The sequence below is a fragment of the Lytechinus pictus genome, chromosome 10 (assembly GCF_037042905.1).
Source record: "Lytechinus pictus isolate F3 Inbred chromosome 10, Lp3.0, whole genome shotgun sequence".
NCBI lineage: Eukaryota > Metazoa > Echinodermata > Echinoidea > Temnopleuroida > Toxopneustidae > Lytechinus > Lytechinus pictus.
Window position 1 is genome coordinate 20,318,155 of NC_087254.1, and position 111,484 is coordinate 20,429,638.

General features: G+C 36.4%; 6 protein-coding genes and 1 long non-coding RNA gene across 11 annotated transcripts; 4 read left to right on the plus strand and 3 right to left on the minus strand.

Moving 5' to 3' along the window:
- The first annotated feature begins 4,444 nt into the window (after positions 1-4,444).
- Positions 4,445-18,878, plus strand: LOC129269241 (transmembrane protein 220-like). Its single transcript, XM_064105522.1, has 8 exons — positions 4,445-4,555; positions 10,476-10,649; positions 11,062-11,091; positions 13,059-13,119; positions 13,989-14,121; positions 14,970-15,044; positions 15,666-16,188; positions 16,231-18,878. Exons 2-7 carry the CDS (start codon positions 10,527-10,529, stop codon positions 15,787-15,789), a joined length of 546 nt encoding a protein of 181 aa, XP_063961592.1. The 5' UTR covers positions 4,445-4,555; positions 10,476-10,526; the 3' UTR covers positions 15,790-16,188; positions 16,231-18,878.
- Positions 18,879-23,458: 4,580 nt separating this feature from the next.
- LOC129269242 (SUMO-conjugating enzyme UBC9-B-like) lies at positions 23,459-50,791 on the plus strand. 2 transcript variants are annotated; one of them, XR_010294851.1, is made up of 9 exons: positions 23,465-23,800; positions 29,317-29,431; positions 30,090-30,153; positions 30,979-30,998; positions 34,153-34,225; positions 37,453-37,562; positions 40,762-40,841; positions 45,207-48,294; positions 48,498-50,791. XR_010294851.1 is itself a non-coding variant. In XM_064105523.1 (8 exons), exons 2-8 carry the CDS (start codon positions 29,366-29,368, stop codon positions 45,358-45,360), a joined length of 567 nt encoding a protein of 188 aa, XP_063961593.1. In that variant the 5' UTR covers positions 23,459-23,800; positions 29,317-29,365; the 3' UTR covers positions 45,361-50,791. The 2 variants fall into 2 exon arrangements, 1 of the variants encoding a protein (XP_063961593.1); XM_064105523.1 differs by having other exon boundaries at positions 23,459-23,800; positions 45,207-50,791.
- A 6,145-nt stretch (positions 50,792-56,936) lies between these two features.
- Positions 56,937-77,922, minus strand: LOC129269244 (uncharacterized). The gene is made up of 3 exons (XM_054906716.2): positions 77,590-77,922; positions 68,143-68,389; positions 56,937-58,083 (listed from the first exon to the last, which is right to left on the minus strand). Exons 2-3 carry the CDS (start codon positions 68,330-68,332, stop codon positions 57,311-57,313), a joined length of 963 nt encoding a protein of 320 aa, XP_054762691.2. The 5' UTR covers positions 68,333-68,389; positions 77,590-77,922; the 3' UTR covers positions 56,937-57,310.
- Positions 77,923-78,509: 587 nt separating this feature from the next.
- Positions 78,510-83,605, minus strand: LOC129269245 (uncharacterized). 4 transcript variants are annotated; one of them, XM_064105525.1, is made up of 5 exons: positions 83,565-83,605; positions 83,054-83,190; positions 81,297-81,568; positions 80,583-80,636; positions 78,510-80,060 (listed from the first exon to the last, which is right to left on the minus strand). In XM_064105525.1, the coding sequence occupies exons 3-5, from the start codon at positions 81,526-81,528 to the stop codon at positions 79,084-79,086; spliced, it is 1,263 nt and encodes a 420-aa protein (XP_063961595.1). In that variant the 5' UTR covers positions 81,529-81,568; positions 83,054-83,190; positions 83,565-83,605; the 3' UTR covers positions 78,510-79,083. The 4 variants fall into 4 exon arrangements, with proteins under 4 accessions (XP_063961595.1, XP_063961596.1, XP_063961597.1 ...); XM_064105526.1 differs by lacking the exon at positions 83,565-83,605 and adding an exon at positions 82,772-82,829 and having other exon boundaries at positions 83,054-83,357; XM_064105527.1 differs by lacking the exon at positions 83,565-83,605 and having other exon boundaries at positions 81,297-81,564; positions 83,054-83,357.
- Positions 83,606-86,158: 2,553 nt separating this feature from the next.
- LOC129276757 (uncharacterized) lies at positions 86,159-93,894 on the plus strand. The gene is made up of 2 exons (XM_054913164.2): positions 86,159-86,445; positions 87,561-93,894. The coding sequence occupies exon 2, from the start codon at positions 87,878-87,880 to the stop codon at positions 93,485-93,487; it is 5,610 nt and encodes a 1,869-aa protein (XP_054769139.2). The 5' UTR covers positions 86,159-86,445; positions 87,561-87,877; the 3' UTR covers positions 93,488-93,894.
- Positions 93,895-97,055: 3,161 nt separating this feature from the next.
- LOC129270318 (uncharacterized) lies at positions 97,056-101,328 on the plus strand. Its single transcript, XM_054907714.2, has 3 exons — positions 97,056-97,107; positions 98,935-99,196; positions 100,488-101,328. The coding sequence occupies exons 1-3, from the start codon at positions 97,072-97,074 to the stop codon at positions 101,012-101,014; spliced, it is 825 nt and encodes a 274-aa protein (XP_054763689.2). The 5' UTR covers positions 97,056-97,071; the 3' UTR covers positions 101,015-101,328.
- On the minus strand, positions 97,582-103,918 carry LOC135155857 (uncharacterized). Its single transcript, XR_010294980.1, has 2 exons — positions 103,804-103,918; positions 97,582-99,141 (listed from the first exon to the last, which is right to left on the minus strand). It is a non-coding gene; the product is annotated as an uncharacterized LOC135155857 (long non-coding RNA).
- Positions 103,919-111,484: the final 7,566 nt, after the last annotated feature.

Sequence of the window (111,484 nt, forward strand, 5' to 3'; positions counted from 1 at the left end):
TTGCAAATAAAACAGTAAAAATAATATAAACATTTTCCGAAAACCTCAAAAGAAATCTGAAATTTCCTGCTAAATGACTTTTTAATGTTGCTCTTTCTTTGAATCAACAAAAGAATAAGATAGTTAGCACACCCTTATCCAAAACAACTTATAAGACAAATAGATATGACAGTTATTTAAACATTTACTTGCCCTAATAAATATTCATTCATTATTTAAATAAGGCGTTTATTGAAAAATATAAGTACATTCAACATGATTTTATAAGTAATATTCATCTTTGCCTAATTGAGTTAGATTTACTCAATCGAAGCAAGCTAGCAATACATGAATTTTCTTAAATGTATATTGAACTCAAATAAATCAAGTAAATGTAAAGACAAGTTAAAACTACTGAAAAAACAAAAAATAATTTCAAATTATAGATAGTACTTATATACCTTAAGTGTTAAATACTGCTTCAGAAATTTCGTTTTACAGTGGACTTTCGTTTCAGTGGTTTTTATCAGTGAATAATAATATATACTATTTGTAGTTCACATCTATATTTGTTGTTGTAATAATAATAATATAATAATATACAAAATTTATAGAGCGCTTTATACAAAAGTTTCAAAGCGCTAAGAAATTTAGGGGGAAATACAAGATATCTCAGAAAAAGAACAACAAAGGAACTGAAAGTGAAAACAAAATTACGAAAAATTAATTATACGTACAAATAAAGAGATAATCGGTGAATAGACAACTTAAATATAACGGGTCGATAATCATGTATGTAAATCTAAATAATCCTAATAACTAAGCTTACAATCCGACTTAAAAATCTGAACACAATATGATAATGCCAATTAACTAAGGGGGATAATTTCATACAGAACAAAAGAAGCGAAAAATAGGCAAGTGAAATTTTAACATTTCATCCATTTTCATGATATCTTTTTTTATGATTTTTTTTATTTATGTCACTTTGCCTAGATAATGATTTAGAATGAATTCTGTATATATAATACTCATTTTATTTTATTTCATTTTATTTTATTTGCTAACCGTGATTTTCTGTTTTTCATCAGGTCATTGATGAAAAACACCTTCTTTACCTGAATGAATATATTCTAATAGAATGAAGTAAATAAAGATAGCAAGATGGAGATTTAAATGTTCAGGGCCTTGAAAGGAAAGGGTCGGGGTGGTACCAGCCCTCCCTTTGAATAATATATTGAGAGTTGAGACCCTAAAGTCCAAAGATGCACATGCAGCCAAGTTTGCTTGCTTGGTTTGAGGCAATACAATTCAAGCTTGAAAGGACAGCCCAAAATACACGACAGTACTCTCATTTATTTTGTTTCTCGTTTCTCCGAGATCCCCCCCCCCCCTCTCTCTATATAGGACCTCCCCGGATTAATTAACAGGTATTGGACTTATTTTGTACTAATATACTTCTTCTATTTACTATCCTCCCCTTTTTTGGACAGCTGCAATCCAACTCCACCGCTGTGGTCATGTGTGTTATCAGCTCTTATCAGCTGTCAGCCCACCCGAGAAATGAAGCTCTCCCAAAATCTGAAAGTGGGGTTTCGAATACTAATACCCCACTTTAGCTCCCATTGACATAATACGCAGGGCAATGGGGTTCCTGTAGTATAAGCTGGTGGGGTATTTTTTAAACTGAGGAAACAAATGTCTTCTTCATTTTACTGACCAATTTCAAAGATACTAACGTTACCATGGTTACTAGGGTCTTTGCCAATTTACCGAAGTGGGCCCGGGGTACGTACGTGTCGCACCCCAACCTAGACAGCTGGCAGCCGTCAGTTTCGAGGAGTTTAAAAAAAAAACATTTTTATTATTTTCTTTCATTTATTTCTCCTCGTATATTGGTGAGTGGAGCCAACGGAGTTCAGCGAAACAACCCCCCCCCCCAGCTGCAGCTATACAACATATAGGCGAATCCAGGGGGCCCGGGGGGCCCGCCCCCCCCCCCCTATTGGCGGAGCAAAAAAAAGAAAAAAAGGGGGAAAGAAAGAAGGGGGAAGAAAGAAGGAAAAATAAGAGGAGGGAGACGAGTGAATAAATTAAGGTCAGGGGGAGATTTGGAAAATGATTTAGAAATATATATTTCATGTCTTTTTAATAAATTTTCGCTTGCGCTTTACGCTCACATAGCCTGTAGGATTCGACACATATCTTGCTCAATATGCTGATATATAGCTTAAAATATCAAGTTTTTAAGTCAATATACAAAACATATTTCAGCTCGGACATCGAGCTTTTATTATTTTGTTTCATTTACAATTTGATTTTTTTTTAAGTGCTCTGTAAAATGTCCGTTTTATGTTGTGAATATCATTTGCAGCTTTTTGCGCTGTGCGCGTGCATTATTTGATTTGTTCAGTAGGCCTACATATTGTCTTTGTTTATTCCATATGATTCTTTTTATATTAATTCTATAAATTACCTAAAATCCCGCTTTTATGACAGTTTATCAAAATTTCGTCTCGCGATTTGCGCTCGCATTAATTTATAGTTAAAAATATATCAACTCATAAATCCTATTCATGATTACAAAAGTGCTTAAAATATCCAGTTTTCAGGCCTCAAATGTAAAAAAATTTCACTCACTTCTTAGGCTTATTACATTGATAAATAAGATAATAAAATTTTCATTAATTCCTAATAATTGTCCCTTTTTCAGAAAGGAATATCGACAAGTTTCATATCGCGCTTAGGAAGAGGAATAGATAGTCATCATTTTCATATGATGACAAAATGTCCTTAGGCCTAGAATCTCCAGGTCCTATTTTAGGTCAAAATAATAATAAAAATATCAGCTCGCGCTTCGCACTCGCATCATTTAGTAAGTGCTAGCCACATACACTTCACAATTTCCCTACACAGTGCTTTAGATAGTCCTTAAATTCACCCTTTTCATACCGGAATATCAAATATTTTCCGATCGCGCTTCGCGCTCGCATTATTGATTTTCATGACAAAAACGAAATGTATTCAGAATGCCTAGATTCTTTTTAACTCTAAAACACGCGCACACATGTTTATTGAGGTATGCAGCTTGATCTTTATTCAAAATGTGCTAAAATTATCCAGTTTGCGCTCGCATTATAGGAAGATGGCCAAGTTACCCTCTCCTTTTTCATGATTTACAAAACATGAATAGAGTGTTCCAATTTTAGGTCTGAAATCTCAAATTTTTCAGCTCGCGCTTCGCGCTCGCATCAATTGTTTATTTATACCTATACCGTTTATATCAAAAAGTGCTTAGAATGTCAATTTTTTCGCGCTCGCATTATAATAATAATAATATAGGATATTTATACTGCGCATCATATCCACCTTGTTAGGTGCTCAAGGCGCTCCTATATTACCCGGCTAAGCTAGGCGTTCATAGCGCACACAGCTGCTTTTTAAGGAATTACTTCCTACCGGTACCCATTTACCTCACCTGGGTTGAGTGCAGCACACTGTGGATCAGTTTCTTGCTGAAGGAAATTACGCCATGGCTGGGATTCGAACCCACGACCCTCTGTTTCAAAGTCCGAAGACTAATCCACTGGGCCACAACGCTCCACGTTATCTAAAAGATGAAATATGTATGAATGTATCGTCTTAATGGCTAACTGCAAATCATCCTTAACAGGTCCCTTTTCGATCAAGCCAGAAGCCATATTAAAAATTACCTAGGTACAAAATTACCTAGGTACATACGCATCTTGTTCAGGTTCACAAACAGAAGGGGAAAAAATGCATGAAATTCCAAAAATTTTCAGCTCGCGCTTCGCACTCGCACTATTCAAATAGGGCTTATGAGATTATTACGTTTTTAATGATGTTTCATAAGAATAAAGCTAAGAAATTACTGTTAGGACATCGGCGTTTTGCCCCGCCCCCCAAAAAAAAAAATTCACAACCAAGAAAATGGGGAGAAAAGGAAAGGGATAAGTGTAAAATACAAGCCTATAATATAAATGTTATGTCAAAATCTATCACAATTTTTTTATTTTTGTAATTAGAATGTCAAAATTTTTGCTTGCTTGCTTCGCTCGCTCTGAACTTCTTATTAATTTGATGCGATATGCCGTATCGAGCCCCCTCAAAAGTTTTGGCTCATTACGCCACTTAGATAACCCCTTCAAAGAAACAAACAAAAATCAACTTCTGGGTAAATATGGGTTAAAAAAAATTGGGCCTTCCCGCGAGATTGGCGTGAGCTGGATCCGCCCCTGTACAACTCTCGCTCGCTCGAAAATTTTCCAAAATAGTGCATTGATATGAAAATTTCAGCCTTTCCGAATTGTCTTGCCTCGGTCTTCGATTTTCTCCATAGCCATGATAGCAATACGCCCCTGGCCCCGCGCCCCGACATGTTTCAATTTTTGAACAAAATTTTACTAGTGGATGGCGTTCCATATAGAGTGCGTGAATGAAGCGTACCATAATTTATTTACCAAAAAAAAAAATTATCCGACGCCCATACTGAGTCATAAGAGTCGAATTTACAGGGTCCAGATCAGGATTGCAGGGTGTACGTCATCATTCACAGGTAGGGATGCCTCATTTCGATACAGGTAGCATAAGTTTTAGCAATATTTTATAAACTGATGATGATTATGATGATGTGATCATGCGGCGAATGTCATGAACTTGTGCCATTTCTTGTGGGCGGCTGACGCGACGCTGAGGCTGAGCAGTGCCAGTGCAGTGACGTGCAGTGGAGTGGCGTTGGCGAGACCAAGGCGAAACTTCAGAGTTCAGTCTGTATTTTGTAGACCAAAAGCTTCGATCTCTGTTATGTTGGTTGTTCCGCTGAACTCCGTTGGCTCCACTCACCAAATACAGAGACCGAAGTAAAACCCTCGACTCGTCTGTACTACAGGTACAGGGGCTCAATGCAATGCCAATGGCCACCGTTAATTTCTTGTTTTTCTCCTCGATACCGTGATTTTTTTCACCAACAGTCAGTGATACAGATCACATATGGTACCGTATCTCAGTAGTAGAGGCCAATATGGGAGACTCTCTCCCATGAGAGAAATTATCTCCAATATCAGAGACTTTTGTAAAGAATTTGGGTATCCAATTTCAGAGACTGTCTCCAGACAGTTTGGGAGACCAATTTCCTTAAAGTTTATATTTGCTGCTAAAGGATTACCTGTCCTTGTAGGTATGTGACAAAAAAAATGAAAATCATCAAATATGAATAAATTTGGTATCACTTGAAAGCTCTTAAAAAGACCTTTAAAATGATACCAAGAACTTTAATTTTCATCAAGAAATTATAAAGTTATTCCAGTTTAAGTCGCACATATTCATCCAAATTTGTGGTCATTGTCTTTATGTAATGTCAATGGAGTACAGAACCGATTTTTGTGACCATTTTGTGACCATTTTGAACCCAAGTCTTCAACAGGCTCTAACTTCTTTGTTTTTGAGCCCTATGAAGTAATTTAGGTATCAATGGAAAGGTGAGAGAAGGCTCAATTGACGTGCATCAATTCATCTTGTAATCTTTCTTATTCTGTTTAAAATAATTTCTTCTAATTAATTCTAATTAATTATGCAAACAGAAAATCACAATTACTCGCCTCTTTATTTTGCCAAATGAAGGTGATTATGATAGATAATTCATATAATTTAGTTGGCATCAAAACAGCATCATGTAGATAATTTCCTAATAAATGTGTCTAAAGTATTGTTTTTGTAATTTCTAATGTATTTATTTGTTTTTCTGATATAAATTACAAGCTCTTTTTCAACTTAGTATTGTAATTTTGTATGTACGGGGGTCCTTTTTTACATATAAAAAATTTCTTTTGTACTTTGTATGACCAAATAAAAATATGTGTGTTTTTTTCTGATGTATTTGATTGTTTCACCAATTCCTTATGTATTATATTGTTTCAACAATTTGTTATAATATGTAGCTTTTGATTTGAGAGACAATGGACATGTGATTACATTTTTTTAGAAGGAATGAGCAGCTGAGTGTAAAATATGTATGTAGAATTGTATGCAATTTATTTCAAGTATCAAGAAGGACGAAAATGAAGTTTTAATATATTCTATCAGTTGTCAATTTCTTAGATGTGTATACATACATTGTATTACAAAGGCCCTGTTTGAGCTCTCTTTTTAAAGAAAAATATATTCAAATTATTAGTCGAAGCCAAAAGAAAAGGAAAAGAGTGGTCTATTTCTTTCAAAACAAAACAAAAAGCAACCAGTAAAAATATATAACAACAACAAAACAGACATCAAAGCTCCAAACAAGCACTAAAAACAAGAGAAACAAAAGTGACACAAAAACTTGTACCAATCCCATCCCCATTTTCCAATTCAAAACACAACCCCCACCTGCACCCCTAAAAAAATAAAAGTGAATAAAAAAATAAATAGTACAATTAATAATAAAGAAAACATAAATACAGGAGTTATACCCATCTGGAAATGAAATATCCTTTCCTCTGAGTTTTCATGTATTTTCTCATAAGAGTGAAAAAATTACAACAAACAAAAATAAACAACATCTAGTTCGTGCATTTTAATAAAAAAATCACATTTAAGATATTCTCCTTTCAAAAGCAAATCCAGTCTCCAAATATTGAAATATGACCCCCCCAAAAAATGAAAAAATAAACAATACAATAATTTAAAAAAGAAACTTTAAAAAATATATAAAAAAAGAAACTAAAAAATAAACATAATTTTTGCATTTTAATTAAAAAGTCAACATTTATGATATTCCCCTTTCAAAAGCAAATCCAGTCCCAAAATAATGAAACATGATTGAAAAGTTTCAAAACATTTTTTTTTTCTACAAAAGAAAAAAAAAACACTATAGATTTTGCATTTTAATTTAATAAGTCAACATTAATATTCCACTTCCAAAAGAATCCAGTTTCCAAATGATAAAACATGATTGAACAATCAAAGTAAAACATGTTCATGTTGACTCTATAACCTTAGGAGGAAAGAATGTTTTTGTGACAAAATGTATATATTTAAATCAATATCAGAATAACAATCTACGGTATAATGACAGACATTTTCAGAAAAAGGCACAATATTATCAAGTGAACAATTTAGATCCAGTTCAATCCAGCATGAACGACTCACTATCGACCACTCCCGTCACCAAGCCCTCCGCATCGGGTACCGGTAGCTCGACTGCCGAAAGACCGTCGGGAGCCCACCGCATCGGGCAGCTCGACTGCCGAGAGACCGGCTGTGACAAGGGTAGCTCGCTTCGCTTATATCTGGACTGCTTCACGATAGAATCTTTTGATTTGACATTTTTTGTAGATTTGAATATATTCTAAAACAATTTAGATACATAATTGGATCGTAGTTCTACTTACCATAAAAAATTTTCGATCATTTGCGCATCCAAAAATCTGGACTGCTTCACGATAGAATCTTTTGATTTGACATTTTTTGTAGATTTGAATATATTCTAAAACAATTTAGATACATAATTGGATCGTAGTTCTACTTACCATAAAAAATTTTCTATCATTTGCGCATCCAAAAATTTGATGAACTTTCAAGCTCCGATATCCACACTTCACAGGCGAGTATCCACATTGAAACTTATATGTACAGAAAGAGCACATTTTCAACTGTCTGTATCAAGGCACGAGATTGCATCAACTATGTGCGCATGCGCATGAAACCCCATTTTCGATGAGCCGCCTAGACAGAGGCGATGCCACTTGCAGCAAAACCCGCGCGAAAACCGTGCAGCCAAAACCAGCGCTCGTGATGCGCCCGTATTCGCACATACCTAGTCCTTGGCAGCAAATAAAAATGTGATAGGCAGATTCCTCATGAAAAATTATCCCTTTGCTTTTCACGTCTACTTTTGTTTTGATAAGGATTTTTGTTGTCATCCACACACAAAACAAATGGGCTTCTGACCTCAGTGAGACAAAATTTTGGGTGGAAAAAAATTACGCTTTTGTTGGTGTTGTTACTTTTGTTCTTTTGCAAAGCAAGTCTCCAATATGGGAGATTGTCTTCCATATTGGAGGGAGTACATGTTTTCAAAATCATAGCAGGTAAATTGTGCATCATAGATACTTAATTAAACCATAAAGACTATAGCATTCAATTGCTGAGATAATGAAATTAGAGGCCTATGAATAGTTCATTTCATGACTAAAAAATCACATGTCATGCTTGTGGATGTTATTATGGGTACCCCTGGGATATGAAATTTTAATACGAAAGTAAACCCTAACAGGGTTTTTGTGGAATGATGATAATTATACGTTTTTATGATTCCAAACATCAAAATATAGTTTAACATAAAAAATTGTTTAAATCTTTAGATACTGAAAAATATGATTTGACAAATTCTATACATAAATTAGAGATAAAATTTATCCAAATGTTAATAGGGGTCTGAAAACAACAAATACGACTCCAGTTATGGATGGCCAGACGAGGTAGAATCTTTATTGATTCAGTTATTTTACTATTTCAAAATGAATGGTTTTGTGGCTTTTAATTATCAGTTTTTATAGTTTCTGTGCATCGTAATTCTAATATTGAATAATCTATCCTACTTGTTTTGCAATGTAAACTTCCAAGATTGATTATGTAAGATTATAATTTTCAAATTTCGTGGCACTTTTGCTTGTTACCCCACGTGATGCCACATTGCCACTACACCATTAGGAAAGAAGTTAAGACAGGTTCGAAGGTGTCATAAATATTTAGTCAGGTTGTTGTCCCCGATCTTGGCAAAGAGGGCTTTGTGAAGCGGTAGCGGACAAGTAGCTCACTATCTCCGAGTTGGTCAAGAAGTTAGACGGTTAGTTAGTTATGACGGTGTTGAGAAACGGGACCCGGTGTGACAGTGCAGTGAGTGCTAGTCTATGTCTTTTTGTGTGGAAACGACCCACAATGAACAACAACAACATAGTCTATGTCCACATGGTCTATGTACATGGGCATCGCTGCTGCAGATCAGGACCCCGTCTTACAAAGACTTACGATTGATCCAATCAACCACAACTATGGAGTCAGCAACGTCAATATCTAATAAATGCATGTTTGTTCAAAATATTTCCAAGAAGATATTCTATGCTTGTTTATTCATACATTCCCACAGACCAAAAGTTTTAAGCTTCAAGCCCTTCAGCATCATGAAGATGCTGACCATTTCTGCTTTGTCTGCGTCCTCTGACGTAGGGAGCTGCTACTTACTGGTAAAATCCAAGTTGATGTCTTGATGAACTGTCTTGGTACAGCTGTATGCTGCATAGCTGGTGTTCCTATTCAAAGCTCTTAACATGAAATGAGGATAAGTTTCTTTGGAAGAATTCCATGACTCTGAGACTCACATTCTCCAAAGAGAAACATTTTTGATTTTCAAGCCAAGTAGCCTACTGAAGATCATGTTAAAGAAAACTGCTTTTATTTTCTTTTACTTTTTCAAAGCATTGACTTGCATTGACTGACCGATTGGGAAAAAAGTTGCAAGTTGATCTTAATGATTTCTTTTACAATAACCTGAATAGTTATATTGGCAGTTTTGCTAAATATGAGAAAATGGGTTCTACAGCTACAAAATTATGAGAGTGTATATAAGAATATAATCAGGGGCCGCGGAACGGTTTTCAAAGTGGGGGGGGGGGGGGCTGAGCCAAAAGTGGGGGGACTGACCATGCAAAAACTCACAATCCTATGGTCATTTTTACGCTTTTGTACACGGTTTTGAAAAAAAGTGGGGGGGCTGAAGCCCCTCCAGTCCCCCCCCCCCCCCCCCCGCTTCCGCGGCCCCTGATAATGTTAAATCACTGGTTACCAGGGACAATGCAGATTTTATGTATTATTGCACTCGATTCAACACATTCACTGAGAAATGTACAAAAATAAATTTTTATACATGGATTACTGAACCTTTCTCATTGTACCCACTGAATGAAGTACAATCGTATGTATACAGAAAGTCTGAACAGGACTTGGTTCAAAGCCATCCTGATAACATTCTCTGATGGAATTCAGCCTTATAAGTTCAGGGTTTCTTTTTAAAATTCCTCTTAATTTTTACATATTTGTTGTTCCAAAGTGATATTGCTATGGATATATATGAACGAATTGTGTTGGACTGCAATATTTAGTAGTTCATGTAAATGAACAGAATGAACTGCAAACAATCCTTGACTAACTCTTATATTTTCTTAAAAACTGTCCTGTAAAAACACTTTTGGATTTTGACATAAAGAAACAAGGACTACTACAAGTTTCACTATCAAAGAAAAATTTTACAGGGAAAATTTTGTAAGTCCAAAGTGGAGTAGGGGTCTAAGTGTTAACTGCTTTTATAGGCTATCTTTGGTTTTGCCAGATTAACTTGATTTTAATATGGACTTAATTTCAATTGCTCTGAGAAGATATGTGGGGTTTGTTCATGTTTGGATGATATAAAGTTGATAACATCTTTTTCTTTGTACCAGCGGCCAGTACAGTACCACTTCCATATTGTGAAAGGTCATCTAGGGTCAAAGATGGCCTCCGACACTGGTCCAGGACACAAGCTTCAGTATGGAGCACATAGCAGTGCTACTAAATTGTGGGTGCTGATCAACGTCATTACCTGTGTCTTCTTCACACTAGCAGGTTTAGTCCAGGTAAGACCCAGACATTAATCGCATCAGGGCACCAGCGTATGAAAGTTCCTTTTATGGTAAATTCTCATATCTGCACCTACATTGTGCTTTGACAACACCACTAAAAGTTGTGCATCGGTATGGGCATGGCTGGTTCTAATCATTGATGTTGGCATATTTAGCTGAAAAAAATATTCCCAAAGTTTATTGAATTCTGAAATGGGGGCCGCCTTCATTAATTTTTCAAGCATATAACTTCTTTCATACCCTACATCATAGAAAGGATATAGTAGAAATTTCCATGTTTTTTGAAAATGTACAGTTAGAGTTTTTTTCAAGAAATATGTCTCAGCTTCATCTCCCCGTTGGCATACAGATTTTGGCAATTGAATTAATGCACATTTTTCCTCTTCCATCTCTGTCTTTGTTGCAGATTAATGACCAAGACCCATATTTATGGATGGTGAGTCAAATATATATCAGTTCATGTTCAAGTTGTGATATATTCAATTCAGTCTCAACTGTAAATTTATAACCACAGATAAAAGGGGAAAACAACGTTTTCTGTTTGGGGTATTTTTTCTTGACTGAGTTCAATTCAATTATTTTTTATATTGATCTAAATGGTAATTGATGTGAACTATATTGCAACATACTGGGGTGTATTGAATATTTTTGGGGCTACATAATGGCTGGTAAATTTATATCAATATCATACCAGTACGGGACACAAACCACAGTATTTACCTCTTCTAGAATGAGATAGGAAATGGCAGGGAAAAACTTACACTCGGAGCGTGGGACAATTTCTCCTCAAAATGCTCAAAAGAAGCCCTGGAAACAAAAAAAGAGTTCTGGAAATTCCCCAATTGTTGCAATGTTAAAGCTATCCAATGTTGCAGATTCAGGTAGTAAGTTGTGATTTAAAAAAAATTATTTTATTATTTTTGCCTGGGAAATGGTCACATTGTCTCTTATACAAAAATTTTTTTCTATAATGGTTACATTATGCTAAACAATTGATATAGTTTGTATTTAAATTGTCCTAGTATTGACTAGGTATCTTGTAAAAGTTAAATGCTTTCATTATCTGAATGAGTTTTAAAGGGGAAGTTCACCCTGAAGAAAAGTCTGTGGTAAAAATAGCAGAAAAATAATAAAAAATATTGGTGAAGGTTTGAGGAAAATCCACTGAAGATTAAGAAAATTATTAGTTTTGAATTTGTGACGTCATAAACGAGCAGCTGGCCCATATGTTATGTAATATAAAATGCATGAATTTTAATAGTTCCTTTTGACTCAGTTTTGTTTTCTTTTAAGGAATGGTTTGTAATGATTTGTCTATTGATATACTGAAGGTATATAAAAACCATTTTAAGTTTTCTGAGAAAATGACATTTCATTGATTTTTTTTATCATACGCTATGTAGGAAAGCTGCTCGCATATGACTAAAAAAGTCTAATGATTAACCCTAATTCTCCCGGGGGGGGGGGGCCATTATGGCCCCCCCCTCGACAATTTTCGCGATATATCTGCTGCGCAAATTTTTTTGACCTCGCCGCTCACTGACTTTTTACTTTCAAGTCTCGCGCAAATTTTGAGACCAAATTTGTGACGCCCGGGTACGTGGTTACAACATTACGCAACATTATGTAAGTGCATGTCAGACCCAAAATTGCTCATAAACGTGATTTCATGTACAAATCCAATGCAAATTGTGTATTTGGCCAAAATTCATAAATGTATCATTATTTCTACTTTTAATGATTAAACTTAATTAATTTTGCCTTGTTTATGATCAGAATTAAGTCTGGAACTATTTCCATCGAAAAAACAATAAAAAACAAAAAGTAAAAAAACAAAGAAATACATAAGAAATTCAAAAAACAATAAAATACATAAGAAATCGGTCTTTGTACCAGAATTTTTTTCATTCACAATTGTTAGGAATGCTATAAAGAATATTTTCACCAAAAAATAGCATTCTAGGAGCTTTATTTAGTGAATCAGAGCAAAAAGTATGATTTCATGAATAAATTAGCATAATTAATTCATATAAAATAAAAATATATGAATTCAGTGAAATATACCAATGCAACTGCGTAGATTACGTCATTCTCTACCATCATGCAAATTTTTGTTGTGATCGCGCAATCCACGGCTGAGATCTTAAGGGGGGCCATAATGGCCCCCCCCCCCCCCCCCCCCCCCCGGGAATGACAAGAATCAAAATACCCCGGGAGATTGAGGGTTAAACTTCAAATTACTTTTTTTATTCCTTTGATGAATTTTTCTCAAACCTTCAGCAATATTTTCTATTCTTTTTCCTGCTATTTTTACAATAAACTTTTTTTCAGGGTGAACTTCCTTTTTAAAATATGCAATCAGTGTAATGAAAAGTATTGAATGATCTTATTTTCCCTCAACAGCCTGTGTACCTCATACCAGCTGCACTGTGTTTCTCAATTGTTTGGAATGCTGATATTGTTGGTAAGAACTGGAATTACCATTTGGTTGAATTCTACTTTCTGCCCTTTCACACAGTAAAAAAAAAATCATAATTTGAATGATGATTTCAGTGAAAAATAAATAGGCTAATGACTTATTTTTAGCACATGTGAAGCCAAACTAGTACCCCGAACGCTATTAATCACGAATTCAAATTCTACTCTGGAAGTGAATTCCAGTTAAGTTTCACTCAAACTATGGTATAAATTTTCCGTGTGAAAGGTCCGATGATTCTAAAGACAAATTGCAATCATCATTACAATGATTAAGATTCACATGTGAAAAGTCTAATACCAGGTTTGGTCTCCTCCCATAAGGATAACCTTACTCAGTCTTCATGATTGATATAGGTCCATTCATTACAAACATGTTCATGAAGTAGTTCCTTGCTAGGCTCCTATTGGCTCCTTTTATAAAGGTGTGCATTAAGTGACGCACGACTGGAACATGTTTTTACATGCTAATTCAGCTACGTCGGGATCTATCATTTACCACAAAAAGGGTCACCAGTCAATATGTGATGTCATTTGTGACATACAGCTTTATGAAATACCGAACTGGAAGAGAAACATTTTATAAATACTAATCTCTCAATACCAAATAAGGCATTTTTTTTCCACAGTCAAATTTTTAGGGTCCACAGAAATTTTGCTGACTTAGAATAAATTTGACTTAAAAGAGGTATAATGCATAATCTGGCCTTAAAAAAAAATGCTTTCACTTTTGGTGAGTACTCGACTTATGGAAGGTCGACTTCTGTAAGTTAACCTGTATGCCTATTCCAATGCAGGCTATGAATGCATTGATTGTTCATTCATTTTCCCTTCTCTTTGATCATCTTTTCATTTCAGAGAAGGGTTGGTGGAGGATGATAGCTGTCGGACATCTCATTGCTTGTTTTATCTGTACGTGTGTTTTAGGAGCAATGGTTATTCATTATATGGAAGATAGAGTTATGAATCCTCTAAGATATGAAGAAGGAAGGTGAGTTTATTCTTATTATTAAACCGTTTCCTGCCTGAAGTGGGTGGTCCTTAAATCCTGTAGGGATGACATGATTTATTTGGCAACAGGTTTACTTTATATCCAGCTGGGTTGACAACGTCCATTGCCATACATTATAGATTCAAGCAATTGTATCAAATAGTTTTAAAGCTGAAAGAAGTGTTGACAACCCCCCCCCCCAAAAAAAAAAAGGTCTTCAACATTTTTTTTTTTTGGGGGGGGGATGTTGGGTACAAAATAAATTAAGGGGGGTTTGAACACCTGTAACCACCACCTGCGTACGTACTGACTACTACTACTACTACTACTTCTACTACTTCTACTACTACTTCTACTACTACTAATGATTTAATTAATTTTGATGGCAATCTTCAAACAGTTCTATCTTTCTTTTCTCTTGCGCCATTCTACAGATTAAAGATAATTGAAAGTATTTACAGCAAACGTTGATTTCATGAGAAAGTCTCTTAAACGAATATTTATTGTATCATAGATCTAGGTCTGATACAATTACTAACTGATCTTTAATAATAATAATGATTACTTCTTATTAAAGTGCGTTTTCAAAAGTTGACTTTGATGGATCATGAAGTATAAGGGAAAAACGATAACACAGAAGATCACCAACACAGACATTATTGATTTGTAAAGGGCCAGCCATTTGCTTGAATTCAAGCTTGTTTTGCTAATTTCTCGGAATTTTCATACAACTTCTCTTATTATTTAGTTTATACATGTATATGTAGAGATGTTTTCTCCAGAGCAACTCTCTATACAACTCTATTGTTAATAATTGATTCTATTTGTATTTTTGATTATCTTTGCAGGGAGCTTAGTGGTGTCTTGATAGTGGATGTCTGGTTAATAATCTGCTTATGTCGTTGTTGTGGAGTAGTTAAAAAGTAAGTGTGATATTTTTCCCTCGGATGGCAAAAAGGAGCTTGTGAGTGTGTGTGTGTATTTGAGTTTTGTCAGACGTGTATCAATCAGATATGATTATTTACGTCTGGGACCGACCTTTAACGTCACCATCCGAAAGACGTGACCAGGGCTCGAACCTCTGCATCAATTTGTAACTTCCCCACATAGCTTGGATTACAGGCGCACGCCACAACGCCCAGTTGTGATATTTTCTTTAAACAATTAAATAGTATGTCATTGTAATTGTTGATACAGTTCCTTCATGTCTTGGCTGACATATATCTCTTTTAGTAAGTGTAAATACATGAATTTAAAGATGATCACACCACGTTCAAGTTGGTTGATATGGTACTTGTTTTTCCCCAATAGAATGTGGTATTGTTTTTTTGATCAGATGTTTGAGTGTGATGAGCATTACCAACAAAATGCAATAATTTCTGAAAAAGAATTAGCCTACTTATGCTTAGTATTCATAAGTGTGCTATTGCTATATATTTATCAGAATGTAGATTTTTTTTTGTATTACAAGAAAGTTTTTAATGTACGTAAGTTTTAAGACTTATCTATTGACCGTTTTTCTTTTAATTTCTTTCTTATAACAGTGGTACATCAACAGGGCAGATCAGCGTGGTTATGTGGCTAACACTCATCATTAGTCTAATGCCGATTGTCTTCTGGGGGATGTGCTGCTTCTCACGGTTCAACCATTGCATGGACATGTGGTGACTAGTCCCCTCCTCTTGGTCAGGTTAGCCGCTAAGACCAAGAACTATTCCTCATCATTATCCCCTCATGAGGGCCATGATGCAACGATCGGACCTTCCACTGCAGTATTCTTGGACAATGTTCACCATGTATTTGTATATATTTGAAATAGTACTTGCAGCATCCATTATTTTGGGATTCAATCTTGAATAGTTCCGATCCCGCGTTGGATACATTGCACAGCAAGACGCATACATTCGTAATTCCGAAGCTTCGTTATTCCGAAGGTTCGGATATTCCGAAGGTTCGTATTTCCGAAGGTTCGTAATTCCGAAGGTTCGTTAGTCCGAAAACGAAATGAGGTTCGTAATTCCGAAGGTTCGTTAGTCCGAAAAAGAAATGAGGTTCGTAATTCCGAAGGTTCGTTAATCCGAAAAAGAAATGAGCTTCGTAATTCCGAAGGTTCGTTAGTCCGAAAACTAAATGATTAACTAACCATATTTCGTTTTCGGACTAACGAACTTCGGAACAACGAACCTTATTTCGTTTTCGGATTAACGAACCTTCGGAACATCGAACCTTATTTCGTTTTCGGATCAACGAACCTTCGGAACATCGAACCTTATTTCGTTTTCGGATTATCGAACCTTCGGAATAACGAATCTTCGGAATAACGCCACAAATGTTCGGATTAACGAACCCTTTTACGTTTTCGGATTAACGAACATCGAGGTATAGGCAATTTGCTTGTTTCGGAATTACGAACCTTCGGAATAAAGAACCTTCGGAATTACGAACCTTCGGAATTACGAAGTGTAACCACAGCAAGAAGGGTCAGTGCTACCAGGCCGTCTGGAGTTCTAGTCTCTAGAAGAAGTGGATAGACTATAAGATGTTACATGGTTAACTCCACTCCATACGACAGGTGGTATCATTCTCTTCATTATAACCCCCTCTTCTTCGCAAGCAGACACGCAAAGTCATGGTGACTCTCATTAAAATATGTTGAAAGAAACCTGTTTGCATTTTGATTGTGATTCTCTATAGAAAGTCTGAAATTGATTTTAGTAAAGCAAGTTATTTCAAAGTTTAATTTTGACTGACATATGATTGATTTTGGGGACATAGCATTGACTTGTAATTTCTTGCAACATCCCATACAGTTTTAACATTATGCTACTTATAGTTAGAAAATTGATTCCACCATGTTTTAATTCGCTACACCATTTGTGAAAACCCGAAAATTTTCACTAAGATGACAAGAATATTAAAAAGTTGTGGATATAAAAAAAATGAGATTGTCAAGTCTATGCAAAACAACAAAATTGTTAAACATGCCAAGCAAGTCTAAAAGATATTACCGGTATATACAGAAAAGTTTCTTAATTATTGTGAACTAAAATGAAGGCTTATTCAGAAGTTTGAAAATAAGAGCATATACCAGGAATCATGATGTATTAGATGAGTCAGTGCTGAACAGGTAAATTGTTAAAAAAAATTGAAATGTATTGAAAATTTGATAATGGTTTTATGATTATGTTGATACATCGCAGTAACACAATTTGCCCAAAATGTTGATTATGTAAAGTTAATCACTATTCATTGACCACAATTGATGCTCTATGTTGCTTTAAACCATGTTTAAACCAATTCGGGAATTTGTAAGTTGGTACCGAAATGCCCATGGACAAACAACGATGTAAAACTTTTATTTCCCTCTTCCTTGCTCCGTCTCACAGACTTGCAGCTCATAATGAACGTATGTTATGAATTTTCAGACGTGATGTATCGTGTTATCAGCAGTATTTAGCTGGCGTTAATCAAATATCGACCAGCACTGATTCTGACACAAAGTTCTTAAAGTGACTTGTCGGTAAGATAGTTGTCAAGTATATTTATGTACAGTGTATTGTTTTAGGATCACTTGTGACAATTTGCATGCACCTGGCCCAAATGCTGTTAAAGTTGATTGAATTAAAGTTTGAACCTTTATATAGGTAAATGTTAGGTGTAGATCAACACTGTCAAAGATACCCTTCCTGTGTGAATTTCGGCTTTTGTTTACCAGACTTGATAAACTGGTAATAAAGCAAAATAAAATATTATTTTTATTCAACAAGATGGCAAAGAATGACTTATAATGGTACTATAAGACCAAATGGCATTAAGATTAAGTTGAAAGTAAACCAAATTGTTTGATGCTATGATAGGCTTATCTTGGACATACTTTCACCAAATATTTAATTGCACACACCACTGAAATGCTAAATTTTGCCATCCACTTGCAGTATTCTGGAAAAAAAATCTACTAAGGATTTATTTAAATAAGTTAAATATTCCTATCTTTTTCTTTGCATTTCTTGAAAAATAAATCAATTGAGATTATTCCATGATTGAAGTAATCTTCACAGGGTAAATACATGGACAGCACGGTATTCTGAAAATATAAACTTTTACATTTAAAGTTAAAACCAGACTTAATTTGGTTCTGTGAGAATTACTTATCAAATACTAACCATGATAGCAGCTTGTTATAAAGCTAAACTGCGATATCTGTTCAACATGTAGGCAGATTGAAAGTGATTGTTAAAGCAGATACGATCCAGTAGCGCCATCTCGAGTCCTCAACTACTCATACCTGGCCAGTTTCCTGACCAATCATGCGAGTGTATATAGACCCACTTGAATGGTAACAAGCTAATTAACTACTCAATACATTTATACCGCAACAATTGTGTTACCAAGTAGCAAAACAATTACTTTTCCTCTCAAAACATTTTAGTTTCTCTATACAAATACAATTATAGGTCAATTTTTTCTCTGTAGTATTAGTAGATATCTGAAAACATATATTTTAAGACTATGTATTTTAGCACACAGTCAATGAGAGGCCATACACAGTTCACCCCCCTTCAAGAATGAGGAATGATTGATTTTATTACCAAAATAATGGCAACATGTAAGTCAAAACCAAGACGTAGAGTGTCGGATGATGAGAGAGTAGAGTACCCCCCCCCCCCCCCTGGGTGTCATCACAGTCAGAGATGATAGCAGTTGATTACATACATCCAGGTTATGGGGGGGGGGTAGAAAAAGTACTTCTAGTTAAATTCCATTAACTTAATGGAAGTCATGGGTGCTAGTATTACTTGGCACACCGTAATACTATATAGAGTACATATAGCCATGCACACCGTAATACTATATAGAGTACATATAGCCATGTTGTCAAAATATACAGATATGTTGGGAACCATTGCTTTGTGTTGATTATGTTTTCAGTATCTATTATCAATGAAGATGGAAATTAATATACTACCATCATCTTTAATTCCAGGTATGCATATATATGTAATGTATTTATTTAAGACTGTCTGGTCACAGATGCATGGCTCTAGCAAGAAAATCAAGTGGAGCAAAACCACAGCTCAACATTATGTCAACTGTCACTTATTAGGTGTGTCTGTCACTGTGTCAAGTCAATGATTGTCTGTAACTAATATTGAATCATTTATTCATTGCAGAGATGCCTGTCTTATGATCAGGATTTCATATTTGTTACTTCAGATATTGGTTTTTGGATTGAGACGATATCTATAGGTTATTTTCTTAAAAGCATGAACAAGTGGGACATAGAATTATCCTATTCCAAACAATTAGGGGTAATCCAAATACCTGCTTTATTATTGTTATTTTTTATATCTACAACTCTTTCATATACACAATACACATGTTTTCTATGAATGCTTGTGAAATAATGGTTCAGTACTATACTTGATTACTGAGCATAATTGGATGCACTGTACCTATAAAACTCATTCACTCTCATGAGTATGAATACAGTATGTGAATACTTGAGGAATTATATTTGCACATTAAGAGTATTACATGTACGTGTAAGTATTCTTAAAGGTCAAGTCCACCCCAGAAAAATGTTGACTGGAATAAAAAGAGAAAAATCAAACTAGCATAACGCTGAAAATTTCATCAAAATCGGATGTTAAATAAGAAAGTTATGTCATTTTAAATTTTCGCTTATTTTTCACAAAACAGTGATATGCACAACTCGGTGACATGTAAATGAGAGAGTCGATGATGTCCTTCACTCACTATTTCTTTTGTTTCTTATTGTTTGAATTATACAGTATTTTATTTTTTACAGATTTGACAATAAGGACCAACTTGACTGAAACATATAGTATTAAATAAAGTTAATTCCACATGTTCAGGGAGGAATTAATTGTTGTTTCACTTGACAATGAGGAGAAAATTCGAATATTTCATATTTCATATAATAAAATACAAAAGAAATAGTGAGTGGATGACGTCATCAGTCTCCTGATTTGCATACCGACCAGGATGTGCATATAACTGTTTTGTGAAATTAAGTGAAACTTTAAAATGTCATAACTTTCTTATTTTACGTCCGATTTTGATGAAATTTTCAATGTTATGCTTGTTGGATTTTTCTCTTTTTATTCTCATCAACTTTTTGTTGGGGTGGACTTGTCCTTTAAATTTATGTTCTGGAGAACAGCATGCCTTTGTGTGGGTATTATGTAATTCACTTGGTATTGTTTAAACCTTAAAGAAAAAGATCAAAAATATTAATTTAGGTAATCCAACGTTGTCAATAAATGTATTTTGACTTGTGTTCATAATGATTTTATGAAAAAACTAAAATGATGAATACTGTACATGACATAGTTTCAAAGCACTATCAGCCCCAAACTGGTTGCTACTTGACTACAAAAAATACTACTTGATTATTATTTTTTTAATGGGTTTTATGTGGTACCTGCACAGGTGTAATTATGTTTCATGTATGGTCATTGTGATAGGATGAATGTGATGCTGATATATGATAAGATGTTTTTTTAAACTAATGAAGATGAACACGAGGGCTGGTCCCTTTTTCGTTTGATTTATTATTTGCAAACGGTGGAGTCAAGCTTGTGGCTGTGAAGTTGGTTGTAAAATTTGTATTTATTATGAGAGAGTGGTTTATTATCAAAATATGGTTGATTACAGTGGCACCTGTGACCCGGAGGAGACAAAGCATTGGAGGGGCACAACATTGTTCACAAACAATACAGTGCCCCTCCAATCATTGTCTCCTCCGGGTCACGGTCCGCCACTGGTTGATTATATTCATAATTGCATTTATTATAAAATGCAATTAATTTTCTTTTATTCAAAAGGGTACAGAACAGTGAAAGTATCATTTAAAAAAGCTTGAATAAGTTTGGCTTTGATTTATTTTGAATTTATAATTTGAAAAGGTCGAAGAAATATGAACTTTGTGATTTCAACCATTGCTACTCTATTCTCATCCATCCAAAGCTCCCTTTTCTCTCTCTCCCCCTCTCTCACTCTGTCACACACCATTTTTACACCCCACCTGCTCACTCTTTCTTTTTCTCGTAGATTCAGAATTGATAAATATCTATTTTCACTTTGTTACATGAAGGTACACTGAAGGGTTTATTTATTTTATTTATTGTCATTTTTGTAGAATGAAAATTATAATGAGTTACTGATTATTCTGATTATACATGTATATTTACTTAGTAATATTACAGGCCAATGGGAAGTATTACATGTTTTCATGATTGATAATCACACAGTAATTGAAATATATCTATACAGTATGCGTATGAGCAGTACAATGAATGATCTATTACCAAAGTAATTTTTTTTTCAGGATTTGTTCAAATCCCACCTTGGCATGATCATTATTTGGCAAGATGTCATTTGACAATTTGCTTCTCTCCACCCAGGTGTTGAATGGTGACTTAGTAGGATAAGGAAAGTGTGTAGTGTTCTTAGTAATTTAAGTTCTCTCTTGTTTGAATCTTCCCCTAGGAAGTAGGCTCACAGCTTCAATATATGCATGGCTGTATGCAAAGGAGGAGGGGGGGGGGTGGGTAGTACCCCCCCCCCCCGGAAATTTTGAAAACTTACATTTTTTACTGATTATTTAAAAAAAAAAACTATGTACAAAATCCTTCAATTTCACTTCACAAAATGCAAACGTGCCCCAATAAAAGCTTGGTCGCTTCTCTTCCTCGTTTTCGATTTTTTTTTTCCTCAAAAAATTTTACACGTCCTAACCCCCCCCCCTCCAAAAAAAAAAATAGTATTGAAAATAATTTCTGTGTATAGCCATGAATATGTGAAAGCAATTAAGTCAGAGCTTGATGAACAGGGTAATGATACAGCACTTAGAATAATAATCCTTGGGAGCATTTCGTCAACATTTTTTGTCCGATTGATTTTGATTAGCTGAGAAGCAATGTTGCTATGATCAATGTTGGATAAAACAGGTTTGTTCAATTCATTGAGTATTATAAAATGTTGATTATTGTGATTATTATTTTCATGCATTAAAAAAATAATTATGATTACAATTGACAAATGATATATAAAGGAAGTTAATGGCAATTGATTGTACTGCCATAACATTATATCCATTTGTTGGAGATTTTTTAGAATAATGGGATGGTTTTCATCAGTGTCAAAAATATGTTCTATTAAAAGATTTTTATTGTCATTTCGATTTTGATGATTTTATTATTTTTGTGCCATTATTGTATCAGTGCAAGCAAGAGGACTCATTAAAAATAATGTAAATAGTACAGAATGTCTTACTCATTATTACTCTTTATCAGAGTCTTAAGTATGGTGCTCCGGGAAAACTTGTTGAGTAGTGTCAAACAGCTTCATGGACTTATCAAACCTCTCAGAAATGTATTTTGTTACTAGGGGGAAAAATGCAACTACAGCAGTCCAAATATGATAGTTTGTGCACATTATTAGTTAATATATTTTTGTTCAATTTATCAATTACTGCACAACCTTCCCTGCCACCCTTGAAGGTTGTGTAATATTTTCATATACAACACACAAAATCTCTAAGGAGAATTTCTACTTTTTATTCTCCTAACCCTCGTCTCCTCCTTCCTCTTCTTGTTCTTGTTCGTCTTCTTCTTCTCCTTCTTTTCTGCAGACCTCACTCCGATCAAGTGGCGCCTGAGGTAATTTTCCGTTTGTCCCCTGCCCCTTTCTTTTCTGCCCTCTTTTGTTTATTCCTCTGATCCTTTCTTATCTTTGCTCTCTACCTTGGCAAGATGTGGCATATTGTGTAAAATTTATGAAAGGCTGTGAGCGACGCGAGCGCAAGCAAAGAATTTGACATTTTTCTTAAAAAAAAAATCAAATTTGATAGATTTTGACATAACTTTCAGAAAATAATATATTTCACCCATCTCTCTTTTTCTTACCTTTTTCTTTTCTTAGTCGTAATTGTTTTTTTTTGTTTAGGGAGGGGGGGGGGGAGAGCCATCTGTACACCCCGGTGTACACCAGTGCTTTTTAATTTTCTCCATTATTTCCCCCTCTCCTTCTTTAGTTACTATTTTTTTCGATTTTTTTTTCTTTCCATTCTTCCTTTTATTAGATTAATTAGATATATTAATGTAAACAAACATTTTTTAAAACAAAATGTATGCGAACATTATATGCATGTAGTTATAACTTCGTATAAATACAATGTAGTAACATATTTCATTTCGTCCTCGCTTCTTCTCCTTCGCCTCCCTCTTCCCAAAATGTCAAAATACTAGTACATGCGAAATAGTGTTCCTGGATTAAAATGCGAAATCAGCTATTGCGCCCTCTTTCGTTAATCAATCTTGGTTTAGTCAAATCACGTGACCTTCGCTCATTTCACGACTTCACGTTCATTTTTTATTTTTCATTTTTGTACGACTATTGCATGTCTGCGCGGTCTAGGCCCTACTCGTATATTGCACGTCTATTTACTGTGCTTTTGCGCTTGCATGCTGCTGTGCGTATTTCGCGATCGTAAACTGAATTTGCGCTTGAGGCCAGGATCTCCGTTGCTTTTGTGAATGAATGAGATCTCATCTTTTTGCCGAGTCGTCGAGATACCCGGATTTCTTTTCATCTCGCCGAATAACAGTTTACATGCCCACGACTTTGTCGTGAATTGCAACCTTTTAACGTTAGGGTGAGTAAATCGTAGTCTATCAACACACATTTGAATGACATTCTGACAAAATGCACTGCACTGCCACTGGCACACACCACAGTGCAGTGCATGCAGAGCAGACTGCACAGCATGCAGCAGTGCCAGCCATAGTCATAGACCAAAACTAAAACAAGCTTCGGTCTCCAGGTCTCTGTTAATTTTGTTATGTTGGTTGTTCAGCTGAACTCCGTTGGCTTCACTCACCAAATACAGAGACCGAAGTTTTAGCGCGATCTGTACAGGGGACTCAATGGCAATATGTTTATGTACTTAAGTCAAGATCGGATAAAACGGGGAAGTGAATTTGCGCGACAGCCGAGGTAAGTCACTGACACTGTTTTTGTTCCTTTTAACTTGATTTTTCTCCGTTTTTTGGCAATTAATGCCAAGAGGGAATATTAATTTGCATTTTGGTCGCGTTAATTTTCAAAATTTTTATTCATTAAAGACAAAAATTGAAGAGCCCCGACGGGGGGATTTTGCATTGCAAGTCCCCTAATCAATGGTGGTGGCTGCACGCTAGCGAGCCGTCTGTGTATGAGGAGAAATTAAAAAAATAAAAAAGTTAAAAAAACTCCTCGAAACCGACGGCTGCCAGCTGTCTATGCCAGCCAGTGCAGTGGCACTGCATCTTTTTTCCTTTTCATTCAAGTTTCATTATCCACTCACACGTATTTAGCCAGGCGGCTTCTAACAAGTTAGAGAGTAAAAATCATTTACTAACGTAAGGTCACTCTCATACGAAGCCAGGGCTTCCGTCATATACTTTTGCGTGTACCACCAGAAAACCTGAAACTTTCGCCCCCGAGATTTCTACTTTCTTTCTAAAAGATCTAGCCCTAAATCATGTATGGTTGGAACTACCCCTTATCGACCACCTAATCTTCTCAGCATCGTATCTGCAAAAATATTCATCAATTTTACCCAGTTTTAGTCCCATTTGTGCAGAAAATTGAGAAGATCAGATTCCCATGTTTCGCTCGGCGACTCCGATTCAATCCGCGTATATATCGACGAACAATGAATACGACGATTTTACATTTGCTCATTTGCACCCGTCTTTTGAAACCGACCACCCGCGATACACTAAGTTTACGGCCGATTCTTGTAAATATTTTTACTCTTCCAAATCAGTTCTATGATGTCAACATGCTAAATGATCGTCTCACTACTTCCGCTGCGAGCTCCGCGCCGGCACATGATTCGACGATTGACGACGGATATTTGTTCTAAAGCCGTTTCCTATCGGATTTCTTGGTTTTTCAGCGGGAATTGGGTCTGGTCAATACAATTTTGATTAATTCTACTAAATTTTTACTTTTTGTTGCTTCTTTTTTTCTCGTAAAATCGATTCTTACCGTTTCTATGGACACTGCGCCTACTCTCCCGCGCGTATCGTTTGTAATACGCAATAATTTTATCGCGCGCAAGGTGGTCGGTTTCAAAAGAGGTGGTCGATATGTGGTAGTCTCACCATACATGGGATACAACTTCATTTCTACGCTATGGATTTTATTTTTAGACAAGAATTCATCAAAAAAAAATGAGAAAAATATCATGAATAGACGGAAGAGACTTGCCCGATGTTTACGCCGCCATCTTGTTTTCTATTTATTGTTCTTCACCCATGATACGGACGCTTGCGTCGCGTAACGTTGGGGAAGAACAATAGAAAACAAGATCATGAAGATGGCGGCGTAAACATCGGGCAAGTCTCTTCCGTCTATTCATGATATTTTTCTCATTTTTTTTGGATGAATTCTTGTCTAAAAATAAAATCCATAGCGTAGAAATGTCGGAAATGAAGTTGTATCCCATGTACATGATTTAGGGCTAGATCTTTTAGAAAGAAAGTAGAAATCTCGGGGGCGAAAGTTTCAGGGTTTTTGGTGGTACACGCAAAAGTATATGACGGAAGCCCTGGCTTCGTATGAGAGTGACCTAACGTTAGTAAATGATTTTTACTCTCTAGAAGCCGCCTGGCTACACGTATTGCGGGGTTTTTTTTTTTACTATACTAATACTAACCTTGCACAACCAACGCAATGGTTTTTTGAGTTGTCCTTTAGACTTTTTAGTGCTTTAGCCTTTACCTTTACCCGAGTCGAGATTCTGGAAGAATGCTGATGATCCCAGGCCCAGCACAGCAGTCGTGCTTCCACTGAAGTTCCAATTCAAGTCCTTCATCCTTCTTGTTAGTTAGGTATCTTCATAGGCTAGCAGTCTAGCTTGGAAATCTACACCGTCCTCGACATTAGTATGGTTTATTCATCATAGGGTGAGCAGTACCGCTGGTCAGCCCACACCTTGTCTAGCCTTATTTTAAAACTGTTCACCGTCTGAGCTGTGAGTGTGAGTGTGACAACCTCTTGGGGCAGCGAATTCCAGTCATTTATGACACGCTGGCTGAACAGTAGAGGCGCACGGCCAATATTGGAGACTGTCTCCAATGTGGGAGATTATCTTCCATATCAGAGACTTTTGTAAAGAATTTGGGTATCCAATTTCAGAGACAGTCTCCAGTTTTGGAGTCCAATTTCCTTTGTTTACATTTGCTGCCAAAGGATTACCTTGGCGGCAAATAAAAATGTGATAAGCAGATTCCTCATGAAAAATTACCCCTTTTCACCGTCTACTTTAAAAATTCACCGTCTTCTTTTATTTTGATAAGGAATTTTGTTGTCAATCACATACAAAACAAATGGGCTTCTGACCTCAGTGAGACAAAATTTTGGGTGGAAAAAATCATACTTTTGTTGGTGTTGTTTCTTTTGTCCTTTTGCAAAGCAAGTCTCCAATGTGGGAGATTGTCTCCCCTATTGGAGAGAGTCTCCCATATTGGCCGTGCGCCTCTACTGCTGAATACATCTTGTCTGATCTTAGTCGCTTCATAACGCGAATAATGTTAGCCAAAACTCATTCCGCTACTCACCAGGGCTTTTTCTGGTGATAAGATTCCATTTTCAATTTTACAAATATTTTTCTATATAAAAACCACATAAAGAGCAAAATCGCTTACCTCGGCCTGAAAAGTTGCTTCGCATGTCTCTTCCACGGAAATAAAAGGAAGGCCATTGGTGGCGATAATTTAATTCACAACCTTCATTCAGCTTGTCGGTATTTTAAAAAACTAGATTCTTGATTCATTGTAATTTGTATGCGCCAAGGTATGCACAATTCCCATGCACCCAAGGGTTCATTACATTCGTCGAGCACAGAAAAATCAAGCCATAAAAGTTGTGTGTTGTGGACACCAGAAGTGGGATCCCAGCACGCGCGACCCACTAGTTAAAAATCCACTGCCAAACGTGGTTCATGGTGCGAGGTTAGTATACTTATACTAACCTCGCAATACGTGTTAGTGATTCCCATGATTGTTTGATAAAATATAGACACCAATAGATGCAATAACTTAAATAACATACTTTTCATATAATTTTTGCTGACGATAATACTTTTTGGAAAACATTCAAAGCGATGACAAATTAAACCAAAAAAAAAGAAAATTCTACGTACCTTGAACGAAGCCCGCAGTGCTACCGTTCGTTTGTCAATAAATGTTCCACCAAAATCTTTACAGTAAAAAGACGACACTTTGCCGACTTCGCGTAACGCTTTGCTTCGATTTATGTGTAAAATAATTTTTGTGCCTAGTCTTTCCCTTGTAGTGTCTTTGGTATGAAGATAAATCGCGTGCCCTCTTTAGCTAATTAGACAAAAAATTGGGGAGATGGAAGCAATGTCCGCATTTTGTCAACGAGAAGAAAAATCAATGCTTAAATGACGCTATTTGAGGGATATTCAATCATATTAGGGGGAATTGACTTCACATCGTTCGGTAAGTTTCGTAGAAGTACTGGATTTGATTAAATTTCTTCTTAAATTCGCGGGAGTTTGTTGCAATTTTGCATGCGCCGTGCCTTCAATTTTCCTATACACGGCGGCAGGAATGCACCCATGGGTATTCGTTATCATTCATCATGTCTTTTTTGTTTTCAGAATAAGCACTTGGTGACGTGGGAAATTTTATCAATTGGAAAAGGGTTTTTTTTTTGCCTTTTTGTTTTGGTCTGAAATTAAAAAATGAGGATTTCTATCGGGTCCTTGACCATGTTGACCTTGTCTGACAGTGAGAGTTGTCGGCTTGTGATGTCATTGTCCGAGCAGGTCTTAATGGCTGCAGTTTTGCACTGGCTGATTTACATGTAACCCAGTTTGCCGGGCGCCCTGAACATTGATCACCATAAATTACATTTTTCGCGAGGCGAGGCAGGGCTATACATTGTAGATCTACATCAAAACAACCCCAAAATTAAAAAGAAATTGGTAATCATGCACTCAACTCAATTCTACCAATGTTTGCCGATGTGACATAGTCTCTATCAAATATTCAGGAGCTTGACCCGAAAAAATATGGAAAATAGTACAGCATCCGTTCTCTCATATTGAAAATTGCACACGAAATGTCAAACTGGTACCGGTGGGCGCATGCATGAATTCAAACTGATGTTCGCGAACAAAAGATCTTCCTCGCGGCAGTTCACCGGTTTGCTTGTATGATTCAGTCTCTATCAAAATTACGAAAATTTGATATAGATCTGAATGGGATGATCACTAGCAATTTAATATTCAAATGCTCATTTACTTTTTCTTCATAAACTTTATCTGTTCCAAGGGTTTCATTCTCTTGGAAAATTATACTGTGTATTTTGGTGTACAAAGACCTATTTTTATTTGGATGGCAGATTTTGCTGTACTTTACCCCATCAGATAAAATGTGTCAAGTAGCCATTTGTACATGTGTACATGTATGCATTCTTTACACAGATGAACATGACAATGAATTGGTAATGCTGTTCCTTACCAGCTCCAACTAGGTTGACACCGTTCAATGAACTTTCAAAGATCTTTCACAGGTCTTTCATAATTCTTGATTGATCTTTCAGTGATCTTTGTGGTCTCCATGATCTCCAAAACTTTTTGAAATGGTTCAAAACAGTCTTTAAGGAAAATGGTCTTTTGATGGTCTTTCAGCGGTTTCTTGATGAATTTTCAATGTTCTTTTTTTTCTTTCCATGGTCTTTTGACAATCTCAAGATTTTTGCGGAGATCGCTTAGAGACTCTTTAGCGATCATTTAAAGATGATTGAAAGATGATGAAAGACCAGGAAATTTCCACGGAAAGAATTCTGAAAGATCACTTGTTGCATAAAAGATCTCTGCAAGACCATTGAAAGATCTCTATAGGACTAGGCTAGTCTAAACCCAGTAAGACAAGAAGTATCAATCACCTTTTTGGTATTCTTTGAGGGGTCTTTCAGAGCCATTCCACAGAGATGACAAATTTCAGTGATCTTGGAGACTGCTGTAAGAGTTAGACCTTGTCAATTTTTGGCCTTTCAAAGGTTTCCCTTCTGTGGAATGGGGGCCTTAAAATCAAGTTGCTGAATTATCTTATGCATTTCTACTTGATCAAGATATCTTTTTTTTTTTAGAACGTGAGGGATCCAGAAAAGAAGACACATCAAAAGGTAGATCAGCAAGATGTCCGGTATCGCAATTACAAGACTGTCAGAAGAGAGAAAAGCCTGGAGGAAAGACCATCCATTTGTAAGTACAGTCTAAAAGAAACCTGAATTCATGCATTTTTTTTTGCTTTCTTAATTCCTAGACTTTAGGAAATTTAGGGTCAATGAACATAGTATTCATTATCATATATGAAATAAATAATCATTCAATATGTTTTTAAGCACTTCTGCTATTTTGAATCACGTAATGCAGGCGAGACTGTCAGAGGCATTCAAATGTTTATAAAATTTTTTTAATTTCATGTGTATTAAACAAAATAATATTAATTTTTTAATGTTTTTAAATATAAAAATACAATATTATACAAGGTGCTGGGTTTGGGCACCTGTAGAAATTTATAACTTATTTTCCTATATAATGTATGCAATATGGTTGGATAAACTCTGTCACACTTTTTTCAATTGAGTGGGGGAACAGAGATGTGAGCTGTTCTGTTATGCATTGTTTTTTGTCATTAGTGCAATAAGCACTATTAATTTTGATATGGACGTCCTAAAGTGATGAGCCCTTGTTCCCTTGTCGACCAATTTGTATGAGGGGTTAAACGCCCCTGATCATAACACTTAAATACTTCAGGAAAATGGCTTTAATTCAACAGTTCTAGTATCCTTGATAATTTGCAATATTGAATTAGTAAAGTAAAACCATGTTTATAAATTATTTAAATTACTCTCTACAGGGTTTTGTTGCCAAGCCAACAAAGAATGCAGATGGTACATTAAACCTCATGAACTGGGAATGTGGTAAGCAAATCATATTTTTTCAGCATGATAAGAGTGACTACATGTAGTTAGTCTCTTTAATATTTTAATGATAAAGTAAGGGGTCCTTTGAATCTGAATCTTCAATTTATTTTGTACTTTGATTGTATTTACGTTGTAAATTTATAAATATGGTTGACCTTGCTGACGGTGGATTACATCACACAATTTACTCTGTGAGAACAAATATTTCCTGCTCTTGTAGGCAGTTCTTAATTCTAATTAATACCAAGATGGGAATGGATGAGGAAAGAGATCTATTAATGGAGACCCTCCCATTACATGTAAGTCATACATAACGTACAATTAGCTTCATGATGCACCAATATAATTTTGTTTGAGCTAAAACAAACTCTAATTTGGAAAGGATAATAATAATAATAAAGGTATATTTACCCAGGGTAGCCACTTCAGTTCCGAAAACTGTTCTCCCAGCGGGCCCTGCTATTATTACCCGGCTAAGCTAGGCTACCTATTCGGTGCACACAGCTTTTTGAGGAATTACTTCCTGCCGGTACCCATTTACCTCACCTGGGTCGAGTGCAGCACACTGTGGATGAATTCCTTGCTGAAGGAAATTGATAATTGGAAAGGAAATTGGAAATTGATTGAAGGATAAAAGTATCAAGAAAATATCTCCTTGACTCCTATATGTAGAAAATTTGTTATTCTTGTCCTCACATATTTGTAGCATACAATTATATCTGAACTGTGCAACTGACTCTCATTAATCCTTGTCTCCCCTCTCTCTCTCTCTCTATCTCTTCTTGTCACTCTGTGTTTCAAATTCCTCCTTCAAAATAACAGCAATTCCAGGAAAGAATTCGGTAAGTAATTTCACGAAAGGAAATTCAATGTTAAAAGTTGAAGATAAACTAGCAATGATAATAGAAAACATCTGTATTGATAACCAGTTTTACATACTGGCACTTACACGTGCATGGCTGGTAACCTATGTGGCATCCTGCCCTTTTTGTCTCACCTGAACAAAGTTGAGGCAGATCACTTTTCCTGTTGGTCTATCATCCATTCCATTCCATTCCTTGTTTTTATTTGGCAATAAGTCATTATTGACTATTTTTGCCACCCACTGTATGAAAAGTAGGGTAACAATTTTATTTATTATTATTATTTTTATATTACTTTTTTTTTTTTTTTTCTTGTATATTCACTCCTTTTTTTTTCTAAGAAAAAAAAAACACACACACACACACACACAAAAAAACACATTTAAATACATATGAAACAAAAAACTGAGGAATAAGATATCAGCAAACCATAGGGGGATTACCGAAAAAGGTAAGGTTGTTGATCGACGATCTATGAAAATTCTATATAAAAGAAAATCATTCTAACAAGAGGGGATAACGTTTTAACTTAAAGTAAAGTAAAGACGGAGATAGAAGGATTTATGTGATCAGTCTGTTGTTCTGTTAGTCTTTTACAAAAATGTTGAAGTTTTTGTTCAACTTGCTCTCATTTATCTATTTATTTCTGCATCAATTGTTATACTTAGTTCATACTTAGTTCAAATGATCCTTGGGTGCATGTTATACCACATGTGGTCATGAGTATGATAAGGTTAAAGGTCATCTAGGGGTCAAAAGATCATCTTGCCTATTTAACTGATTGCGAAATCAGACAAGACTTGTGGTTCGTAAAAAACCAACTTGTTTTCTGATATTTTATGTTTGTCCCAATATTTTATTTTTGATAGCTAAATGGTTAGATCTTGCGTTTGATTAACATTAAAGGAAAATGAAACCTTTGGGACAAGATAGCTTGTGTTAAAAAAACATAAAAATCAAAGAAACAGATCAACAAAAGTTTGAGATAAATTGAATAAATAATAAGAAAGTTATGAGCATTGGAAATTTAGATCATTATCATAATGTAGATCCTCCAGTTGGCAATGCGACAAAGATGTGTGATGTCACTTGTGAACAACTTTGCCATTACTTTTCTATATATTTCATTTAAACTTCCTCTTTTATCATTTCTAACAGTAGATCATGTATTCTTTCTTTAGGAGGGCATGTAATACAGATTTTTAAAGAATACATTATAGATAAAGAGTTTGTATTGACATGAAAAAGAGCACACAAAAAAAGACATTTTAGGGGTATTTTATAGTCCATCACAGGGAAAGTTGCTCACATGTGACATCACACATCTTTGTCTCATTGCCAATGGGAAGATCTCCAAAGTATTAGTGATCGCAAATTTCAAATGCACATAACTTTCTCATTATTTGTCCGATGTTTCTCAAACTATCTTTGATCTCATTCTTTGATTTTTCTCTTTCCATACAAGCCCAATTGTTCCAAAGTTTTCATTCCCCTTTAATGAGTTTAGTTATATAAAAAATAGAAACATGTAGATTTTTTTATATATTTATATGAGACCAAAATTAAAACGGGTCTGTGCAGGCAATTTGCAAATTTTCAAAAGGCTTTAAAAAGGTAATCTTGTGAATACAGTGATGAATGGATATATTTCTGAAAGTTCAACACTTACTGTCTATGTTAGTAATGAAAGGCAATTCTTTACTGATTAAAAAAAGGCAATTGAACAGGATGCGTGGTACAGACAAACATTCTATAGAGTGAATATTACATGTCTATGTTCATAAATAGTTACAAATACCAGTGTGTGGCTTTCTGCATGGTTAAGAGAAAGGATACTTGTAGTTCCCTTTTCCAAAGAATGTAATACTTAGAGAAACTGTGTGAATTTACAGGGCTCATTTGCAAATAGGTCTAGGAAAATTTATTTCGTGCCAGGGATCCATTTAAAAGGAAATAGAAGAGATGATTTTCTTAATTGTTCAATAGACCCTGATATACTAATGTCCAAAAGGCAGGTTACAAACCCTTATGACATTGAGCTATTTAAAAAAAAATGTGTTGAGAAATACATACTTGGTCTGATTTTAGAAGAGCGTGGGAAATTGCCTCATACATGGTGTGTACTGTATGTGGCTAAAGTTTTGTTTTCACTGGAAGGGGACCTTTATTAAAAACAAAGAGTCCTGTGAGTGACAGTGAGTCACAATATAAACTTGAGTTCTTTATTAATAAAGTCAGAACTAAACTCAACACTGTTGACGTTGACTAGACCTGGGACTGTGGTGCCCATTGAGACAAATTGAGATTAGGATTCGAAGATATTATGATAACATAAAAATTGTGACATTGAAAATTCAATGAATAGACAATATCATAAAGTAGAGGTTTTAATTTCTTTCAAACAAGAAACTTGCTTTGATGTGCTAATGTTTCAATCATGAGTTAAGGTCATAAAACTCATTTGCTTTACTATAATCCATCTCACTAGGGTCAAGGGAAGGGGCATGAAATCTATTCATTAAAGAGAACTGTGTATACAATGTAACTATTTAAAACCCTTATACAAAATATGGCATCCACCTGATCTTGTACGTACCGAAAGGGGGGGGGGTATCAAACGTTTCCAACGCTTGCTTTTGAAATATTCAAAACATATGTAAGTATGCTTGTCTATAGGGCTACCCTAACCTGGACCAAGTAAATATTTGAAACACATGTTTAAACTTTAACTGAAACATATCTATAATTGTATTAAATTTCCTTCCTGACACAATCCTAACCAAGCCCCCCCCCCCTCTTTTTTATTTATGGTTTTATATCTAGCCTTGGCTTCAAGAAAAGATTGTACTGTATGTGAACATTGTTTGACACTCTTTGATAATCATGGGGGCTGATGAATCTTTGTGTCTAGCGTTAATGGAATACCCAAATATGCAATATTGGACATTCATTATTCAGAAAAAAATACATGTATTGAAAGCAATTGCTTATACCACATGGCATGGATTTGTGGCGGGTGAATAATTTTGCACTCATGAATATTTTTATTTACATTAACTGTGCATGTGCTCTAGTATTTTAGACCAGTGGCATGACAGGAACAATTATTTCCTTTTCTATTTGTGATTTACAGACAATATGGGAAGATGGGCTGTACAAGCTTAGAATGATCTTCAAGGATGATTACCCTACGACACCTCCCAAATGTAAGTACATTCAAGACATAAAGAACATTGTGATGGGGCTCTGTCTTGTCTGAAGGTTTTCTTTCTGATGTTGTCTAACTGGTCAAATCTGGTATTCCAGTAAAAAATAAATAAGTAGACAAAATCGGAAGGTCTAGAACTTCAGTATAATATTCATAAGGCATGAGTTGGGTAACCCATTAAGTGTATGTCTTGTCCATATTTGTCCAACCTGCCATTAATAATTTGTCTCTTTTTAATTTCTAGTTCCCATGAAAAATTGTGATGTTTTCAAATTGAAAAAAAAATGGATTTAACTTTAGACATGCAAGGGTTGATTCTGCAATTTGATTTTGGAAAAAAGGAGTTCACTTTATTGACAAATATGTGATCTGTGATTGCTGTGAAATTAGAACCAAAAGAGTGAATGATGGCAATAATAGATCGCTATTCTAGATCAAGATCAGCTTTGTTTGCAACAATATAAAAAATGTTTGATATTCTGCCAAATAAAATAATTCAATTTAATTCAATTCATTTATTTGACATCCTTTAAAAACATATGTACAAGTATACAACAACAAAGGAGTACAATAATTTAAATCACAGTATAAGCGATAAAAAATTGTCAAAATATAAAAGAAATGAAAATAAAATGTAGCGGATGTAGGAAGTCAGAAAGGCCATTGACCTGTCAAAGCCGACTCCCTTGATTACTACATTATGGTACGATTAAAAACACAAATAGAATAGTGGCCAAAAAACAAACAAACAAAACAGACACGAACACATCGAAATCAACCCCCCCCCCCCCTCAGATAATAAAAATAATAAAAATAAAATACCCTCATCACAAGTCTTTATCATGTATTGAAATGTATTACTGCCCAGTAATGGGACTTTTTATCCTATAAATAGTATCTATTCCATATTCCTAAGGATTTTGTATTCTCAAAATAATTTTATGTATTTAATGATTCAGGAGATAGTGGGGAATTTGAAGTTTAATTTAGATTACTGAAAGACCATTCTCTATCAATCATTGTCAATGACTGTATTTCATCAAACACATACTAACGATTCATTCTCTGTTTTTAAAGGTAAAATCCAGTTTTGGAACCCTCAGCAGAAACTAAAGAAATTGCCAAATATGTGCTTTGGATTTGCTAAGAATCAAGTTGCATTTGATAAATGCAGTTGTGTACTAGAATTTAATTGCAGATCATCTGTAAAGGGTCCCATATCATGCAAATTTAATTTTTATTTAATTTTTAGGTGAAAGAAAATATAGCAAAATACATGTCAACAGCAACATAAGATAAAAGTAAACCCTGGTGTGTAGTGTGATATCTGGGGATTATTGAACTAATTTAAAAAAAAAATGCATAAGTTTACCCTTGATGCATTTGCCCTACTTGTGGAACCAAGGGTGCTGGATCACACACAAATATAGCTCCTTGAAGAGTATTTAGCCAAAACTTTTCAGCTAATGCCAAAGTAACTAAATATGAGAAAGCAACTTATTCCAGTGAGTTTCATTTGATGTTCTTTCTGAAGTTGTGAACAAATTCTGAAAACTTAATATTCATTCATTTAAAATCTTTCTTAGAAAATCAACTCTCTCTTTAACTCACTATTATATCTCTGTCTCGTAGAAGGAGGTTGTTACTATATATTGCCGCAATGGGTTGTAATTACTCTTCTATTTCTAGAGGTTGGCATAGATCCAAATACTACCATTCATGTCTTCATTTACTTTCAAATCCTGTTCATTGTGTTTGATTATGGTACATGTACATTCATGTTAATTTATGGATTGGCCATTCCTACTAGTGCAGACCTAAAAAGAGGTTTGATTTCTTGGAATCAAAGTCTATTTTAATCAAAGTGAATTTGAAATATTTTCCCATAGTAAGGTCCATGTTTATAATGAAATTGAACTGCGATGTTACATGTACCTACCTTGAAGCTATTGGAAGCTACATGTAGAATGTGCATGTGCATCATCAGTTGATAAATACGGTCGGCACAAAGTCTTTACTTTAGATATATGACCTCAATGTGAAAAATCCTATATCTGACAAATACATGTACACACAAAAATGATCGTTAAATAACCTTTTAGAAACAATACAAATCTCAATATTCCTGCCCTCTTAGCCCTCGCCCTAACCCCCCCTCCATTACTCATGTTGGTGAATCCGGTAAAGTTATAGTATTTTGAAGGCTTTAGTGACTCATTGATTTGAGTAAACTGGTTTGAGTATTGGTGTTGAGAGCAGTGACAAATGGTAGGCATGGGAAGATGGGGTAAGGGTGATAAGCTCCAGGTACTCTTTAAATAGCTACCATAAACGATTAAAAAAAAAAACACTGTCAAATAATATTTCTGCCCATGTGTCAAAGTGAATGTTCATTCAAATCTGAGAGCACAATAGATGGACTTCTATATAAACAGCCCTCTCAAAAGAAATATCAATTATTACACTGGGTGCAAGCATGGATCAGGCTATTCATCAGAGGTATACTGATTTTTGGTTTCAGAGAATGATCCTATTAAAAATTAGAGGTTGGTTAGCCCATGGTTAATAATAATAATAATGATAATAAATGTGGTTTATAATGTGCCAAATCCACTCTGCAGAGTGCCCAAGGTGCAGTGAAAGAAAGAGAGAGAGAGAGAGAAAACAGTACAAATACAAAGATAAATTAAGGAACAATTAAGAATAGGAAGCATTGAACAGACCCGTCTTAAGGTAACTTTTAAATGTGTCAATGGGAGTACAGTCACGGATAACCAGGGGAAGGTCATTCCAGTGAACAGGGCCAGCGTGAGCAAAAGCCTATGCCCCCCGTGTCTTAGCAGATTTGGGAACAACTAGGGAACCAGAGTTGGATGAAGGAAGGGAACTGACAGGAGTGTATATGTTGATTAAATTAGTATTGTCTTATTGAAAGGTTTTACGGTAAACACCATGTATGTAGTCCTGAAAAGGACTGTTTCAAGAAAGAATAACAAACAGTCCTTTTCAGGACTACATACATGGTGTTGTACCGTAAAACCTTTCAATATTCTCTCCACCATGGAAACCTTCAAAGATCATCTTAGTATTGTATTGTGAATTATCTCAAAAAGCTTTGGTATGAATGTAAGTATATGCAATTAGACCTATACATCAAGTGTCATCAAACCACAATTGATATCCTCTTCCATTTCAAACCTAGATTTGCTGTCTATTGCCTTGCAGGTAAATTTGACCCTCCGTTGTTCCATCCCAATGTATACCCATCAGGCACAGTGTGCCTTTCTCTTCTGGATGAGGATAAAGATTGGAGACCAGCTGTAACAATCAAACAGGTAATACATCCATTCCGTTTGCCAGAGAGGGATGTGAAATCATATTAGTGAAGGCCATGTCTTTTTCTCATATGAATGTTATGTTTGATGATTTTAATTTGTGATTATTTACAATGTTTTTGTTTATTTAATATGTAGCGCCTTGAGTAATGATCCATTAGAAAGTGTGCATTAGAAATACTTATTATTATTATTATTATCCACATTACTGCATGATAAAGTAGATTATACTTGCTGGAAGCATCGTGGTCTAGTTGTTCTTGACTCTAGTCTTTCAGTCAGAGGGGTGTGGGTTCAATTCCTAGCTATGGTGTGTTTTCCTTCCGCAATAAATTCACTCATATTGTGATGCACTCGACCCAGGCGAGGTAAATGTGTACCTGTCAGGAATGTTTTCTTGAATGCACAGCGCTGGAAACAGTAGCTTGATGGAGTAATACTATCTATAGATTGAAGGTATAAATTGCTTTTATTATACTGCCTGAGGCCAGAGCATGGGGTGATATGATACCAATGCCCATCTGTAAAAGTGATTAGGCTTGAAATTATAATGACATCATCATTGCGACTTGGAGCCGATTTGTACTTTACTCCAACCACAAGGGCTTGCAGCAAAGCAGAATTCCGATTTTAGTATCCCTAGCTTTTCGCTGAACTTAAAATTAATAGATGACTTTACCTATTGGAACTTAACCCTCAATCTCCCGGGGTATTTTGATTCTTGTCATTCCCGGGGGGGGGGGCCATTCTGGCCCCCCCTTAAGATCTCGGCCGCTGATCGCTCGAGCGACGCAAAAATTTGCACGCTGGTTGTGTGCGATGTAATCTACAAGGCTGTATGGTAAAATTTTCCAAATAATGAGATTTTATTTTATATGAATTAATTATGCTAATTTATGCATAAATCATACTTTTTGCTCTAATTCACTAAATAAAGCTCCTAGAATGCTAATTTTTGGTTAAAATATTCTTTGTAGCATTCTTAACAATCGCAATTAAAAGAAACTTCAGTTTGGAAATCAATTTCTTATGTATTTTATTGTTTTATGAATTTCTTATGTATTTCCTTGTTTTTTTTACTTTTTGTTTTTTTATTGTTTTTTCAATGGAAATCGTTCCAGACTTAATTCTGATCATAAGCAAGGCAAAATTAATTAAATTCAATCAGTAAAAGTAGAAATAATGATACATTTATGAATTTTGGCTAAATACACAATTTGCATTGGATTTGTACATGAAATCACGTTTGTGAGCAATTTTGGGTCTGACATGCACTTACATAATGTTGCGTAATGTCGTAACCGCGTATCCGGTCGTCACAAATTTGGTCTCAAAATTTGCGCGAGACTTGAAAGTAAAAAGTCAGTGAGCGGCGAGGTCAAAAAAATTTGCGCAGCGGATATATCGCGAAAATTGTCAAGGGGGGGGCCATTATGCCCCCCCCCCCCCCCGGGAGAATTAGGGTTAAACATTTTATAATGAAAAATGTGATTTTAAAAGAAAATGTCATATCTGATTGTGCAGTGTGCGCTGGGCTTTAGTTTGAATATATCTGTAGAAGTTGGCGCTTACAGTTATCCAACAGTATACCTTACTGACAATGTGAGCAAATATTGTAGTAGTTATAGGGCTCAAAAAAACAATTCATATATACAATCTGAGCAAGAAGTTTTAAGTAGATTGAATTACAGCAAAACTAATTCACTTTGAACCATTCGTTCTAGTCATTCATGCTATTTTACTCTGATGATTGCATGTCAAAAAGCTTCAGTATGTCCATTTTTAACCCTATCTAGGCCGGGGTATTTCGAGAGTTCATATGGCCGGGGGGGGGGGGGGCCTCCCAGGCCCTCCCTTGAGATCTCGGCCGTCGACCGCGTGATCGTGCCGAAAATTGGCATGCAGGTTGTCTGGGATATAATCTACAAAATTGTATAGTAATTTATTTCATGCGAATTGTTATTAAGTAATTATGCTAATTTATGCGTAATTAGTATGCGAAATCATACTTTATCCTCTAACTTCATAAATAAGGCTCCAAATGTTCTAGTTTTTGGCATAGAAACTCTTTGTGGTGTTCTTAGCAAGTTTACATAAAAAAAATTGTGATATCAGATCAATTTCTTATGTATTATATTTTTTGCAATTTCTTATGTATTTCATTGTTTTTTGGACCCTTTGTTTTTCATTGTTTTTTTCAATGAAATTTGTTGGGAACTCTTCTAAGATCATAAACAGCATTAAATACATAGATTAAGACCAGCAAAACTAAAAATAATGATACATTTATGATTTTTGGTTGAAAACACAATTTACATTGACTTTGTACACAAAATCATGTTTTTGAGTAATTTTTGGTCTGACATGCACTTACAAAACGTTGCGTAATTTCGGAACCGCGTACCCGGGTGACACAAAATTGGTCTCAAAAGTTGTGCAAGATATGAAAGTAAAAAGTCAGCGAGCAGTGTGGCCAAAAAAATTTACGCGACTTGTTGAGGGGGGGCCTCGTAGGCCCCCCCCCCTCCCCGGCCTAGATAGGGTTAAGGCTATTTTACGATTTTGCGGTACCAAACACTTATTTATGAACAATATTCAAAGCTGCTAGCAGAAGCTATGTCAGGCATGTTCTTTGTGGAATCTCCCTTGATGGTAAACAAATACTTTCTGTATGATTGCGTACCTATAAACAAAACTATGCCTTTGTGATGACAATTAACTTTTACTGCCACTGTTTAATAGTATGACAAGTAGATGGCATGCGGAAATACATCAGATTAGATTTATCCAACTTGGCATACTACATGTAATCTATTATCATTAATAATTACATATTCGGACAACCACATTTTTTTGTGGGGAGCATTCAAAAAGTGGTCTTAATCTGGATTAGCTAATAGCTGATTTCTGATGTTTTTCACCAATGAAGATATACCATATAATATAATCTGGCAAAATCTTGTGGTATCACAATCACAAGGCATTAACATTGCCCAGATAGACATTTAAGAAAATATGCATTGATTTGAAGATAGAAAGCTCATTTTTGATGTGCTATTGATTTAGCATCTTCCTTTGAAAGCAAAACCATGTTCTAACCTGTTTTCAAGCCAAATCAACTTTAAAATATAATTTTTGATAAGAATTATTACTGCGATGTGGCAAATGTTCACTCTTTATTTTTTTTTTAATATCTTAGATTTTGCTTGGAATCCAGGATTTACTAAATGACCCTAACATCAATGATCCAGCCCAGGCAGAAGCATACACAATATATTCGTAAGTATTCTTATGTCTTTCTAACACGTTCAAACTGGGAAATACAGTGGTCATCAAGAAAACTTGGTAACTAATCTCAGTAACGATGCTCAGCAACAATTCCCAGCAGCAACGCTCAGCAACAACGCTTGCCAACGATGCTCATCAACAAAACTAGGCAAAAATGCTCAACAAGAACTCTCGGCAATAATGTAGCAAAACTCAGCAATAACACAGCTACACAGATTAGCAACAAAGCTTAGCTTTTTGTTTTTTTGTGAAATGTCAATGGACTATGATGCAACAAATACATATTGTAAAGAAAGTAGACTGTCACTTGTTTCAAAGGTGAGCAATTGGAGGTGTTTAATGACGTTCATGATTGATCTGTAAATTGCAAATTCAATTACAAGGTTCATTGCTAATCTGATAGCTTGAAATCATTAGCTCACATTGTTGCACTAAATATTCGAATACTGATGTTGTTTCATGCAACTTAAATGCCTTTGAATATGCTCTGATTGATTGAAACATTTGACAGCTCTAAAATGTTGATAAGTGATTGCCACTAGATTCCTAAACTCCTAATCAACTTCACAAAGTGAAACAAAAAAGTTGATTATTATAGTTAATAGAACAGCACTTATGTCAGTCTGTGGAACCAGTCTTGACTCATCCGCTATTGTGCAAAGGTGTCAAAAGGATTATTGGGACTCGATATAACTTTCCTAGAAGTCATCAAATTACCCCCTCAGTAGATATAATTAGGCACATCCTGTTCATTGTTTAGGTGCGAGTTTCAATTAAAGAGTCTACACCAGGATCTAGCAGGATTGGGTACAATACCTTGGAAGACCCCACTATTCGTGCACAGTCAATATGACCCCTTATGTGGTATTTCGTTGCCTGGCTAGATCCACCACTGGTCTATACACAGTTTCAAAAGTATGAGAGAATAGTGAGAGAAAATTTTTTAACCTTAACCCTATCTTAACTGGGCTATTTGGACCAGTATATATTGGGGGGGTCAATTTGACCCCCCCCCCTCAGATCTCGGCCGCTGATTATGCAATGGCCGTGAAAATTTGCAAGCGCGTAGAGCCGGATTTAAACTACAAGAGTGTATAGTAAAATTTTCAAAAAAAAATTTACGAAGTATTTTTTATTAATTAATTATGCAAATAAGCATATGAAATTTGCCATAAATTTTGTTTTTTGTGTATGTATTTGCCTTTAACTCAATTTATATAGCTAGTAGAATGCTAATTTTTGGTGGGAGTATCAATTATTACATTTCTAACAAATATCTACAAAAAATAGCAAAAATATAATTAATTTCTTATGTATTTTATTTTTTTAATTCTTATGTATTTCTTTGTTTTTTCAAACCTTTGTTTTTTATTGTTTTTCCCGATGAACTTTGTCGAGGACCCTTTTGCGATCATAAATAGCATTAAATAAATCCATTTAAACCAACAAAACTAAAAATAATCATACATTTATGATTTTTGGTTGAAAAACACAATTTGCATTGACTTTTTACACGGAGTCACGTTTTTGAGCAATTTCTGGTCTGACATGCACTTACAAAACGATGCGTAATTTTGGAGCCGCGTACCCGGGCGTCGCAAATTTGGTCTCAAAAGATGCGCAAGACTTGAAAGTAAAAAGTCAGTGAGAGGCGCAGTCAAAAATTTCGTGCAACGACGTAGTGACAAAATTTGTTGAGGGGGGTCAAATTGACCCCCCCCCCCAGTTTAATAAGGGTTTACCCTAAAAGGACTCGATGCTCTGCGCGATATTTCCAAAACGCAAAAAGATAGCGCCACAATATCTTATGACTTTATTCTTTGAAGTCTTTCGCACCTTTTTTAGAACAGCACAAACGGCGGCTGAGATCAGAAGGGGGGGGGGGCATAATGGCCCCCACCAGTCCTCAATACATCTCAAATAGCCCAGTCCTTTTAGGGCTAAAGCCTTTGTTCCACTTTGCCGATTTGGCTACGATTTGACAAACCTTCAGATCGGGCAGGATCGGGGAGAAATGAACCATTTTACTTGGTAGTCGGCGAAAAATAATTTGCAATGATAATAATTTTCCAAAGGAATGTAGGATTAATTACATCCACAAGCCACTGTTAGTATGCCAGGAACGACCTGATTACGGCTTTGCGCCATATCATTGACACGCTTTTCTCGATTCCACCACGATCTACATGAAATTTTGAACATGTTCAAAACTATTAGCTGATCACACCGATCTGACTAAAACTCCTGCTGTTGCCCCTTCTTCACAACGTTAATTATGCTGCTCCCGAATTCAACTGATTCCTATTGCACTCCTCGCCGATCTACTGATCGGGATTGATCGGGGTTTGAGATCGTGATAGTGGAATGGTCCCTTGAAATAAAGAATTGATGACAAATTGATAAGAAGATAGGTCTGGTAAAAATTCTCAAATAAGCATTTTTTTAATTGGAGCATTAAAACTACATGTACGCAATTGTCAGAAAGTAACCAAAAATTCAATATCATTCTACCGTAATCAAAGCACTTTTGACAGGGACCAACTTAAAATCACATTTTGCAACTTTTATTTTTTGTAATGCTGGGTCTTTTTCTATGATGGTCAATGTTGGTGAAAAAACTGGTAGAAGAAAATGATCTGAAACTTTTTTAAATAACGTCCATCTTTCATATTACACTGACTGTAAGTCGCATAACATTGCCATTCCTCATATAACAGCATTTTCAATTTTAGTTTGCAACAAGAGATGGGAAGTGTCTAAATTATGATTTAACCCTAATTCTCCCGGGGGGGCCATTATGGCCCCCCTCGACTATTTTCGCGATATATCTGCTGCGCAAATTTTTTTGACCTCGCTGCTCACTGACTTTTTACTTTCAAGTCTCGCGCAAATTTGACACCCAATTTGTGACGCCCGGGTACGCGGTTACGACATTACGCAACATTATATAAGTGCATGTCAGACCCAAAATTGCTCATAAACGTGATTTCATGTACAAATCCAATGCAAATTGTGTATTTAGCCAAAATTCATAGATGTATCATTATTTCTATTTTTACTGATTAAACTTAATTAATTTTGCCTTTTTTATGATCAGAATTAAGTCTGGAACGTCATTGAAAAAACAAAACAACAAAAAGTAAAAAAACATAGAAATACATAAGAAATTAAAAGAACAATAAAATACATAAGACATCGGTCTTGGTACCAGAATTTTTTTCATTCACAATTGTTAGGAATGCTATAAAGAATATTTTCACCAAGAAATAGCATTCTAGGAGCTTTATTTAGTGAATCAGAGCAAAAAGTATGATTTCATGAATAAATTAGCATAATTAATTCATTTAGAATAAAAATATATGAATTTAGTGAAATTTACCAATGCAACTGCGTAGATTACGTCATTCTCTACCATCATGCAAATTTTCGTTGTGATCGCGCAATCCGCGGCTGAGATCTTAAGGGGGGGCCATAATGCCCCCCCCCCCCCCCCCCCCCCCGGGAATGACAAGAATCAAAATACCCCGGGAGATTTAGGGTTAAGAGTGGTCAAATAATCAATATCTATCAATTGAAACTAATAAAAGACAATGCTTATATTTTGTGTAGAAAGAGAAAAGGGAATATATTAAACAAATATATCAGGCTTTGAAAAAGTATAGTGGAATTATTTATCCGAGGTTGGTCTGGCAATTACTATTTTTCCCGAGGGGCGATAGTAGTTTTGCCAGTCCAACCGAGGATTAATAATTTCCACTATTCTTTTGAATGAAACGCCTGATATATGTTTTATATCCTACTTTTACTAATTTATAAGCAAAATCTATGCGCTGAGCTTGCAAAGTCCAGTTACTTGTGTTGGATTACCTACTTTTCTCCGAGCCACCCTGCTCAGCGGAACGCAGATTAGTGCCTGCGCCGACGCATTACGGGACTTGCCCGGGAGAGAGAGCTTGCTGGCCGGTGCGCCTGAGAGTTTAGCTAAATATCCAGTTTTCCGAAATAATGACGTCAGAATATTGGTATAGCGAGAAATATATCGAGGTCTGGCGTCACACAACATCATAGTTGAAATATATTTGGTCACATGATGCTATTTGAAGCAATCACTTTACAGGATTCAATCTATGTAGGATATAGATATATCTATCCAAGGCCATGGTTTTAGGTGCCCTTTTCGTATTCCTCAATGGCCTTCCATTGATCTTTTGATATTTGTGTGTTCTTTTAAAATGAATTCCCATAAATATTGTAATATAAATGATCCCTGTAGAATAGTAGAATTGACTTCAAAATGCAGTATGCATTATGAATATTATATCTTGTTCCGTTATTCTCTTTTCTCATCCTGTTCAGACAAAATCCAATGCAATATGAGAAGAAGGTGAAAGAACAAGCCAAGAAATGCGCTCCAGTCAAAGATCCCCCTCTCCAACAGCAAGTGCAGCAGCATCATCATCACCACCACCATCACCACCATCACCAATCAAACAGTAGGCAAGATAAGTAGGCCATACAGGGCCCTTCAAACCGCTCGGGAGCATACCAACCATTAACACGCAAGATGAACTCTCCCTTCTAACCCAAAGAGAAAAGCCAAATCATGCGTATGTGGACTTAAAAAAAAAAGAATCTGTTGGGCGGCTGCTGTTGTTTGATCATGTTGGAGCAGCTAGTCAATGAAGTACAGATGGGAAACATGAAGGAACTTGTGAGAATCTAGCTGCACTGTGAAAGTCATACCTAAATGTTTTCTTCACTTTCAACCCATGAATTTTTTTTTTTTGTAGAGTGTAGTCAATTTAAGAAGGGATACGTCCTATTACCGCTGCAACTCATGTTGCTACTCTTGTTGCCTTTAATGATATCCGCAGCGTTGATGAAACGCATTTCATGAAGGTGATGTCACAATGATGATTTAAGCAAAATCATATATTCCAGCTCTTGTGACTTTATTAGAATGCAGTGCATCTTATTGATACAAGGTCTTTGTAACATGGATCATTGGCTTTTTTAGACAGGTCAGCAAAAATTAAGAAAAAGAAAGCTTTACATGGTGTTGCCATACTGTCGATGGGCAGTCGGATTCTTGAATCTCAAATATTAACAATGTTAGGGCAGTTCAGAAAAGGCTGTATTTTAGAATAATAGCAATGGTGCCAAACTCATACTGTCTGAAAACAGTCTCATTCCAGTAGAGAAGTCTTTCGGGGTCAAAGAAGGTTGCCACTTTTGAATTTTGAGAAACAAGGTTTCGACAGATCAGCTCTGGATGTCACTGGTCTAGAGGCAACCGCTTTTCTCATCATCCTTGCCCAATGGTACAATCATTGTCAAGTTGTACTTTTTAACACATTGGCCTAAAGATAGTGTGGCAAACTACCTGTTAAATCCGTGTTTTATGCAGATTTCCTGTATACATTTTTTTTTATTGACCGTGTATATTAAAAATGTCCAATGTTAGTGAATGCTTCTTCATATTGCGCCGAATTGATGCCTGTTGCCATTGTTGAGCATGCTATTTTATTGATATGAGTCCAGTGTTTTGGATTAGTGAACCCACTGCTTACAACAGTTTACGCATTGATTTGAATAGCTTGCTCAACCATGGCATGAACCATGGCAACAAGCGTCAAGTTGGCGCAGTGTGACAAAAGCGTGCATCAGCAAAGGACATTTTTTAATATACACTGTACAGTAAGCAGAATTTATACAGGAAGTCTTCACAAATGATGGGTTCAAAACTATCTTTGTGAATTTGGGCCATTAGGTTTATTTAAAATAATTGCTGCAGGCTAACTAATGACCAACTACTTGTACTTTACCTACATTCTAAATCTATTTTGCACTCTCTGGGAATAATTTTTCTGGTATCACATTTTCAAAATTATTTCGTAGTATTATAAATGCAAAACAAAATGTGTTTGTGTTGCATATTTTACATAAGACTGTACAATTTGTTAGAATGTGTCACTAACCACTTAAACTTCTGTGTGGGGCCATGCTAAGTAATTCTAATCAGACACCAATTCAATTTATTGGATAAACCCTTGAAATGAAAGTCAATGAACTTCAGAGTCTACACCTCTGAGCATCTTCTTATGTTTTCACTTTGTTTTGTGCATAAGTATTTTACTTATGAAACTATTCAACTTTCATATGTTTTTCCTGTTTCATAATCAGGAAATAGCTAGTAATCTACCTTACAGGTGTACTCATTGCGTAAGTCTTGAACATGTAATCAAAGGGATCTGGTATGTTTGGACTTAAAATGTTTTCTGTCCATTTTTTGGTGTATGTAACCATAATGTTGCCGAGTGTGAGATCCTCGGTTACAGGATAGTAGTCATGTATTGATGGGGGAAATGCTTGCTACCGTGACAGTTGGTAACATTTTGGCATCTGATGGCATCGAAGCAGAAACCACGAAATGACCATGTTTAATTATCAAGCTTTTATACGTATATATATTTTACGAATGATAGTGCAGCTAAAGAGGAATGTATTTTGTCCGCAATGCCAGATGTACATATATGTTCAAAAGAAAGGCATTCTTTTCGTTTCTTGAAAGCTGTTACCTCTTTGTATGCATCTGTTACACCCTTTTGGCCTAAAGTCACAAAGTGAATCATCATTGATGGTTCAAGCATATTAAGGCGTACTATTGCGTAAAAAGAAGCACAAAGTGCTCTTGGCAAGAGTATGGAGAGCATGATATAAACAGTGCTTGTGCTTGAAAAAAAATCCTATTTTTGTGATTTCAGGCCTTTGTTAACATTAACGGTGTAATAAGAGTGTAAACCTTTCAGTGAATTCAGTGAAGACTAAATTACACGTCTCTATCAGATTTATTCTTCTACACTGGTTGATATGCATGCACATGGAAATATTTCTCAAATGTTTATGGTGTATAAAGTATATGTTTTTGTATTATATCATCTTCTGAAAGCAAGTGGAGGATGCATGCACATGAATATTTATGGGATAGCTTGGTTTCTTTCTTCTCCCTTAAAACTCTGCTGATGTCGTAGCTCTCTTTTTCTTCTCTGTCTCTTTATTTGCCTTTCCTTCTGTCAATTTTTATACCAACCTGTATGCACTCAGTTCTAACTACTGTATAACTGACCTTGCTCTCTTGTCTAACTACTTTGTATAACAGGAAAAATACATGCGGTATTTTTCTTGGTCATTCGTTCTGTTGTTGTTTTTTTCTTTATATTCTTAAGGTAAGATTTATTTTGAGTTATCAAATATGACCTAAATAGATCATTTTGAGCCATGTAGGTATGAGGTCAGTTTCATATTGGCCTTCTGCCGGTATAAACTATTCCTGTTTCTATCATGGTCTTCTTTCTACTGTTCTGACCTCGATCTCAGAAACCATGTTTAGTATAGTGTGAATTGTTATTTTATTTACCTGTATCTCTCATTTTCTTTTTCTCTCGCTTTCACTTTCCTTTACACACTTTGCTCCCCCCCCCCCTGCCTCCCAGTGTTCTGCCACCCATTTGTGGACTATTGAACCCGGAGGCCGTTTCATAAAGCTGTTCGTAAGTTAAGAGCGACTTTAAGAACGACTGGTGATCCTTTCTTTCGCTAATGAATATACCATTCGCCATAAGAAAGGATCACCAGTCGTTCTTAAAGTCCCTCTTACGAACAGCTTTATGAAACACCCACCAGGTTCTCATTAGGCACACCTGTCATTTCTGTTTGTGATCACTTCATCCCTCATGTTTTTTTTACACGTATGTCTTGCTCTCTCTCTCTCTCTATGTGTTACTCCTTATCCTATAAAACCAAGTCAGAGGCACAATGTTCTATTTCTAGAAAATGTATGTGGTACTCGTGTACACAATGTAATTCTTTGATGTTATAGGTATGTGGCACCACATTTTCCTTGACTTTCACATCATCTCTATCTGAAAATACAGATGCCTAGCATAATGGAAGATTAGTAAACAAGTGCAGCTTTAGAGCAAGTGTTATTTGAATAGAAGCAAAACGAAAATTGAGGATCAGGCTGTTCGGGCAATGCAATTCTATAGAAATCTGATTAAAAGTAAGAATGTTAGGTGACTTTTTTGGGGTGGGTGAGGTATCTATGATACATGTAAATATTAACTGAATATGAACAAATATTTTTGAAATCCTTGAGAAGTTATGAAGAAATCATGGCTTCACGGTCTTAATGTAACTGTTGCACAGCTTTCTTGATATGATGTGTTAACTATTCAACAAATCTGTTAAGGAAACACACATTCGTTAGTATTTTATTTTTGATCAGATTTTTATGACTGACCTGTTCCTGTCCGTGTTTTATACTTGTATTTTGTGCTTCTATTCAAATAAACCTTTTTTCTTAGTAACAACTTTGAATTATTTTCACATCGGAGCAACTGAAGATAAAGTTGATGTAAATACCATTCAGTAGCAGTTGCTCAGAGCTATTTTACAAGAATGTAAATATCCTAGACTTGCTAGACACTTTAGATTTAGTAATAATGTTATAATAGTTGTAGGCTCTATAACGGGTAGAATTGATATGAATACGTATGAAAAAACGGTTGTAATATTTCATTTCAATTTGTAGAAAGAGAAAACTTTTTTTTCGTACTCCTAGTCATTTTATCTTGGGTTTCTTTTGAGGTCCATATGAAGCCTAATGTTGATAAGAGATGTTATGGGAAATTTAGACTCTTGTCTCATATAATATGTCAGCAAAAATTCTCTGACAAATTTTCTCTTTGCCAATCATGTTGCATGGATTAGGGTAGATTACAACAGTAGTTTGCAACTTGCAATTCATAACAAATTTTAAAAAGAGGAATCCTAGACCCGTTGGGTACACGTTTTCTATCAATTGTACCTAAATGTTATCAATTGTTTTTATAAACAGTGATTCAGATGGAGAAATCAACATTTTTATGAAACATTTTGTGTATATGAGATTGATGTTGATTTGGTTATGATGCATTGAAGAATTAAGTGAAAACCTTAGGTTTTAAGTAATAAAAAAACACAGAAACTTGTCATTTCATTATAAATACCAAAAGTAAAATAAATAGCATTGGGAGTAAAACATGCATTATTAGACTTCATGAATTATATTGTTAAGAATGAAATTTTTTTATTGATTTTGTATCCTAATATTTCCATTATGTATGAGATTGGTTTAGGTATCTGTAAAGCATTGATGAAATAACAGTATATCACTAATAGGATTACTGCAAGTTAAATAACTCAGATATGTGTTAGTATATATAATTTAGGTCTGGAGGGAAGAATGTATTTTGAATGCCTCGGGGTCACATCAGCAATACCGACACCCGGCATGACCAAATCTATCACGTTATTTCCAGTGATATACCATTGGTCAGTTTGGTGTCGGTTTTGATGATGTTACCTAAGCATTATTTAGAAGAGCTATTTCCTAATTTTTATGAATGGAGCAGTCATACTATGACCTAGGATTTGTATTTTTTCCTTTGGACTGCAAACAAAAAAACAGGTGTCATCTACATGAGTACAGAGGCAACTGATCAAAATTCTAGGGAGTGTTGCAAGGATTTGCAGTAACTTATGAAAAATTGTCAAAATCACCGACTATTGTCTTATGGTAAATTAACTTCCCAAATCATACTCATTGAAAAAATTTACCTTGCATTTCCTAGTATCACGTATCCTTATATAAGATTTCATATCTTGTCAAATCATTCATGTTTTGTGAATTTCTATATTCCAGGCACCTTTGGAAATGCATCAATGCTGTCCCACCATTTTGCACTGATAATACAATCACATATCTTGGTTTTGTGTTATTTCAAACATGTTTGATGAAATCAGTTACGTTTTTTGTCCGTGGATTTTGTGATATTATTTGGTTTTTGTAATAAATTTGCTGTAACGAGCAACCAATGTGTAAAAACACCAACAAGAAATGGATGTCACAATTTTTACTTTCTTTCAGTAACGGTATGACTACTAATCATTTGGCCTGATTAAATCTGTATCTTTTTGAGGTTTGTTGCTGCTTGATCTAATTTCCATTTGGTGTGAACCCATTGATGCAATCCTAGTTTGTCTACTAAACATTTCTTCTAATGGCTATATTTAGCCCATTTACCATTTTTACTAATTTCCAGTTAGGCTATATATATTTCATCTAATATCCACTTAGTCTTTATGGTGAGATGAAATTTTGATGAACTTTCAAATTATTTGATCAAGTACAAATTGGAAATTAGACCAATTGTGCACCATACTACTAAATGAGAATTAGACTAACTGGGTATTGGATACCAAATGGCAATGAAACAAAATAGCCCTTATTCTGAAGTCGGGTTTAATTAAGACCATGGTCTACTTTTGTGCTAAAATTATGGGAAGCCAAACATGTCAAAAATTTGTTTACATTGCATGTTTCTCATGTTTTACCGTCATCTTCCCTAATATATCTTATTAATATTTCTGAGACAGTTAAGAATGATTTGCGAGTCAAATTAGATGATACATTGAACTGTTGTTAGATACTTATGTCACAACTGGCTATCCATAGGTAAACCACAACTTTAAACCAGAGTTTAAAGGGAAAGGGATGGTCCAGGCTGGAGATATTTAAATCTAAATAAATAGAGTAGAATTCACATAGCAAAATGCTGAAATTTCATCAAAATCGGATAACAAATAACGAAGTTGTTGAATTTTAAAGACTTGCATTATTCTGGTGAAATAGTTATAGGCATGTCTTCATGAATATTTATTAGGTGGGCTGATGATGTCATATCCCCACTTGTTCTTTTGTATTTTATTATATGAAATTAGATTTATCAAAAAAAAATTACCAAGAACTAAAAGAATTTGATTGACAACTGATTAAGTGCATTAGTTATTTATTGCCGCAACTTGTTCCATCATTATGGAGACACATAATTTACACATGTTTGAAAAAATGAATCAATTATGATTTCTTGTAATAACATAAGAAAAAGGAAAATGGGGATATGACATCATCAGCCCATCTAATGAATATTCATGATGGTGTGCATAACTGTTTTCACAAAATATTGATAAACTTTAAAATTCAATGACTTCGTTAGTGTCCGATTCTGATGAAAATATCAGCATTTTGCTCAGTGAATTTTACTCTTATTTATATAGATATAAATATTTTCAGCCCGGACCATCCCTTAAGATCGATTCCAACTTCAAAATAACCCATGTGGTGTTATATAAGAAGCAGACCAACTGTTTGTAAAACAAGTGAATAGTCGTGTACCAATTACTTAATCATTTTAGTTCAATTTTATTCAATTAAAAATACCATTTAGAATGAAAATAATTCAATATAAAATAAAAAGTAATGAAAAAAAAATGCACGTACATAAAATAACAGTGGAATGAATCAGATTGCAGCCGTTAAATACATCACTAAGGGTCGTGTCAAGACAGCTCCCCAGTTTGATATATGAGGTAAAATTGACAACAATTTCAACCATTTTCGTTCAAGTAAATGCCAAAACTTAAAAAAAAAAAATACGTTAATATTGTGCAAGTACTTGTGTTACATGGTAGCTATGTGATTAACATTTATCTTGTATGTACAAGAATATGTCCTCTTCCAACTATGAATCAGTATTCTGAGGTACAAAGCCACTCCCCCTCCCATTCTTTACTGCATAATATAATACTAGGGGCGGCACCAGGATTTTGATGGGGGGGGGGGGAGGTGGCAAGATGACATGAAGCCAAAAACATTTTTTCTTTTTATTTTCTTTATTGAATAACAGGGTAGTATAGAGATCATGACCCAGTCAGAACTCTCGTATCATACTCTTCTTTCTACCTTCTTTCTTCGTTTTTTTTCCTTTATTTTTTCACTATTCAAAAATCATATGGGGTAGATCATCGCCCCTTCCTTTACCCTCTTTAAGTGCCGCCCCTGTGCAGATGATTTATACATCAACCAAAACAACACGTCTTCCTCAGGACAAAAACACCCATAAATCATGGCTCGTCCTTTCCAGATTGAATGTTCCTTTCCTGGAGATCTCGTGACGAATTGTTTCATTTGTGCATAAGTGCAACCTATAAAAGTTAGTTCATTGATAAACTTTTATGGAGCTAGTAACTCATGTGTGACATAAAGATCCTGACACTATTTTACATTCGCGCTGTTTGTGAAGCTGATAAACATTGTGATGCTATAAATACAGTCACACCAACGAAACTGACTCCAAACCGACATTGTTACAAATAATGTCAAACCTATGCAAACCTGGAGTTGGTTTTGTCTGGGAGAATAATTATGTGGCCTTGTGAAGCTGGATTGCCGTGGACGCTGAAGCACCCCTGGAAATTTGGTTGGTATGCAATAATTCGGCCTCGTTTATCGAACTTCCCATTTAATGACCAAACAGACGGTGACAAAAATCACTGAAAACTGTCAGAAAATGGCTATACCAAAAGACAACCAAGCAAATGCCAGGAATTCAGTCGTTTTACAATCGGGGTTTTATGAAGTGGGTCTCGGTGTATATCCCATATTCTTTTACGCCTATATGTATTTCATAGTGATTGTACATCCATCGACAAGAAAATAAATCCAAGCTTTTAAGCATAGTGATCTTCATTTATACTTGCTTTCTGTTTTCTCAACGGTTATACTCTTTCAAACAACGGTTGAAGAATAATCTTACCATATCTTGTACAAATTTGGAGGAAAATATTTATAAAATGAATGTCATATGAAAGGGAGACGAAAAGAAAAATGGGAAACAAATGAAGAGTTTAGTTGCAAAAGGGGTTAGGTCCACTTTGGACCATTCCGAGAAAAACCATGTTTTTTATTCTCACTTATTGCAATATTCTTATGAGAAACTAAATTGTCATGATGTACTACCCTATCATGTGAACATAAAATTGGGTATAAAAGAAATCTACCCGTCTTCAATTTTTTTCTATATGTAAAAAAAAATTATCATTGTGGACCTAACCCCTTTTGCAAGTAAACTTAAATGAATCCCATCTCTTTTGATTAAAAAAGTGATTTTTCTTTGCCACTTTCATTCATGTTTTCATTTGAATTTCAAATTGTCTCTGGTATCATCAGAGTGACTAAAAATTTAGAGGTTTAGAGACAGAAAATAATAAAATTTATGAAAATTGGACCTAACCCCAGTGACAAATGAGTTCTTCAGAAGAGTTTAGTTGCAAAAGGGGTTAGGTCCACTCCAAGAAAATCATTTTTTTAATTCTCCCATATTGCAATATTCTTATGCGAAACTGAATTTTCATGATACCCTTACCATCTACCTGTCTTCATATTTTTTAAGATATTCTTTCCAAAAAAAATATGTGTGGACCTAACCCCTTTTGCAACTAAACTGAAATGGACCTAACCCCTTTTGAAAAAAAGTGATTTTTCTTTGCCATTTTAGTTCACTTTTTAATTAAATAGGAATTTCAACTTTTCTTTAGTATCATCTTATAGAGCTACTAAAAATCTATACATTAAGACAAAAAAGTCAAATTTGATGAAAAATGGACCTAACGCCTTTTGCAAGTGAGCTCTTCAAATAAACAAGATGCAGATAGAAGAATAAAACACTATATAATTAAATTGATATAAACTGGACATATAAAATCTAAACATATAAATACTTATGAATTGTTTCAGCCTGCTTTATGCATTCACGTAATTTATTTAGTTGATATTTATTTTTTTAATTAAATACGCATCATGTTCATGATTGCAAAAGCACTTAGAATGTCCCAGTTTGAAATCTAAATCTAAATCTATTAAAAAAAAAATCAGCTCGCACTTTCCTGCTGGCATGATAAATACTGATTGGTGTACTCTCTTCATAAAACCATGGACCTACGTAGTATAGGTCCATGATGAAACCATTGCAAACAGTCTTTAAAATGTCACTTACAGATTAGTTTAAATATATATTTGCAAAAAAAAAAATCGGCTCGCACTTTGCGCTCGCATGAGATAGGACATCTTGTATACACGATAACAAAGTGTTAAGAATGTGCCATAATTATACATGTATACGTAAAAAATACAATATATCTAAAAAATAAATGAATGAACAAATAAATAAAAATAAATGAATAAATAAATGAATTAATAGATAGATGAATAAATAAATAAATAAGTTTTTAAATCGCGATTTGCGCTCGCATTAGTTTACTTAGTCTTATACATGTCATGTTTATAAGAATATTTTTTTACTCAAATGAAGTTTTTATACTTTACCACACCCCAACTTTTTGGCCCTTCGACTGGATGTGGATGACGATACCCCCCCCCCCCTATATTTGCAAAAACTGAATCCACCCCTATCATCACTATGAAGAAATGGAAGATAAAATGCAACCATGTAAATGAAAAAGGGTGAGATATGATATCGCTTTCTCAATTAATATCATGTCAAAACCTTATTGCAAAATTAAATGTTCGTACTGAAAAATGTCAAATTTTTCGATCGCTCGTGATTTTTAAGTTTGATGATAGGTCACTACGCGTCAGAGGTTCTCGGGGTTCTGATCTAGTTAGTCCTTTTGCTTATCTTAATACAGGGGCGGATCCAGCCTTCGCCAATAGGGGGGGGGGGGCCCGGAAATTTTTTTCAGCCATATTTTCCCCAATCGGCCGCTCGAAGATGATTTTTGGTTTTTTGAAGGGGTAGTCCTAATAGTCACTTCTTAGCTTTATTCTTATTAATCATCATAAATAGATAATCCTTATTTATATAGTGTGAGCGCGAAGCGCGAGCTAAATTAATGGAAATCTTATGTATATTTCCCTAAAGACTGCATGCAGTTAGCCATGAAGACGTTACATATTTTAAAAATCAAATAATGCGAGCGCGAAGCGCGAGCTGAAAAAAATTGACATTTTTACCCAAAGAATGGAAATTCTAAGCACTTTTAAACAGAATAGGTATATAACTAAACAATTGATGCGAGCGGAAAATTTCGAGATTTAGACCTACTGAACGAGACACTCTATTCATGTTTTGTAAATCATGAAAAGGATGAGTAATTGGGGATCTTCCTTACATTAATAATGCGAGCGCAAAGCGCGAGCAGAAAATTTTCATATGCGTTTTGAACTGATCGAAAATATACATGTTAAGGACTGCCACTTAGCCATGAAGACGTTACATATTTCAACAATCGAATAACGCGAGCGCGAGCTGAAAAAATTGACATTTCTACATAAAGAATGGAAAATTTTAATCAATTTTTATAATCATGAACAAGATAGCTATATAACTAAACAATTGATGCGAGCGCAAAGCGCGAGCGGAAAAAACAGAGATTAAGACCTAAAAACGGGACACTATATTCATGTTTTGTAAATCATGAAGAGAATGAGTAATAGGGGATCTTTCTACATTTATAATGCGCACAAAGCGCGAGCAGAAAACATTTAATATTGTGATCTGAAACTGGATAATGATTTAAATAAAGAACAAGTTGTGTATGGAATAAACATGCACGCGCCTGTTTCATATTTAGACCTAGAATTTAGGCATTCTAAATACATCGTTTATCGTGAAAATCAAAGCGAGCGCGTAGCGCGAACTTAAACTATTTTATATTCCGATCTGAAAAAAATGAATCAATTTCAGCTCTATATTTCAAGCACTTTGTAGGAAAATTGTGAGGAGGATATGGATCGCACTTAAAAAAGAACTGATATTTTGCATTATTATTACATCATTATTATTACATTGAGTTTTGACATAGGACCGGCACATCCTTAGGACATGTCATCATTTGAAAATGAACACTGTCTTCCTATTCCTCTTGCTAAGTGCGAGATGAAACAAAAGGGACAATTCAATTATTAAATTAATATCTTATATATTAATGAGGGCGCGAAATCTGATGATATGATGGCATGAAAACTGGACATTTCAAGCACTTGTTTTTGTAATTATAACTAGAATGCATCAGTTAATATAAATTTGAGAGCGCACAGCGCGAGCAGAAAATGTTAATATTCAGACCATAAAACTGACATTTTTACAGAGCACTTTTTAAAAATCAATTTGTAAATCACGCAAAATAACGAAAGTTCGATTTCTGAGATGAAATATGTTTTTTTTTGTATATTGACTTCCAAACTTGATATTTAAACTCCATATTGAACAAGATATGTAAATCACCTAAAAGGCAATGCAAGCGCGAAGCGCGAGCGAAAATTTTATATCGTGACATGAAAGATTTAAAAAAAATATTTTCCAGGTCTTCCCCTCATCTCATTTTATTCACTCGTCTTCTTCCTCTTATGTTTCCCCTTCTTTTTTCCCTCTCTCTTCCCTTCTTTTTATTTTTTTTCTTTCTTTCCCCTTTTTTCTCTTTTTTTTGTTCTGCCAATAGGGGGGGGGGCGGGCCCCTCGGGCCCCCCTGGATCCGCCTATGTTAATATGTTTTCCAAATCACAAGTAGCATATATTCAAGCCAAGGGATGTCGAGAATCTGTGAAATCCAGTCTTTAGCGTCTGTAGAAAGATGTCTGCTGAAACCGTCGATGATCGTAAACTCTTCGCTTTCCTCCTAGTCAATTTCGTTTCCAGTGCTTTAATAGCGGATATGACATTTGGCGATGATTTCAAAAATATAAAACCCTGAAGCTCGCTCTTGCCGTGTTGGATACAAACATGGCACTGGTAATAACTCTCCCATATACCAGGCATGGGATCTTTCAACCAAATTGAATCTGTTGAAGTATACAGTACGCCTTTACCCAAAGTGAGAATCTTCAATATGACGTCACTATCAGACAGCAGTGATGAATTCTTAAGTTGAGTCTCCTTTAGCACTCGTCGGGCTACTAAATGCGTTTTCTCTAAGGTTTTCGATCTAATTTTGAATTGAGACAGATTTTTATAGGCACGTTGGTCCTCTACGAGTAAAGTGACGTCATAGCTTATATTCAGCCTCATCAAACTTTCTAGCCATTTAAGTGTCATTGCTAGTACTTTAGAGTGTGTCGTACCAACGATAGTAAAATCTATATCATTGATAGATAAGTCTCTGTGTATGCTTTTATTGATGAAAGTAGTTCTCTCATCATGAATGTCGTTTATAAGATGACTCAAGTTGTTACTCTGGTTTCCATGGAGATGAATGATGGCCTTTTTACTGGTAATACTATTCGAATGGAGGTGCGGGTTTGACTCGACAGGGTATAGAATAATAACGCGCTGATCTGAAAAAAAAAATAGAAGAGAGACAAGGTTAAATAATAGACAAAGATTTACAGAATGGATTTAATTGCTGAATTGTTTTGTTTTATCATCTTATCCAAGTACAGTGACAGATTTCGTCATGATAAAGTGTTTATTGATTGATCGCTCTTTATTTGATTTCATTTGAAATTCGACAGTCAAGACGTATACAAATATGACACATATTAAAAAATATCTTTATACAAAATATATTCAAATAAATTTAGATGATCACCATATCAAGTCTAAAGCATTATGCTAATGCTTTCGGGTCACCTGAAAAAAATACCGAAAACAAACAACAATACCCTATGACATTTTATCATTTATGACAGAAACAAAACGATAATATACAAAATCTTCGAGCAGCTACAAACAAAGATGCAAAAATTGGCATTACGTGCAGTTAAATCTTAAAATCAGGATTAAAACAACTCTTGATAGATGATTCTGTCGGAGACCCTTCTATTTCTTGCTCTCCCCCCTTCTCTCTACCTCTCTCTCTCACTTTTTTTTCTGTCTCTTCTCCTTTCTACATTGTATTGTTATTCTCCCGTAAGAACTATGTGAAATATGGGACTACCCTGCTTTTATAAAGAAAGCATGATTAAATAAATAATATATAAATCAATTGATAAATAACTAAATAGATAAATGAATAAATGTAATAATGCGTCGAGCTAAGATTTTCTCTAAAAAAAATCATTAATGCTTGTATAGTGTTTATCTTATTCTTTCTCTTCATCTCTCAGTCTTTTCCCTTGCTTATCCTGATTTCATAATGATATGATGCTTTTTCACTGTACATTTATAAGTTGTTTAGCGTTATGCTGTATTGAATCTGTTATCCTGACATTGTTTCTAAGGTGTTCGATTTTAATTCCATTCTATTTTGGACATCCAACTACTCTTTTTTTCATTTTTTTTATTTCAGTTTCACCAGATCTGTTTCAACAAGATTTTTTAGAAAAATAAATATTTCCGTTTCTATTTTCACTGTGTTTAGATTGCTTCCTTGATCATGTTGATATAACTTTTGTTTATATATAAATACAAATTTTTACTCTTATGTTACATGTATATTTGCTTTCCTGATTCCTATTCTTGACCAAGATGAAACCTGCATGTATTCGCCTGAAGTTCTAAATATTTCACATTTATTGTGTATTTTTTTTGCAAAAACATACAGAACATCAAGGCTAGTCTTTAATGATCAGATGTAACTCAATAATACAATGAATATATTACTGTTCAGTGCCGAGTTGATGTTTTTATTTACTGAGTTATATTTCCACATTTTTTTGCAGTTGTAATATTTGTTCTTTATATTCCCAATACGTCTCTATATCATCTTTTATCCTTTATCCCCCTTCCTTTTCATTCTCATTTTCAATGTGTAGTATATTTTATATAAGAGAACCTATTTATTTGATTCATGTCGTGGGAGTAGCATGGGGGCGGATGCCACTGTTGCATGTTTGTATACTGTAATCGTTTCTCTGATGTACATGTGCCTTTTTTATATTGGTGAAATAGAATAAATAACTATTATACTTATGGTTTGGCAATCTTCAGCTGAATTCTTAAAAAGTGGAAAGTAGGGCGTTTTCAATCGAAGAAAGCAATGTTCCTTGCATCGATTATCCATCAAAATCTACATAATATCAAATAATAATAGTGACACTTATTTGCATCTAAAGTAATATCAATACTCTTACGCTGTAATGGATAAACTGATGTTGATCAGTTTTAGATCGGTTTCCTTCCTTGTCGGGTCAATATATACATGTATATCTCCATGTTGGTAAAAGTCCAAACGTTTAGCACAAACTATTATTAGATGGAATCACAGTTATCGGAGAAGTTAATCCTAAAGAAAAGTTTGTTGTAAAAAAAGCAGAAAAAATAATGAAAAATATTGGTGAAGGTTTTTAGGGAAAATCCATTAAATATTAAGAAAATCATATTATAATAAACGAGCGACTGCCCCATATGTTATGTAATATAAAATGCATATTTTTTAATGTTTCGTGATGAATTATTTTTCTTTTTTTTTTAGCACCGCGTGTGAAATGATTTGTGTATTGTTGATATACTGAAGGAACAATAAAACAAACATTTTCAATTTTCTGAGAAAATGAAATTTCTTTGATTTTTTTTTACCATACGATGATATATAGGAAAGCTGCTCGCACATGACGTCACAAATTAAATGACTAAAATTCTAATAACTTTTTTTATTTTTTAATGAATTTAAGGTATTGTTTAACTTTGTGAGCAGCCGATTAAAAAAATTATCAAACCAAGATGAAACATGTGTACAAGTGCATGTAAGAAGATATAGTAGTCTGTTTGGACAACTTCCGGTCGAGGGGATTAACATAGTTAATTATTAATGAATTATTAATAATTAGTTAATTATTAATTGATTATTAGTTAATTATTAATTAATTATCAATTAGGTGTTTGTTGATATCGGTGAGGTCAAAAGCGAAGAGTCGTTATGGGGATGAACATAATTAATTTTAAAATTTATGTTAGACAAAGCGGTCAAGTTGGACATGGATATTTTTTGGTAATGTGTGGAGAGTATGGATTGATGATGGGACAATAGAATTAGGGATGTGTGTTGGTCAAGTTCACTCTTGGTGGTTTTGGATGCAGGTAGATGTTTGCCGAGCAGCTCATCTGTGCGTGTGGGGAGTATGGATGCAGATTTTGGATGCAGGTAGATGTTTGCCAAGCAGCTCATCTTTGTGGGGTCTTGGATGCCGACAGGTGTTTGCCAAGTAGTCTCATCTTTGTTAGGTTTTGGATAAAGCTATTAAAAGCCAAGTAGTTTTCAAGACATCTGCAAGAAGCCATATTGTAATTTGATAATTATGAATTAACGGTGACCTCGTGAAACACTTGGTTAAGGTGAACATAGGGATGCATCATTGATTAGTGTCCCTCGATGGTCATGAAGTTAGAGTGGTATAGGATTATTGGTTACACAGTGAACATAATTTCAGGGGGTCGCTTACAATTTAACATTACTGTTTCCATGGTTTCATGCAGAATAGCTGTCACCCAATCGGTATGTGTCATTCCGCCATTTTGGCGTTGCAACGTCTACGGCGAAACATCAGCATCGTCATGATCGTGGAGTTGTGTGTGTGTGTGTGTGGGGGGGGGGGGGTAATAAGAGAGTTTAGCTGGAATCCACTTCATTCCCTCACATTATTCCAGCAGTGTGGCGTTGCGGCGTCTAACGGCGTCATGGGGTTGCGGTATAGGAGGATCGCAATTTACCATTTGGCAATGAGTTCGATGATGTTTGGTGATTAATGATGTTAAATGTCGGTCCCAATTATAAATCATCATTTCTCATAGATACATGTCTGTAAAAACTTATCACACGCACACTCTAGAACAGAAACACACGCTCTCTATTTATCGGATAGTGGGGGTTAACACTTTTTCCAATTGTTGTCGCATGACCCTCCGTTTATTTTCAAAATCTTCAACCACGAGAAAACAAATAATTATTCCGATCGAGTGTCAATGTATCAATGTTGTCGATAGACTCGGGGCACTTTATCATTTGGAATACTTTTTTATTCAATTTTGTACTTCCCGAGATCGAAGTTGAGAATATCTCATTTTTATGGGAAATATATTTACAGAGGGCAATAAATCGGATCAAATCGTCAAAGTTTATGTTTGCAAGGATTTTATTAAATAAAACAACAAATAACTTTCACTCTTATGTTTAAGGAAAATTATTTATATTATTATTATTATAAACACAAACCTCAGTATGACACGATTTTTCAAGTGTCATGTTTGCTGCGCCCCTGCATGCATTCGTGCCCCCTTTCCGTTTATTTTCAAAATCCTTGAAACATTTCATGCAATGCCAATAACAGCAAGATTATCACAATGTAGACAGAGGGTATGAATGAACTATGACACTTCATGAAGTAGATGTTCAGACAATCTATTTCATTGAAAGAATTGTATTGCCAACAGATGGTTCGCAATTGATGAACTATTATATTTATTATTTGGATAATGTGCCCGATAGAGGGCGTTGCTATATCATTTCAGATTAAATTTGTTTGGAAACTGTACTTTCAGAGAACTTTAGAATATCTCCTTGACAGTAAAATATAATTGCAGATAGAATTAAGGCGCTCAGTCGCATCGGCAAATCTGTCAATTTCATACAGCGCGTCCCTAAAAAAATGTCCCTCTGACATAAGGCTGAATTAATTTAAAATATGAAAATTATTCTCGATTAAAATAATGTATAATTATAGGAAGCTCATCTCAAGTCCTAACTTCTCAAACAATTTCATTGGTCTTGCTTCAGCGGTTTTGAATATACAGTATATTATGTAACAATGGTGCTTTTCAGCCTATTCCAAGTTTTCATACATGCATCAAGTTAGATTATGTTCATGATGATATAAGCTTTCTTCTCCTGTACATTATTTTGTATGATTGAGAGTACTACAACACTTTGGAATAACTTCAGCTTGGCTATGTCAGAGGGACATTTTGGGGGGGGGGACGCGCTGTATGTAGGTCTACATTCGTAGACATGGTAGAGGTGACATGATTGAAAACACTTCATTGCGGCGTACATTGCTCTGTTTTGACGGCGTTACGACGGCGTACGGTGGCGCTACGGCGCATCTAACGGCAAAGTCATGAAATCAATTTTTATTTTTGTTGATAGAAGGCGTTTAACGCATCAATCCGTCCAACGACAAAGCACAAGAGAAGGAAAAAACACATCTTATGCAAAAATATATTTCACATCAGCAAATTTTGTTATTTTAATTGAAGTATGAAACAAGATATTAACAAGCAATGCATATTTGTAAATTTGTAGGTATCAGAAAGTACATTCATATATTATATTTGGTCACTCTCTTGGAACTTATCAGCATGGAAAAAATATCATTTCATCATGATCATAATACATGTACAGCTTTCTACAATCTACAAAGTTTGTTCTGTATTATTATGTGCACTAGTTGTCACTTTCTTCAGCCCCTTCCATCTCTTCTTCATGCTCCTCTTCTTCCTGGTATTGAAATAGGACATCAAACTTTGTTCCGTGTCTGGCCAACACGCGTTGAATTGCTTTCCGAATATCCATTCCATTCTCTACTCTTTCTTTGATATCAGATAGAATGTCAAGATTGGTGTCATCTTCTTCAAGATACAAGCTATGTCGCAAGAAGTAAGAGTAGTGGTCGAAGAAGATTCGTTTGACTGCCCATAAAACTTTTGTGTGAGCATTCTCTCGAGCTTCTTCCTCATTCATACCCCTTGAGATATATTTTTCGTATTTTTCATTTCTCATCTCATCGGTTGCTGCTAGAGCCAGTTTGAACCATTCTTGATAAACTAGGTTGTCTTCAGGATCTCCATTGTCTTCTTCTTCACTTTCTGATTCTATCATTTTAGAATCTTCCTCTATGATATTTTCATTATCACTGGAGTCTTCATTTTCAGATTCAGTTTCATTCGGTTCCTCATCCGTTTCCATTTCTCGATGCGCAGTTTGTTCGTGCCTCTTCACGTCAAACCTGCGACTATACGTCTTATCGCATAGGGAACAAGCAAATCGGTTTAAGAGAGTATTCATGTTGACTTGAAGATGTTAAGCTTGCAAATGATAGTGCAACAATTGCACCGCCACTTTATATTGCTTTGACCATGGTGAGTATTGTCAAACTATGACGCCATGAGGCGCAATGTTCATGACTTTGCCGTTAGATGCGCCGTAGCGCCACCGTACGCCGTCGTAACGCCGTCAAAACAGAGCAATGTACGCCGCAATGAAGTGTTTTCAATCATGTCACCTCTACCATGTCTACGAATGTAGACCTACATACAGCGCGTCCCCCCCCAAAAATGTCCCTCTGACATAGCCAAGCTGAAGTTATTCCAAAGTGTTGTAGTACTCTCAATCATACAAAATAATGTACAGGAGAAGAAAGCTTATATCATCATGAACATAATCTAACTTGATGCATGTATGAAAACTTGGAATAGGCTGAAAAGCACCATTGTTACATAATATACTGTATATTCAAAACCGCTGAAGCAAGACCAATGAAATTGTTTGAGAAGTTAGGACTTGAGATGAGCTTCCTATAATTATACATTATTTTAATCGAGAATAATTTTCATATTTTAAATTAATTCAGCCTTATGTCAGAGGGACATTTTTTTAGGGACGCGCTGTATGAAATTGACAGATTTGCCGATGCGACTGAGCGCCTTAATTCTATCTGCAATTATATTTTACTGTCAAGGAGATATTCTAAAGTTCTCTGAAAGTACAGTTTCCAAACAAATTTAATCTGAAATGATATAGCAACGCCCTCTATCGGGCACATTATCCAAATAATAAATATAATAGTTCATCAATTGCGAACCATCTGTTGGCAATACAATTCTTTCAATGAAATAGATTGTCTGAACATCTACTTCATGAAGTGTCATAGTTCATTCATACCCTCTGTCTACATTGTGATAATCTTGCTGTTATTGGCATTGCATGAAATGTTTCAAGGATTTTGAAAATAAACGGAAAGGGGGCACGAATGCATGCAGGGGCGCAGCAAACATGACACTTGAAAAATCGTGTCATACTGAGGTTTGTGTTTATAATAATAATAATATAAATAATTTTCCTTAAACATAAGAGTGAAAGTTATTTGTTGTTTTATTTAATAAAATCCTTGCAAACATAAACTTTGACGATTTGATCCGATTTATTGCCCTCTGTAAATATATTTCCCATAAAAATGAGATATTCTCAACTTCGATCTCGGGAAGTACAAAATTGAATAAAAAAGTATTCCAAATGATAAAGTGCCCCGAGTCTATCGACAACATTGATACATTGACACTCGATCGGAATAATTATTTGTTTTCTCGTGGTTGAAGATTTTGAAAATAAACGGAGGGTCATGCGACAACAATTGGAAAAAGTGTTAACCCCCACTATCCGATAAATAGAGAGCGTGTGTTTCTGTTCTAGAGTGTGCGTGTGATAAGTTTTTACAGACATGTATCTATGAGAAATGATGATTTATAATTGGGACCGACATTTAACATCATTAATCACCAAACATCATCGAACTCATTGCCAAATGGTAAATTGCGATCCTCCTATACCGCAACCCCATGACGCCGTTAGACGCCGCAACGCCACACTGCTGGAATAATGTGAGGGAATGAAGTGGATTCCAGCTAAACTCTCTTATTACCCCCCCCCCCCCCACACACACACACACAACTCCACGATCATGACGATGCTGATGTTTCGCCGTAGACGTTGCAACGCCAAAATGGCGGAATGACACATACCGATTGGGTGACAGCTATTCTGCATGAAACCATGGAAACAGTAATGTTAAATTGTAAGCGACCCCCTGAAATTATGTTCACTGTGTAACCAATAATCCTATACCACTCTAACTTCATGACCATCGAGGGACACTAATCAATGATGCATCCCTATGTTCACCTTAACCAAGTGTTTCACGAGGTCACCGTTAATTCATAATTATCAAATTACAATATGGCTTCTTGCAGATGTCTTGAAAACTACTTGGCTTTTAATAGCTTTATCCAAAACCTAACAAAGATGAGACTACTTGGCAAACACCTGTCGGCATCCAAGACCCCACAAAGATGAGCTGCTTGGCAAACATCTACCTGCATCCAAAATCTGCATCCATACTCCCCACACGCACAGATGAGCTGCTCGGCAAACATCTACCTGCATCCAAAACCACCAAGAGTGAACTTGACCAACACACATCCCTAATTCTATTGTCCCATCATCAATCCATACTCTCCACACATTACAAAAAAATATCCATGTCCAACTTGACAGCTTTGTCTAACATAAATTTTAAAATTAATTATGTTCATCCCCATAACGACTCTTCGCTTTTGGCCTCACCGATATCAACAAACACCTAATTGATAATTTATTAATAATTAACTAATAATCAATTAATAATTAACTAATTATTAATAATTCATTAATAATCAATTAATAATTAATTAATAATTAACTATGTTAATCCCCTCTACCGGAAGTTGTCCAAACAGACTACTATATCTTCTCATGTATTATAGAACTAATAAACCCTAAAAACAACCATTATTGAGAATGAAGAGCTAAAACTTCAAGGCAAACCCCGACTTTGTAAATAGGCGTCTTATAGACGCCTAAATAGTACACATAAGTGTATGGGATGAAATTAAGATGGTGTTTTCGGTCACTTGATATTTCAATTTTTGAAGCACAAAATAATTATTTTCGAACGCAATTTTTTCTGGGCTTCATTTTTTTAACATATCACAGACACAGGTGACAAGTGTTACCTTCTAGCTCAGATTTTTAAAAGTCAAACCAATGTTAACCAATCACTTTAAACCTCCGCCAATATTTTTTCCCGCTATTTTTATAATAAACTCGTTGTCAGGGTGAACTTCCCCTTTAATGTTAACCCCAAGGGTCCCAATTCGACTTAGATTTACCAACAAAACTTTTGATGGTGCCGACAACATCTCCCCTCCCACACCCTGGCGGGCACACGCAAGAAATTAATTTTCAAACAGTATCTGTCAGAGTGGAGAGTTGATTGTGTCGTGCCTCATGCTTTCGTGAAAATTAATAATCTTTGCAAGACTGTCGAAACACGTCCACATATCACTGGGGGTATGACATAAGACTTATTTCCATTTTCGAGAAAATATACAATTTCTTAACTCCATAGGCCACACACAATACACGATCTTTTTCATGCAACCCATCCCCTTAATACCAAATATGACTATGTTTGGACCTTGGTTTCATGAATATGTCATAAAGTGTTTTTTCCTGCCCAAAGCTCGGTGGTTGGTATAGAAACATGCCTGCGTGTATTCATCATTTCGCTCACGCTCCATTATATTCACTCCATCTCGCTCACCGATTAAATTTTTTCCGATAAAATGCTTTAACTTTTATTTCACCTTGTTTTCTCCACCCGCATGCTGTTTAAAACCATGTGAGTGAGTGGTTACGGCTACATTTTCTGCTGTAATTGCTGTTTCACAATGGATATGGCTCGAAGAAATATCTAAATGTTAATGAGTGTCATCTAACTTGCCCGATCAATGTAAATTAGTTCACTAACCAACCTGCATCTACCATAATAAATAAATACAAGCGAGCGCAGCGAGCGAGAAAAATAGATACCGTAAAATATACATGATATAGGTATGCCATCTCGTTCTCAAATCCTAGCTTGGTAAACTATTTGAATACCTTGCTCAGCATGTTTAACGAATTTATTTGTTCTACTAAACATACTGTATCTGAATACATGAGCTAGTAAAGCGAGAAATAATTCCTGTGACTATAGCCATGATAGCAGTAGTATACCTGGTATCAGTGACTCGTTCACCCTGTGCTGTGTGATGCTTTCCAATCACTTGGAACGAGCCACATAGCGGCCTTACGGCGAGCCGAAAACATTCATTTTCTTTGTACCAGCTACATGCATAGAGGTGGTTTGAATAAAAACTAATAAAATTGCTGTTTTCGACTCGCCGTACGGCCGCCGTAGAGTAAATGTGACTGAGTAGCAGGTGTTTGCCAACATGAAAGTTCCCTTTGACTTTGAAAGCAATATGTTTATTATATCATAGAAAGGAGAACGAATGTACATGGATAAAGAAGATCAATAAAATAATGATCAGTGATTAGGCCTATATCAACAAAACTCCTGATATGCATAGGGATGTAGCCATGGTAACTATACCAAGAACATAACCATACATTTTTTTTTCGCAAATCAGCTCAAATCAACATAATTCACACAATGTTTCATCGTGAAAAAGATTCACTTTGATATACACCGCTCTGTAAAGAACGGGAATCATTAATCGATGCACACATAATTATCAATTCAAAAACATTAATCACCAACATTTATGTCTAGGATATTTTACCATGTCGGCTATAAACTTACATCGACTATAACAAGTCTTGATTGTCCAGATGAGGAATAGAGAGAGCAGACCGACTTGAGCCACCGTGAGCGAACAGAGTAAGAAATGAATTAGAGGACATTTACCAGACGACCTCGCTGATGAGGATGACGATGATGTCGACGATGATGTCGATGAATGCTCACGAGTATCCCGACCATGTCCCGACATGATGAAGAGTCTTGTTTGAGATGATGACGATCATGGAGCTATAGTTGTTGCGTCTTGCTTCAGGTCAAGTGTAGTCAAGAGCAGGAAGAACAATGCATGGGCGAAGAGAGAATGAAAATGTTCATAATATGCAAAAGTTATTTCAACGACTGAATAGATGAGTTAATTAATCTGAACACCAGTTGTTGTTGTTGTTGAATATGATGGCGCTCTTCAATCTCTCCAGATTATACGCGCCAGTCACTTTCGTAAGTAGGACGTCGTCGGCAAAGGAGATCCATACGACGTTAAACCATTGGTGACGATTATATGACATATTAATATAGATTAGTCACCCATCCACCTATTATATTAGTAGGTCCTACAAGATTAAACATCTTCGAGGAATAATACTTCAATACAAATAGAGAAATTAAATATCGCGCGTGCTAAATGATTGTTCGTGAACCAGTGTTTCTATCTTTTGTTTGCCCCGTGAGGGCGTTAACCCGGGGGCACTCAGTATATAATGCATAGTGGGTATGTGCCGCGGAGGGGACCCCCATTTTTACACTCAAATTTCCGTTCCAAGGCATAGCAGCATTTTTGTCTTATTGAGAAAAAGAACAAAGAAAGCCGCTCCAAGGCATATCATTTTCTTCTTATCGTGAAAAAAGAAGAAATAAATCCGCTCCAAAGCTTCGCATATTTTCCGTTACGCCGTTCCGGTCGCATTGATCTGCTACAATGAGCCGCAATTTTGGTGAAAAGCGGCCGCAGAGCGCTGTCCGACTATCGCCTCTGCGCTAGCGCACCCGGCGCCCGTGCCGCCGGGCTAGCTGCATGCACGTATACCCGTTCCATATAGGGATGCATACGCACTCACATGCAGTCGACCCGTTCCAAGGACCCCCGTTTTCACAAACATTTGTAGTGCTGAAGCCCGTTCCGAGGACCTTCCTTTTTACAATTAGCCCGCTCCAAGGCCCCTTTTTTTGTCTCGCCCGCGGCACATCCCTACTACTTTTTTGGTCGAGTGCCCCCCCCCCGGGGGCGTTAAGTCCCAAATGAGACCACAGCAGGCCGCACACCACAAAGTTCAGGAGCCGATTGCACGAAAGGGTCTTTCCAAGGATCGTCTTTCGTGTCGCCCATCTTTCATAATGCGCAATATGCGGGATATTTCTGAAAGTTATAATAAACAAATAAAATTCGTAAGCTAGCTTTTCAATCAATTTTTATACATTTCCATGATATATCACATTTTATAAACAAAGATACTGTTTACTGTAACGGACGAATAACATATGTTTGCAAATAATTTATTTAAAATGCGTTTCACATGGCGCATCATAAAAAATGGGCGACACGAAAAACGGTTCTTGCAAAGACCCTTTCGTGCAATCGGCCCCTGGTCATTATCGGGGAGTTCTCCCCGACCCGTACCTACAATGACGTCATACATAAAAGTTAATTCATATGAAATAAATGATGCACGTATCTGAGAATTTTTTATCACATGAAGACGAATTAAGAATATACTGCTTCAGATAAGTCCAGTATATCATTAATCATTTTAGTATTTTATGGGGACTTTAATAGTTGCCCAAGAATACCTATCATCACTGTTGCTACATTTTCTTCTTCTTCTTTCCTTGGTTGGCAACCAGTCAGGATTGACTTTTTTTGCCACAGCTTTTGTTCATTTTCAACAGCTAAGTTTTAGAGTAGTCTCGGTTTCAGGCCCCGTACCGAGAAAAAGAAAAACATATCATCATATTCTCAGAAATAGAGGATATCTGGTGATCTCTAAACAACAAAGGTATGAAATGTGTATTAACACTTTTTTAGGGATTTTATCAAATCTTATATGAACCTATACGGAGAAATAGTTAATAGTGTGTTTACTAGATTTGCTTCTTTTTTATTCTTCCTAATTCCATAATGGACTAATTCTATCTCTCTCATATGTTGCGACTTCAAATTATCAGGGGGTGGTAATTGCAATGAAGGGGGATCGTAGATAGGGAAATATAGTAAGGAGCTCAGTACAGGCAATTGAAACAAGAATAATAATTTGTTGCCAACAGGACAATACCATGCTGTAATAAACATGATAAAACTTATTATTCCGCCTCATAAGCCTACTAGGAGCTATCTAACCTTTCCTTTATTCTATACTCTATGGCTTTAACCTTTCCTTTATTCTATACTCTATGGCTTAAGTTCAAAAACTACTTTGCCACTTCCACTTTCCCATCGCATATGATGGGGCATCCTCCTTAACGAGTTTGGGATGTTTGTTTTACTCGTGTGCCTTCAAGACAGTGAAACATCCTTTTATATTTTATTTTGCTGTTAATACTAAAACTTACACTGTAAAAAATGAAGTGCTAATTTAGCACTTCCCGTGCTTGTATAGCGACTGCACTACCAGTGCTGATTTTCTAGTTCAAATTTAAACTAGAAAATCAGCACTCGAAGTGCAGTCACTATACAAGCACTGTAAGTGCTAAAATAGCACTTCATTTTTTTTACAGTGTAGGAGCTATTTTACCTTTCCTTTATTTCTTAGAGGAGTTATTTGACTCAGCCTGGGCTATCACCCCCTCATCTATACCCCACATACTCTATATAGGGCTTAAATGCAAAAAATACTTTGCCACTTCCACTTTCCCTCATTTTTTCTCGCCATCGCAAACCATGTAATTATGTTTATAATAATAATGATATAGGATTGCACGTATCCACCTTGCTAAGTGCTCAATTCGCTCCTATATTGCCCCGGCTAAGCTAGTCTACCGATTCCGGTGCTCACAGCTTATTGAGGAATTTCTTCATGCCGGTATCCATTTACCTCACCTGGGTTGAGTGCAGCCCAATGTGGGTAAATTTCTTGCTGAAGGAAAACACGCCATGGCTTGGAATCGAACCCACGTCCTTCAGATTGAAAGACGAGAGTCTATAACCACTAGACCACGACGCCCCCATTATGAGGGGGCATCATCACCCCCCCCTCAATTAACGAGTTTGGGATGTTTGTTTTACTCGTGTGCCTTCAAGACAGTGAAACATCCTTTTATATTCTATTTTGCTTTTTGCTGTCAATATTAAAACTTGTATTAACATGCTGATTTAGAAGGCGCCAGGATTTTCATCAGGGATCGAGAAAGAAGGGAACCAAAGAGAGTTTTTATAGGCCCACTTTTTCAAAAAGAAAATCAAAGAAAGTAACCAAAAGGCATATTACCGGCATTATTAAAAACATTATTATAATGACTTTTATATAAAATATTTTCTTATAACATTATATTTTGGAATTTCAAAATTCATGAAATTGGTTTCTTAACCTGTCGGTAACATTATTATAATTTTTAAATATTTTTATGCTTATTTGGGTTAGTGGGTGTGTTTTACTAATAGAGAAATCATTCAATATGAAACTTGTTTGAAAAAATAGATAAAATCAGACAAGCAAATGCTGGTGAATTTAAACCTGATCATCATAATCAAATAATCAATCATTGTCAATGAATATCAATCGTAGAAATCAGTGTTACGACTAATCACTATACTATCATTATATTACAGAGTCCAAGAAAGAACAAAAATGTTTTATTCAAAGTCAAAGGAAACAATTGAAATCATTTGCATACAAGGTCATGAATTTCACAATTTCGTACATTTAATGTTTGCAAAGAATTCAATTTCGCCCTTAAACAGCTGCATAAAAAGTGATATCAGTGATATCATATTTTGTATATCATCGTGTGACCTGATACTTTAAAATGTGGTTACAATTCCAGTTATAACTTCCTCCGGAAATCATGTTGATCATAGTCCTGAAATTTGAATTCAGAATCACATGGACAACATTAACGGATATAACCCACTGAACGTATTTCCAGTTCAGTGATATAACCCCTCTGACCTATTCGTCTCACATCCGGGTTAAAAGAAATTATCTGGATATCCAGGATCTGCATATACTGTTCTTTAACTAATTTCCATTTCTTAATTCAACTTGCTGATATTGAGTTGGATCTTGCCTGGAAGAGTGAGTAACATATACGATGGTCTATCCATTTTTTTTTACTCATTTTTAATTTTACTAGTCGACAATTTTTTCATTTATTGATAAATCTCTATCTCCCCCTCTCTTTATATACATAATTATATTCATCCTTCCTTATACATACATATCTATTTATCTATCTATCTATCTATCTATCTATCTATCTATCTATCTATCTATCTATCTATCTATCTATCTATCTATCTATCTATCTATCTATCTATCTATCTATCTATCTATCTATCTATCTATCTATCTATCTATCTACCTACCTATCTATCTATATTTTATATCTATCTATCGATCTATCTATCTAACTATCTTTATATATATATATATCTATCTATCTATCTATCTATCTATCTATCTATCTATCTATCTATTTATCTATCTATCTATCTATCTATCTATCTATCTATCTATCTATCTATCTATCTATCTATCAATCCATCCGTCCGTCCGTCGATCCGTCCGTCCGCCTGTTTATATATCTATCTATCTATCTATCTATTTATCTAATCTATCTATCTATTCATCTTCAGTACAGGCCAAAAGTTTGGAGCCACCCTCAGATTTATAAGATAATCATACATGACACTGCATTCTGAATATAAGCAAATGTATTGAAACAGTGGGCCGTTTCATAAAGCTGTTCGTAAGTTAAGAGCGACTTTAAGAACGACTGGTGAACCTTTCTTACGCGCTAAACCATTGCCAATGAACATTTTGCTTTAAACTATTACTAATCCACAAGAAGTCGTTCTTAAAGTCGCTCTTAACTTACGAACAGCTTTATGAAACACCCACCTGAATAGGCTATTTTACATCACACAAGCCTTCTTCCAACTGCTTTTGCTTGCACTGCTGTCAAACGCCAGTCCAAATCATGAATATATTCATATTTTATGCATACTATAAACTTTACAGGTATGCATAAAATTTAAATATATTTCAAACAAAAGTGTTTTTTACAACCTGAAAGTTTGTCCAAGGCTTGTCTGACATAGCAACAAATAATATATCCAAACTGGATTCTAGCAGAAGATGTTTGCTTGGTAGCATAAACAATCGCGGACACCGTGTATCAAGTCCTGGAAAGGACTGAGATAAAAGTGGATAGAGGTAGAAGAGAAATGGAGAGGTGAGAAAGTGGAGGTTAGAAAGCAGAGTACCTTTCTAAAACGAGTGTAGTCTTAAAGAGGACTGTAAACCAGAAAGAGTGGAAAGCTTGAGCAGTAGACAGGATGAGAGGCTAGAGTAGAAGGCTAGTTGAGCTAGAGAGGTGAGAGAAGATTGGGCAGATGAGAGAAGGCTTGAGTTGGCAAGTAAGTTGCGTTATACAGCAAGAACGCGAGAGCAGACTTTACGTTTCAGGCAGGTTGACTGTCCGATTGACAAGTTGACTGTCCACAGGTTGACATATATTATTTGTTGCTATGTCGGAAAAGCACTGACAAGCTTTCAGGTTGTCTAAAATAACCTTTTATATTCAAATTTTATACATACCTTTAAAGTTTAAGGGTATGCATGAAATTTGAATTATGAAAACCGACTGGGGTTTGACAGAAATGCAGTCAAAACCGGTTGAAAAATGCTTGTGTGATGTGACTGATCTGTCATAGCCCATTTAGTATCAATACATTATTTTGAATGAATGCAGAAATCAGTGTTTTGTATGATTTTCTTTTAAATCTGAGGGTGGCCCCAAACTTTTGGCCTGTACTGTATCTATGTCTCCATTCTGTCAATCTTTGATCTACTCGATCTCATTTATTTCATGTTATATTCTTATCCATGTAACGAATCTTATCAACCAGTTTATGAATTAGCTTATATTAAAAGGTCGGTAATAAACGTTTTGCATGGGATCGGTCTCCTTCCATCCTTGATTTGTGGGCGCGTCGTGGTCTAGTGGTTCTGACTTCTGACTCTCGCCTTTCAAACAGAGGGTCGTGGGTTCGAATCCTAGCCATGGCGTGTTTTCCTTCAGCAAGAAATTATCTACACTGTGCTGCACTCGACCCAGGTGAGGTTAAATGGATACCGGCAGTAAGAAATTCCTCAAAAAGCTGTGCGCACCAGAATCGGTAGACTAGCTTAGCCTGGGTAATATTGGAGCGCCTTGAGCACCTAGCACGGTGGATACGTGCGCCATACAAATCCTATATTATTTTTATTTTATTATTTATTTGCACTTCGGCACCCATTCTCGGTTAAGACATATCGGGTTATGATTTTTCTCTCCCAATATTGGTCCACATTTTAGAATTATTTAGGCCCTATGTAAACTATGTTTTTGGAACCCCAGACCAATGTTGACCCTATTAATTTGTCATTTCATAGGCATCTCTATGCGTTGGGCACTTAAACTCCACAGCTTGCATATATCTTGTCGATTATAGCATGATGGACTCTCTTTCTCACTGGTTCCAATAGTTATGGAGTAATGAAATTTTCTTTGCTTGCTTGTCATTTTGGATCCCGTCTCCTGCAGGTACAAAAAGTCTTACCCAAAATACAAGATTCTGCCTTCTGATAGGCGCATTATTGCTTCTATGTACGACACCTGAATAATACTGGTTTCAAAATAATCTATGAATAGATTTATCTCTGTTCCATTCAGTGTGATAATTTTGTATGTGAGGAGAAATTGGATGGAGAATCGTCCCAGTGAATTAATAATAGAGTCATCACCTAGGATTGTAATTTAATCATAAAGGGAAGTCCTTCGACTGGAAATGGAGTTGTCTCTGACCGAATCATAGTAAATTGCTGGGAAAGCTCAACCGGAGGGGGGGGGGGTGGGGCTTGGGAGGGCGTTGTCTGCCAGGGGGTGGGGGATAGTGTTCTCCGGTGGGAGTTATCACCTGAGATTAGTTCTCGAGAATGTCGTAATATGATGTGGGGCATTATTTTATCGGGTGGCCCCTCATCTACACAATTAACAGCCATATAATGCGCATCTTCAAGACTTAAATTTGATTATTATTATTTATTTTTTTTACACTTTTATTTTGCACCATGCATCATCATGCTTGTTTGATGCTACAGTGTTCATTCGAATCAACTGATGTTGAGTCAAAATTGAACCCCTTGAACTCTTGAAGAAGAAAAATATACCCTGCTTCAATCGGCTTTTCATGTCTATTTTTATTGATGTTTCCATACGGGTCAGTCACACTCGTGAAACGGACTCCAAACCGACCGATGGTAATATGGTATTTTCTTTGTCTGTCTGTCTGCATGTGACTGGTTTGGTCGATGTGATATGATTATTAAAGGACAAGTCCACCCCCAACAAAAAGCTGCTTTGAATAGAAAGAGAAAAATCAGACAAGCATAACGCTGAAAATTTCATCAAAATCCGATCTAAAATAAGAAAGTAATGACATTTTTAAGTTTTGCTTAATTTCACAAAAGTTATAATTTATGCACACCCTGGTCGGTATGCAAATGAGGGGACCGATGACATCACCCACTCACTATTTCTTTTGTATTTTTTTATGTGAAATATGAAATATTTTAATTTTCTCCTCATTGCCATGTGAAGAAAAAAATAATTTCTCTCTGAACATGTGGGATTCCATTGTTTTAACATTTTGTGGTTTAAACATTGAAAAATTGTATAATTCAAACATTAAAAAAAAAAAGATATAGTGAGTGAGGGACATCATCGACTGTCTCATTTGCATATCACTGAATTGTGCATATAACTGTTTTGTGAAAAATAAGTGAAACTTTAAAATGTCATAACTTTCTTGTTTTACATCCGATTTTGATGAAGTTTTCAGCGTTACTCTTGCTTGATTTTTCTCTATTTATTCAAATAAACTTTTTTTTTCTGGGGTGTACTTGACCTTTAAGCCTAGTAACGTGATATTTTGAATTTGATCTTCCATGAAAAGCACTGGATGCGAAACCAACATGCATGCGATTCAGATTTATTGTATTACTTGAAACAATTAACGCTCCATACACTACTTCGTGCTTCATGGAGGGGGTGGGGAAGGGTTTTACTGATATTATGAACGAGTGCTAAAATATTCATGGACTTGGTACGCGTTTCCTAGTAACTAGGGGCTTATAAGCGTAAGCGTGCATGTTTGAACCGAATCTTCAGCATTTACCATAAATTATTATTCTTTGCTCCCATTTCATTCCGGTACACAAACATATACACGTGATTCACCTATATTACAATTATGATTTGTTTTCAAGGCCATCATGAGCTTTCAATAATAATATGCCTACTTTGCGCTTTTCATGACATCCATATCACTGGGCGCTACAATGTACAAATAAAAACAAAGTGAAGTTTTAGTTACGGGAAAGACGGTTTAGTATCTGCGGGCACAACCTGATATATATCTAATCTAATGTCAACATGAATAGCCTGATTAAGTCATAAAAATCATGATAATAATATAGCTCATATTTACTCAGAACAGCCACTTCATCAGATTGAGTCAAGTGGGCCGCATATCAAAATATGACAAAGCTGTGGCTTAATGAGCCAAAACATTTGAGGAGGTCATGCCCACCGCATACATTCGTAATTCCGACGCTTCGTAATTCCGAAGGTTCGGTTATTCCGAAGGTTCGTATTTCCGAAGGTTCGTAATTCCGAAGGATCGTTAATACGAAAACCAAATAAGGTTCGTAATTCCGAATGTTCGTTAGTCCGAAATCGAATTGAGGTTCGTAATTCCGAAGATTCGTTAATCCGAAAACAAAATAAGGTTCGTTACGAAATTACGAACGTTCGGAACATCGAACCTTATTTTGTTTTCGGATTAAAGCACCTTCGGAACAACGAACCTTATTTTTTTCGGATTAACGAACCTTCGGAACAACGAATCTTATTTTGTTTTCGGATTATCGAACCTTCGGAATAACGAACCGTCGGAATAACGCCACAAATGTTCGGATTAACGAACCCTTTTTCGTTTTCGGATTAACGAACATCGAGGTATAGGCAATTTATACGTGGTTCGGAATTACGAACCTACGGAATTAAGAACCTTCGGAATTACGAACCTTCGGAAATACGAAGTGTAACCATGCCCACATGAATGATGGTTTCTACCATCGATATAGCCTATAGGCCTATGGATATCATTAACATAATATTCACGATATTGATATGAATATTGAATCATACTCATTCAGAGGAATCACAATATGTAGGTAAATGCATACTTACTCTTTGCTTGAATGAATATTTATATACCAGTCCAGTGCCTCTGCTTGCTCGCTAGGTGCTCATCGAATTGTTTTGGATGCCTCGATATCACGTAGTTGAAATACTTGTTAGAGCTAATGAGTAGATAGTTATGAGAGCCCTTTACTCATGCAAGCCTAGCTATGTATCACACATGTGCTGTTGCAGGAATAACATAGTTGGTATACAGCATTAAACACTTCCCTAGCCCACGAGAGAGATTTACTTTGAAAAGGGAGAGAGAGAGCATAAGAGAGCAGCAGCTAAAAACGGGAAATGGTTATTATAATATCCATGCACCACATGCATGCACATAATGATAGACACATATCATTCTCAGCGAGCAACGTGCAGCCATACAACAACCTTTCTTCGACTAGAAATTATAATAGAAACAGTACAATCAGCTTTTAAAAAGAGTTTAATTGTATGTTTTCGCTTTTAGAATGTCCCAGGCTTTGTGTTAATACAAAAAATACAAACCTAAAATTCTTTTCGGACAGGCACTAAATCATTATGACTTGCGCGCGACCACTGGCTTTTGCTGCTAATTACCGTGTACATCATATCAATTATCATGAATCCATATTTGGGGAGTATATTTGTTAATCTTAGCATTGTCCATGTTTTCTCATTGCAACATAATGAGTTTTCATCCCCATTTCTTTATAATGGCTTTCAATTTTCTTTCCATCCTAAATATTGCCTCTATCAACTCTCCGATATCTTTCTTTCAAATTCTGTAATTGTTCTGGAAAATGTAGCATAACATATCGCTATAGAAGCTAAGCCTATACATGAAATTACTGTAGGATATTATGTGATCAGATTGCAGGAGGCATTGTAAGAAAATTTCGATTAGTTCAAGTACAAATAAGAAAAAACAAATGAAGCAAAGGTCCTGTTATAGGAAATACAATTTTTTCTCTATTATACAACTCGACGTTATTGCAAATAACACTCCATTACATTTGATTGTTTTTGACTCACGCTTGATTTGCAATTGAACATGAGTTTCTGGCAATGCCTCATTAAAGTGTCAGGGACCCCATCATGTTGAATAATTTATGTCAGTATCCATGGCAACTCTTTTACAATGTTTATATCCCCAATTCCTTGGAATGTCTTCAAAGTACCCTTTGTGCGAAAGCAGAAAAACGAAATCATATACAAGACTGCGAAGACCAGCAAATCTATGAAATATACCAAATATGATTACAACGCCGTTCTTGATAGCTAGGCCTGTTAATGACGTCATGTGTGAGCAGTTCTAAAGCCTAACCCCCACAAAAATACCCATTGAATTCAAAGAATATCAATTTGCCCTCAAGAACGACTTTTATTCTTTTACAATATTGCTAGATTGTGCGTTTTCTTTGTTGCCAGGTTTCTTCTTGCATCGAATAGACGTAATAATTATTTATTCCTAAGACCTAAAAGCTAAAATTTGAATTGTTATAAAGAATACATAATTAATCACATATCTATTTTTGGTCGAGTTTCATTTTCCTTTTTATCTTTTCCAAGAAACCAAAGTTTTTTCCATCTCAATACGAATTTCTTCTTGGCATATCCGCCAACCTTATTTGCATGCACAACAAATATTTCATTCTTATGAGCTGCATACCAGCCCTTTTTCAAGAACATAGACTGTCCAGTCGGGAATGCAGTCATGTCTAGTTTCTTAACCCGTAACCTCTTGTATCGGATATGATTATGCATGACCCAGTCCAAAGCTCCCTGGTCATTTTCAGGAGATGTTGTATTGAGTTGATCTTCTATCCTGGCTTGCCAAGCTTTGACCATTGCTGTGGATCTAGGACTTGGCTTTATGTACATGAAACAAGGGCAAGGAATTTGTCCTCCTTCACCAAGTGCCACCCATATATCATACTTTGAGTAGGTATCGGTGATGAGAGGAACAGGGTCTTTCAGCCATACTGCATCAGCATCAGCAAAGAGGACACCAGCTCCCGTACGCAGTATGTCAAGGATGTAATGCGGACGTTTCCCGACGAGCTGGATGTATTCCTTGGTGTAGAACCCAAGAGCATTAGAATGGCTCACGTTCTGGTCCGTGAATCTCAGGTTGATCTGTAGCTTTGAAGACTCCATGACGTCCCTGTGGCCATTGAGGTACTGGTAAGCCCCGTAGTCCTCTGCGATTAGGGTAATGTTGTAGGGACGTTCCAACCGTCGCAAGCTCTCCAACCAATTTTCAGTCAAGTCGCTGAAGGCTGTGTTGGTTGTTGTCAAGATGGTAAAGGGATCGGGAATCCCGAATCCCTGTAGTGGTTCCATATCCATGGTATCCTGCTTTTCTACATGACTAGACTTGTTGGTAAGGTCAGAATCAACATGTTTAACTGCATGGTCAGTAGGTATTTTTACTTTCCTTGGATTGGGAATAGATTCTTCGTCAAGTTTGATGGCGTCCTTTGGCCGCGAGTTCCCTGATAATATTGATCAAAATGAAGGAGATAGAAAAGTATACATTAACATGAAATCAAACTCAATCATTTGGGAACACCTTTCCACCATCCCAACAAGAACTTATAGGAAGGGCGTATCACATATTTTTTAACGAAAATAACGAAGTTGGGGCTAGATATGTCAATGTACTGTATGTCTTGTGTATTTGTTTCAAAGACGGAGTGAGAACTTTCTCTGGTGAAGCTTTCATCAGCAACTACGCCATCTGCGACGAAGGTATAGAAAGAAGCTTGCAACATTGTAAACGAACACTGATTTTACCGTAGGGAAATTATTTGTACAGATTAATGCGGGCGAAATATTTTTTAAAGGAAAATTTCCAGATGATTAAAACAAAACTTTTCTCATCTCTGGGAAAACTACTTTGTCCTAATGATTAAGATTTTTTCCGTCAAAACTTCCCTACAAAAGTTGAATTAATTTAGTTGATAAAATCCTGTTTCTAAATATCACGCTATATATAAATAAAAAAATATCCATACCTGCAACTATATGATGACCTGATATTTTTGTTGAAACACTTGCGATGCTTCGGGCTTTAATGGAGGAGAATCAGATAATTTTTTTATTTTAATACAAAATTGCATAGTGTTACAAAGAGTACCTATGCTATTAATTACTAATAAGACATATTGATTTAATTGTAACTGAGCCATGAATTTCAAACACTTTGTCTTCCGCTGCTCATGAGCGAGATTTGATTTTGATTACTTTATTATTATTGAAATATATTTATTCAGGAAAAATACAAGATCAGTATAAAAACACTGTTTTACATCAAGGTCCTGAAAAGGTTAAAAAGTTGAATCAAATTCAAAAATCATACTGATATACTGGGAAGATGTCACAGAACACTGAACGCCTTTGATGAATAATATAGTTTGACCATAGCATTATTCTTATAAAAATATTTGCTCAAGAATCGTCATAACAGTTAGAGTGTCTCCACTCAGGTTCAGATCCCCCAAAGGAAAAGCCAATCAACTTTCACATCATTGATGGTCTACACAAACATTTGTTGATACTGTGCCCTCTTTTAAACGATTATTGACCTATGTTATGAATTAACCCTATTTTATAAAAACACAGATGCAAGTAGTGTATTTTGTAGCATAAAGGATATAATTTTTCAGTGAAGTGACCACACGCATTATACCCTTTCTTGATTTAATTACGAAGTAATCCTTTCTACAAACCTGCTTTAGCTTTCGTCATCTCCAGGTCCGGGCGCCACTGGCATCGGCAGTCACAAGGGGGCGCTGCTCTCAGAAGAAATACTCCAGTGAGAAGGATTTGACCGCCAATAAAAGCCGCTAGCATTGTAAAGAGGGTAGTATGTGCCTTGTTCGTCGACCAGGGGGATGTAAAGGATGAATTCCGAGTTGAGAAGAGGTTTCGTCTCACCCCTCGTTTACCCGATGAAACCATGACTGGTTAGAGAACTTCCAATCCCGGCTTCCAATGCTATCTGATTAAAAAACAATATTGTTATAAAATATAATTACATAATTGAATTAAGAGTGGAATTGTCTTAATTTGTAATAACAATTACAGAGATGCATAATATTTCATATATATTTTTTAGAATTTTATTTCATTTCTTTTAAACATGTGCACACCTAGTTTCCAAGAATGCAGCATTTTCGTTATTTTATTTGAATGCAGGATAACTGTCGATTGCACGCCTTTCTCACGGGCATAGGTGCCGTGGCCGGGGATTGAACCCCCGACTTTCAAATGTCTAGTCGTTGCCTTAAACCACTCGATCACGATGATGAAAGTTAACCGATAGCACAGGCGAAGTCATAAATTTTCAACCGGAGGGGGGTGGCATGCGAGGTAGCGAATCTACCGTCTATGCCTGGCATATATGGGAAAAGATCTTTTTGTCTTTGCTTGATTAAAAAAAACTTTCTGAATGAAATATTGGATTTTCTGTAAAATTTAAATGCAAAGTTAAAGCTAGGGAGACTATTATGTTGGTCAAAGACTGCATCCCCGAAAATACGCAATGCCTATAAGCGATTGATTTGTTATCTTCACCTGTGTGCAGCTGAATATTTTGAACTATACAGTATATTCATTGCAGTGAACGGGTGAGAAAATTTGCAAATTTTACTAGTGAAGATTTACATTTTAAGCCCATGGTGAACAATAAATACTGAACTGGAAGAATAGTTACACATATTCAGCAATGAAACTGCACACGATGCAACACCATTTAGAGATTAATAAAAATGCAGTGTGCGAGCGAGGTATATATAGGCGACCAAGCAATTAAAATCCTTTTAATTTTTTACCCTCTGAACCTCCAATGCCATAAACAGTATGATAAGACATCTTAATGAACATGCATGGTGAAAGGGGCGTTTTACGTAAGTGAATTTTCATAATGTTTTTTCAAACACGTAAACAAAATGATTTCGTTTCTATATAAAAATATATAATCTTACTAATTGAAATTGTGGTGTATTTTGATTTGTAACATCCTGGGAGATGATTCGAGGGACCAACAATTTTAAGAAATCCCTGCCTATATGCTACACACTCAATAAATTGATTATTGTATAATATTAGGTGAAAAGTAGTTTCGTTTTTTGGTGTCCACAACAATCTGTTGGCCTTGCTACTGTATACCCCCCCCCCCACACACACACTTTCTCCTATTCACCTGCATTGATTGAATCTTTTTAGAGTGAGCATGCATTCGTACTTGATGGTTTCATGTCCTGAAGAATATCAGTAAAAATAAAGACATCATAATGTTCAGATAATGTTCATTTATTTGACATCCTTTTTAAAAACATACAAACATATAAACATATATAAATTTACATTTGCAATTGAATATTGACATAGACGTGTTTAAATCATGTAAATTATACACTGAAATGGTATCTAAACAGTAAAATATTAAAAAAAACAGTAAAAACTACTTCAGAAATATACTCACGAATATTATTAGATACCGAATGGTAATGTACAGGGACCGATAGAAAGCACGTATAAGGCAATCCGATTAAAACAGCCAACACGGCATCTGTAGCAGCGACATCACCAGCAAGAACACAAACTGGAAAGACAAGACCTCTGTGTCATTAAATTGATAAGGTTAAGTAATACAATTGCTTTCCATGTATCAAAGACACTGTCCAAAATTCCCCCTTGATATTGCAGTCAACTTGCAGATCCATTTTTATATGCCATGTCCAGATGTCATACATAATATGGCGCGCCGTTTGACCAATAATTCAGATAAACACTTTTTATCGCCGATAAACAGTGTTTATCGCCGAAAAACAGTGTTTATCGAGCGATAAACACTGTTTATCAAGCGATAAACACTGTTAATCGAGAGAAACTGTGTTTTTCAGTCGATAAACATAGTTTCTCTCGATAAACACTGTTTTTCGGCGATAAACACTGTTTATCTGATTTATTGGGCAAATGGCGCGCACTCGTACTCTAGATCCTGCAGTGCCGTACGTATCACCGTATGCACTGTACTAGCTACTCTAGATCTCCACGTGCGTGCGCCGGCACCACGTTTTAAATTATTAAAAATACTGCCCTGTTGTTGGGATGGACCTGTTTAACTAGATTCTCTTGATCTTGAGCAGAATTTTAGCCAACTCCAGGTAAGTCCCAGATCTGATATTCCCATATTTCTGCTACATCTTTCTGGCGCAATTCCGAAAGCCGTCTGGAATCATTAATCAAACGGTCAGTCGGGTACGATTCTGGGTCTTGACTTGGTCTTGGGTTGGGGCCCCTAATCCCTATATCTATGCCGTGCTATGGCATGGGCTGGCGCGGCCGCGCCCGTCTGCAGGCCTGGTCCCGGGAGCGCAGGCAGCCCGGTCGGTCGTTCAATTCCGCAAGCGAGACGCGATCGCGACTGCTAGCTAGCTACAGTAGCTAGTTAGATATAACCGTCTGGTATGATATGGGTCATTCTTTAATAAAATTGACATTTGCTACCCTGGCCCGAGGGGGGAGGGGGGGGGGGTATGGGGGATCCGGATGGTACCGATCTTGTAAGTTGTACTTGTAGTTGTACCACATAGACTCTATATCATTACATGGCCACACATGCGCACACGTCATAACAATTGAGTGAATGCATGGCACACTCAGTGAGTTTAAAAGTCACTCTCATTTGTTGCATGTGTACTACTTTGTGCACTAATTGAAACTATAAGTAGGCCTAGGCCTACACATGAGTGACTCTTGCGTTTTGTTTGCTTAATCAATGAATGAGCTGTTATCTATGCAAAAGGGAATAGTCTAGAACTAGAATAGAAGCCCAGAAACTTGCTTTTGCCCAACTTTGGCCAGTTTGGGACGATTACGTGGTGTTATGAAAGGAGAATGAAACTCTTGGAGCAAGTTAGCTTTTGTGAAAGCAGAAAAATCAAAGAATAAGATCAACAAAAGTTTGAGTAAAATAGGACTAGCAATAGAAGAGTTATGAGCATTTGAATGTCGAGATCACTAATGCTATGGAGATCCTCTCATTGGCAACGCAACCAAGATCTATGATATCACAGACGAACAACTCTCCCCTTCAGGGGCGTAGACAACGGGGGGGATGAGGGGGATGCATCCCCCCCACCTCACAAGGTGGGGGGGATGGCATGTACAATCATCCCCCCCAGGTTTTGGGAATGATATTTGGTTACTTAATAAGTCATAATGATAATAATAGTAATAATAATAATGATAACAATTATAATATTAATAATAATAATAATTATGATGATGATAATAATAATCCTCATCATTATTGTAATTGTGTTTATTGTTATTAGCCGCATTCACACGTTGAAAGCCAATTCAGACGGTAAAAAAAAGAAAATCTTACAAGTATATTTTGTGGTTATCTTGTGGTTTGGAAACCACAAGATAACCACAAGATTAATCGCGCATATTTTGCAGTGCGCGCAATCTCGTGGTGTGGAAACCAAAAGATAACCACGAGTTATTACTCCATGGATCATAGTGATACTGTTTATGTTTTTTGTATCTGTATGTTAATGAGCCGCCAGCCAATATCCATCTATGGATATTATGCCTGTTTCTTTGAGGTAAAAAAAAAGCATAGTATGTACGTATTCATTATGCTTTATAATGAACAGACATATTGTTATTTGTTTGTTGTTTATGTGTTCTATTCACAAATGGCCACAGAGGCTGTTTTCATTCATAACCACATACCCATATCAAGACAACAAAGACTATACCTGCGTGTACACAGTTGACATTGGTTTTTTTTCTGAAGAGGTGTAACAGCAAAATTCACAGAGATAAATAAATACGTAGTGTGGTTCAATATGCAATACTATGTGTCAGTCCATTCTGTATTCGTATGCCACGGTGTGTAGATCTTGTCGATGTATGTCTGTCCATTCAAGGCGTAGTATGTGTGTGGTGCGCGCACCCGTGTGTGTGTGTGTGTGTGTGTGTGAGTATGTGTGCATGCGCGCTTGTGTGTGTTATTTTACCTTTAAGTATGCATCAGATTGCACGATTTCAAGTTCAAAATTGCAAAAGCTCCCTACCGTGGGAGGGGGGACACCCCCCTCCCACACCCTCCCCCCGCTCGGTCGCTTCGCTCCCTCGCTCGGGCGCTTCGCGCCCTCACTAGCGTTGGCAGCCCAGTCATCCCCCCCAGGTGTACGAACCTGTCTACGCCACTGCTCCCCTTTTGGACACTGAAAATATACCCCAAAACATCTCTTTTTACTCATTCTAATCATATGACAAACGATTCATCAATGATATAATGTTGTGAAACCTCTGTACTTGTCCTCTCATAAAGAGAACACCTCACCTTGTGATAGATTCTATAAAAGTGAGAATATAAGTGAAATAAGTACTAAAGCAATGAGGGAGTTGTACGTGTGTGACATCACAGATCTTGGTCGCATTGCCAATGGGAGGATCTACATGGCATGATCTCAATATTCAAATGCTCATAACTTTCTTATTATTCATTCAATCTTCCTCAAACTTTCAACAATATGTTTCTTTGATTTTTCTCTTTGATATGGTGTCACTACAGCAGTGTGTAGTGATGTTATATTCTCTCATCCAATCTTCATCAAGAGTCTGATTATCAAGACTATACCACCAAAGAGGTATATGTTTCCCCAGAAGGTGTGACTCACCGCTAATAGTAGAGTAATTTCATTGTTCTCCAACTTCTCTCCAAGAATATCTTCTTGGAAGTAAAGATAACTTTCATTCTCATAGTCAGAGTGATGGAGTAAAGTACTACTCACAATCAGTTGCAGAAAGTTCAAGTAAATTGTTATTTGTGGACAACTACAAAGGCCCAATTCGGTAAGAACATATTTCATATAATATTGTTTTGATATTTAACATGGTAAATATATTGTAGAATTCATATTACTATTTAAGATAGTTTTGAATGTTTTTAGTTAGAGAAGATTATGTGTTTGTGTTAACAGAGTGTAATACGTATATTGCATAGTGTAGGAAAGTTGATTTCTTTGTTGTACAGTTTAGTATATTTGAGGAATAGGTGAATATACTGATGTTGATAGATCTCATAATATTGTTCTTGTATAATACATTTCCATCTAGAAGTGCTAAGATGTAAAAGGCTTTTAAATACAATGAATTAGTTGGGTGTAATTATACATAAAGCAAGAAGTCTAGTTTCATTGGGAAACAAAGAGAGTCTGTTTTTGCTAATCCAGTAGAAGCAGGGTCTATGAATGACTACTTTGGAATGTGGCCCCTTTCACATTCACCCCTTTTTACTTTCTCTTTTGAGTAGATAAATTACTGCACGTTGTAAATGCAGGGCTTGTTCACATTTGTATTTTAATCTGGTTTAACTTTAATCTTAAGATAGAATAATGTTATGCTGTTTCGTTATAAGCTGAGTTAGTGTAATAGTAGGAACTATTACTAGTTTGTTTTCTTATTATACTCTAATCATCTCTAAAGAGTTACTTCTTTAGTTTCATGTTTAACTTGTGATAATGTAGATTACTGTTCGTACATGGCCAATTTGTTATTAAGAACAAAACCATAACTTTCGTGGAGAGAAAGACCTTTCCTCTGGGAGTGATTTAGGGAGAAACCTTGAATGAATGACTGTGTTGGCATGTAGTTATGTTCACCCGGCCAATATCTATTGGGTAGAATACTTAGTAGTGCACAGCACAAAGTGAGTGTAGATGTGTTCATACGAGGATTTAATCAATAGATTAACTTTATTCCTTGTATATTTTATACTCTATTAAATTAGGTTAATGTTATAAGGTATAATAGTACAAGTGTATGATGATCACTTATATTAGTGTCAGATTAATTCTCATTTAATCATATGTAATCGTAATTGTTGTACTAACTTAGATTTAGTAATTGACATGATTTCAAGATGAAACATTTGTTTATTATTGTTTGTTTATTCATTATCATTACAGATTGTTATCTGAAGGTGCATAGAAGTATAACTGAAAGTACGACTGAAGTTTGTCACCAGTGTTGGAGATTAACTGAATAAAGCGAAAGTTTGTTTTATTTCAACAAGTCGAGTCCAGCATTGATTGATTCCTTGTGCCTTGTGAATAACAATAGTTGGACATAAGTAGACGAAACTCCTTCGTAGAAAGTTTTACGAAGGCAGTCACAATAACAATCGAACGGACAACTTGTGTCGTCCAGTCAGGATCACGTTCAGAAAGTTCTGGAATCATCCAAACATACTACTTGGAACTTTACTGCCCAAAAGTTTTTCATCATGGCCAACATAGATGGAAAAAATCTAGTCAGCGAGGCTACACGTGTAGATCTTCAGAGGACGTCCTCTTCGCTGCCAGAAATGATGGATAAGTATCCAAAACCAGCTAGGAGTCTAGCAAGCAGAAAATCAGCCAAAAGCGAGATGCTTATTAAGGCCTTTCAGGCTGAACTTGATGTTATGGACAAAGAGGACAACATAAAGATTCTGCAAAGGGAGCATGAACAAGCAATGCAGTTGGAGAGAGCCCAGATGGAGCTGAAACGGTTGAAGCTGCAGAAAGAACATCAGCAGAAATTAGCCGAACTTGCAGAATCAGAAGATGAGCTCTCAAACACCAGTATCAAGTTTCCAGAGGAGACGAAGGAGGAGTCTGTTCAAAGATTCTTTGAATCTCAATCGACGGATGAGGGCAAGATCCAGACCCAAGCCCCACCAGTTCCAGCCACTCTGAGTGAAGTGAAGCATGAACCAACCAACGCTTCACCAGGAATGGAAAACGTGGTTGAGTCACTTGCCAAGGTAGCCAACATGATGCTGAATCAAAATGCGACTAGTCAACAAGTATTGGCAGCCAGTCAGTTACCAAAGGTGGATGTTCCGGTATTTAATGGTGACCCATTACGATATCCCCTCTGGAGAAATGCATTTTCAAGTTTCGTTGACTCCAAGCCTCTAGATGCCGCAACCAAGCTTCATATGTTGCATACATATGTTACTGGTGAACCAAAGAAGGTCGTGGAGCATTATCTTCTTCTTGGCACCGATGAAGCTTACCTGAAAGCTAGGGAGTCTCTCGCCAATAGGTATGGCAACACCAGTGTAGTTTCATCAGCGTTCATGAAGAAGTTGAACTCATGGCCGAGAATCTCAGACCGGGATCCAAGTGGATTGCGGTCATTTGCGGACTTTCTTCAGCAGGTCAGCGTTGCCAAGGAGACTGTTGACTCCCTTGGCATTCTCGATTATCCGCAGGAGAACGTCAAGCTGTTGAGGAAGGTTCCATTCTACCTTGAACGCAAATGGAGAGACGAGGTGACCAAGTGGCAGCGATGTGGATATGGCAGTTACCCTACCTTTGCCAGATTTGTAGACTTCGTCACCAGTGCAGCAGAAGTGGCCAATATTCCAGAGTTGGAATACACCAGGTTAGACGAGGCGAAAGTAAAGTCAGCACCTCCGAAAGGGAAGACCTTTCAAGGTCGGTCACTGTCTACAACAGCCGCACATGGAAAGGAGTATTCATCATGTCCTTACTGTGATAAGGACCATCACATCGATGACTGCCCAGAGTTCAAGCAGATCTACTACAAGGATAAGAAGACGTTCTTCTTCAAGAAGTATCTGTGTATGGGATGTGGCCAAAGTAGCAACCACTTTGGGAAGGACTGCAAGCAACGCCGGGAATGTAAAAAGTGTAAGGGAACCCACTTGACATGCCTACACCGACAGAAGATAGAAAAATCATCGGCTAGCTCAAACTGTACCAACATCTGCGATCTTCCTGACCAAGATGGAAAGGACCATTGTATGATTGTGCCGGTTTGGGTGAGGCAAGCTGATGATCCATCGAGGGAATTCCTAGAATATGCGATCCTCGACGACCAGTCCAATGTTGGATTTGTCTCCAGTGGTCTTTGCGACAGAATGGGTGTTAAAGGACCTGAGACTGATCTTTTGCTTACAACAATGCACGAGAGTGCTCAGATTAGCTGTCAAAAGATTAGTGGTCTTGAGGTCTTGGACTTCCAAAAGTCTACAGTTGTCCAACTCCCGTCCTGCTACACCAGACAAGAGGTTCCGGCCAAGCGGTCACAAATTCCCAAGGCAGAAGTTCTGAGGAAATGGAGGCATCTAGCACCAATCGCAGATGAGTTGATGCCATACAACCCGTCAATTAAGGTTTCCTTGCTCATAGGAAACAACTGTCCTAGAGCGATTCGACCCCGAGAAGTACTCGCTGGTGCAGAAGACGACCCGTATGCGATGAAAACTTCACTCGGATGGGGCGTTGTCGGCAGAGTATGTCAGAGTTCTCAAAGTGATGATGCCGTCTGCCACAGGATTCAGACAAGTGAAGGATATCCCCACTTGGTGCACTCAAGCCAAGCGAAGGAAGTGTTTGCACCAGAGTCTGTACTGAAGATCTTGGAACGAGACTTCCAAATGACAAGTCCAAAAGGAGCTCCACTCTCAGTGAAAGAAACAAGGTTCATGACAATCTTGGAGGATGGAATCCGCAAGAGAAGTGATGGACACTACCAAATGCCCTTGCCCTTGAAGTCAGATCAGGTGACCTTTCCTGACAACAAGATTCTTGCTGTTAAAAGATGGAGACAGCTATCTGCAAGATTTAGGAAGAACCAGAAGTTTCTGGATGACTACAAGACCTTCATGGATGATGTAATCACCAACTACGCAGAACGAGTACCAGATGACTGCTTGAAGGTTCGAGATGGCAGAGTAAACTATATTCCGCACACAGGGGTGTACCATCCTCACAAGCCTGACAAAATCCGTGTTGTATTCGACTGTTCAGCAAAATTTGAAGGCGTATCCTTGAATGATCATCTTCTGCAAGGTCCTGACCTGATGAATGGACTACTTGGTGTTCTGTGCCGATTCCGAAAGGAAGAAGTTGCCTTCATGGCTGATGTGAAAGGAATGTTCCTTCAGTTCTACGTAGATGAAGAAGACCGGAACTTGCTGCGGTTCCTGTGGTATGAAGGCGGTGACGAAACAAAGGAAGCTGTTGAATACCGGATGAAGGTTCATCTCTTCGGAGCAGCTAGTTCTCCAGGATGCAGTAACTTTGGACTGAGAAGGGCTGCAACAGATGGTGAAGAAGAGTTTGGTTCAAGTGCAGCAGAGTTCATTCGTAGAGACTTCTACGTAGATGACGGTCTTAGTTCACGACCTACTGCGGAAGAGGCTGTGCAGCTGCTGAAAAACAGTCAAGCAATCTGTGCAAAATCAGGACTGAAATTGCACAAGATTGTGTCTAACAGCAGAGAAGTTCTGAAAAGCTTTCCAGCAGATGAACGAGCAAAAAGCCTGCAAGACCTGGATTTAGATGTCGACAAGCTTGTGCTGGAAAGAGTTCTAGGAGTGTCCTGGAACATTGAGAATGACACCTTCAACTTTAGAGTGCAGGTGAAGGCAAGCTCATTCTCCAGACGAGGTGTTCTCTCAACGATCAGTTCAATCTATGATCCAAGCGGCTTTCTTGGTCCAGTAGTTCTTAAAGGCAAGAGGATTCTCCAAGCTATGTGCAAGCAGAACATGGACTGGGACGAATCTATGACCGATGAACAGCGTTCAGAATGGGATAAATGGCTGCTTGATCTCCAGCATCTAGGTGACCTCCAACTCAAGAGATGCTACAAACCAAGTAGGTTCGGCAAGGTCAAGCAGGTAGAAGTCCACCATTTCTCTGATGCCAGTCAGGATGGGTATGGGCAATGTTCATATCTCCGTCTCATCAATGAGGATGACAAAGTGCATTGTTCATTCGTAATCGGAAAGGCCCGAGTTACTCCATTGAGACCAATTACTATTCCAAGACTGGAGCTAACAGCAGCAACATTGTCAGCCAAGAGCAGCACATTCCTGAAGTCGGAACTGGAATACGATTCTGTGAAGGAGTTCTTCTGGACAGACAGCAAGGTTGTTCTTGGATACATAAAAAATGAAGCCAGGCGGTTTCATATCTTCGTTGCCAACAGAGTTCAGACAATCCGAGAGCAGACTGACCCTGATGCATGGTACTATGTTGATACCAAGGAGAATCCTGCTGATGGAGCTTCTCGAGGAATCTCAGCAAAGGAGCTCACTTCTAGCCACTGCTGGTTTCAAGGCCCAGATTTCCTGTGGAATGATGGTTTGTTTGCACCCCCAGGAGATGATCCATGTACGGTAGATGACCACGACCCAGAGGTGAAGCATGCCTCAGTCCTGAGAACAGAAGCAACCACCAAGGTCAGTACAGGGCAATTTGAATCCAACCGTTTGAATTGCTTCTCCAGTTGGCACTTTGCCAAGAAGGCAGTAGCCAGATGTATACAGCTGAAGACGAGTCTGAAGAAAAGGGCTAACCAGCATACCAGAACGAGGTCTAGATCAGTGGAAGCAACGATCCCTAAGGTTGTGACAGTGAGTGAGCTGCAGGAAGCTGAGAAGGTCATCATTAGAGGTTTACAACAAGAAAACTTCACGCAGGAGCTGCAGATTCTTAAAGAACTAGATAAGACAGGAGAAATGAGTAGACATGAAGTACCTACTCGAAATGCGGCACTGAAGAAAACCAGTGCCCTCTTCAGATTGGACCCGTTTCTAGATGATGACGGGGTGATTCGAGTCGGCGGCCGGATACATCGCGCCAATTTGTCCAGTAACATTAGACATCCAGTGATTATTCCTCGTAAGAGTCATGTCACAACACTGCTGATCCGAGATGCTCATCACAGGACCCAACATAGTGGTAGAGGCATTACTCATAATGAGCTACGTCAGAGAGGATACTGGGTGATAGGAGGAGTGTCTGCAGTTTCACAATGCATCTCGTCCTGTGTGACATGTCGACGATTGCGAGGACAGCCCCTCCAACAAAAGATGGCAGATCTTCCAGAAGAAAGAGTTGAGCCTTCTCCACCATTCTCGTATTGTGCAGTGGACTATTTTGGACCCTTTCTTATCAAGGAAAGACGGAGTGAAGTCAAGAGATATGGTGTGCTCTTCACATGTCTGTCTTCAAGAAGTGTACACCTGGAAACTGCCAACAGTCTTAGTAGCAGTGCATTCATCAACGCTTTGCGGCGTTTCATGAATCGACGGGGTGCTGTAAGGCATCTACGCTCTGACCAGGGTACAGCATTCATTGGAGCCAGAAACGAGTTGAAGGAAGCGCTGTCTGAAATGGACCAGGGAAAGGTACAAGAGTACCTGCTTGAGAATGGATGTGACTGGATACCATTCAAGATGAATGTGCCCCATGCCTCTCATATGGGTGGAGTTTGGGAGAGGCAGATTCAGTCAGTGCGACGTGCACTAGAGCCATTGCTGAAATCATCTGGGAGTCAACTTGATGATGAGGCCTTCAGAACCTTCATGACCGAAGCAGAAGCCATAATCAACTCCAGGCCATTGACGACAACCAATCTAAGTGACAGTGAAGCACCAGAACCACTGACCCCTCATCATATCTTGACTGCCAAGCCCAAAGTCATATTACCCCCACCAGGAGTCTTCCAGCGCGAAGATGTGTACTCTAGGAAGTGGTGGAGACGCGTCCAACACCTCGCCAATGAGTTCTGGCTACGATGGAGGAAAGAATATTTGCAGGGACTGCAAGAGCGTAGAAAATGGACAAGTACAGAAAAAGACTTAACGATAGGTGATATTGTAATCTCCAAAGAAGAGGAGGGAGGACGATACAAGTGGCCCTTAGCTAGGGTGATAGATGTATATCCTAGTGCCGATGGTAGAATTAGGAAGGTAAAACTTCTAATGGCTGATGGACAGTTAGATAAGAATGGCAAACGCCAGAGCCCACCAACTAAATTCGACAGACCAGTAAACAAGTTAGTTCTTCTGTTACCCAATCAACAGTAATTATTCCCACTCAAAATCCACAGTAGTAAAGTGGAAGTATCCCATTTGTCTCGCGAAAGACTCGGAGCTTTCCCCCTCAAAGAGCCATTATCTTTTACATTTTCATTTAACGATGATATAAATGATGCGTTTAAATTGTTGTTTTTCTTTTCATGTATGGTTCAGTGATAATTCTAAAGGCTAGAATGCTGTTTTAAAGGTTGCATTGTGTGTATGTATCCATTGGGTATAGTATTGGTCAAAGTATTGTTTAAGATTAATTTGTATTATGATGTGGTATAATTTGTTGTACTTTATATTCGTAATAATTGAAGCTAATTTAGTAAATGTAGGTACATTTAAAGGAGCCATGTCACTACAGCAGTGTGTAGTGATGTTATATTCTCTCATCCAATCTTCATCAAGAGTCTGATTATCAAGACTATACCACCAAAGAGGTATATGTTTCCCCAGAAGGTGTGACTCACCGCTAATAGTAGAGTAATTTCATTGTTCTCCAACTTCTCTCCAAGAATATCTTCTTGGAAGTAAAGATAACTTTCATTCTCATAGTCAGAGTGATGGAGTAAAGTACTACTCACAATCAGTTGCAGAAAGTTCAAGTAAATTGTTATTTGTGGACAACTACAAAGGCCCAATTCGGTAAGAACATATTTCATATAATATTGTTTTGATATTTAACATGGTAAATATATTGTAGAATTCATATTACTATTTAAGATAGTTTTGAATGTTTTTAGTTAGAGAAGATTATGTGTTTGTGTTAACAGAGTGTAATACGTATATTGCATAGTGTAGGAAAGTTGATTTCTTTGTTGTACAGTTTAGTATATTTGAGGAATAGGTGAATATACTGATGTTGATAGATCTCATAATATTGTTCTTGTATAATACATTTCCATCTAGAAGTGCTAAGATGTAAAAGGCTTTTAAATACAATGAATTAGTTGGGTGTAATTATACATAAAGCAAGAAGTCTAGTTTCATTGGGAAACAAAGAGAGTCTGTTTTTGCTAATCCAGTAGAAGCAGGGTCTATGAATGACTACTTTGGAATGTGGCCCCTTTCACATTCACCCCTTTTTACTTTCTCTTTTGAGTAGATAAATTACTGCACGTTGTAAATGCAGGGCTTGTTCACATTTGTATTTTAATCTGGTTTAACTTTAATCTTAAGATAGAATAATGTTATGCTGTTTCGTTATAAGCTGAGTTAGTGTAATAGTAGGAACTATTACTAGTTTGTTTTCTTATTATACTCTAATCATCTCTAAAGAGTTACTTCTTTAGTTTCATGTTTAACTTGTGATAATGTAGATTACTGTTCGTACATGGCCAATTTGTTATTAAGAACAAAACCATAACTTTCGTGGAGAGAAAGACCTTTCCTCTGGGAGTGATTTAGGGAGAAACCTTGAATGAATGACTGTGTTGGCATGTAGTTATGTTCACCCGGCCAATATCTATTGGGTAGAATACTTAGTAGTGCACAGCACAAAGTGAGTGTAGATGTGTTCATACGAGGATTTAATCAATAGATTAACTTTATTCCTTGTATATTTTATACTCTATTAAATTAGGTTAATGTTATAAGGTATAATAGTACAAGTGTATGATGATCACTTATATTAGTGTCAGATTAATTCTCATTTAATCATATGTAATCGTAATTGTTGTACTAACTTAGATTTAGTAATTGACATGATTTCAAGATGAAACATTTGTTTATTATTGTTTGTTTATTCATTATCATTACAGATTGTTATCTGAAGGTGCATAGAAGTATAACTGAAAGTACGACTGAAGTTTGTCACCAGTGTTGGAGATTAACTGAATAAAGCGAAAGTTTGTTTTATTTCAACAAGTCGAGTCCAGCATTGATTGATTCCTTGTGCCTTGTGAATAACAATAGTTGGACATAAGTAGACGAAACTCCTTCGTAGAAAGTTTTACGAAGGCAGTCACATATGGATTCAGCTGGTTTCAAGGGTTTCATTCTCCTTTAATATTAGTAATATAGCCTAGATCAGGGACGTGATAGAGAAGGACTGGAATCAAGCCGCTCTCCTTTGACCCCATGCTCCATGCCGCCGAAAAGTTATGCGCTAATCTGCAACTGTTTGACCAGGTGGTGAGATAAAAGAGGGCATGAAATTTCAGGATTTAGAATTCCTACATCAGAAAATGGTATCCCAGCAACTGTTCGCTGTCCCTTTCAATGATTTCTCATCCATTGTTGAATGTGTAAAGAGTAGAACAAGCGAACACAAACTTGTGTAATTTCATCCTTTTTTTAACTTCAAAAATATAAAAAACACGCGAAAACACGCATTAGCAAACTTAATGTTATTAAAGATTGTAAATCATGGATTAAATAACGGGACATTAGAACATGCACAAATTAGCGCATTATCCTAAAATATTGAGTTTTTGTCAGGATGTAATTTTTCTTTTACCAACTCATGCACACAAATTTTAGGAAGGACGGAGTACTAAATTTGAAAATTTGTTTGATGCACTATTCCCAATACAATCCCCAAATAAAGTTTTTGATATACACTGAAATTTTGCCGGTAATTTAATATTTTGTAATAAATGTAAAACTGGTGCCTGGCTTCCGAAAGTCCCCGCAGTGGAAGCGCGGTTCGGAGCATGGAACTTCAAAGCCAAGTGGAATGTTACACATCCCATTGTTACGCTTTAGAACTCACGAATGCGTTTGAATAAATTACCAGAGTTTCACCTCCTTTCTCTCACCTCCCTGCCTAGATCTAGATCTAGAGTCTAGAGACAGAGTCTAGTTAGTAGGGTCTAGATCTAGGCCAGGCCTAGTAGTACTATTAGTGTTAGCATGATTTATTAGTGTGTGTGTGTTTAGGTCTAGATCTATATTTTTTAGTAATCTACATTATAAATAATGTTGTATAAAATTAGAGGGAAGGCATGCATAGGGACATGTCAGGGGCGGATCAAGCCGGCGGCAAGGGAGGGGGCCTAAAAAGGGGCCCACTTCGTGCGAAAATTTTGAAAATCGTGCCAGTGGGGGGGGGTGTGAGCCAAAAAAAAAGGGTAATTTTTTTTCCACCGCCACCCCCCCCCCCCTTGAGCGCCAGGGGTAGTGAGCACATTTTTTTTTTTTTGGCACCCGAAAAAGAATTTTCCCTACGGGAAGGGTTTTTTTTTTTCCACCGCCACCCCCCCCCCCCTTGGGCGCCAGGGGAGGGGGCCCAACTTCTCTTTTTTTTCAAAAAAAGGGTGTTTTTACCTGTTTTTTTTCTAGGGGAGGGGGCCCGGGCCCCCCCCCCCTGGATCCGCCACTGGTACATGTAAATAATTTCAAACTAGTGTTGCCTAGGCCTAGGTACGTATATAGTGATAGATCTAGACCCTATGTGATAAAGTATATGAGACTGAGTAGAAAACATAGGCTTTGATAATTTAGTTTTTTCCCTAGAGTAGGCCTACAGTTTTTTAATTGTTGTGGCTTACGCCTATACAGGTAATACTAATAGGTCTACCATACGTACATTTTCCTAACTTTGTTTCAATTTTTCTTTGTATCTCAGAATGGTGGAACCACTACCGATGGGGGCATTTGACCCACTAGAAGATTCAGATGATGTAAGTTAACTTCAGACTTCTGAGTTACTTAATCTTTTATTCAAAGAAGAAATACAAAGGCTTTCTTGTGAATAAGCCACACTGTAAAAAAAAATTAGTAGAAATTACTTAATAAAATTGTGGCAAAAAATTGCCTTAATTTTTTCAAGTATTTATGACTTTGGCAGTTTTAAGTAAAATTTACTTATTTTCTTTGCTTCCATTTTACTCAAGAAAATTAAGTTACAATAACTTAATTCAATTAAGTAAAACAATCAACAAAATATTTGAAAATATCAAATGGGGGAGTGGACTTTCGTGATTCGAAAGTCCGCTCCCCCATCGTCCCACTTTTGGTGGCATCATTTTCATTTTAGACATGTTTTATCCAAATATTAGACTTTGTGAATTGTCACTTACCTGTACATGTATAGGTACTGACATTTATATTTATACGCGATCGTTTCATTCTTACAAATAAAACAGTGAGAATAATTTTCTGCTAAATGACTATTTAATATTGCCTTTTCATTGATTCAACAAAAGAATACAATAGTTAGCACACCCTTATCCAAAACAATTTCAAACACAAATAGATATGACAGTTATTTAAAAAAAAAAAACATTTACTTGCTCTAATGAATATTCATGCATTATTTAAATATGGCGTTAATTGAAAAATATAAGTACATTCAACATGATTTTATAAGTAACAATCATCTTTGCCTAATTGAGTTAGATTTACTCAATCAAAGCAAGCTATCAATACGTGAATTTTCTTAAATGTATATTGAACCCAAATAAATCAAGTAAATCAAGTAAATTAAAAGACAAGTTGAAACTACTTAAAAACAACGAAAAATAATTACAAATTGTAAATTCTACTTAAATACATTAAGTGTTAACTACTGATTCAAAGATTTTTTTTACAGTGCACCAGCTCTCACCTTGAGTTTGTAACAACCCATGCGATTTGCCATTTGTTTTTGCATATTTTGATAATTTACCCTTGAGTTGACTAAAGAAGCAGAAAACAGTTGTTGATGATCTCTCTATTTAATAATAATTTAACAAAACAATACATGCACAATTTTGTGTGAAGAAATGGTTGAAACTATAGCAATGCATTTTTAGCCCCCTCTTGTGTTTTAACGGCTCGTTTTGATTTGATAACAGGCTTTTTCGTAGTTGTTTGTAATTTGTTATACCAGGCTTTCGAGCATGGTGGAGTACTATCTATTACATGTATATAGTGTGTAATGTTATTGTTCAGGATTTGGTTGCTAAAGTTCAGTCTTGCACAAAAAAAACTATCCCTTTAACTCTTAAAGCCCAAGTTCACTCCAAAAATAACTTACTTTCAATACAACCAGAAAAATCTGACAAACCAATCAAAAAAAGTTTGAGCAAAATCGGATAACTAATAAGAAAGTTATGAATTTTTAATGACATGAAAAACTTTGAAAATCACTACACAAATTGGCAACTCACTCATGTATCTGTGACGTATCCTCACTATCCACTAATTATTTCCTTTTGATAACTTTAGTAATGTTTGACGGATTTTGAGGAATTTGATATGAAGGTACATACTACATAATAAAATTTTTAAAAGCCTAAGTTCTACTTCGGAGTATGTAAGTCAAATGTTATAGCTCATTATTTTTGCCAAATTACCTAATGTATGCGAAAATTTGGTTAACTTCCTTGCCTAGTTATCTAATAGTATAGTCTAATGGAGGTAACTTGTTCTGACGTACATAGGCCATTTGTACCCGGTGAGGGGATGCTACGCTTTGCGTTGACTTGTTTAGAGATTGTCACATTACTTCTGTTTTATTCTCCCAGGACAATGACTTCCAAATCCAGAGGCAGCTGCTGAATCGGAGGTTGACAACGGCGATTGGAGGGCTGACTGCTCTGCAGCAGATAAATGTCAACGGGCCCAACGCTAACAGCAATCAAGGGAGAGGCCGTAAGAGGAAAAGGGGCCCACCGGCGAAAAGGGTCTCACACATCTGGTATTGCCTGGCAGAAGGAGCTACAGTGCCAAACCTGAAAAAGAAAGAATCATGCCCTATACATCAGGCGCAGACAGAGGCAGGCTATGGTAAGTACAGGTGATTCACTTGATGCAGGACAAACAGTGAAAGTTTAGTAGTTATGCACAATTCTAGAAACCAAATCAATAACTTCATATTGGAGGGGGAAGGGAATATAAGCATAGATCCTTCTAGTGTTTATAAATGTAAAAACAAATATTTCTTTGAATGCAATCTTATTCCGGAATAGCTCTATCCCTTTAACAGTTTTTTCATTTAATTATTAAAAAAATGAAATTCCTTAATGATGTTTTGTTTTTAAAGATTCAAATAAGAAATAAATATACAATTAATTACATTAACAGAATATATATTTAAATAAAGATTGTTTACACATTGTAGGTTTCTTTGAATATCCTCTACATAAATTCCCACTCTCTTGCAATATGAGTATGAATGTTGTCCTGTAATATTTTCGTTTCTGGAATTCTAAACCCTTTATGTTGTATAGCACCCTCTCAGGACTGATATTACTTTAGCTTTAAAACAGTGTTTCTTGACAATAATTGACCGATTTGCTATTCCCGTTTGGAAATTATATATCGGAACTGCATATTCTGAGATTTTCATGGTCGCAGCTACCATGGAATGGCCTTAGGCGCTATTTGAAATATCTGAAATTTACCGGGAGCACCGGTTAAATAATTTTTATTATTCGATTTGCTCGAAAGCAGAAGTGATTAGGGGCTAAATTTTTTAGTGCTTCTAATACATCCACAGGGGCATCCAAATATATAAAAAATTTAAAGAATAACTATCCATCCAATTTCAAAATTTCTCAAAACTTTGCATTACCTAAGGGTGCAAGTCAAAGTTTTTGTTAAAGCATGTTTTGAAGCCCATAGCTTCCAAATGAAATAACATTAGGCTCAAATATTCTTGGAGACCTTCCTTTCCTCAACAAATCTTTAAAAAATGAGCGCAATCGTAGAAATCGTCTTATGTAAAGCCCTCAAAGTTGGAATTTTTTATAAATGCAACAGATTCATGGTCAAAGGGTACCCTTCATCCCACTTGGGAGCAACACCAATTTGTGTGTATTGCTAGACTTTTACCTGTATTTCCATGGGTTACCCTAGAGTCAGATTCTGCTACTGAAAAGTTTAATGGCGTATTTACACTGCTGAAAATGGCTGCTGAAAAAGCACAATGTCAAAATGGAATTCGGCTGAAAGCTCTGACCCATATTTGACACAAAATAGTGGGATATTCAACAATTTAAGTATTTCTTTCAATAACCCAAACCCCTTGATTGGCTTCAATTTGTTGCTAATCTTTTATGTTGCATTCTCATTTCAGGATACCCACCATCTTGTGTTTCCCAAGAAGGCATAAGCATGGTACAATTGGAATTAGAACTGGACGAGGTGCAGTTTAAGGAGGACATATGGGAATTATTTCCCATATTAAGAAGAAGTCCATTCAACATCTACAAAAGAGACAAGCAGAAGAAGCTTGTTCTCATAAATGTAAAGACCCCCAAGGAACTAAAAAATGAAAGATATCGAAGCACTATCTTCATTCGCCCATCATCAGCTTTTCATTCAGCCTTAGCTCCTGCCTCAACCTCAGCTACCACTGCAGCTTTAGCTCCTGCCTCAACTTCAGCTACCACTGCAGCTTTAGCTCCTGCCTCAACTTCAGCTACCACTTCAGCTTTAGCTCGTGCCTCAACTTCAGCTTCCACTGCAGCTTTAGCTCCTGCATCAACCTCAGCGACCACTTCAGCTTTAGCTCCTGCCTCAACTTCAGCTACCACTTCTTCAGCTACCACCTCAGTGCCTACCACCTCAGTGCCTACAACTCCCTTTGTAAGCTATGCATAATTCGAGAATTGTATGCTTCGAACTGCAAAATTTTGTTTTTCTATTGCTGCGATCAACTTAGCACACTCAGTGTCCATATTGGTACAGAGTTAACATAAGGTGTAATGGGGAACTAATGACACAACCAAACATGCAATTGTGAATCCCGTGGCAAAGTGTATATTAAAAGTCTTCATTTTATGGAAAAATACTCCCAGAAAGATAAGAAAATTGACACGAAACAGTTAAGAAACATAACGACTTTTAAATCATGGCCATTATTTGAAGAAAAGATGAAGATTTACTTGATTTTTAGGTCTGTTTTAGTAGGGTATCTCTATGCCGGAGTTACGGGGTCATAGTCACTCCAGCAAAGCATAGAGAGTCAATACTGCGTATGGACCTCTACTCTAGCGCCGTACCATGTGCTAATACTAATAACACACAAATGCACACAACCATGCCAATAAAACTGTAAGCAAGTTTGACAGTGGACTCACGATTTTAATTTTTAAATTATTCTTTTTAACATCGGTGAGTTGACAAAATTGTAAGTAGATCTAGGTCTACGATCTACCGATTTTGCGTGAAATCAATTTAGTTTTGTACAGTGGTGTTTGAAATGTTGAGATCAATAAAACAGGTTTTAATACATGTACACAGCCAGGATAGCGGTGCAGCTATGTGTGCTAATAATACTACTACTAGTAGTAGTAGGTCTACTAGTAGTTGTAGTAGTAGTAGTAGAGTCAGTACTAGACAGAAATAACCGTCTGGTATGGGTCATTCTTTAATAAAACTGACATTTGTTGACATTCCCCATACACAGACAGTACCCCGTACGCCTCGCACCACGGGGAGAGATTGAGCCGATTGTGACCCACTTTCTACCCCGAAACTTTTCTTAATTAGATCTAATTTTCTGATTTATAAATCAGATATAAAAAAATATGTATTTTTGTTTTCCTATGTACAGTTCTCAAAGTTTTATTACCTAGATCTATTTCCAAATGCGAAATTTACGGACTTACGTATAGGAGTTATCCATTTTTTATCTCAGAACTAGCCAGGCGGCTTCTAGAGAGTAAAAATCATTTACTAACGTAAGGTCACTCTCATGAAGCCAGGGCTTCCTTCATATACTTTTGTGTGTACCACCAAAAAACCTGAAACTTTCGCCCCCGAGATTTCTACTTTCTTTCTAAAAGATCTAGCCCTAAATCATGTACATGGGATAAAACTTCATTTCCGACATTTCTACGCTCTCGTTGTTATTTTTTAACAAGAATTCATCAAAAAAATGAGAGAAATATTGTGTAAAGACGGAAGAGACTTGCCCGATGTTTACGCCGCCATCTTGTTTCCTATTGTTCTTCGCCAACGTTACAGACGCGTGCGTCGGGTAACGTTGGGGAAGAACAATTGAAAACAAGATGGCGGCGTAAACATCGGGCAAGTCTCTTCCGTCTTTACACAATATTTCTCTCATTTTTTTGATGAATTCTTTTTCAAAAATAACAACGAGAGCGTAGAAATGTCGGAAATGAAGTTTTATCCCATGTACATGATTTAGGGCTAGATCTTTTAGAAAGAAAGTAGAAATCTCGGGGGCGAAAGTTTCAGGTTTTTTGGTGGTACACACAAAAGTATATGAAGGAAGCCCTGGCTTCATGAGAGTGACCTTACGTTAGTAAATGATTTTTACTCTCTAGAAGCCGCCTGGCTACTCAGAACCAAGGAAACGGTACGTTCATGCATTCGAACTGGTAATCTATGACATGACCCGGCCGATATATTTCCGGGTCAACCGACCAAAACAAGCCCAATGGCCAATCAGAGCACGTGTTGATATTGGGCTTATGAATATTCAAACTTCACCGGCTCATGCCGGGCTGACTCATACGTAGCTATTGGACGTTCGAAAAGAAAAAATGAATATTCATCTACTCAAACCAAGATGGCTGACAACAAATCATGTTGACTACAAGTTCAACGAGTACAAGACTTTCTCGGATTAATCATTAATTTAGGATCTAAATGAGCAAGCTATCGTAAGTCAAAGTGGATGTTTCCGTGTTATTTTTAATTTTTATTAATATGCAGTGTAATATTGCAGCCAAAATGGATATATGAAGACGTAAAGAGTGAAAAACTCGTTGCATATCTCATTCATCGCGGTCCGGCTCAACCGAACCATTCGTTCCCCACACTACTCCATAGCCGTACTTCAGTCTATGTATAGAGGCGGTCAGAGGAGCCAGATGCAATCTCAGCGGAACAACCGTCGATATCAGAGACTGCATGAAGCTTTCGGTCTAAGTCAGTACTAGGTCTAGTAGTACTAGTAGGCCTAGTACTACTACTACTGGTAGACTCTAGTACTAGTCTGTACTCTGTAGTCAGTAGGCATACGCGATCAGACAACCCGTCCCTACTAGTACTAAAAGTAATAGTAGAATCTAGTATTAATAGTACTAATAATTAGTAGTCTACTAGCGATTCAAGGGTAATTCATTAGAAATGACGTGCGTACGTATTAAAACACTTAAAATAAGATAGGGGGTGTATGAGAGACAAGAGCAAGTATAGTAATAGAATAAGAATAACCCCTTTAACGTTCACGAGTTGATGCGTTGGCAAATTTAGAAACTGGTCACGAATACTAACGGACGGGACTACATTAAATGGCACGTTGGCGACCAACGGATTACACCAGGCATGACTGGCAATGGCAGTTACTAGACTCTACTACTAGTACTAGATCTACGTTTTGGTGGGGAATTCTGGTAAAAGCCAATTATTGTATTTACCTGCAGTACACGGTGAAGAAAAGCTTGGTTCCAAGCTGAAACTTTTCCTGATATGATATTGATAATAATAAGCGGCGGAAATGTCGATCGTGGTCATGTCTCATGAGCAGTGAGGTGTAGATTATGCTGCATGCGCGCTGGCATGCAATGCATGGTATATATACGGTGTAAAGTGCCGATACGGTGCCGGCACGCACATGCGGAGTAGTAGTGCATACGGTGATACGGCACTGCACTGATCTGGAGTACGAGTGCGCGCCATTTGCCCAATAAATCAGATAAACATTGTTTATCGGCGATAAACAGTGTTTATCGCCGAAAAACACTGTTAATCGTCGAAAAACACTGTTTATCGCCGATAAACAGTGTTTATCGCCGAAAAACACTGTTTATCGAGCGATAAACACTGTTTATCAACTGAAAAACACAGTTTCTCTTGATAAACAGTGTTTATCGCCGATAAACACTGTTTATCGAGAGAAACTATGTTTATCGACTGAAAAACACAGTTTCTCTCGATAAACAGTGTTTATCGGCGATAAATCGTGTTTATCAAGCGATAAACACTGTTTATCGAGAGAAACTATGTTTTTCGACTGATAAACACAGTTTCTCTCGATAAACAGTGTTTATCGGCGATAAACAGTGTTTATCTGAATTATTGGTCAAACGGCGCGCCATAGATGTCTAGCGTGGGGCTAATTCCCACGTTAAAAAATCGTGAAAGACAAGTATGCGAAAAATGAAGTTCATTCCATGGCATCAGAATTTGTGTCCATATCAATAGAATCTAGTCCATGATAGCTATCATTCTTGCGTCGTAGGAAGTTACAAAATTATCTTGCTCTCGTGTTCAGGATTATATAGGTGGCTGCTAAGATCAAACAGCATATTTTTTACTGGAAGAAAAAAAGATGAAACAATTCTACCTGTTGTTACTTTGGAGATGACAGCCTAAAGAGGAATTTTTAGACATGCGATGCTTTCAAGATTGTATTGGAATACAGTATCCTAACGTTTATAGACCTAATAGATAAAAAAGGGAATGTTTGCGCTTGTGATACAACTTCCTTCACTCATGCACTTTGGAAAGGGAGTGGGTTTTATGTCCTCAAAGCGTTTGCGAAGGGAGAGTGCAACTATTACGCAACGGAGTACATACTTAGACAAAGGGTCACTATTTAAGATTCGGGTTTGCTAAGTTTGAACATAGAGCTATAATAGCTTTTATGGTTTGAAAGTCATTCTGCGACCATTACGACGGCCCAATGTATGTATATAAGGTTACTGTGACAAGTTCTTGAAATATTTTTTTTCTTCTAAAAATTGGCAAATGTAGGGGCAAGTAAACCTCAATCCCGTGCGGGGGAGGGCGTGCACTCAGGTATACGGGTAAGTGCTGTCCTTATGACCCCCCCTTCCACGCCTTGTCAGTTCCCAAGCATATTATTTTCATCTTTTTCCAAATTTTTTACCAATCCGTTCTCCCCGTTCTTAGTCCCTCATATTTCAAGTGTCAGCTCTTGAAGACCCCTATTACATGTTAAATTCCAGCTCCCAAGCACCCAATTTTCAAAAGGGAATCTAGTTTTAAGCCCCCTCATTTCACAACAACTTTAGTTTTTAAGGGTATGGTTTCAGAATTTGGGGCCACACATCCATATCCTTTCCATGTCCGAGCGCCCTTGCATGGACCTCAAGTAGGGCCTACAAGTTGATATTGATAAATAGACAAACGTCAGAAAGTATAGGCATACATATACTGATTAAATTTACTCAAAATGGGATATAAAGTGTTAACTTACAACATTTTGTTTTAAAGCTTTAAATTTCACGAAATCTATATCACAAACAATAGCCTATATGAAAATGATGAACTCTATACTTCACTGTGTAAACAAAGTACCGTGGTTTTTAGAACGTATACAATATTATAGGACCCCAGTGGAAATAAGCCTTTCGGCTTTCATGGGCTATCCTGTCAAGGTATTTTTCAATTTCATTGTAATCACCTGAGACATTCTTGACGAATAAAATCAATCAATAAATCAATCAATCAATTAAGGACAAATAAAAATAAACTTCATTCAATTGAGATATTTGAGTGGACATATTTTATCTTCCTGTATATATACACGGCAAGAGAAAAAGACACCTCCGAGAAAAGATTGAAAGAAATCCTGAACCCCTTCCCTGATCTCTGATATTGTGAGGATCAAAAGATGACTGGCATGGGTCAGGCAACAATACAGCGGCGTATAAGGCGTCTGGGGACAAACTTTGAAGTTACCCCCCCCCCCTTCCACCTCACTTTGTCGCTCTCGGCTGAGAGGTTACATACAGAACTATATAGCTTGCAGCATGCTAAAGCAGATCGAGACGAATAATAAGAAGTTCTAATCTGTGCCCTTAATGCCTATGATAAACTAGTTTCATGCATTATACATTTACATTAAAACGCGGGGAGGGGTGCATTCCTCTTCAGGGGCCGCGGAAGCGGGGGGGGGGGGGCGGGGGGACTTCACCCCCCTTTTCAAAACCGTGTACAAAACGTAAAAATTACCATATGATTGTGATTTTTTGCATGGTCAGCCCCCCAGTTTTTGCTCAGCCCCCCCCCCCCCCTTTGAAAACCGTTCCGCGGCCCCTGCTCTTAGCTGGCATTGGATTGTATTAAAAAGCCCAGATAAAATGCTGCCTATTTTTCAAGAGAGAGAAATCTCAGCTTTGTGTGAGCGCACACGTTGTGTGAACTTGTGTCTGACACACACTCGGTATTATTATTTTTGTATGTGCAATTATAGGGCTATGGATACATTGAAAGTGAAGGCCAATTGATTGTATATTAAAAAGAACATGTTTTTATAAATAGGTACCAATTAAGTTCAACCACTTATTATACATGTTGATTGGCAGAAAAGGACTGGAGCTAAACTGCCATCACTGAAAAAAGAGTACATCAAAAATTATATGTGCATGCATGCGAGGATTTAGGGGTGTTCCACATTTAAAATGAAATCCATGTCATTTTTACAAAATTTTGCACAAAGTTACTTTAGCACATGAATATTATGCAAAGTATAATATGGGTATACATGTGCTTGATTTTTGTCTCACCTGCATATCAGAGTGAGACTTATAGGCGCCGCTTTTCCGACGGCGGCGGCGGCGTCAACACCAAATCTTAACCGAAGGTTAAGTTTTTGAAATGACAGCATAACTTAGAAAGTATATCGACCAAATTCATGAAACTTTGACATAATATGGTTAATCAAGTATTACTAAACATCCTGCCTGAGTTTTAGGTCACATGATCAAGGTCAAGGGTCATTTAGGGTCAATAAACTTAGACCATGTTGGGGGAATCAGCATCAAAATCTTAACCTAAGGTTAAGTTTTTGAAATGTCATCATAACTTAAAGGGATGGTCCGGGCTGAAAATGTTTATATCTTTATAAAAAGAGTAAAATTCACAAAGCAAAATGCTGAAAATTTCATCAAAATCTGATAACAAATAGGGAAAATATTGAATTTTAAAGTTTAGCAATATTTTGTGAAAATTATGCACATCGTCATGAATATTCATTAGGTGGGCTGATGTCGCATCCCCACTTTCCCTTTTCTTATGTTATTACATGAAATCATAAATGTTTCATTTTTTCATATAATATGTGTAAATGATGTGTCCCATTATGATGAAATAAGTTGCGGCAATAAATAACTAATGCACTTAATCAGTTGTCAATCCAATTGTTTTTAGTTCTTGGTAGAAAATTTATGAATAGACCTTATTTCATATTATAAAATACAAAAGAACAAGTGGGGATATGACATCATCAGGCAACCTTATGAATATTCATAAAGACATGCCTAAAACTGTTTCAGCGGAATAATGCAAATCTTTAAAATTCAATAACTTCGTTATTTGTTATCCGATTTTGATGAAATTTTTAACATTTTGCTCTGTGAATTTTACTCTATTTATTGAGATATAAATATCTCCAGCCTGGACCATCCCTTAAAAAAAATGGTCCTAGTTCATGAAACTTGGCCACAAGGGAAATAAATATTACTAAACATCCTGCCTGAGTTTCAAGTCAAATGACCAAGGATAAAGGTCATTTATTGTTAATGAATTTTGGCCAAGTTGGGGGTATCTGTTGAATTACCATCATAACTTTAAAAGTTTATGAATCTGATTCATGAAACTTATAGATAAGAATAATCAAGTATATCACTAATCATCCTGTGCGAGTTTCAGGTCACATGATTAAGGGCAAAGGTCATTTAAGGTCAATGAACTTTGGCCAAGTTGGGGGTATTTGTTGAATTACCATTATAACTTTGATAGTTTATTGGTCTAGTTAAAAAAACCTGGACTTAAGAATAATCAAGTATAACTTAACATCCTGTGCGAGTTTCAGGTCATATGATCAAGGTCAAATGTCATTTAAGGTCAATGAACTTTGGCCAAGTTGGGGGTATTTGTTGAATTACCGTCATAACTTGAAAAGTTTATGGATCTGATTCATGAAACTTAACATAAGAGTAATCAAGTATCACTGATTTTGTTCAGGGGGAGGGGGTAGCTGGGTGGGAGTAAGCAATATATTTTTTTTCCTTTTTTCTTTTTTTCTTTCTACTTTTTCTTTTCTTTCTTCCTTACTTTCCCTCTTTTGTATTTTCTTTTCTGTTCTCATGTTCCTCTCCCTATGACTCTCTCTCTTTTATTTGGTCCCCATGGAAGACCAGCCGCACATATAATTGATGCAGCTGAATATGGGTTATCCAACAGTATTTTGTCTTAAGTTTGATTTTAACTTCCTTAACATGTTTCAATCATTAATTTTTCTTTTCTTTTTTAAATCAATGTTTAGAATTTATTTCATTATGTATGTATATGTTACTCCTCTTTACATGTGTATATATTGTCATGTATTTTTTTTATGACGGAAATAAAAACAAACAAACAAACTGAACATCCTATGCGAGTTTCAGGTCACATGACCAAGGTCAAAGGTCAGTGAACTTTGGCCATGTCGGGGGTATTTGTTGAACTACCATCATAACTCTGTAAGTGTATTGGTCTCGTTCATAAAACTTGGACATAAGAGTAATCAAGTATTACCGAACATCCTGTGCAAGTTTCAGTTCACATGACCAAGGTCAAAGGTCAATGAACTTTTGCCATGTTAGGGTTGTTGTTGAATAACCATCATATCTAGTTCATAAAACCTGGACATAAGAGTAATCAAGTATCACAAGTAATCAAGTATCGACTTAAATAGTCAAATTTGACTGTAAAACCGTTAAAATGAACATCTCATGCGAGTTTCAGTTCACATGACCAAAGTCAAAGGTCATTTAAGGTCAACGAACTTTGGCCATTTTTGAGGTTAATACTATTGCTGTCATTATTTTCAAAGTTTATGGATATTGTTTATAAAATGTGGATATAGGGTAATCAAGTACCACTGACAAGTCGAAGGTCAAATGTCATTTATTGTCAGTGAACATAGTATTGTATCATTATATGAATTGTGTTTTTTGTGAATAATTATTTTATAGTAGTTTTCAAAGTCAGCACTTCTGCTACACTGTAAAAACTGAAGTGCTAATTTAGCACTTACAGTGCTTGTATAGTGACTGCACTACGAGTGCTGATTTTTAAGTTCAAATTTAAACTAGACAATCAGCACTCGTAGTGCAGTCACTATACAAGCACTGTAAGTGCTAAATTAGCACTTCACTTTTTACAGTGTATATTGAATCGCGTGATGCAGGTGAGACTGCCATGCAGAGGCGCTCCACTTGGTTACTACTGAACTTTGAAGTGCACCGAATTGGAAGTTCTTGAGAATGATTCAAAAGAATTTGGCATTTTAAGAACCCATGACTGAGAACATTTTGTTGAGGTAAAACCTCGCAGTCAAAATCCATGTAAATGTCATCAAATTTGACAGTATAGTTCTGAATTGTATACTGACTTGAAGATGGAGAATTCATTCATATTGCTTCGGTTTCCCTTTTAAAGCCACCAGCACCTTCATTTCTTTTTAATGGACAAAAGATGACAAACACGTAATCTAAAAAAGTTGACATTTCTATAACCAATATGAGAAGTACAATAATATTGTTGTAGGCCTACTTTATTCAAAATCCATGTCATTTCCACCAAAATTTGCAAGCCTGTATTTTTAGAGGAAGATGTATACTTAAGCGGCGTAGATATATTACGGTTTATGTGCTTGTTTTCAAATTATCAGAACTCTTTTAATGTTAGAACTTCCAAAGATTGGAACATGCTTTCTAGTAATGTAATGAATAGCACATCTATCTCAACTTTAAAAACTTACTTAAGACCCACTTCTTATTAAAAATTTCACAACCTTTCCTATCCACATTATATGCCGCACTTTTACTTTATACTTAGTCATATTTTATTACGAACGATTTTGTCTCACAGTGACTCAGAAAGATTAAGTTGTCATATTAATTCATTATATTTTGTCATGTTATTCCTATGTCTGTTATTTCATTTTGCTCTTATAGTTACATATAAATCTTTAAATGTAATCATTGTCCTTTTAAATGATAATTCACATTATTTTATTTCGGCGATTGCCAAAACCTATGTTTTTTATCTTGATGCTACTTATTGTAATTGTATTTCATTTGGGACTCAAACCCTTTTTGTTTCCCTTATTTTTACTTTGTATGTTTCACTTGTCTTAATAATACAAATACAACTTGCAAGTGTGCTATTTTTAAAAGACACGCAAAAAAACCGCGCCAAGTACATAAGGCTTTGTATCGGGCTATGTGAGGAATAATCGTTCAATTTTAAACAGTGGATTGACTCGACGCCAACAATCGGAATAACGAATAACTCAAGCTCATTATGTTCTACAAAGACTATTGTTGAATTTGGTTCTAGTGTTCACACATCATTGAGTGATCATTATCTCGTGTATGCTAGAATTCAAAGCAAAACACATTCTAATAGGGTAATCAAATTGCGTTCTAACGAACAGTTGAGATCTGATGATTTTCTTTAGAAAGTCCGGGATTCACCCTGGTCTGATCTTGAATTTATCTCTGACGTCAACATGTAGGCCCTATTGGAATAAATGGAAAGAAATTTGTGTTTCAACCATTATGGAAATAGCACCACTAAAACATTCACGAGTACGTGAAAAGACTTTCCCATGGATAACGCCAGATATAAAAAAAAATTAATGAGAAATCGAGATTCGGTGCATCAAATTGTTTTAAAGGGAATCAAATTCAAATTGAAGATCACGATGAAAGCCATACTTTGTGTATTATTTTGGAAGAATTACAAAAAACTGCGTATGATGTCAACATCTGAATGGAAAAATCTAAAAGAAATTATTTCACTTCTAAAATTCGTGATTCTGCCATTAATGTTAAACAAATGTGGAAATGTGTAAAGGTCTTATTACCACAAAAACATTTACTTATTCCTAATATTTTTTAAATAGAAAATGTTTTCTGTCGTGATGACAAAATCATAAGTATAACGCATTCAATGATTATTTCGTTGAATCTTTCCACACTCGAATGGATTCGAACGCCTATGGATTATTTTCAGCTAATTAGCTTTATTACACTCCGATATGCAGTCATCGTGAAAAATCAGCTGATATCATATAGGCCT

Bases quoted from the DNA above. Each gene is read 5' to 3' on its own strand.
- LOC129276757 (XM_054913164.2), top strand. From the start codon at position 87,878: ATGGCCAACATAGATGGAAAAAATCTAGTCAGCGAGGCTACACGTGTA.
- LOC129269245 (XM_064105525.1), bottom strand. From the start codon at position 81,528: ATGGTTTCATCGGGTAAACGAGGGGTGAGACGAAACCTCTTCTCAACT. The intron at 80,637-81,296 runs GTTTGTAGAAAG...CCTCCATTAAAG, and splicing joins GATGACGAAAGCTAAAGCAG to CCCGAAGCATCGCAAGTGTT. The intron at 80,061-80,582 runs GTATGGATATTT...CAATATTATCAG, and splicing joins AGGTCATCATATAGTTGCAG to GGAACTCGCGGCCAAAGGAC.
- LOC129269244 (XM_054906716.2), bottom strand. From the start codon at position 68,332: ATGTCGGGACATGGTCGGGATACTCGTGAGCATTCATCGACATCATCG. The intron at 58,084-68,142 runs GTAAGTTTATAG...TTTTTTTTTCAG, and splicing joins CAAGACTTGTTATAGTCGAT to ATCAGCGCGTTATTATTCTA.
- LOC129269241 (XM_064105522.1), top strand. From the start codon at position 10,527: ATGGCCTCCGACACTGGTCCAGGACACAAGCTTCAGTATGGAGCACAT. The intron at 11,092-13,058 runs GTGAGTCAAATA...TTCCCTCAACAG, and splicing joins AAGACCCATATTTATGGATG to CCTGTGTACCTCATACCAGC. The intron at 13,120-13,988 runs GTAAGAACTGGA...TTTTCATTTCAG, and splicing joins TTGGAATGCTGATATTGTTG to AGAAGGGTTGGTGGAGGATG.
- LOC129269242 (XM_064105523.1), top strand. From the start codon at position 29,366: ATGTCCGGTATCGCAATTACAAGACTGTCAGAAGAGAGAAAAGCCTGG. The intron at 29,432-30,089 runs GTAAGTACAGTC...TACTCTCTACAG, and splicing joins GGAGGAAAGACCATCCATTT to GGTTTTGTTGCCAAGCCAAC. The intron at 40,842-45,206 runs GTAAGTATTCTT...CATCCTGTTCAG, and splicing joins GAAGCATACACAATATATTC to ACAAAATCCAATGCAATATG.
- LOC129270318 (XM_054907714.2), top strand. From the start codon at position 97,072: ATGGGGGCATTTGACCCACTAGAAGATTCAGATGAT. The intron at 97,108-98,934 runs GTAAGTTAACTT...TTATTCTCCCAG, and splicing joins CACTAGAAGATTCAGATGAT to GACAATGACTTCCAAATCCA. The intron at 99,197-100,487 runs GTAAGTACAGGT...TTCTCATTTCAG, and splicing joins GCAGACAGAGGCAGGCTATG to GATACCCACCATCTTGTGTT.